The sequence below is a fragment of the Notamacropus eugenii genome, chromosome 3, assembly GCF_028372415.1.
Source record: "Notamacropus eugenii isolate mMacEug1 chromosome 3, mMacEug1.pri_v2, whole genome shotgun sequence".
Classification (NCBI taxonomy): domain Eukaryota; kingdom Metazoa; phylum Chordata; class Mammalia; order Diprotodontia; family Macropodidae; genus Notamacropus; species Notamacropus eugenii.
The window spans coordinates 295031345-295170920 of record NC_092874.1 but is presented as its reverse complement, the minus strand read 5'-3'; the positions used below and the strand labels follow the sequence as shown (position 1 = coordinate 295170920).

Sequence of the window (139576 nt, the reverse complement as noted above, 5' to 3'; positions counted from 1 at the left end):
TGTCTGCTGCCGCCTCCGCTGCTGACTCCCGAGGGGGCCTGAGTTATGGAGACACCCTGCTCCCCTCTCAGCAAGCCAAAAAGACTCTCTCACTCACCTGCGGCGCTCATGGGTGGAGGGACCCACGCGGCCTCTGGAGATTCTGTCCCTGAAGCCTGCTCGGATCTGCTCCTCTTGGTGCTGGGCAGCCTAGGCAGGGCTGGGCTCCACTCTGGGTCCGGTGCACTATGGACCTTTCGAGTCAGGTTTTCAGGGCTCTCTGGAACAGAAATCTCCCCCACTCCATTGTTCTGTGGCTTCTGCTGCTCCAGAATTTGTTGGGAGTCCTTCTTTACAGATATTTTATGGGCTATGGGTTCGGAGCTAGCATATGTGTGTCTTTCTACTCCTCCATCTTGGCTCGTTACAAATCAATTATTGATATGTATGTATACACATCTATACTGATATCTATTGAGATATATGCTCTCATATATCTGTCAATAAACATTTTTTAAGCACCTGCTTCATGCTGTACCCAACAACAACAAAAAAAAAGAGAGGCAAAAGACAGTCCCTGCCCTCAAGGAGCTCTCAATCTAATGAAGGAGACAACAAACAAATATATAGAGGTTAACAGAAGAAAACAGTGGCATTAAGAGAGGTTGGGAAAGGCTTTCTGTAGAAGATGGACTTTTAGTCAGACTTAAAGAAGTGAACTTTGTTCGTAAAATGAGAGCTCAAACAAGGAAAATATGATTTAAAAGTTTTTTTATGGCTAATTCAACCAATACCATTCATGAAAAGCTTCAATGCAACCTGAGACCTTATAGACAGTTATTAAAATATATCCAAAGTCCCTGTATTTTAGGCACTTGCATAGAAAGCTGTCTGTGGACGACATTTCAGTCATGTTATCTATTGCCTCCAGAATCAAGTTCATAATGTATTGAACCACCAACTTTACTTATCCTGTTGTTTTCACTGGAACAATGACTGTTTTTGTCCTGCCTTCTTGAAGAGGACCATGACATCAGGGAGGTGACACCATGACGTGCAAGCAAATTGGATTTAAGTGAGGGAGGGCTGTGCAAGGTCACCAGCCTCACTTTCTCCTCTGGAGCCATCTGGGTCCAGTGGCCTGATATGGATCAGGAAAACTGAAGATGGCCCTGGATGCAGTGGGGGACTTTGACCTTTTCAAGCTCAGGTCTTTAGCAGGTCTCACCTTTATCATCTTCCCTCCTTTGAGGGTATGCATTATCCTGATATCACAAAGATATGTTATACTGAGAGTCTTCCCTTTCCAAATCGATTTTTTTGTTTAAAAAAAGACCATTCTTTGCCTCATTTTAAAATTTAAGCGTTAATCACTCAATGGGTGTTTTCTCAGACAAACTGAGTCCTGTTAAATACAGGGCTGTATTTGGCTTGAAAAGGCCAAAGTTCCCCAATGCCTCCTGGACCATATCCAGTTGTCTTGATCCACATCTGGCCACTTCACCCAGATGACTCCTGAGGAGAAAGTGAGGCTAATGATTTTGTATAGCCCCCCTCACTTAACTCCAATTCACTTGCATGTCATGGTGTCACCTCCCTGATGTCATGGTCCTCTTCTAGAAGAAAGACAACCGGCAACAACCATATAAATCTAACCTTATATTTAAATATATAACTATTAAACTAATATTGAACTATTAGGTCTGAGAAAAGTAGATGTTTTCCTACAACTCCCTTGCTCTTCTTCGTAATTCAGTGAATGTTGGCAATTTGATCACTAGTTCCTCTGCCTCTGAAAACTATCCTGCACTTCTGCACATTCATGGCTCACATATTGCTGAAGCCTAGCTTAAAGAATCTTAAGCATAACCTTCCTGACTTGTGGAATGAGCACAATTTTTCAATACATTAAACATTCCTTGACATTGCCTTTCTTTAGGATTTGGATATCAACTGATCTTTTCCAATCCAGTGGCCACTGTTGAGTTTTCCAAATTTGCTGGCATACCAAGTGCAGCACTTTAACAGCATCATCTTTTAGGGTTTTAAATAATTCAGCTGGAATACCATCACCTCCACTAGCTTTATTGTTTACAATGCTTCTTAGTGCTCACTTGACTTCATTTCTAGGATGTCTGGCTCAGGGTTCTCAGTGATGTCAAGATCTTTCTTTTATCATCCCTTTGTGTATTCTTACTTCCTCTTCTCAATCTCTTCTACTTCTATTGAGTCTTTATCATTTTTGTCTTTTATCTTGCATGAAATGTTCCTTCAATATCTCTAATTTTTTTAAAAAAGATATGTGTTGTCTTTCCCATTCTATTATTTTCTTCTGTTTCTTTGCATCTTCCTGATCTATATCTTGCCACTGGACCCAGATGGCTCCAGAGTGGGGAGTGAGGCTGATGACCTTGCACAGCCCTCTCTCACTTAAATACAATTCATTTACAAGTCATGACATCACCTTCTTTGATTTGATACAACACTCTTGGTTCTTGATACAATAATTCTTAGCATTGTTTATTTAAGAATACTTTCTTATTTTTCCTTGCTATTCCCTGGAATTCTGCATTCATTTGGGTATATCTTTCCCTTTTCCCTTCACTTTCCTTCAAAAAATTCACAATCTAATAGATGGAGACAATACACAAATAAATTATCTGTAGAATAAACAGGAAATAAAAACCGAAAGAATGAAAACGGATCAAGAAAGACTTCCTGTAAAACATGACGTTTTCTATGGAACTTGAAAGAAACCAGGGAAGTCAGGAGACAGAGAAAAAGCTACTTCATCTCTGAGAATACTTACTTTTAGTTTTCTCTTCATCCTGGTCACCTCTGAGTCAGGATTCCAACTAAGGGCCTGAGTGAAGAACCTTGTACTTTAATGGGAAGGTCTTCTTTATCTGGGGCAGAATACCTGAACTAATTCCAAGATCCTTCCAAACTCTTTGTCCTTCATCTTATTTCCCCCAGGGCAAATAAGCAAGAAACTTATATGTCTGATTGTCATTTATAATTACTGTATTGTCTTCCAGGAGTGGGGAACCCTCTAGGTTCTCAAGTGCGGCCCTTTGACTGGAACTGATTGACACCTTCATCATTCATGGTGTGCAAGCAATGGTTTGTCATTGGGATTATAGAGAGCATTTCTGCATTGGGTGGAATCTCTACTGGCAGTAAATGACAAAGCTAGGATTTGAATGTAGCTCTTCTGACTCCCAATAGTAAGAGCTCCTATTTGTCTAGTGTTTCTATACCACTTTCCTCATAACAACCTTAATTTGGTAGGTGGCTAGGAAATACCACTTCCCTCATTTGATGGATGAGGAAATTGAAATTCAGAAAGGCGGAGTGAATGGTTTGTGGTTACACAACTACAATGTTTGGGAGCTAGGATTCAGAACCAGCTTTTCTGATTCAGGTGGATAGAGTGTTGGGCTCGTAGTCAGAAAAGTCTGGGTTCAATCCCACTTCAGGCACTTACTAGATGGGTGACTCACCTCCCTCCTAGGGGTTCAGTTTCCTCAGTAGTAAAATGAAGGGTATAGACTGATGTGTAAGGCCTTTTCCAGTCCTAACTCTAGGATCTAGTGCTTTTAAAGGGTTCAAGTGTGTAAAGAGTATGGTGCTGAGAGTTGGGGGTGGAAGACACATGAATGTATGAGACACTCAAGGAATTTATTATACTTAGAGGAGGAGAAGAGAGACTAAGGGCTCACAGAAGGGACCTCAGAAGATGTCTGGTCTAACTGCCTCATGTTGCAGAGGAGGAACCTGAGAATGGGGGAATGATTTGGACCTATAGGAACATAATTACAGAGAGCTGGAAGCACCTTGGAGGCCAAGCTCTTCATTTTACCCCTGAGGAAACTGAGGCCCAGGGACTTCTCCAAGGTCGTCTCGGCAGTGGGGATCAGAGGTCAAACTCAAACTCAATATCTCTGACTTTAGAGCCAGTGAATGACTTTCCACTCTTCTCTCATCTGGCTTCCAGGTATCTCTGAGCTTCCTTGGGTTGGTTCTCAAAAGAACACAGTGCTTCTCTGGTTTGTATTCAGCCTCTTTCCAGCAGGTGGGCTCTGGCCCCCTCCCTTCAATAATACACACTTACTACTGTGGGAAATCCCTTCACCATTGCTAATCAAGGATTGTCTAGCACTTCGAAGAACTCTTCACCTTTTGTTGTGTTATGGCCTGGGCTCCTGACAATCTGGGAAAGCCCTTCTCAGAATAATGTGGTGTTATTTTTTTTTTCATTTTGTAAAGGTTTTTTTAAAATTTGTTTTTAACATCATTTTAAAAAATTCTGAGTTCCAAATTCTCTTCCTTCCTCTCACCCCTCCCTTCCCAATGGAAATGATAAGCCATGTGATATCAATTAGAATAATGTTTTGAAACACATACACACACACACGAAGAAATGCTAGGAAAACCAGAAACTAGTGACAATACAGATGTTGGTTTTTCTCAAGGCATGCTGGGCTTCTTGCCACTGACCTTTGGAAACCCACTGTCTCCTTTCTCCATCGTTTCCCCATCAGTTTTCTTCCAGGACTCTGCTGTCAAGTAGAAGGGCTGGATGAGATCATCTCTTGGGTCCTTCCCATGTGGAAACTCCCCAGTTCTGACTCTGGGGTCTTACCTCTGTCCTGCTTCTTGGCACAAAGGGGAAGTGGGTCTCTCTCTGTTCTGCGCTCCAATAGCCATCCTCACAGCACTTGTAGACTATGACTTTTTATCACCATAGGCAAGGAAGTGTAGGTTGAAATGCAAGGCAAGGGTAAGATCATTTTGGCCCAGGCTCACATTAAAGTTGGGAATTGAGGACACATGGGGAGTTCAAAGTCTTGACTGGCTCCTGCCCCCCCCCTTCCCAGCCCTGCCCTTAGAGGATCCCTGAACTAGACCTCAAAGGGGCTGTCACTCAACCCTGACCTGAAGCACTATGGCATCCCTTCTGCAGTCTTCTCCTACCCTGACCTTGTTACAAAAGTGACATTTCTATATACTTTACCACCTCTAGAGACAGGGAGCTCACTTCCTATCCAAACTGTCCCTTCCAGCTCCTGGAAAGCTTCTGTTGGGAAGATTTTCCTGATGCTGAGCCCAGGCCCTGCCATCTGGGGCTGAGGCAAAACTGGCTGTGTGCTTCTAATCAAGAGTCAATGCAAGCAGTCGTGTAAAGGATTCAGATCTCACCCAGGGTTATATTGTGATTCATCCATCCCATGTCCTACTTACTGTTTGACATCAGGGGCAATATCTCCCACTACTCTTGTGCACACAGCCACTTAGAGGTTCAAATCTTTGAAAATCACTCTCTAGAGAGACCAAGTACAGCAGGTTTAGGATTGGCTAGGAGATAAGGGGACCCAGAACTTCCATTTGGGGAGGGGCCACCCTCCAGGAAGGTTTTAGGGAAGCAGACTCTCCTCCAGACTAGTTAGTGCTGTAGAGGGAGTCAGTCCCAGATCTGTGACCTTGGGGAAGTCCCTTTATGTCTCTGGACCTCATCTATTAAATGAAGAATTGTCCTAGATGATTAATCCAGTCCTCTCCTCATTTTACATATCAGGAAACTGAGGCTCAAAAAAGCAAGAAGTGACCTGTCCCAGGTCACACAAGCGAGAAACAGAATCCCAAGTTTTTCCTGAGTCCCAGGCCCATGTTCTCTGTCCCACTGACCACTACAGGACCATCTTGGACTGGCATCACATGTATCCTGGCACTTAGGCAAGGATGAAGGGAGAAGGGAGGATTGTGGTGCTACCCCAAGGGTAGGAAATAGATTATAGCTCAATGGGGAAACTCTCTGGTAGCTAGGTAAGCCTTACCTTGCCTTCCCCATACTCCCCAGCCATTGACTTGCCCTTCTCCTATTTTGTCAGAGTTGCCCCCATCTCACTTAGCAGAGAAGGAATTCCTCCCCAGAAATGTTTTCAGGAAGAGTTTCTGCCATTCTCCAGAGTCTTGGTCCAAGTCTAGGGCAGGAGCCAGCCTTGGCCAGGAGAAGGGAGTTGGCAAGGGAGGAGGATGTTCAGGAAGAATGGGGAATCAAGGGTGACTGGCAGAAACATTAAGGTCAAAGAACTAAGCCTCTCCTGTCTCCCAACTCCACTTCTTCCCTAGAAGGGTAAGATAATCAGGGCAGTTCTAAATCAATGGACAGGAATCTGGAGTTGTGGGAGGGGAGGGGAATTTTATGAGCTGGTTTTCTAGGGAAGAGGCAAGATGTGTATTTGTAAGGTTAATTTGGTCTTATTTTTAAAGGGGACAGGACTAAAATTTGGAAGGACCTGGGGAACAACTTGCCCCCTGCTACACCACTCCTGCCATTCTGTTCTATCAGGCTGGCTTGGAGTTGACTTCATAAGACAGTCATTCATTCTGGAAAATCTGAGCCTCTGGCCCAAGATTCAGCTCTGCCCACCTTGTCCATTTCCCTTCCTTCTCACCTCAAGGAAAGAGATTCCCCACATCTTGCCTAACTCCCCCTCCCCCCCCCCCCCCAGCCAAGCAGATGTAGCCCCTTCCAGCCTAGGGACACCCTAACTCTAACCTATGCCAAGTTCCACTTCCCCAGGATCTGTCTGGACTAAGCAGCTTGTCAAAAACAAGGTGCAATGGGCCTGGGGATTGAAGGGCAGCCCTTCCAAGGGCTGGGGAGATCAGGGTGAGGGGTAAGAGAAGAGAAAGGAGTCCCCACCCCACATGGAGAGCAAGGGTAGAGCATTCCCGCGCGCTCGAGAATGCAGTCTTCTCGAGTCTCCGGGATCCTCTCCAAGCACCAACCCCATAGGATCCCCCGCCCTTGGACCCTCACCCTACACCCTGTCCGAGGACACTCGCAACCTACACCCTGGCACACTCACATGGGATGTAATGGAGGGGCAGAAATGCGCCAACAATTCTCTTGGTTGCGCTGGGTCCCCGAAGGTTAACATCTAGCACCAACCCAGTGATGGTCACTCAGGGAGGGGTCAAAACCTTCAAATAGATGCTCAGTGTCCTGGTTTACGCTGGGTCCTCACCTCCAACCCCACTCCAGCCCGCCTCTCGGGTGCGTTTCCCCAGTCGAGAACTACTCGACTGGGAAACACGAGAGAGGGGAGGGGACGTATCTCAGGGTCGGGGCCCCGGGAACTTTTGAAGTCTTTCTTGCAGATGCAACCAGTCAAGGAGGAAACAACCCTTTGGTCACATCCCCATCCTTCTCTAGCCTTTCCCCCAACATCCACCCATGAACTCTACTTTGCGGGATTCGGACATCCAATGAAGAATTACTTTTAGAATGAGTAAGAAACTGATATTCTCAGGAAGGGGCCGGGGCAAGGAGGAGGGAAGACTGTACTCTTGTCTGGATGACAGTCTGCCCCCTGGCCTCCAAAAAGGCCATTTGAAGGGAGAAATCCTAATCGGAGAATATCGTAGCATGGAGGGACCCAAGAAACCATTTGGTTTCTTAATTAATGAGGAAACTGAGACCCTGGCATCACTTGGGCAGTGAGAAGCTAAACCTGTCCCTAGCCACTAACGGATCAGCAAATCTCAACTTGGCAGGGACCTCATATATCTACTGAAATAAAATCTTCCTCTGAAACATTCCTGCCCCCAAATGGTCGTTAGTTTCTCTTTGAATTCCCTATGGTATCAACTGGTTCCACTTCTGGACAGCGCCCGTGATTGGATTGAATGGATACGTCCCTCTGCACCTTTCCCCAATTCCTCCAGGTTCTGCCTCTGGGGCTGAGCAGGACCAGGCTTAATCCTCTGCTGTAGGACAGCTTCTCTGTATCTTGTAGGCAAGGTTCAGGTACCATTCCTTGCCCCCAAAGTCATAACTCCTGGGTCTAGAAGAGAGAAAGTGGGGAGAAAGAAGAGGAGTTAAAGCAGCATTGACCAAATCAGAGCTGAGATAAAAGGAGGGGAGACATCGTAGGGGATGCTGTCATTAGGAAAATGGCACCAGTCGAGGGAAGCAAGAGGTAATGGTGGGAGAGGACACCTAGCCCAAGCTAAAGGGAGAAGAGATTACTAGGTCCTTTGAGGAGCTGGGAGGCAGGTGCTGACCTACTGATCCCAGAAGATGGAGAATCAGTGTGTGTGTATGTGTGTGTGTGTGGAGAAGGAAATATCCAAACTGCACCAGAGTATGGGGGCTGGCGAAAGGGTCATCTCCTGAGAGCAGAGTAAAAGAGGCCAGGGGAGAAGAAATGGAAATCAGATGACAGCTCAGCCTCTTGCGTGCCCTGTAGCTGGTCAGGTAGCCTCAGTCTCCAGCTCTGCTATCGTCTGCCATGCTGTTCACTTAGTAGGGAGGCCCCTCCAGGCCCTCTCTGTCTCTGTCCCAGGGCGGGACTCTGCTCAGGGAGGGTGAGTCAATGTGCACTGAGTGAATTTAATGACTTACAGCTATTATCTGACTCAAGAAACCAGGCTTAGAGAGGTACTAAGGCCTGCCCTCAGCCACACAGCTAATTCCCAGCACAGACTGCCAGGGAAATCAAAATGACCTTGGTATATACATTAGAGGAACTTAGCTTTCCCTGCCTTTCTCTTTGGAGAAGGTTAAGGGAACCAGGGTGGCACAGATATGTGGTCCCTTCTTCTTCTAAATCAATGGAGAAGTAATTGGGGGGCAGGGTGAGGGCAATCTTTAGAGCTGGTTACCTAGAGAAGAACCTGTGAATGTCTTTCCACGCTCCTCCCATCTGGTCTCAGATGTCTCTGAACTTCTTGGGCTGGTTGTCAAAGGGACACTGTACTTCCCTGGTTTGTATTCAGCATCTTTCCAGCAGGTGAGCTTGCCCATAGTCTGTGCTCTAATATACAGAGGTTCTAATAATCAGAGGTTCTCCTGCAGTTACTATTGTGGAAAATCCTTTCCCCATGGCTAATCAGGGATTTTCCTGCCTTCTAAGTGCTTTCTCCTCCTTTTTCTGGCTGGTAAACTACTCATTTGTTTCATCTACATAATACTTTTCAAAAATGCTTTCACAAGTACTACACAATATTTCATGGAATCACAGAATTAGAATGGGAAGGGATGACCTTGGGCATCTAATTCAAACCATACACAAAAGGAATTTACACTGTAACATATCAACAAGGGTCATTAGGTTTTCCTTGAAAGTTTTTAAGGAGAAGGAACAGTTCAAATTGTTAAATAGTTTTTTTCTGATACCACCATGAATTTACTTTTTGGCAGTTTCTCCCCATTGCTCCAGGTCTGTCCTCTGAGGTCTTTGACATACATGGTCTCATTTGATCCTCAAAATAATACTGAGATATGGAGGGTAGATCTTCTCTCTATTTATATAGAGGAAGAAAGTGAGGCAGAGGGATATGTGACTTGTGGAATGTAACAACTCATTACTGGCAGAATCCATACTAGAATGAAGGTCTTCCTATATCTAGTTCAGTGCTCTTTCCAAGACCAACAGAGAATAGTGCAGAACAGATGGGAGAAGGCATATGAGATTTGTGTTCCATCATTATTCCATGCCTAGGACACAGAAAGTTGAGGACCCTGCCCTTAGCCTGTTTTCTTTTGTGGGGGCTATATTCTAGTCAGATGGGAGAAGGGATTGTGCAGAGGTCACATTTGAATTAGTAGAAAGTGAAGAAGGTTATGCTTTAAGCAGTCATATCCATACAGTTAACGCAATCAAGTAAAACTCTGTGGCCAAACCTACCGCATAGAAAGCTGAACAGTGCCCTTTCACGATATTTCCTTTCTTTTTCCTCTTCACTCTAACTTCCCTTATTCAGGGTTTGTCTACTTTTTTGGATTATGTGTGTATGACAGCCCGGTGGGCACCAGGGTCCCCTTCTCAGAACAATGCGCTCTTAGTGCTGTTTTTAATTTCATCAAGGTCTTATTTTTTCAAAATTGGTTTTACTATTCATTTTTAGAAATTTTGAGTTTTAAATGCTGTCTTTCGCTCTCACCTTCCCTTACCCATTGAGAAGGCAAATAATATGGTATAAATTGCAATAATGTTTTGAAATATTAAAATAACCAGGGAGGTATAATAAGAAAAGCTGAAGTTAGTGATGATAAAGATGTCATTTTTGGCTATTGTAAATCTATCCTAGTTGGAGAATCCCTGTCCTTGAAAGTCTTAATGACTTTCATCCTTTGATAGGATGATGGAAGTGAAGGGACTTGCCCAGTGTCACTCAGCCATCCTTCCCAACTCCAGACACAGCCCTCTGTCTTCCAGAGCAGAGTAACAATGTCAGCTGTTATCATCATCAGCACTTTTATTAGTCTTAAGAGAAACCCAAGGATCAAGAAGAGGTCTGAGGTCATCTTGATTGAAGGGGTCAGTTGAAGGGTAACATTCTAAACTTGAAGTCTTGAGTAATTTCCTAGAAATTGATTGTTTGCCAGTTAAGATGATTAGGGAAAGTGAACTCAGAGCCTCCAGGCAGCTTCACTTTTAAGTGTTTCCTTTTAAAAGTTATCTAAATCTGAGTGGGGAGAGGGCAGAAAGAGATGAAAACAGAACCCTGGGTTTGGAGACCAGAAAAACTGGGTTCGAAATGCATATCAAGACACTGTGTGACCTTGGGCAAATCATTTCTTGATTCTGAGCCTCAGTTTCCTTCTCTGTAAAATGAGAGGGTCAGACCAAATGGCCCCTATGGTTCTTTCCAGCTCTACATCTAGGGTTCTAGTATATGTCCTGGGATAGCCCAGAATCTTCTCTTATCCTGTTGGGACCCCAGCCCTTCACAGCTCCCTCCTTTTCTCCCCAAACTCTCCCCAGCTCAAGGAGTGCTGCCTTTCTTTCCATTGACCTTTGGAAACCCACTAATCCCTTTCTCTTCAAGCTTTTGATCTTCCCATCAGAGTTTGCTTCTAGGACTCTTCTGTGAAGTAGAAGGGCTGGATGAGATCATCTCTTGGGTTCTTGTCAGGTGGAACATTCCATGCTCTGATTCTGGGCTCTTACCTCTCCCCTGCTCCCTGGCACAAAGGGAAACTTTTTCACTCTCATTTCATTGCCCCAGATGTAATCAATCCTGGAGTTGCAGGCGATGATTTTGCTATCCTTCACATGTTTGAAGCATGGGTTGAAGTTCAGGGCAACATTAGCTAAGTCCTTGCCCAGTTCAATTCTAAAGCTGGAAATGGAGAACAGATCCCCATCATTGCCATGAGTCTCAGAGTCTTGGATACCCACCACTCAGAGAATGCCTGAACTAGAAGACCCCAAAGGGGCTCTCACCCAGTCCTACCCTGAAGCACCATGGCTTCTCTTCTGTTGTACCCCTCTTATCTCCACCCAGTCTCACAAGTGACCATGGTACATATTTTACTACCCCAGAGACAGGGAACTCACTACTTATCCAAACTGCCCATTCTAGCTACTGGGAAACGTGTACTGGAAGATTTTCCTGATGTTGGGTCTGAGCTCTGCCATCTAAGGATAAGGCCAAACCAGCTTGGTGCTTTTGATCAGGGGTCATGTGCAAACAAGTTGTAAAGGATTCAGTTCTCAACCATGGCTAAAGTTTGTTCCATCCTTCTCATCTCCATTTACTGTTTGGCATCAGATGTAATATCTCCCACTATTTTTATGGAGCCACTAGGTTGGAGATCCAAGCCAGTGATAAGCATTTCCTTAAAACACCAAGCACAGCAAGGTAAGGGCTGCCTAAGACCTGAGGAGACTGAGTTTCCAACTGGGAAGGGGCCATACTTCAGGAAGGTTTTAGGAAAGCAGACTCCCCAGGCTAGTTAGTGCTGAAGTGGGAGTCAGTCCCAGCTCTGTGACCTTGGGGAAGCCCCTTCATGTCTCTGGGCCTCAGTTTCCCAATCTGTAAAATGAGGAACTAGCCTAGATGATTGATCTAGTCTACTCATTTTACAGATCAGGAAACTGAGGCTCAAAGAAGCAAGAAGTGACCTTTCTCAAGTCACACAAGTGAGCAACAGAATCTAAGTTTTTCCTGTGTCCCAGGCCCATGCTCTCTACAACCCAATGTTTGCCCCAGTGCCAACTTAGGTTTGAATTCTATGTGTCCTGGCACTTCAGCAAAGATAAAGGGGGAAGGGAGAACAGTGGTGCTACCCCATATGTAGGAGATAGACTGAAGCTCTCTGGTAGCTGGGCAAGGCTCCCCAGCCATTGTTCTTCTCTTGCCCTCATCCTCCCAGAGCTATTATCTGCTCACTAAGTAGGGAAGGAATTCCTCCCCAGAAATATTTTCAGAAAGAGCTTTCCCCGTAGCCTAGGGCCAAGTCTTGATCCTAATCTAGGGAAGAGGCCAGCCATGCCCAGGATAAAGGGAGTTGGCAAGGGAGAGGGAGGTTTGGAATGAATAGAGAATCAAGGGTTACCTTGACAAACTCTAAGGTCAAGAAAGTTAACTTCTTTTGGGTCCCACCCCTTTAGGAGAAGGGTAAGGGAACCAGGGAAGCAGAGATGTGGGGTCCCTTCCCATTCTAAATCAATGGAGAAGTAATTGGGGGGCAGGGTGAAGGGAGTCTTCACTGGTTTCCCAGAGTAGAGGGAAATAGTGTATCTTTGAGATCATTTGGACATTATTTTTAAAACCCAGGGGACCAGAATTAGGAAAGACCTGAGGAATCATGTGCTCCTATGGCCCCCCTGATCTGCCATCTCCTTCCTCCCGCCTTTCCAATGGAGCCTCCTCAGCCTGAACTCTTTCTGTACCAACCGGCTGGGCTGGAGTTAACTCTCTAAAACAGTCATTCATTTGGGAAAGTCTGATCTTCTGGCAGAAGATTCAGTTCTACCCACCCCACACCTCCACCTCTGCCTCTTCTTCTTCACTCTCCACTGGAGGAAGAGTATTCTCTCACATCATTTCCCCACTCTCACAGCAATGTTGCCCCTCAGAACCAGGGGACACCGTCCCCGTCAAATCCCATTTCCCCCTTACTCTTCCATTCCCAGGTTCTCTCTGGATTTAGCAGCCTTTCCAAGACAAGGTGCAAGGGGTGGACATAGTAGGGGAAGCCAGTCAGTCCAAGGGCTGAGAAGGGAGGTCAGGGTTGGGGGTTAGAGAAGAAGAGAAAGAAGCCCCAGCCCTTAGAAATAACGAGGTTGCAGCGTCCCCGCCTCCTCCCAACACCCCCTTCCCGAGTCTCCTCGATTTTTTCCAAGCCTCAACCCCAGGGAATCCCCAACTCTTAGACCCTCAGTCCATTCCCTGGACAAGATTCCCCTGCCAATACCTTGGCCATGACGGAAGGTTAGAAATGCTCCTGTGATTCTGCCGGCTGCTCTGGGTACCAGAAGGATAGCGTCCAGCTCCAACCCGGCGATAGTAACTCCGGGAGGTGGCGGGCAGTTCAAATAGACTGTGGGTGTCTCGTCTTCTCTTGAGTCCCCACCCTCAACCTCATCCCAGCCCTCCCCGCTTACACTTCTTGTCCTTACAGAGCAGATAAGGAAAGGGGGAGGTATCCCAGGGGCTGGACAGGCCGAATTTTTGATGTCTTTCTTCGAGGGACAGCCAATCCTGGAAAGCAAAACCCTTGAGTCACACCTCCTCCACGTCAAGCTCCGTCCTTGTCTAGCCTTTTCCCCAACATCCAAACCCCCAAAACTCTCCTTTGAGGGTGGGGTTGGGGAGAGTAGTAGATTGATTGGGGGATTCAATTGAAAACTACTTTTAGAATGAACATGAATATGACATTCTCAGAAGGTTAGGTGGAGAGATTGGTCTGGATGAAAGTCAGCCCCCTGGTCTCCAAAGGGTCCATCTGAAGGAGGAAATCCGAATCAAAGGATGTCGTAGCGTGGAGAGACCTAAGAACTCCTCTGATTTCTTAACCAGTAGGGAAATTGAGCTCCTGAGGTAACTTGGGCAGCGAGGAGCTGAGCCAGGCGTTGTTCCCAGGTCGTCTTATCCCGCCTCTCCCCCACAACCCCCAGTCCAATACTCTTTCCACCATATAACACGGTTAAATATCCATGTTTTATTAACAGGGAAAATGAGACTCAGGGTAACTTACCTAGGTTACTAGAGAGCAGCTTATGTAAGAGGGTGGTTTACTGAGTTTCAGGTGGTTCATTGAAGAAAGACGTGGGCAGGAGGAGGGAACTGAATCAGTTTGGTATCCCTTTGCTATGAGGAATCAATGGATCCCTTCAATGTCTTTGGACATCTCCGCGGGGTCTGTGGTTGCTTCCAGCCCCATTGAGCCCCTTTGATGTCCCCAATCCTCAAATTAAAAGGAGAGAAAGGCTAGCAATGTGCCAGAAGCTGAGCTTTTGGTTTTCTGCCATGCAATCAAAAAGTATGTTGGTTGGTTGTTGTCCTTCGTTCTCGAAGAGGAGCAAATTGACATCACTACGATAAGTCAAGTTTCAGTGTATCCAACTCTGGCTGATCAGACCAATACGAGCTTGGAATGCTCTACCGCAGACTGGGCACAGATAGTCCATGTGAACATTTTGTTTCCTTTGAGCTGTTTCAATTCTGCTTTGCTCATAGAGCACAGCACCTTTTCTGATGCGGGCACGCTATGCTAAGCAGTCCTGGGCCAGTGTCTCCCATGTCACACAATCAATTCCAAAGTTCTTTTATGAGGCCAGAGGAAGGTAGACTGAGATTTCTCAGAAAGCCCTGCTAAGCCAGCTCAGGGAAGGGAGTGACAGGGACCCCAGTGAACCCCCTGATGATGCCAGAGAATGGAACCCAGGCCCAGAGAAGACTTTGACAAAGCCTCCCCTTTGACATTCATACACCCATTCCCTGATTATGAGACTCAATGAAACAGAGGTACGAGATCAGGATTTAGGGGGTCTTGTGAATCTATTGAACCAAAGTGGGATTGTTGAGGGAGGAGAGGAGGGAGCATGAGCACCCCCCCCTTCCATGGAAAAGAAGAAATCGTATTTTCTCCATCTTCCGGTATTTTCTCCATCTTCCATACCCTTACACTCATGCCTCTTGTTCCTCTGATGAGAGGAAGCTGAAGGCCTGGACCTACAACTCTCTGTCACTTCAATTTTCTGCTCCTGAGTTTCCTCATCTGTAAATTGGAATCTTAATAGAATTAAAAGTAGGGCATCATAGTCCATAGAGATCCACTCTCTCAAAGTCAAAAAGAGATGGATTCAAATTCCACCTCCCAAGTCACCTAACTCCTCAATGCTTGAGGTCACCCTCTAAGATAGAAGTCCTTAACCTGAAGTTCACAGAACTCCCCGGGGTCCATGGAGAGATGGTGAGGGGTTTATGAACTTGGAGAGGAAAAAATAAATTGCATCTTTATTTTCACTGAACTCGAACTGAAATGTCCTATTTCTTCTTATTATTAAAAACACCACATTTTTCTCAGAAGGGCTCCACTAGACTGCCCAAGGGGGTCAATGACACAAACTAGTCAAAGGACCTTTGCTCTAAGACTCTAAATTTCAGAGAAGGTGCTGACTTTATTTGGCGGGGAGTTTGCTCACCTGGAAGTTCCCTGTGCATACGGTGTGATGCGAAATCTGGTCACTGTCCCTACCCCCTTACAGAATCATCAAATTTGCTCTTGTAACTGACCTCATAAATCTATTTAAACGAAATCTTCTGAAGCACTCCCTCAAACAGTCATTAAGCTCCCTTTGGAGACTCCAACAATGGGAAAATCACTCCCTATGGAGTCAACTAGTTCCACTTCTGGACAGTTCCCATGGTTGGATTAAATGGACCTCTGCACCTTTCCCCAATACTTCCTAGTTCTGCCTCTAGGGCTGAGCAGGGACCTGGCTCAATCCTCTCCTGTATGACAGTCGCTCTGTACTTGTAGGAAAGGTTCAGGGACTCAAACTAAATACCTCTTCTTCCACCATCTATCTCAAGAGTAAGAGAAGCACTCCATAAGCTTTGGAGAAGTTGGAGAAACAGAAACCGTGATTCCCAGGTAGAGGGAGCTCCCAGCAGTGAGCAGGGCAAAACAGACACAGCTCCCCTCCTGCCAAGGCCCCCAACAGCCCTAAAAGCCTCACATCCTGAGCCTGATTCCAGTCCCTTCATCTCCCCCACAGTCCTGACACCACTCCACTCTCCCACCCCCTGCCCTGTTAGCTGTGTGACCCATGGGAAAGTCATATCTCCACTCTGAATCTCAGTTTCCTCCTTTATAAAAAGCAGATAATCATCCTTGCACCAAATCCCTTCCTCATTGTTACAGGTGAAAGATGAAATGACTGAGGAGACAAAGGTTTGGTCTTCCAAGCTTACTGACATATTAAACAATGCCTGGAAATTGCCCAACAAATCCTAACCTTTCCTCACCTTAGGATTGCACTTCAAATACAGGGAGAGAGAAATTTTATAGATGAAAAACAATTAATGAAATGAGGCCAATTGATTAAATGGAAACAATACCATGTTAGGTAATCTGATTTCTCATTCCCCTTCAGTTTCCTGAATTCACAAAAAGAGGTATTCCATTCCCCCCAAATGTCTTTACACAACCAAAGGAATGTGGAAAAATCATGCATTGATCAGTACAGGGTCACTTTTCAGATGAGACACATGGTTGCTTAAGATATAGAATTTAGGAAAACTCCTTGCATCAGTCTTTGGATCTGACCAGATTTCTGGTCAGCATAACTTAGGTCCTGAATTCAGGTTCTCAGCAGGGACAAGTAGTCCCTCTTCCCAACCAAACAGGGCTAGGTTCAAATAATACAATAAAGTTATCTCCCAATTCCCTCAATTGAAAAAAAAGTTTTTTCCCAAGAAAGAATTTGGACTAGACCCATAACTGAAGAGAAATGGAACTGGGCTAGCTTCAGCATTAAATCTCAAGATGGAGTCAGTGTAATTCACTCAATTCCCACAATTAATCCCCTGCTGTCTTAATTCTCTCAGTCCCCTCAAAGTCCTCTTTTGATTTATGATAGAGTGAAAAACTCACTCCTCCTCTGGATCACTTATATCTAAATTAAATCCATAAGGGTTTTCATAAATATATAATCAGAATTTCCTAAGTCAGCTTTCAGATTGAATTACTTAGAAGGCATACAATGGACTCATTCTGAAAAGGGAGATTTATATATCACCAAAGTAATCAAGAAAAGTTCAACATAAAGACAAACTCCATGAAACAGAAGGTCAAAGAAAAACAATAATGATCATCAGTATTAACTAAGACCAAGTTTCCTTGTACCCTAGTGACCTACTCCATCATCCATTTAATCAGCATATTCTGAATCCCAGATGCCTCCTGTAGCTCTCTAGTGCCAGCAAATATCTTCCCTTGGACATTCTGGGAGATGTCTCATTCTCAGGGCAGTTCTGAAGGGGGCTCTGTTTCTCTGGTTCCAAATCACTTCTAGAAGGTTCTTAGATAATTCTGCTAATATCTGCCAGTAGCAAAACTTCACACAATTTAGTACAGTCTCTTAAATTTGGTTCTTCTGACCTGCAACTTCGAAGAATTTCAGCTTTTATATACCACTTGCTGTTTCTTTCTTTACCTAAATCCTGTACCAGATATAAGAATATTTTAAAATATTTCATGAGTGTTTGACTTGTAAAATGAACTAGTTTGTCTTTTCAAATTATCAAACAGATGCATTCAAAATGGGGAAATAGTGCTGTTTGGAGGGAAGTATTTTGCAGACTTTAACTCCCTCTAGAAATAGGAGATGGCCAGATGGACTATTTGTGCCTGAACAGTGGTAGAACCTTTCCAGCTTGTATTGGTCAGAACAGGCACAGGTGGACACAATGTTCTTTGACCTCAGGATAGTTATGTCACTTTGCTTTTCTTCAAGAAGGAAACACCACAACCAACCAGGGGAGGAGGTACCTTTGGGAGTCCAGAGCCATGAATCTGAGACTTCTGTTCCCCTTCCAGAGTCATGATCTCCATTTTACAGAAAAGGAAACTGAGATTTGGTGTGGGCAAGTGACACTCCTGGGTCACACAGTTGAAGGGCATGCCTGGATTGTGAACCAGGTCTCTCCTGCCTTCTCCTTCCTTATAGGTGAGACAGGGCAACCACAGGGAGTATGGGAGGTCACCCACCCTCCTCTGTTTGATTCCCTTCCCTAGTTGGGGTTCTTTGACTGGTCCTAATCAACCTTTTCCTCCAATAAATATGCCCTCTCTGAAGGAGGCATTGGGTGACCTGTCCTGGGTCTGCCCAGCCTACCTAGGATGGCCACTAGAACCTCACTAAGGCTGGATCTCCTGTCAGGAGTCAGGTTATTCAGACCTGAGCTCCAGTGTCCCTGCCCACAGCCCCACCTTCCCTTAGGGTTCTAGTTAATTCCCTCTGCCTCTCTCAAATCTCTCCCTCTTCAGGGTTTTCCAGCATTTTGGGGCAATGGGGTGACAGTTTTAAGCCAGACACAGGCCATCTGAGTATGGGCAGGACAGCTCTCAGGAAAACTTCCTTTCCCAAGGGATGGACATGGACAGATACACAGGTTTATTCAGTTCCATGTTCCTGGGGTGTGGGGGAGAGGGGAGTTGGGTATATTTAGAGGGGCCATAGTGACTCCTCCTGGAGCATCCTAAGGTCTTAAAAATAAAAACAAACCAGTCCTGGGGCAGGGGGATAAGCACATCAACAGTCCCAGGGAAAGAGATGGAGGATCCCACCATGTCCATCACAGCCTCTGAAGAGCAAGGTCCTCTTTCCACTTAAAATCTGGGCAGGAGCCACATGACACCTCTAGTTGGCTCTCAGGGCTCAATGGATTTCAGTCTTCTGACTGGTCCTTTAGGAGACAGCACTCTATGATACACAGTGGGTGATGTTCCAGTACTTTGGACCAGGATGATTGGCTCAGTTGAATCCAAGGCCCCAAGATCAACACACTGGAGGGATGTGTGTGTATGGGAGAGGGGAAGTTTCTGAACCAGGTGGAACAAGGGGGTTGGGAATTATGGTAAAGTGATCCAAGAAAGGGTCCCTAGGTTCATAGAGTCAGAGCTGGAAGGGGACTTAGAGGTCATTTAGCTTGATAGGCTCATTATTACAGAGAAGAAAACTGAGGCACCCTGTTCCCCCAGAGTTGTAGCTCCTGGGTCTGGAAGAGAAAGAGTAGGGAGAGAGAAGTTAAAACAGCACCAACCGAGTTAGAGGTGAGAGAAGGGGGAAGCGGTGGCTGATTGGAGGGGTAAGGGGAGGAGATGCTGCCATTAGGGGAATGGCACCTAGTAGAGGGAAGCCCTGGAGGTAATAGGGGGCTAAAGGGAGAAGGAGTAACTAGGTCCCTAGGGGAACTGGGAGGCAGGTCATGACCTACTGATTCCAGAAGATGGAGACTCTCTCTTTGTGTGTGTGTGTGGGGGGGAGGGAAACTTCCAAATTGGACCAGAATATGGGGATTGGGGAAGGGGTTATATCCTGAGAACAGTGTAAAAGAGACCAGGAAAGAAGAAATGGAAATCAGATGACAGTCCATCCTCCTGGCTGTCCTGCAGAAACTGGCCTGCCATCAGTCACACTGCCAATTCCCAGCACAGATTGCCCTGAAACCTGACTTTCACCTTTGTACCTCCAGGAACCTAGAGGTTTTTTCTACCCAGGCCTGGATGCTCCCCCTCCTTCCTCTCTCTGATAAGGGCCGACCTAGAGTGATTGATCATCCCCTTCTGCTGTGGGGAGCATGGATGTGGTGAGTGGGCCTCTTCCAGTCAACCAGGCATAGAGCCAGGACTAGACCAAGAAGTGGTAAGTCCATCTCTGAGCATGCACTGTGGAGACCCTGGCCTCTGTTTCAGAGGACATACAATATCCTTTGTCTGTTTCCTGTGAACTCATTCTGTGCCGATAAAAAGCCTTTGAATTGGAAGCTGAACTAGGACAAGTTATGCTTACAAATGTTTGAAAGCTGATTTCTTTCTTCTCGGCCTAGTAGGAAGAAATTCTGAGTTTTATTATACTTCAGAGAAGGAGAGGAGAGATCATGGGCTCACAGAAGGGTCCTCAGAGGCTATCTGATTCAATTTCCTCATGTTACAGAGGAGAAACTGAGGCCTGGGGAATGACTTGGGCCTATAGGAGCATAGATGTAGAGAGCTGGAAGGAAGTTGGAGGCCAAGCTTTACATTTTACTCCTGAGGAAAATGAGGCTGAAGAATTTCTCTAAGGTCATCTAGGCAGTGAGGATCAGAGGTCAAGCTCAAACTCAATACCTCTGACTCGAGTCAGTGAATATCCTTCTACTCTCCTCCATCTGGTCTCCAGATGACTCTGAGCTTCCTTAGGCTGGTCAACCAAGGGACATGGTTTGTATTCAGCATCTTTCCAGCAGGTGGACTTGCCCAGGATTGGTGCTCTGGCCCCCTCCCTTCACAAACATGCAGAGAGGTTCCCTTGCCCTTACTGCTGTGCAAAATCCCTTCACTATTGAGAATCAGGGATTGTCTAAGTGAGTTCTTTTTTTGTGTGTGTCATTACTTGGCCTCCTGACAGTCTGGGCAAGCCTTTCACAGAATAATGTGGTGTTTTGGTTTTTTTTTAATGTTTTACTTACTAAATTCATGATCGCCTGCCCCATGTGAGGGCATATTTCCATATGGAAAACTCGCGTGGGGCAAGTGATCACATATGGCCAGAAGAAATGATACAAGGACCCACTTAAGGTCTCTTCAAGAACTCTGGATTTGACTGTGCAACATGGGAGACACTGGCACAGGACCACTCAGCATGGCATGCCCACATCAGAAAGGGTGCTGTGCTCTTTACAAAGCAGAATTGAGACAGCACAAAGTAAACTCAAGGTGCACAAATTTGTGATATTCACCCCAAATATTCACACAGACTATCTGTGCCCAACCTGTGGTAGAGCATTTCAACCTTGTATTGGTCTGATAGCCATAGTCTGACACACTGAAATTTCAGTTTATCATGGTGATGTCATTTTGGTCCTCTTTGAAGACGGACAACAACCAACCAACCAACCAATCAATCATTTTCTAAATTTATTTTATGATTCTTTTTTTTTCAGTTTTGAATTTCAAATTCACTCCCTCCCTCTGACTCTTCTCCTATACCATTAAAAGCCAAATAATATATTATCAAATAGAATAATGTTGTAACTAAATTAAAATGCAGGGTAGTGCTAGTGTTGGGTTTCATTATGTGTCGTGAGGGTTATCTTGAAGAATTCAGTCAAACTAGTTCTAATCCAACTATAGGTATTTATAGGCATATCCTTATGAATATCTGGTCACTGGATCCAGATGGCTCTGGAGGAGAAAGTGCGGCTGGTGACCTTGCACAGCCCTCCTTCACTCAAATCAAGGTCAATTGCAAGTCATATCATCATTTCGCTGATGTCATCATTTTCAAAAAGGAAGGACAAACACAAAGCATTTATTGAGTATTGATGCCCCTCAGAAGCAGGCTACGTTTAGAGAGAAACCAGTAACTTAGACAACACAGGAAAATTTATAGTGTAATGATGCTGAACAACCAGAAATTGTGAATATTAAAAAGGCAGAGAAAGTTAAGGGATTAGGTCGTGGTTGTGGGGTCTCTTCTATGGTTTGGTGGTCAAACATCTGGGTAGTGCTGCTTTCAGATTGGCTAGCTATTGTGGTCCTGTCTGGTCTAGAATAGTTAGGTATTGTGGTCCTGTCTTGGGCTAAATGGATGATGGGATTGTGATTGAGTACAAAGACACCTGTTCAAACATGTGGATTGGAACTGGGGGCAGTGGCTGTATTGAGTCTGGGGGCCTATGATGTGATTAAAGTCAGACTGAGTGGTTCAATCAGGGCATGCCTGTTGTTCAATGGGGCCCATATGGATTTTAGAATATTTGGGGGTAGCTTTATTAGGATTCCATCACTAGAAAACCATGTCAGTCAGAATAAAGATGGCATTTTTTTCTCATCTGAAAATTACCCATGGAACACAGGTGGAGAACCCCTGTCCTAGAGATTCACTAAAGGTGCACTGAGGTGAAGGGACTTTTCTAGGGTCACTCAGTTACCCTTTCAAACTCCAAACCCAGCCCTTTATCCCCCAGACCAGAATAACACAGAAAAATTGTTGTCTTCAATCAGCTGCAATTTTATTAGCAAAAAGAGACCTAAGAGGCAAGAATGGTCTGAAGTTGGCTTGACTGGGGGCTCACATGAAGTCCACCCTTCTGACATAGAAGTCGCCATAAACTGACATGAAGTCAATTTTTTGTAATTCAAGGCGATTGGGAAACATGAATTCATAGCTATTCTGCATCCTTACTGTGAACTGTTTCTCTTCAAAGCCAAAGTCCACCTGGATGGGGAGAGGGCAGAAGGAACTGAGCTCAGAACCCCAGGCTCAGAGACTGGAAGACCTGGGTTCAAATTCTACCTCAAGACACTTAGTACAAAACACTGTGGGAACTTGGGCAAAGCATTTCTTTCTTCTGAGCATCAGTTTTCTTCTCTGTAAAATGAGGGGGTCAGACTTGGCCCCTGAAGTTCTCTCTAGGTCTAATTCTTGGATCCTATTATGTGCCCACTCTACTTCTATTGGAACCACAGCCCTTTACAACTCCTCCCCTCCTCCCCCCATCACAGATCAAGGGATGCTTAGTTTCTTGCCATTGACTGTTGGAAACCTACTGACCCCTTTCTCTTCTAGCTTTTCATCTTTTCGCCATCTGAGTTTGCTTCCAGGGCTCTTCTTTAAATACTGTGGATGGATGAGATGACCCCTTGGATCCTTCCCAGCTCCAATATTTTATGCTCTTATTCTGGAATCTTACCTCTATGGTGTGCAGATCCTCAAAGGGAAAGTTGGTCTCCTTTTCTTCTTTACTCAACAAGCCTTCTATCTTTGAGTTGTAGACAACAGTGTTCTGAGCATTAAAATAGTTGAAATGTGGGCTGAATTGCATGCCAATATTAAATTCATCCTTGCCCAGGTTAACTTTAAACCTGGAAATCAAGAACACATCTCCATCTTTCCATGGGTCCCAGAGCCTTGGAAACCCCCCACTCCAAGAGTACTAGAGGAAAAGACCCCTAAAGGGACTCTCAGCCAACCCCACCCTGAAGCGCCATGGCCTCTATTCTGCAGTCCCCTCCCAGCACTACCCTGTTTAACAAGTGATCAAAGTACATATTTTACCATCTCCAGAGACAGGGAGCTCACTACCTATCCAAACTGTCCGTTGCAGCTATTGGGAAACTCCTGTTAGGAAGTTTTTCCTGATGCTGAACCATGGCCCTGCCATCTGGGGCTGAGGCAAAACTGGCTTGGTTCTTCTAATCAAGGGTCAAGTGCAAGCATGTACTTAAAGAATTCAGCTCTCAGCCAGGGTTACATTTTGTCTCATCCTTCCCATATCTCACTTACATCTTGGCATCCGCCCGTATAAATCCCTTTATTTTTATATGAGCTCCAGATTGAAGGCTCAACCCTTTAAGATGAATTTCCTGAGGAGACCAAGTAGAGTAAGGTTAGAGCTGACTGGGAGCTGAGGTGACCCAGAGTTTCCAGTTGGGGAGCAGCCACTCTCTAGGAAGGTTCTAGGACATTACACTCTCTCCTAGACTAGTTAGAGCTGAAGTGGGGGTAAGTTCAAGCTCTGTGAGTCCCAGCACTGTGTGGGTCATGTCTCTGGGCCTCAGTTTCCCCTTCTATTAAATGAGCTATCCTAGATGATTGATCCAGTTCTCTCCTCTTCAAACAGATAAGAAAATTGAGGCTCAAAGTAGCAAGAAGGGACCTGTCCCAGGTCACACAAGTGAGCACTAGAATCAGAATTCGAATCCAAGTTTTTCTTGGGTTCCAGGCCCATGCTATTTCTGTCACACTGTCTATCCAATAGCTGTCTTTGGCTGGCATCATATCTATCTTGGCACTTCGGCAGGAATGGAGGGGGAGGGAAGAAACCTGGTGCTACCTCAAGGGTAGGAGATAGATTATAGCTCAATGGGGAAAATCCCTGGTCGCTAGGTAAGCCTTACCTTGCCTTCCCTGTTTTCCCCAGCCATTGTCCTGCCCTCCTCATTCTTTCAGAACTGCCCTCATCTCACTTAGCAGGGAAGAAATTCCTCCCCAGGAAAATTATCACAGAGTTTTCCCCATACCCCAGAGCCAAGTCTTGCTTCCAATCTAGGGCAGGAGCCAGTTATGCCCAGAAGAGAATTGGGCAAGGGAGGGAGAAGTTCTGAAAGAATGGGGAATTAAGGGTGATCTTGGCAGAAACTCCAAGGTCAAGAATTTAAGTTCTCCTGTGTCCCAACCTTTCAGGAGAAGAGTAAGGGAACCAGGGCAGCAGGGGTGTGGGGCGCCGTCCCCTTCTACATCTTTGGAGAAGTAATTGGGGAGAGAAATCTATGAAGTGGTTTCCTAGAGAAAGAGCAAGAGGTGTATTTGTGAGGTTAATTGGGTCTAGCTTTTAAAGGGGGAAGGACTAGAATTTGAAAGGACCTGAGGACCCACCTACCCTCTGCCACACCCCACTGACTGTCTTAGGTTTCCTTTTCCATTGGAGCCTTCTCAGCCTGAACTCTTTCGGTACCATCAGGCTCGGTTAGAATTAACTCCATAAGACAGTCCATGGAAGTCTGGAACTCTGGCTGAAGATTCATCTCTGCTCACCTGGAGCCTTTCCCTTCTTTCTCAACTCGAGGAAGGGGATTCCCGCCACATTCAATCCCCGCCCCATACCCAGGCCGATGTAGTCCCTCACAACCATGGGACACCCTAACTCTAATCCATGCCAAGTTCCACTTCCCCCTGCTCTCCCTTTCCCTTCCCCCCGGATTTGTCTGTAATTACCAGCTTGTCAAAGACCTTGCATCAGTAGCCCTTTGGAGCTCACAGCTTCAAGGTCGGGTTTGGGGAGGGGGGTGTAATGGGAGGGGCAACCCTCGTAAGGACTGGAAAGATCAGGAAAGAGGAAAAGAGAAAGGTATCCTCCATCGCCTCCCATCTGGAGAGGAACGGTAGAGCAATCTCACCCATTCGGAAACTCACCGCTCTGGAGTCTCCGGAATCCGCTCCAAGCACCAGCCCCACAGGATCCCCCATCCTTGGACCCACAGCCTACACCCTGGCCAAGGACACCCGCAGCCGGGTCCCCGGAGCACTCACTTGGGACATAACTGACGTTGAGAAATGCTCCCGCGGTTCTCCTGACTGGACCCGGAAAGATGATGTCCAACTCCAACCCAGAGATGGTAACTCAGGGAGGTGCCCCTTCAAATAGACTGTCAGGCTCCGGACTTTCCTGAGTCCAGGACAGCACCCCACCCCAGCCCCGCCCCCTCGAACTTCTCTCCAAGCTGGAGGTGCCAAAGGGGAGGGGCCGCATGTCAGGGACTTGGCCCGCGGAATTCTTGAAGTCTTTCTGGGAAGGTCAGTCAATCAAGGTGGGGACAACTCTGTGGCCACATCCCCTTCTCCTCAAGCTCCATTCTTTTCTATCCTTTTTTCCTGATCTTCCGCAACGACGAATGAAAACACAGCATTCTTTTCCCCACATCAACCCACAAACTGTCCTTTAGGGGATGAGTTTGGGACGAGTGGTAGAGAGATTGGGGGAACCAATGGAAAGCTAGTTGAGAATGAACAAGAATCTGATATTGGCGGGAAGGGGGCTGGGGGCCATACTCTGGAGGGAAGGCCATACTCTGGTCTGGGTGAGAGTCAGCCCCTTGGCCTCCAAAGAGTCCATCTGAAGGGGGTAATCCTAATCAGAGGATGGCAAAGCATGGAGAAACTTATGAAAGCAAGTGGTTTCTTAACAAGTGTGGAAACGGAGGCCCAGGGGTAACTCGGGCCTGAGGAACTGAGCCAAGACTGATCCCAAGAACAGTGGTTTTCCACTAGGTCCCAGGATAGGGGTCCTAGGAAGCCTGTGACATACCCTCTTCTTGGACACCCACAGACCCCTCCCCTGGCACATTGAGACCAATGAAACAAATGAGCAAGGTCCTAAGGTTCAGGCCCCTGTGGTACCATTAAACTAAAGGGGGTGAATGGTTGATAGAGAGGGCATGAGGAGACATGAACTTCCTGAAGGAAAAGAAGTGATCTTTTCTTGCAAGCTTGCCTCCTCTTTCACCTCTGCCTCTTGTTCCTCTCAGGACCCACAAATGCAAGACACTTAAATTCTTTGATCCTCAGTTTCCTCAACTGTGAATTGTCATCCTAGGACATCATAATCCATAGAGATCCACTCCCTCAATTTCAAGGAGATCTGGATTCAAATCCCACCTACCAAGTCAGATGACTGTTCAGTGCTTGAGGTCACTCTCTAAGATAGGGGTTCTTAACCCAGGGTTTACATCTCCCTGGGGACCATGGATAGATTACAAGGGGGTTGTGAACTTGAGGAGGAACAAAAGAAACTGCGTCTTTATTTTAACTCAACCCTAATGAATTGTACTATTTCCTTCTACTATGAAAAAAACCACATTTTTTTCAGAAGGGTTTCATCAGACTGCCCAAGGGGGTCAATGACACAAGCTAGTCAAAGGACCTGTGCTCTAACACTCTGAGTTTCAGAGAAGGTGCTGACTTGTATTTGATGGGGGGGGGGGGGGGGGGGGGGGAGGGGGGGAAGGGGCGGAGTTTGCTCACCTGAGACTTCCCTATACATATAGTGTCATCAGAAATCATGTCCCTGTCCCAATCCCCTAGCACAGTGATCAAATCTGCTCTTGGAACTGACCTCAAATCTGCTCTTGGAACTGATCTATTTAAATATAATCTTCTTCTGAAACAATCCCCTAAATGGTCATTAAGCTCCCTTTGAAGACCTCCAACAATAGGAAAGTCACTCCCTATTGCACCAACTGGTTCCACTTCTGGACAGCTCCCATTGTTGGATTAAATGAACGGATCCCTCTGCACCTTTCCCCAATTCCTCCTGGTTCTGCTTCTGGGACTGAGCAGCACCAGGCTCACTTCTCTCCTGTAGGAGAGCCCCTATGTATTTGCAGGCAAGACTCAGGTACCCAAGCCCCAAACCCCTAACTATTCCTTTTTCCACCATCCATCTCAAGGGTAAGAAAATCACTTCATAAACTTTGGAGAGGTTGGAGAAACAAAATCCATTATCCCCAGGCAGAGGGGGCTCCCAGCAGTGATCAGGATAGAACAGATACAGCTCCCCTCCTCTCAATCCAGCCCCCACCCCCACCCCAAGTACCTCATGTCCTGAGCCTGATTCCAGTCCCTTTATCTCCTCTACAGTTTTGGCACCACTCCACTCCACTCCCTGCACTATTAGCTATATGACCCATGGGCAAGTCATATCTCCACTCTGAATCTCAGTTTCCTCCTCTATTGAAAGGAGATAACAATCTTTTCACCAAATCTTTTCCTAGTTGTTAGGGGTGAAAGATTAAATGATTGAGGAGACAAAGGCTTGGTCTTCTAATCTTATCCATCTATTAAGCAATGCCTGGCAATTGCCAACACATTAGAACTGGACCTTTTCCTCTTATTAGGACTGCACCCCAAATACACAGGGACACAGATTTTTGTACATGGAAAATAATAAATCAAATTAAACCAATTAATTTAAAAGAATCAGTACAATGTTAGGTAACCTGATTTCTAATTGGAGGAAAGATTAGGAACTCTCTAAGTTGGGAAGGGAAGAGTCAACAGGTGCTGTTCCATGAATTCAGAAAAAGAGGTGTCCCACTTCCCCAAAGTGTCTTTATACAATCAATGGAGTGTGGAAATATTAACTAACTGATCAGTACAGGGACAGTTTTTGGAACATAGGTTGCTTGAAATATAGAACTGTGGAATCTTTGGATCTGACCAGGTTTCTGGTCAGAATAACTTGTGTCTTTTGTGCAGGGTCTCTAAATAGAGGGGAAAGATAGCCCCCTTCACCAGTCATGAAGGGCTGTGTTCAAATAATACAATAAGGCTTTCTCCCAATTCTCACAGTTGAAAAAAGTTTTCTCCCAAGAAAGAATTTGCTCTAGACCCTTAATTGAACAGAAAGGGAACTGGGCTAGCTCTAGAATTGAATCCCAAGATGGAGTCAGTGTAGTTCACTTAATTCCCAGAATAAATCAGTTGCTGTCCTAATTCTCTCAATACCCCTTTTTGTTTGAGTAGAAAACCCACTTCTTCCCTGAGTCATTTATCTACAAGTTAAATCCATAAGAATTTTAATAAATCAGTAATCAGAATTACCTGTTAGGTTACACATTGAACTAACTTAGAAGGCATGAAATGTACTCATTTTGAGAAGGGATATTTACCTGTCATCAAGGTAACCAAGAAAATGTCAAGATAAATTCTAACTCCATGAAACAGAAGACCAAAGCAAAAAAAAAAAATATGATCATCAATATTAAGTAAGCTCTAATCTCCTTGTATTGTAGTAGCTCACTATCAATATCTATTTAATCAACACACATATTTTTAAATTTCCAGAGTAGTTGTATTGTGAAAGAAGAATCAGAACAAAAGGGAAAAACCACAAGAAAGAAAAAAAGAGAAAATAATCTGCTTTGATTTGCATTTAGACTCCATAGCTATCTCTGGATGTGCCTATCATTTTCTATCATGAGTCTTTTGGAATTATCTTACAGCATTATCTTGTGGTCAGTATGTTTTGAATCCCAGATGTCTCACGTAACTTGGAATAGATCTCATTCTCAGGGTAGCTCTGAAGGGGGCTCTGTTTCTCTGGTTCCAAATCACTTGTAGATGGTTCCTAGTTAATTCTGCTAAAATCTGCCAGTAACAATACTTCATAAAATTTAGCACAGTTCTTAAGTTTGGTTCTTTAATCCTGAAACTTCAGAGAATTTCAGTTTTTAGATATCACTTGCTGTTTCTTCTTTACCTAAATCCTTTACCTGATATAACAATCTTAAAAATATTCACAAGTGTCTGACTTGTAAAATGAACTCTTTTGTCTTTTAAAATTGTCAGATGCTTTAAAAATGGGAAAATAGAGTATTGTTCCTAGGGAAGTATTTTGAAAACATTAATTCCCACTAAAAACAGTAGTTTTTCATATGGACTATTTGTGCGTGACTTGTGGTAGACCTTCTGAGGTCAGATTGGTCTAATCAGTCACAGCTGGACACACTATACCTTGCTCCCAACATAGTGATGTCATTTTGGTCCCTTTGGAGAAAAAAAAGATAACTACCAGCTAATTCAGGACCTCAGCTTGCTTCTGCCAGGGGGAGGATAATTTGCCCTGTCAAATGAAGGCTAGCTTATCAAAGTCAGAGCCAGATATACATTTTTCTGGCATGGCCTCAGTGAAGGGGAGCAATATGAAGCTGATGTGGGTTTTGCAATCTAAGCTAATGTAGCCAACAAGCTTGTATGCCTTCCAAAAGGAGTGAATGACAGGCATATGACAATTCAATGAGCACTTTCAGGAAAGGCAACATCATCAGTGCCATGATGAACCCTAATGAGGTCAAAGAAAAATTTATGAAAGACTGGAGACCCTCATTCTCAATATGCTGAAACAGGACAAGTTTATAATTCTAGGTGATTTTATGCTACAGCTGGCACAAACTATCAGGCAAGGAGTCCTTGGGATTCCCAACTATGAAGATGAAAACAGTAACAGAAAATCAATGGTCACTTGCTGCTGAATATTTGTAAGTCTCATAACCTTCTCATCACCAACACTGCCTTTCATTTACCAGATGCAATAAAATTTTGTGGATGCACACTCACAGCAAACATTAGCATTTAACAGTCTATGTCATTGTAGAGAGAAGAGACAGATAGAATGTAAGAGTGACAAAGATGATGTGAGGGCAAGAGTGCTGGACTGATCATAGACTTATCCTCTGAAGCTAAATATTCACATTCAATAAAAGTAGGAGCCCCAAGGCAAGAATAATACCAGAAGACAATGTCAACAGATTAGAGCACTTCTCTCAGAATTAAAAAATTTTTTTTGCTAACTTGGAGGGAAAGTTGAGCCAGTACATGGTTGGCACAGGTGAATAGAAAAGGAGTGGGAAACTTTCAGAAATTTGGTGTACAATACCGCATTTACTCATCTGGTCCAGAACACTCAGAAACATCAAACTTGTTTTGATGAAAACGATAGGGAAATTCAGAACCTGCTAAATGAAAAGAATGAACTCCACAGGATTTACCAGCAGGATGATTTATCTGACTCTAAGGTAGCATTTAACTCCATCAAAAGGAAAGTACAAGTGAAGCTTAGAGATCTGCAGGATTCTTGACTCAGTAAGAAGGCAGATGAAATTCAGTTTTACTTTGATAGTAGCAATCCAAAATATTTTAATCATTCCCTGAAGGCTATTTATAGGTCAAAGACATATGGTGCATGTCTACTATTCAGTGCTGAGGGAGCCACATTGATTAATAATAACGACATGATCCTGGAGAGTTGAATTGAACACTTCCATAGTTTTCTCAACAGACCTTCATCATTCAATGCTGAAGCCATTGTCTGTATACCTCAGGTTGATGTCAGTCCCTCTCTAGTCAATTTCCAACTGAAGAAGAAGTTTTGAATGCCATTAGGAGAGACTTACCAGGTGTGTGTGCGTGGGGGGTGGGTGGGGGGTGGGTGTAGGTGTCCATTGCTCATAAAAAAGCTAGCTTCCAGGTTATATGGCAAGAGGAGGTTATCTCCCAGGACTTCAAGGATGGTTCCATTGTCCATCTCTGTAAAGGTAAAGAAAGTAGGTTATCCTATGACAATCACAGAGAGGTGTCTCTCAGTCACTGCTGGCAAGATTCTTGCCAAAGTTCTCCTAAATAGGCTGATCTTTCCACCTGGAAGATGGTCATCTATTTCATAATCAGTGACGTTTCAGAAAAGTCCAAAAACAATTGAGATGATGTTTGCTACCCATCAACTCTAGGAGAAATAGCATATTTCATAAGCTAGCTTTCTAAGAAACATGAGAAACAATTACAATGCAAAACATATGCTTGCTTAAAAGACTATTTTATGGAGAACGCACACAGGGCAAACACTCATATGGTGGCCAGAAAAAAGCAACACAAGGACAATCTCAAGGTCTCTCTTAAGAACTTTGAAAATGATTATGTGACATGAGAGACATTGGCACAGGACCAGTCAATATGACATGACCTCTTAGAGAAGGTGCTGTGTTCTATGAGAAAAGTAGAACTGAAGTACCTCAAAAGAAACATGAAATGTACAAATTTAGAGAATCCACCCCAAATGTTCACATGGATTATTTGGGCCTGACTGTGGTAAAGCCTTCCCAGCTTGTATTGGGCCATTCATTCACAGGTGGACACACTGCCCCTTGACCTCAACATAATGATATCATTTTGATCCTCTTCAAAAAGGAAGGACAACAATCAACCAGGGGAGGAGACACCCTTGAGAGTCCAGAGCTTGGAATGTGAGGCTTCTTTCCCCCTTCCAGGGACATGATCCCCATTCTACAGAAAAGGAAACTGAGGTTTGGTGTGGGCAGGTGACAACCCTGGGTCACACAAGTGAAGGGCATGCCTGGATTGTGAACCAAGTTTCTCGTACCTTCTCCTTCCTCACAGGTGAGATGGGGCAGCCACAGGGTGTCTAGGAGGTTACCCACCCTCCTCTGCTTGATGTCCCTCACCAGTCGGGGCTCTCTGACTCATCCTATTCATGTTTTCCGCCCAATGAATGACCATCCAACATATGCTGTCTCTGGAGGCATTGAGTGACCTATCCTGGGTCTGCCCAGCCTTCATAGGATGGCCACTAGAACCTCACTAAGGCTGGATTTCCTGTCAGGTGTCAGATTATTCAGACCTGAGCTCCAGTGTCCCTGCCCACAGCCCCACCTTCCCTTAGGGTTCTAGTTAATTCCCTCTGCCTCTCTCAAATCTCTCCCTCTTCAGGGTTTTCCAGCATTTTGGGGCAATGGGGTGACAGTTTTAAGCCAGACACAGGCCATCTGAGTATGGGCAGGACAGCTCTCAGGAAAACTTCCTTTCCCAAGGGATGGACATGGACAGATACACAGGTTTATTCAGTTCCATGTTCCTGGGGTGTGGGGGAGAGGGGAGTTGGGTATATTTAGAGGGGCCATAGTGACTCCTCCTGGAGCATCCTAAGGTCTTAAAAATAAAAACAAACCAGTCCTGGGGCAGGGGGATAAGCACATCAACAGTCCCAGGGAAAGAGATGGAGGATCCCACCATGTCCATCACAGCCTCTGAAGAGCAAGGTCCTCTTTCCACTTAAAATCTGGGCAGGAGCCACATGACACCTCTAGTTGGCTCTCAGGGCTCAATGGATTTCAGTCTTCTGACTGGTCCTTTAGGAGACAGCACTCTATGATACACAGTGGGTGATGTTCCAGTACTTTGGACCAGGATGATTGGCTCAGTTGAATCCAAGGCCCCAAGATCAACACACTGGAGGGATGTGTGTGTATGGGAGAGGGGAAGTTTCTGAACCAGGTGGAACAAGGGGGTTGGGAATTATGGTAAAGTGATCCAAGAAAGGGTCCCTAGGTTCATAGAGTCAGAGCTGGAAGGGGACTTAGAGGTCATTTAGCTTGATAGGCTCATTATTACAGAGAAGAAAACTGAGGCACCCTGTTCCCCCAGAGTTGTAGCTCCTGGGTCTGGAAGAGAAAGAGTAGGGAGAGAGAAGTTAAAACAGCACCAACCGAGTTAGAGGTGAGAGAAGGGGGAAGCGGTGGCTGATTGGAGGGGTAAGGGGAGGAGATGCTGCCATTAGGGGAATGGCACCTAGTAGAGGGAAGCCCTGGAGGTAATAGGGGGCTAAAGGGAGAAGGAGTAACTAGGTCCCTAGGGGAACTGGGAGGCAGGTCATGACCTACTGATTCCAGAAGATGGAGACTCTCTCTTTGTGTGTGTGTGTGTGTGTGTGTGTGTGTGTGTGTGTGTGTGTGTGTGTTGTGGTTGGAGGCAGGAAAACTTCAGAATTGGTCCAGAATATGGGGAAGGGGTCATATCCTGAGAACAGTGTAAAAGAGACCAAGGAAGAAGAAATGGGAATCAGATGACAGCTTGATCTCTTGGCTGCCCTGTAGCTGGTCAGGTGGCCTCACTGGGGCCAACCCTGCTATCAAGTCTGCCATACTGTTCACTTAGTAGGGAGGCCCATCCAGGCCCTCTCTGTCTCTATCCCAGGGCTGGACTCTGCTGGAGGGTAAGTCAATGTGCACTGAGTGAATCTCATGACATAAGGCTATTATCTGACCCAAGAAACCAGGCTCAGACAGGGACTAAGGCCTGCCAACAGCAACACAGCCAATTCCCAGAACAGGCTGCCGGGAGATTCAAAATGACTTTGGTAGATACATTAGAGGAACTTAACTTCTCCTGCCTTTCCCTTTGGAGAAGGTTAAGGGAATCAGGGCATCACAGACCTGTGGTTCCTTCTTCTAAATCAATGGCGAAGCAATTCTGGGGCAGGGGAGGGAAATCCTTAGAATGGGTTATTTAGAGAAGAGCCAGTGAATATCTTTCCGTTCTCCTCCCATATGGCCTCCAGATGTCTCTGACCTTCCTTGGGTTGGTCCTCAAAGGGACACACTGCTTCCCTGGTTTGTATTCAGCATCTTTCCAGCAGGTGGACTTGCCCATGGTCTGTGCTCTAATACATAGAGATTCTAGTAATCAGAGGTTCCCCTGGAGTTACTACTGTGGGAAATCCCTTTGCCATTGCTAATCAGGGATTTTCCTGTCTTCTAAGTGCCTGTCATTTTTTTGTGTTATGGCTCGGGCTCCCTGATCTTGGCAAGCATCAAGGTCCACTTCTCAGAATAATGTGGTGTTACTGTCATTGTTTTCCTTTTGTGAAGGCTTTATTTTTTGTTTTTAACATTTATTTAAAAAAATTGAAATTCTAAATTTTTAAAATTCTGAATTCTCTCTTTCACTCTTACCCTTCCCCTACCCACTGAGAAGGTATGATGGTATCAATTGAAATAGTGTTTTCAAGTATATAAAAAATCACAGAGGAGTAGTAGGAGAACTAGAAGTTAGTGATGACAATGATCTCATTTTTCCCCCTTTTGCAAAGCATCCCAGGTGGAGAACCCCTGTTCCAGAAAATCACCAAAGGACCACCCAGTTAAAAGAACAAGGGTCACTCAGCCATCCTTCTGAGCTCTAAACCCTACCCTCTATGCCTCAGACTTGAAGAACAGAGAAGATGTCAGGTGCTATCATCCACACATTTATTAGTAAGAAGAGAACCCTAAGAGTCAAGAAAGGGGTCTGAAGCCAGCTTGACTGGAGGACTCATTCAAGGACAATAATTTGAGCTTGAAGTCATGAGAAATTTCCATGTAGTTGATTGATTGTAAATTAAGACGATCAGGGAAACTCAACTCAGAGTCATCATGGAGCTTGATCTTAAACTGCTTGCCTTCAAAGGATATGCTAACCTGAATGGAGAGAGGGCAGGAGATGAACACAGAACCTTGGGTTTGGAGACAGAAAGAACTGGGTTCAAATTCCACCTCAAGACACTCCCTACAGGATACTGTGTAACCTTGGGCAACTCATTTCTTCCTTCTGAGCCTCAGTTTCCTCCTCTGTAAAACGAGGGGGTCAGACTAGATGGCCCCTGAGGTTCTCTCTAGCTTTAAAACTAGGATCCTAGAATGCATGGTGGAATAACCTACAGTTTTGTTTTACCCTGTTGGGATGCCAGCCCTTCACAGCTCCCTCCCTTTCTCCTGAAACTCTCCCCAGCTCAATGGCTGCTTCCTTCCTTGCCACTGATCTTTGGAAATCCACTAATCCTTTTCTCCTCTAGCTCTTCATCATTTCCCCATCTTGCTTCCAAGATGATTCTGTTGAATAGCAGGAGCGAATGAGATCATCTCTCACATCCTTCCCAGTTGGAACGCTCCATGCTCTGATTCAGGGGCCTTACCTCCACCATCGTCCCTTGCTCAAAGAGGAAGTGTTTCTCTCTAATTTCTCTGCCCAAGTAGAAATCCTCTCTGGAGTTGCAAACAATGACTTTGGTGTCATTACCAAATCTGAAGCGTGGGTCAAAGTGTAAGGTAACATTACCATTGTCCTTACCTAGTTCAGTTCTACAGCTGGGAACAGAAAACACCTCTTCATCATTAGCATGGGTCCCAGAGCCTTGGAGACCTACTAGTCAGAGAATGCCTGAGCTAGAAGACCCCAAAGGGGCTCTCACCCAATCCTGACCTGAAGCACCATAGCTTCTCTTGTGCAGTACCCCTCCCATGCTGACCCTGGCCAACAAGTGACCATGGTACATATTTTGCCAACTCCAGAGACAGGAAGCTCACTCCCTATCCAAACTGTCCATTCCAGCCACTGGGAAATATCTATTGGGAAGATTTTCCTGATGCTGAGTCTGAGTTCTGCCATCTAAGGATAAGGCCAAACCAATTTGGTGCTTCTAATCAGGGGTCATGTGCAAACAGGTTGTAAAGGATTCAGTTCTCAACCATGGCTAAAGTTTGTCCCATCCTTCCCATCTCCACTTACTGCTTGGCATCAGGTGGAATATCTCCCAGTATTTTTATGCAGATTCCAGGTTGGAGATCCAAGCCAGTGGCAAGCAATTCCTGAAAAGATCAAAAACAGCAAGGTTATGTCTGCCTGAGATCAGAGGAGACTCAGAGCTTCCAGCTGGGCAGGGACCATCCTCTAGGAAGGTTTTAGAAAAGTGGATACTCTTCCAGGCTAGTTAGGGCTGAAGTGGGAGTCAGTCCCAGCTCTGTGACCTTGGGGAAGCCTTAGTTTCCCCATCGAGAAAATGAGGAACTAGCCTAGGTGATTGATCCAGTCCACTCTTAATTTTATGGTTCCGGAAACTGAGGCTCAAAGAAGCAAGAAGGGACCTGTTCCAGGTCACCCAAGTGAGCAACAGAATCAGATGTAGAATCCAAATTTTTGCTGGGTCCCAGGTCTGTGCTCTCTCTATCCTACTGGATGTCCCAAAGTCATCTTAGGTTTGAATTGCATGTGTCCTGGAAATTGGGCAAGGATGGAGGGGGAAGGGAGGACTATGGTTCTACCCCATGGGTAAGAGACAGACTATAACTCTACAAAACTCCCTGGTAGCTAGATAAGCCTTACCTTGCCTCGCCCACACTCACCAGCTATAGTCCTTCCTTGTATCTCATGCTCTCAGAGGTGTTCCCAGCTCATTAATCAGGAAAGGAAGTCCTCTCCAGAAATGTTTTCAGGAGGAGCTTCTCCCATACCCCAGAACCAAGACTTGGTTCGAATCTAGGGCAGGAGCAAGCCATGCCCAAGAGAAGGGAATTGTTGAGGGAGAGGGAGGTTCACAAGGAATGGAGAATCAAGGATGACCTTGGCTGAAACACTAAGGTACGGGAATTTAGAGTTTTCTGCCCCACCACACCTTTGTGAGAAGGGTAAGGACACCAACGCAGCACAGATGTGCATTCCCTTCCCTTTCTAAATCGATGGAAAATGAATTGGGGGCAGGATGAGAGGAATCTCATGAGTTGGTTTCTCAGAAGATAGGAGTGTATTTGTGAGGTCATTTGGGTATTCCTTTTAAGGGAGTGGGGCTAGAATTAGAAAGGACTAAAGCAATCATTTACCCACTGCCTCCCATCCCTCTCCCCCTTCCATCTGCCATCTCCAGCATTCTTTTTCAATGCAGCCTTCTCATTCTGGATTCCTTCTGTCCCAGTGGTGGGGAGACTGCAGCCTCGAGTCCACATATGGCCTTTTAGGTTTGCCCATGCAGACCTTTGGGAGAATCCAAACTTCACAGAACAAATCCCTGTAATAAAAGGATTTGTTTTGTAAAACACTGACTCAGTCAAAAGGCCGCACCCAAGGACCACCACATGTGGCCTCCACGCCACAGGTTCCCCTCCCCTGTATCTGTACCATCAGGCTAGGTTGCAGTTAACTCTCTAAGATAGTCATTCATTCCAGGAAGTCTGATCCTCTGGCAAAATACACATCGACCCTACACTCCCGACTTAGCCTCTTTTTCACTCTCTACCCAAGGAAGGGAATTTCCCCACATCCTTCCCCCACCCCTACAGCGACATTGCCCCTCAGAGCCAGGGGACATCCTAACCTTAATCCATGCCAAGTTCCACTTTCCTTTGCTCTCCTCTCTCCAGGATCTCTGTGGACCGAACTACTTGACAAAGACAAAGTTGCAAGGAGGAGGGCATGGAATGGGCGCCCGTCGGAGGGTAGAGGAGGTCAGGGTGGAAGCTTTGAGGAGAGAAAGCAGCTCCAGTCCATACTGGGTGACGGGAGTTTAGTGATCCCCAAACATCCTCGAGCTCATCCTCAAATTTCCCCGATTCTTTTCAAGTCTCAACCCTAGGGGAACCCCAACTCTAGGACCCTCATCCTATACCCTGGACAAGGACACCCGCACCCAATACCTTGGCCATGGCAGAGGATGAGAAATGCTCCTGTTGGACTCCTGGCTGCGCTGGATTCCGGAAGGTTAAAGTCCAACTCCAGCCCAGAGATGATAACTCGGGGAAGGTCCGACCCTTCAAACAGACTGTCGGTCTCTGGGCTTCCGCCGACTCCCCACCCCAAACTTCACCCCAACCCTCCCTTCTCCCACTTTTCGGCAGTGTGGAGCACTAAAGGAGAGGAGGTGCATCTCAGGGGCGGGGCAGCAGAATTTTGGAAATCTTTCTTACAGGGGCAGGCAATCAAGTTGTAGACAACCCTATGGGCACACACCCTCCGCATCAAGCTCCGTCCTTTTCAAACCTTTCCCCCCATCCCCAGCCCCCAAAATGTCTTTGGGTGACGGGGTTGAGGCAAGGGGCAGAGAATAGTGGAGCCAATGGAAAACTTTTTAGAATGAACATGAATCTGATATTGTCGGGAAGGGGACGGTGGCCAGTTGGAGGGAAGACTCTTGTGTGGGTGAGAGTCACCCCTCTGGTGTCCAAAGAGTCCTTCTGAAAGGGGAAATCCTAATCAGAGGATGTCAAAGAGTGGAGGGACCTAATAACCCATCTGATTTCTTAATCAGTAGGAAAACTGAGATGCTGGGGTTAGTTGGGCAGTGAGGAGTTAAACCAGACCTTGCACCCCAGGTCGTCTGACCCCAAGCCCAGTGCTCTTAAACATCCATTTTTTACAAATAGGGAAACTGAGATGCAGAGAGGAGAGGAATTTACCCCAGGTCACTTGTTACTCAGCATGAGGTGGGTCATTGAAGACGGAGGTGGGTTGGAGAGGGAAAGGAATCAGTTTGGTCTCTATTTGGGAAGAGGGAATCAATGAGTTTAACATCTTTGGTCATGTCCCCAGGAGTCTGTGGGTATTTTCAGCCTTACTGAACCCCTGTGGAGATCTCCCATGTCTTTACTTATAAAGAGAGAAAGGTTGACAAGGTGATCAAGGATGAGCCTGATTTTCTGACTTGCTGTCAGAAATCATTCTCTTCCCTGTCTGTATCATGAGATTGGAGGTAAAAAGACTGAAGTTTCTCAGAAAGCCCTGCCATGCCATTTCAAGGAAGGGAGTGGCAGGGAGCCCAAAGGGGGTGCTACCAGAGAATGAGAGCCAGGCTAGGGGCCTCAGAGAAGCTTGTGTCACAGCCTTCTTTAGACACTCACAGTCCCTTCTCCTGACAATGAGACCAATGGAACAGAGGCACAAGGTCAAAAGTTAGAGGGCCCTGTGGTTCCACTGAACCAAAGGGGGATTGGTGAGGGAGAAGATGAGATGGCATGAGGTCCCTAAGGGAAAAAGAAGGGATCTCATTTTTCCTTTCTTGCCTCCTCTTTCACCCTTGTCTCTTGTTTCCCTCAGAAGGCCAGGACCAAAAACTGCAAGTCATTTTAATTCCCTGACCCTCAGTTTCCTCATCTGTAAATTGGAGTCCTAATAGAATTAGAAGAAGGACATCATAGTAGATAGAGATTCACTCCCTCAAAATAAACAAGAATTGGGTTCAAATTCTACCTCCCAAGTCACTTAACTGTTCAGTACTTGACATCACGCTCTAAGATAGGGGTTCTTAACCTGGGGTTCACAGAGGTCCATGAATAGATTCCAAGGGGCTTGTGAACTTGGAGAGGAAAAAAGAAATTGTATCTTTATTTTCACTGAACTCTAACTCAAATCTACTATTTCCTTCTGTTATTTAAAAAGAAACAAACCAACACAGTTTTTCTCAGAATGGCTTCATCAGACTGCCCAGTGGGTCAATGACACAAACCAGTTCAAGGACCTCTACTTTAAGATTTTAAGTTTCAGAGAAGGTGGTGACTTGTACTGGGGATGGATTTTTCCTCGCCTGAGAATTCCCACTACAATCATTGGAGTTCAGGTCCCTGTCCCTATCCTCTGACAAGATCAGCAAATCTCCACATGGAAGGGATTTCATTGAAATAAAATCTTCCTCTGAAATATTCCCCTCTGAGGTCATCTGGGTTCGCTTTGAAGATCTTCTACAATGGGAAACTCACTCGCTATGGCATCAACTGGTTACACTTCTGGACAGCCCTCATGGTTGGATTGAATGGACAGGTCCCTCTGTACCTTTCCCCAATTCCTCTTGGTTTTGCCTCTGGGGCTGAGCAGGACCAGGCTCACTCCTCTCCTGCAGGACAGACCCTCTGTATTTGCAGGGAAGGCTCAGGCACCCAAGCCCCATACCCCCATCAATTCCTTCTCCCACCATCCATCTCAAAAACTAGAGAAGCATTCCATAAGCCTTAGAGAGGTTGGAGAAACAGAAACCATGAGGGAGCTCCCAGAAATGAGTGGGGCAGAATAGAAACAGCTCCTGTCCTACCAAGCCCTCCACCAACCCCAAGTGCCTCACATCCTTAGCCTGATTCCAGTCACTTCCTGTTCCCCATAGTCCTGGCGCCACCCCACTCCCTCATCCTCTGGTCTCCTAGAAGCATGACCTGTAGACAAGTCCTATCTCCACTCTGAATCTGTTTCCTCCTCTATAAAAAGATAACAATCGTTGCATTAAATCCCTCCCTAGATGTTATGGGTGAAAGATGAAATGACCGAGGAGACAAAGGCTGGGTCTTCCCAGCTTATCAATGTCTTTAGCAATGCTGGGCAACTGTCCAACAAACCAGGATCAGGTCCCTTCCTCACCTTAGGGCTACACCCCAAATACATGGAGAGAGAAATTTTATACATGAAAAACACTCATCAAGTTAGGTCAATTAGTGAAAAGGAAACAGTATAATATTATGTAACCAGACTTCTAATTGGAGGAAAGATTTGGAACTTTCCAAATTGGGAGACAAAGAGTCAATAGGTGTAATGTCTGGAATTCAGAAAAAGAGAGGTGTCTCTCTCCCCCCAAGTATTTTTAAATAACCAATGGAACGTGGAAACACTCACTGATTGATCAGTACAGGGACAGTTTTCAGATAAGACATTTAGGTTGCTTGAAATGTAGAATTGTGTGAAATTGTGGGTCCATACATCAACCTTTGGACCTGGACACAGTTCTGGACAGCATAATGTGGGTCATGGTGACCCCTCCTGGAACATACTAACATCTTTCTTTTGGGGGGGGTCACACTTCAAGAACTTTGTTGCTCTTAAGAGAAAAACGGATCCCTCACATTTGAAGCTTTTCTTTTTTAAAAAAAATATTTAAGTTTTCAATATTCATTTCCACAAAATTTTGAGTTCCAAATTTTCTCCTCATCTCTCCCCTCCCCCCATCTGAAGACATCAAGCATTTTCATTACCCCTACCACAAATCTACACCCCCTTCTAACATCTCTCCCTTCCCTTATCCCCATCTTCTCTTTTGTCTGTAGGGCAAGATAAATTTATACACCCCATTACTTGTATTTCTTATTTCCCAGTTGTATGCCAGAACAATATTCAACAGTTGTTCCTAAAACTTTGAGTTCCAACTTCTCTTCCTTCCTTCCTCCCCACCCATCCCCACTGAGAAGGCAAGCAATTCAGTATAGGCTATATATGGGTACTTTTGCAAATGACTTCCATAATAGTCTTGTTATGTAAGACTGACTACATTTTGCTCTGTCTTATCCTACCCCCCATTTCTTCTATTCTCTCCTTTGACTTTGTCCCTCCCCAAGAGTGTTGACTTCTAATTGCTCCCTCCTCCCATTGCCCTCCCTTCCATCATCCCCCCCCACTTTGCTGATCCCCTCCTCCCCCCCTTCCTGTATTGTAAGATAGGTTTTCATACCAAAATGAGTGTACATTTTATTCCTTCGTTGAGCCAAATGTGATGAGAGTAAGCTTCACATTTTCCCTTTTACCTCCCCGCTTTTACCTCCATTAAAAAATCTTTTTCTTGCTTCTTTTATGAGAGATAATTTGCTCCATTCCATTTCTCCCTTTCTCCTCCCAATACATTCCTCTCTCACCCCTTAATTTTATTTTTTTTAGATTTGATCCCTTCCTATTTAACCCACCCTGTGTTCTGTGTGTGTGTGTGTGTGTGTGTGTGTATAATTCCACCAACCTCACAAATACTGAAAAACGTTTCAAGAATTATAAATATTGTCTTTCCATGTAGGAATGTAAACAGTTCAACCTTAGTAAGTCCCTTATGATTTCTCTTTCCTGTTACCGTTTCATACTTCCCGTGTTTCTTGTGTTTGAAAGTCACATTTTCTTTTCAGCTCTGGTTTTTTCATCAAGAATGCTTGAAAGTCCTCTATTTCATTGAAAGACCGTTTTCCCCCTGAAGTATTATAGTCCATTTTACTGGGTAGGTGATTCTTGGTTTTAATCCTAGTTCCTTTGACTTCTGGAATATCATATTCCATGCCCTTCGATCCCTTAATGTTGAAGCTGCTAGATCTTGTGTTATCCTGATTGTATTTCCACAATACTTGAATTGTTTCTTTCTAGCTGCTTGCAATATTTTCTCCTTGATCTGGTAACTCTGGAATTTGGCTACAGTGTTCAAAAGTTCTCCTTTTGGATCTCTTTCAGGAGGATCAGTGGATTCTTTCAATATTTACTGTGTCCTCTGGTTCTAGAATATCAGGGCAGTTTTCCTTGATAATTTCATGAAAGCTGATGTGTAGGCTCTTTCTTTCATCATGGCTTTCAGGCAGTCCCATAATTTTTAAATTGTCTCTCCTGGATCTATTTTTCAGGTCAGTTGTTTTTCCAATGAGATATTTCACCTTATCTTCCATTGTTTCATTCTTTTGGTTTTGTTTTGTGATTTCTTGGTTTCTCATAAAGTCATTAACCTCCATCTGTTCCATTCTAATTTTTAAAGAACTATTTTCTTCAATGATCTTTTGAACCTCCTTTTCCATTTGTTTGATTTTGCATTTTAAAGCATTCTTCTCCTCATTGGCTTTTTGAATCTCTTTGGCCCATGGAGTTAGCCTATTTTTAAAGGTGTTATTTTCTTCAGCATTTTTTGGGGTCTCCTTTAGCAAGTTGTTGACTCACCTTTCATGACTTTCTTGCATCTCTCTCATTTCTCTTCCGAATTTTTTCTCTACCTCTTTTACTTTCAAAATCCTTTTTGAGCTCTTCCATGGCCTGAAACCATTGAATGTTTATTTTGGATGTTTAGGATACAGAATCCTTGACTTTTATGTCTTTCCCTGATGGTAAGCATCATTCTTCCTCATCTGAAAGGATGGGAGAAGATATCTGTTCACCAAGAAAGTAACCTTCTATACTCCTATTTTTTTTCTCCCTTTTTTGGGCATGTTCCCAACCAGTTACCTGACTTTGGGGTTCTTTTTCAAGAGTAGGGTATACTCTGGAGATCTGTAAGACCTCAGTTCCTCCAAGGTGGTACAATCAAGCCTGTACACTGGTCTGGGAGCAACAAGAAACTTTTGTGCTCAGAATCTGTGAGTGCTAGAGTTTCCTCTCCATAATCACCTGGTATCCAGTTCCACCAAGCCAGCACTAGGTGCTGAGATTCAGACCAGCTGGCCAATTCCCCCAGGAGCTTTATTTGGAGGCAGGACCACCACACAGGCCTGAGGTATGGATCAGATGCTCAATACCCCCAGGGGCTTTACAATGAGACCTTCTACAATGGATGTGGTCTGCTGCCTGCCTTGGCAGTACCTGCATGCTGCTGCCTCTGCTGCCAGCCTGAGGACAGATCTATGGGGACAACCTGCTCCCTTTTAGGCTAGCTGAAATAAAGCCTCTCACTGACCTTTGGTACCTGTAGGTTGAGGGATCTGCAGTGCCACTGGGCATTCTGTCCCTGAAGCCTGTTTGGTCCCAGGTGCCATGCTGGCCAAGGCTGGGCTGGACTCTGCTCTTCATCCTGTGTGACAGACCTTTCCTGTTGGCCTCTCAGGGAACCCTGGGCTGAAAAATCTCCTCCACTCTGTGTTCCATGGCTTCCACTGCTCTAGAATTTGTTGAGAGTTTTTCTTTACAGGTATTTTATGGGCTGTGGGGGAAGAGCTAGTGTATGTGTGTCTTTTTACTCAGCCATTTTGGCTCCACCCCCATACTAACATCTTAATACATAACATAGTGAATTCACCAGTCCTGGGGCAGGGGGACAAGCACATCAAGAGTCCCAGGGAAAGAGATTAAGGTCCCCCATGTCCATCACAGCCCTTGGAGAGCAGGTCCTCTTTCCACTTAAAATCTGGGCAGAGCCCAATGGCACCTCCAGTTGGTGTTCAGGGTACCTTCTCTCATTCACCCACTAGAACCTGAAATCCAGGCTTCTGATTCATCCCTGAGGATGTCTCCTCAGGAGACAGAGCTTAATGACTGAAACTTGATGCTCCAGAACTTTGAACCAGGCTGATTGGCTCAGTTGGACACTGGGCACCAGGATCAACCCAGGGAAGGGTGTTTGTGTGTGTGAGTGTGTGTGTGTGTGTGTGTGTGTGTGTGTGCAGTGTGTATGTATTAAGAAGAGAATCCCTTCTACCAGGCAGAAGAAGAGGGTTGGGAATTAATATCCCAAATGTTCTAAGAAAGATTCCCTGAACATCATTTATTTAGTGATGGTAGGAGTTTCACGAGTCATTTAATCACACATCCTCATTTTTACAGAGAAGGAAACTGAGGCATCCCTTGCCCCCAGAGTCATTCCTGATGGATCTAGAGGAAAGAGAATGGGGAGAAAGAAACGAAGTTAAGGCAGCATTGGCCAAGTCAGAGCTGAGAGAAAGGGGAAGTAGAGGCTGATCAGAGGGGTGATGGGGAGGGGATGCTGCCAGAAGGGAAATGGCACCAGAAGACAGAAGCAGGAGGTAATGGGGGGCTAAAGGGAGAAGGGATAATTAGGTCCCTTGGGGACCTGGGAGGCAGGTTCTGACCTATTGATCCCAGAAGACGGAGAATCTGTGTGTATGTGTTTGTGTGTGTGTGTGTGTGTGTATGTGTGTGTGTGTGTGTCTTTTGTGTTGGGACTGGTGTTTGGGGAGTGAAACATCTAAGCTGGACAAGGATATGGGGTCTGGGGAAGGGGTCGTCTCCTGAGAACAGTGTTAAAGAGACCAGGGAAGAAGAAATGGGAACCAGATGACAGATCATCCTCTTGGCTGCCCTGCAGCTGGTCAGGTGGCCTCAGTCTCCAGACTATAAGTTCTGCCTCACTTTGTAGTGAGGGCCCTCCAGGACTTCTCTGTCTCAGGGCTGGGCTCTGCTCAGGGAGGGTGAGTCCATGTGCTCTAAGTGAATCTCATGACCTTTGGCCATTATCTGAACCAAGAAACCAGGCTCAGAGAGGGACTAAGGCCTGCCCTCATCCACACAGCCAATTCCCAGGAACCTGGTTTTCACCTTTGCATCTCCAGGTACCCAGAGGCTCTTTCTATCCAGGCCTGGGGGCTCCCCCTCATTCCTCTCATGGACACTGGGCCTGGTCTAGAGTGGCTGATCACCCCGATTCTGCTGTGGGCAGAGTGGATGTGGTGAGTGAGCCTCTTCCAGCCAACCAGCTGTAGGAACAGGGCCAGACCCAGAAATGGTAAGCCCATCTCTTGGCATGCACTGTGGAGACCTGGGCCTCTGTGTCAGTGGACATACACTATCCTTTGTGCATTGCCTGTGAGCTCATTCTGGGGTAATGAAAAGCCTTTGAATTGGGAGCTGAGCCAGAAAGAGTTATGCTTACAAATGTTTGAGAGCTGATTTTTGGTTTCTTCCCTGCATGGTGAGAAGAAATACTGGGTTTTATTATATTTCAGAAGAGGAGAGGAGAGACCAAGGGCTCACAGGAGGGACCAACTTCCAAATGTTACATGGAAGGAAACTGAGGCCTGGGGATTGACTTGGACCTCTAGGAGCATAGATGTAGAGAGCTGAAAGGATGCTGGACATCAAGTTCTTTGTTTTTCCCCTGAGGAAACTGAGGCCCAGGGACTTCTCCAAGGTCATCTAGGCAGTGAGGATCAGAGGTCAAGCTCAAACCCAATAACTCTGACTCCAGAGATCGTGAATATCTTTCCATTGTTCTCCCATCTGGCCTCCAGATGTCTCTGTGCCTCCCTGGGTTGTATCCAGCATCTTTCCAGCAGGTGGGTTTGTCCACAGTCTGTGCACTGGTCTCCCCCCTTCACTAATGTGCAGAGATTCCCCTGCAGTTACAACTCTGAGATATTCCTTCAGTATTGAGAATCAGGGATTGTCTGGGACAGGACTGGGGAAACTGTGGCCCTCTATGTCCTTGAGTGTGGCCTTTTCACTGAGTCCAAGTTTTGCAGGACAAATGCCTGTATTAAGGTGATTTGTTCTGTCAAGTTTGGATTCTGTCAAAGGCCAGGTCTTAAGTTCCCACCCTGGTGTAGGACTTCTAAGGGCCTGTCACCTTTTTTTTTTTGTGTTATGTCCTGGGCTCCTGACAATCTGGGGAAGCCCATGAACCCCTTGTCAGAATGATGTGGACTTTTTGTTATTGTTTTTTATTTAGTGAAAGTTTTGTTTCAATATTTTTTGACATTCTTTTTTTTTTAAATTCAGAGTTCCAAATTCTCCCCTACCAATCACTGCTCCCCTCTCGATTTAAAAATCAAGTCATATGTTGTAAAGTGGAATAATGGTCTAAAATGAATAGAACACACAGTCTTATCAGGAACACTGGAAGTTAATGAGAATAAAAATGACATTTTTTCCATCTGAAAATTACCCACGGAGCCCAGATGGAGAACACCTGTCCTATTGAGTCACCAAAGGATCATTGATAATAAGGGAATTGTTCAGGGTCACTCAGCCACTCTTCCCAATTCCAAACCTGGCTATCTCTGGCCCAGACTAGAGTAACCCAGAAAAAAGTCAGCTGTTACCATCATCAACACTTTTATTTACTAACAGGAAAGACCAAAGGGTCGAGAGTCCTAGGAAGCTGACTTGATTTGGGGGGATCATTGGAAGGCCAATGTTTTGAGTACCATGTCACCATGAACTCCCACGTAGTTGATAACCTTTGCCCCACTGTAATTCCTGTAAGTGAACTGGTAACCATCAGGTAATGTTATCCGAAATAAAGACTCTTCAAATTCTATGAAAATCTGGATGGGAAAAGACAGAAGGAGCCTGATCTAGAAGCCTGGCTGTGGAGAAAAGAAAACATGAGTGCAAGTACTTCCTCAAGATATTTACTGTAAGACCCTGTGTGACTACTCCATTCTGATCCTCAGTGCCATACTCTGTAAAAGAAGGCATCAGACTAATTGCTTTTTTCCAACTCGAAATCTAGGGTCCTATTACCTCTCATAAAACAATCCAAAGTCTTCTGTTATCCTATTGGGATGACAGCCCAGCCCAACTCCGTCCCTTTCTTCAGTTCAAGGCATGCTGGACTTCTTGCCTCTAACCTTTGGAAACCCATTGACTTCTTTCTCCTCTAGTTTTTCATCTTTTCCCCATCAGTGTTTGCTTCCAGGACTCTTCTTTCAAATATGAAGAGATCAGATCTTGGGTTCCCCATCCCCAGTTCTGATATTCCATGCTCTGATTCTGGGGTCTTACCTGTGTCCTTTTCCCCCTCTGAAATGGGAAGTGTCTCTCCTTAAATCCATTCCCGAAACTGCCATCAACGTAGGTGGCACAGACTATGGTGTTGTAATCATAGTAGCTGAAGCGTGGGTTGAAGTGCAGGGCAATGTCAGGGCCACCAACTCCCAAATCAATTGTAAATCTGGGAATTGAGAACACATCTCCATCACTGCCATGGATCCCAGAACCTTGGAAAACCCCACTCAGAGAATGCCTGAACTAGAAGACCTCAAAGAGGCTGTCACCCAATGCATCCCTGAAGCACCATGGGTTCTCTTCTGCAGTACCCCTCCTATTCTCATCCTGTCCAACTGGTGGCCATTGTACACATTTTGTTACCTCCAGGACAAGGAGCTCACTACCTGTCCAAACTGTGCATTCCAGGCACTAGGTAACTCTTATTTGATAGCTCTCTGTCATGCTGAGCCCTGTCATCTGGGATTGAGAGAAAACCAGCTGGGTGCTTCTAACCAATGGTCAAGTGCAAGCAGATGTGTACAGGATTCACCCATGGTAAAATTGTGTCTCATCCATCCATCCCATGTTCCACTTACCTGTTGGCTTGAGGTAATGGGTCTAACACTACTCTTATGACTGAATTGGGTTTCAGGTTCAGGCTAGTCGCAAACAATGGCTGAAGAGACCAAGGAGAGGAAAGTTAGGAGTAGTTTAGAGCTGGGAGCACCTAGAGCTTCCAGGTGGTCATGTTCCAGGAAGGATCCAGGAAAGTAGACTCTACTCTAGGCTAGTTAGTGCTGAAGTGGGAGTCAGTTCCAGTTCTGTGATCTTGGGGAAACCTCTTCATATCAGATTGCCTATCTTTTAAATGAGTAGCTAGCCTAGATGACTGATCCAGACTAGAAACTGGAGCTCCAAGAAGCAAGAAAGGATTTGTTCCGGGTCACCCAAGTGAGCAGCAGAATCTGAAGTGGAATCCAAGTATTTCCTGGGTCCCAGGGCTATGTTCTATCTTTCTCACTGGCTACCACAGCACCATCTTTTTCTGGCATCACTTACATTCTGACAATTAGGCAAAAATGAAGGGGGAATGGAGGACAGTGGTGCTACCCCAAGGGCAGGAAATAGACTGTACTCAATAGGAAATTCTCTGGCAACTAGCTAAGCCCTACCTTGCCTTCAGAATACCTACAGTCATTGTCCCACCTTCTTCATTCCCCCAGATCCGCCTTCATCTCATTTAATGAGGCAAAAAAGCCTCCCCAGGAAAGTTTTCAGGATGAGCTTCTTCCTTCTCCAGAGCCAGGTCTTGGTCCCAATCTGAGGCAGAAGTCAGTCATGCCCAAGAGAAGGGGAGTTGGCAAGGGAGGGAGTGGTTCAGAAAGAATGGGGAATCAAGGGTGACCTTGGCTGAAACACTTAGGTAAAGGAACTTTGCTTCTCCTTCCCTGGGGTAAAAGGGTAAGGGAACCAGGCCACCACATATATGTGGTCTCTTCCTGTTCTTAATCAAAGGAGAAGTAATTGGAGGGCAGGGAGAAGGGAATCTTAGGAGCTGGTTTCCTAGAGAAAAGGAAAGTAGTGTATTTGTGAGATCAATTAGGTATTATTTTTAAAGGTGGGAGAGGTGGCTAGAATAAGGAAGAACTTAAGGAATCACTTGCCCCCTGCCCCTCCCTTTCTGCCATCTCTTCCTTTTTCCTTTCTAGCTTCCTCCCTTTTCAATGGAGCCTCCTTAGCCTGGACTCTTTCTGTACCATGAGGCTGGATTGGAGTTAACTTTGCCTGCAAATCAGTTATTCATTTCAGAAAGTTTGATGCTCTGGAAGAAGATTCATTTCTTGGTCTCCACGCCACCTTGCCCCTTTCCCTTCCTTGCCTATTCAAGGAAGGGGATTCCTCCACATCCTACCCGCCTCCCACCCTCATGCAGTTGAAGTCCCTCTAAGCCACGGGACACCCTAACCTTAATCTATGTCAATTCCCATTTCCTCCTTGCTCACCTGTCCCTGGGATTTCTCTGGACTTACTAGCTAATCAAAGATAATTTGCAAGGGGGAGATATGGAGGGTTCACCCTTACAAAGCCTGGGGAGGTAGGGGGGAATGGTTAGAGGAGATAAAGGAGCCCCAACCCACAAAGGGGGAGCTGTTAGAACATTCCCTCCCTATCTCCAACACACTGTCTCGAGTCTCCCTGATTGTTTCTGAGGACTGATCCTAGAGGATCCCCTAGTTCTGGACCAGCAGCCTGTCTACTCTGAACAAGGAGACCCTGGCACACTTACTTTGGCCATGACTGATGGTGAGAAATACTCCTACGATTCTCCTGGTTGTGCTGGATTTCTGAAGGATTGAAAGTCCAACTCCAGCTCTGAGATGGTAACTCAAGGAAGTGGCAGACTCTTTGAATAGATGGTCATCCTCTGGGCTTCCTCAGTCTCCACCTCCTCCAGCCCTCCCTTTGTCACTTTCCCCCAATCCTGAGCACAAAAGAGGAGGGGGCGTGTTTCAGGGGTGGGGCAGGTAGAGTTTTGGAAGTCTTTCTAGGAGGGGCAGTCAGTGTAGGGGGAGACAATCCCTTGGCCACACAGCTTCACCTGAAGCTCCATTCTCTTCTAGTCTTTTAGTGCACACCCAAACCCCCAAATATGTCCTTTGGGGGATGGGGTTGCAGCAAGTATTAGAGAGATTGGTGGGGTCAATGTAAAACCAGTTTTAGAATGAAGTGGAACTAGAATCTGATATTGGAGGAAGGGACTGGGGACAGCTGAGGGAAAAGCTAAGGTGTGGGTGAGAGTCAGTCCCTTAGTCTCCAAAGAGTCCATGTGAAGGGGGAAATGGTATTCAGAGACATTATAGCTTGGAGGGACCTAAGAAAGAATCTAATTTCTTAACCAATGGGGAAACTGAGGCCCCAGGGTCACTTGGACAGTAAGGAGGAACAAATACTTATACCCAGGTCATCTGACCCCTAGTCCAGTGCTCCTTCCATGAGGCCAGAAGATAGAGAAACTGTTGTTTTTCTTTCCAGCCTGTTGTCAGAAATCACTCTCTGTCCCATGTGCTTCATGAGACTGGAGGGAGGCAGGCGCAAGTTCCTCCAAAAGTCATGTTATTACCTCTGACCTTGTAACTCTGTTTGTCAGGGGAAAGATCTGTAGGTGTCTAAGGGAAGCCCCTAGCCTGGGTCCCATTCTCTGACTGCACCAGGGAACCCTTTTGGGTTCCTGCCACTCCCTTCCTTCACAGCACCCCAGATCCTTCCCTTGACGATGACACCCAGTGAACAGCAGAGGTACAGAAGATTGTACAAAGGTTCTACTTATCCATAGCCGCTAGGTGGCGACATAGTGCACATTGCACTGGATTTGGAGTTAGGAAAAGAGTGCTTCAAATACTTAACTAGCTTTCTGACCCTGGACAAGTTTTTTAACTTCTGCTTGCCTCAGCTTTGTCTTTCCACAAAATGGCTGTAATAATAGCCCCTATCTCCCTGATTTCAAATGAGATAATATTTGTGAAGGGCTTTGCAAACCTTAAAAACCTATATATCAGAGTAATAATTGGTCCTCAGGACAACCATATTAAGGGAGTTTGATTAGGATGCCCATTTTCCCCTTTTTAATTTTATTTTTTCCACTTGATAGTATTTTACTTTTTCCAATTACATGTAAAGATCGTTTTCACCATTCACTTTTATATGATTTTGAGTTCCAAATTTTTTCTCCCTCTCACCCCTCCCTCTCCTCTAGAACCTCTAAATGTTCGTAAGCTTTTTTTCTTATGACTTGGACTCCAGAAAAATTGGGCAAGCTGACAGACACCTTCTCAGAATAAGGTGGTGTTAATGTTGAGTGTTTTCATTTTGTGAAGGTTTCATTTTTATTTATTTTTGCATTCTTTTTTTTTAGTTGTGGGTTCCAAATTCTCTCCCTCCCCCTAACCCTTCCCTTATCCAAATACAACACAAGCAATATGGTATCAAGCAGAATAATGTTATAAATATATAACATACATAAATATATATAAAATAATTCAGAGTAATACTAGGAATCCAGTTAGTGAGAATAAAATGGCATTTTTCCCCATCTGAAAGTTACCTAAGGACTCAAGGTGGAGAGTCTCTGTCCTACAGAGTCAGATCATTGAGGTGAAGGGACGTTTTCAGGGTCACTCCAAGTCATCCTTCCCAACTCCAAACCCAGCCCTCTATCTCCCAGACCAGATTAACACAGAAAATGTCAGCTGTTATCACTATCCACACTTTTATTAGTAAAAAGAGACATCTATGAGTCAGAAATTATCTAAAGATGGATTGATTGGAAGGCCAGATTTTCAGCGCTGAAGTTACCACAAATTGATATGAAGTCTATTTTTTTTAAGTCAAGGCAATTGACCATTGCCATTGAACTTTGGAAATCCACTGACCCCTTTCTCCACTAGCTTTTCTTTTTTTCCCCTTCAGAGTTTTCTTCCAGCACATTCCTCTCAGATATGAGGGGTGGATCATCTCTTGGGTCTTTCCCAGCTCTAATATTTTATGCTCCCATTCTCTGGTCTTACCACTACCTTGGTCCCTGAGACAAAGTAGAAGTTGGTCTCCCTTTGTTCTATGCCCCAATGGCCTTTTGCCCTGCCATTGCAGATGATCATATTATAATCTCATAGAGAGCTGCAGTGAGGATTGACATGTAGGTCAATGCCAAGTTCATCCTTGCTCAGGTTAATTCTAAATCTGGGAATCAAGAACATATCTCCATCATAGCCAGGGGTCCCAGAGCCTTGGAAACCCCCAATCAGGGAGTGCCAGGGGAGAAGATCCCCAAAGGGACTCTCATCTGATCCTGACCTGAAGCACCATGGCCTCTCTTCTGCCTTATCTCTCCAATGCCCATCCTGTTTAAGAAGTGACCAAGATATATATGTGACTACCTCCAGAGACAGGGAGCTCACTGCCTATCCAAACTGTCCATTCCAAATGCTGGGGAGCTCCTGTTAGGACATTTTTCCTGATGCTGCGTCCTGCCCTTGTCATCTGAGGCTGAGGCAAAAGCAGCTAGGTGCTTCTAATGAAGGGTCAAGGGCAAGTAGGGATGTAAAGGAATCAGCTCTCCCCCAGGGTTACATTTTGTCCCATCCTCCCCATCTCTCACTTGCATGGTAGCATTAATCCATCTATATATGCCTTTACTTTTATACTCACTCCAGGTTGGAGGTTCAACTCTTCCAGACAAATTTCCTGAAGAGACCATGAGCTGAAGGGAGGTTTGAGGAAAGCAGACTTTCCCCAGGCTAGTTAGTGCTCAAGAGGGATTTAGTCTTAGCTTTGTGACCTGGGAGAAGTCCTTTTATGTCTTTGGGATTCAGTTTCTCCATCTGTGAAATGAAGAACTAGTCTAGATGATGGATTCAATTCAATCCTCTCTTTCCAGATTCAGAAACTGAGGCACCAAGAAGCAAGAAGGAATCTGTCCCACGTCACACAATTGAGCAACAAAATCTGAAGTGGAATCCAGGTTTTTCTTTGGTCCCAGTCCCATGTTCTCTGTGTCACACTGGCTACTGATGCACCATCTTTGGCTGGTATCATAAATATCTTGGTCCTTGGTCAGTGATGAAGGGGGAAAGGAGGAACCTGGTTCTACCCTAGAGTGAGAGATGGACTATACTCGGTGGGAAAACTCCCTGGTAGCTAGGTAAGCCTTACCTTGCCTTCCCCACACTCCCCAACCATTGTTCTGCCCTCCTCCTCATTCACTAAGAACTGCCCTCATCTCACTAAGCATGGAAGGAATTCCTCTCCAGAAAAGTTATCAGAAACAGCTTTCCCCATTGCCCAGAGCCAAGTTGGTTCCAGCGTAGGGCAGGAGGCACCCATGCCCAGGAGAAAGGGAGTTGGTAAGGGAGGGGGAGGTTCATAAAGAATGGGGAATCAAGGGTGTCCTTGGCTGCAACCACAAGGTCAAGGAACTTAGCCTATCCCTCATCCCATTGGAAGAAGGATGAGGGAACTAGGGCAGCACACATGTGAACTCCTTCCTATTCTAAATCAGTGGAGAAATGATGGGGGTGTCTGGGAGGGGAATGGAAATCTTATGAGCTGGTTTCCTAGAGAAGAGGAAAGAAGTGTATTTGTGAGGTTAATTAGGTCTTGTTTTAAAAGGGGACAAGACTAGAATTTGGAAGGACCTGAGGACTCTTGCCTCCTGCCCTACCCAGCTGGCCATCTTCAGCCTCCACCTTTTCCAGTGGAGTCTCCTCAAGCCTGTACTTTTCTTGGACAATCAGACTGGCTTGGAGTTAACTTCGTAAGACAGTCAGGCATCCTAGAGTCTGATTCTCTGGCAGAAGATTCGTCTCTGCCCACGTTGTCCCTTTCCCTTCCTTCTCAATTCAAGGAAGGGGATTCCCCCACATTCAATCCCTGCCTGCCCCCACTAGGTAAATGTAGCCTCTCACAACCATGCTTAACTAATTCTAACTAACTAACAAACTAACACATGCTAAATACCGTTTCCCCCTTCCTCCCCTCTCCCCGGGATCTCTCTGGATTTATCACGGATAGCCGATAGCTTCAAGGTCGTGGCGGGGAGAAAGTTAAAATGGGGGGATGGAGAGGGAGAAGATAAAGGCACCTCAGCCCATACACAAGGGAAGGGTAGAGCATCCCCACCCGCTCGGGAGTCCTGCCTTCTCGAGTGTCCGAGATCCTGTCCAAGCACCGACCCCACCGGATCCCCCACCCTTGGACCCGCAGCCTGCAACTTGGATGAGTACACCCGCAGCCCATACCTTGGCGCATTCATTTAGGGCATAACGGGCTGTGAGAAATGCTCCTGCGGCTCTCCTGGTTGCGCTAGGACCCCGAAGGATGACTTCGAAAGACCACACAGAGATGGTAAATCAGGGACGCGGCAGATCCTTCAGGTGGTCGGGCTCCAGGGTTTCCTGAGTCCTGAGCAACCCCCCAGTCCCGCCCTTCGAACTTTCTCCCAGCTGGAGTACGGAAGGCTAGGGGCCGCATGTCAGGGGAGGGGCCGGCAGAATTCTTGAAGTCTTTCTGGGAAGGTCAGCTAATTAATCCGTCGTTTGACCTCCTTCCCACCACCTCAAGCTCCATCCTTTTCTAGCCTTTTCCCCACATCCAAACAACAAAAAGTGTGCCTTAAGGGATGACGTTGGGGTAAGTGATAGAGATATTTTTGGGAAGCTAATGGAAACATTGTTTCAGAATGAACAAGAGTATGGTGATGGCGGGAAGGGGTTGGGGGCCATATTTTAGCGGGAAAACCATAGCCTGGTCTAGGTGAGAGTCAGCCCTTTGGCCTGAAAAGAGTCCATCTGAAGGGGGAAATCCTAATCAGAGAATAGCAAAGCATGGAGAAATTTAAGAAAGCAAGTGGTTTCTTAACAAGTGAGGAAACTGAGGCCCTGGGATCCCTTGGGCCTGAAGAACTGAGACAGGATTGAACCCAAGGACAGAGGTTTTCCACTAGGTCCCAGAATAGGGACCCCAGGAATCCTGTGGCATACCCTCCCTTGGACACCCACAGACCCCTCCCCTGACACACTGAGACCAATGAAAGAAATGTGCAAGGTCCTAGGGTTCAGGACCCTGTGATTCCATTAAACGAAATTGGAGGATGGTTGATGGAGGGGATGAGGGGGCATGAGCTCCCAGAATAAAAAGAATGGATCTTCTTTTGCCACCTTGCCTTCTCTTTCATCCCTGCCTCTTGTTCCTTTCAGGAGGGGGACCTGAAGACTAGGACCCAAAAGCGGTGTCACTTTAATTCTCTGACCCTCAGTTTCCTCATCTGTAAATTGGAGTCTCAATAGAACTGAAAATAAGGCATCATAGTGGATAGAGATCCACTCCCTCAAAGTCAAGGAGACCTGGGTTCAAATCTCACCTCCCAAGTCACCTAAGTGTTCAATGCCTGAGGTCACCCTTTAAGATAGGGCTTCTTAACCTGGGCTTCACATGTCTCCCCAAGGTCCATGGATAGATTACAAGGAGTCTGGAGAGAAAAAGAGAAATTACAGCTGTATTGTCACTGAACTTTAACTGAAATATTCTATTTCCTTGTAGTATTTTTCTAAAAACATCACATTTTCTCAGAAGGGCTTCATCAGACTGGCCAAGGGGTTCAATGACACAAACTAGTCAAGGCTCAGATACCCTAGCCACCATCCCTAACTATTCCTTCTTCCACAATCTTTCTCAAGTGTAAGATAAGAACTCCATAAATCTTGGAAAAGCTGGAGAAAAATCCCATGATCTCCAGGCAGAGGCAGCTCCCAGCAGGGAGCAGGGCAGAACAGACACAACTCCCCTCCTCCCAAGCCCTCCAACAACCCCAAGAGCCTCACATTCTGAGTCTGATTGCAGCCGTTTCGTCTCCCCCACAGTTCTGACACCACCCCATTCCCCAGCCCCTGAACTGTCAGCTGTGTGACCCAAGAGCAAGTCATATCTCCAGTCTGAATCTCAGTTTCCTCCTCTATAAAAATGAGACAACTATCCTTGTACCACCTGCTCCCCACTTGTTAGGGGTGAATGATTAAATGACTGAGGAGACAAAGGCTGGGTCTTCCCAGCTTATCGATGTCTTTAGCAATGCTGGGCAACTGTCCAACAAACCAGGATCAGGTCTCTTCCTCACCTTAGGGCTGCACTCCAAATACAGGGAGAGAGAAATTTTATACATGAAAAACACTCATCAAATGAGGTCAATTAATGAAAAGGAAACAATACAATATTATGTAACCTGACTTCTAATTGGAGGAAAGATTTGGACCTTTCCAAATTGGGAGACAAAGAGTCAATAGGTGTAATTTTCTGAATTCATAAAAAGAGAGGTGTCTCTCCCCGCAAGTGTTTTTATATAACCAGTGGAATGTGGAAACACTCACTGATTGATCAGTACAGGGACAGTTTTCAGATAAGACATTTAGGTTGCTTGAAATGTAGGATTGTGGGAAAGTTCCTTACATCAGTCTTTGGACCTGGACACGGTTCTGGTCAGCATAATGTGGGTCCTTAGTCTAAGCAGCAGGGAAAGGTGGTCTCACTTCCCAAACCTACAGGTCAAGATTCGGACAATACAAAAAGACTTTCAATTTGCACAATTGAAAAAAAAAGTTCTATCCCAAAACAAATTTGGACGAGACACATAGTTGAATAGAAAAGGAACTGAGCTAGCTGCAGAATTGAATTCCAAGACAGAGTCAGTGTAGCTCCCAGAGTTCATTATTACCCCTTTTGATTGATGTTGGAATGGAAAACTTACTCCTCCCCTGAATCATTTATCTATAAGTTTAATCCATAAGGATTTTCATAAATTAATAATCAGAATTAACTAAGTCAGCTTACAGATTTAGAGGACATAGTAATTTTGAGAAGGTTGATTTACTTGTCACCACGGCAATCGAGAGAATTTCGACATAAAGACAAACTTCATGAAACAAAAAGCCAAGGGAAAATCATATTGATCTTCAGTATTAACTAAGACCGAGTGCCCTTATATCCTAGGAGCCCACTCCCAATTTCCATTTAATCAGCATGTGCTGAATCCCAGATGCCTCCTGCAGCCCTCTGGTGCCAACAACGATCTGTTGGGCATTCTGGAAGATGTCTCATAGTTAGGGCAGCTCTGAAAAGGGCTTTGTTTCCCTGGTTCCACATCACTTGTAGAAAGTTCCTAGAGAATTCTGGTAAAATCTTCCAGTAACACAACTTCACACAATTCAGTACAGCCTCTTATTATTTGGTTGTCCAACCCTGAAACTTCTTATCAGACAAATGCTTTAAAAATGGGAAAGTAGAATGTTGTTTCTAGGGAAGGACTTTGCAAACTTTAACTCCCTCTAGAAGCTGGAGTTGGTCGTATGAACTGTTTGGCCCTGACCTGTGGCAGAACCTTCCTAGCTTGTTCTGGTCAGTTGAGCCACAGGTGGACATACTGTACCTTGACCTCAACAGAGTGATGTCATTTTTGTTCTCCTTCAAGTAGGAAAGACCACAAGCAGCCAGGAGAGGAGATGCCTCTGTCCCCAAGGATTCTTCACCCCATAGACAGATACACGGGAATTAAAATTTATTCACGTTCAAGTTCATTGTGGGGGAGAAGGGGGCAATTGGATGCATTTAGAGGAGTCATGGTGACCCCTCCTGGAACACACTAACCTCTTTTATTTTGGGGGGGGTCACACTTCAAGAACTTTTTTGCTTTTAAGGGAAAAATAGATCCCTCACATTTGAAGGTTTTTTGTAAAAAAAAAAATTTATTTTAAGTTTTCAACATTCATTTCCACAAAATATTGAGTTCCAAATTTTCTCCCCATCCCCCCACCTGAAAACATGAAGCATTTTCATTACCCCTACCACAAATCTACATCCCCTTCTAACATCTCTCCCTTCCCTTATCCCCATCTTCTCTTTTGTCTGTAGGGCAAGATAAATTTCTACACCCCATTACCTGTATGTCTTATTTCCCAGTTGTATGCCGGAACAATACTCAACAGTTGTTCCTAAAACTTTGAGTTCCAACTTCTCTTCCTTTCTCCCTCCCCACCCATCCCCACTGAGAAGGCAAGCAATCCAGTATAGGCTATATATGTGTAGTTTTGCAAATGACTTCCATAATAGTCATGTTATGTAAGACTGACTATATTTTACTCTATCCTATCCTGCCCTCCATTTCTTCTGTTCTCTCTTTGACTTTGTCCCTCCTGAAGAGTGTTGACTTCTAATTGCTCCCTCCTCCCATTGCCCTCCCTTCCATCATCTCCCCCCACCCTGCTGATCCCCTTCTCCCCCACTTTCCTGTATTGTAAGATAGGTTTTCACACCAAAATGAGCGTGCATTTTATTCCTTCCTTAAGTCAAATATGATGAGAATAAGTTTCACGTTTTCCCTTTCACCTCCCCTTTTTTCCCCTCCATTGAAAAGTCTTCTTCTTGCCTCTTTTATGAGAGGTAATTTGCCTCATTCCATCTCTCCCTTTCTCCTCTCAATATATTCCTCTCTCACCCCTTAATTTTATTATTTTAGATATAATCTCTTTCTATTCCTATTCAACTCACCCTGTGCTCTCTCTCTGTGTATATATATGAATGGGATTTATCGGGGCCGTTCACCCCGAGCTGACAGGTTTATCTGACCATCAGGGCCTGTCGACCGTGAAGGAGCTTGCCATGAGTAGCGATGAGGCGGGAGGCAAAGAGGTAAGGGAACTCCGTTTATTCAAACTAGCTCAGGCACTTATATAGTATCATGTATGCCTTAGTTATGTAAGCAGCACAAGCAAGATTAAACTAGTTTAAGCAAGTTTTGCTACTGCTTTCCAGCCACGTTTCAGGAAGTATCTGGTGGTGAACAGGGGTGGAACCCTTCCTCCCAGTGCCATCTTGTTCGTGCCTTACCAATCTCCCCTCAGATTACCTGAGCCGTGATTGGTGTACGCCGTCCAAGAGAGCTGAAGGTTGGCAATTCCCTTACAATTCCCCCTTTTTGTTTTAATACATCCGATCTTTAAGGATAAGAACACTTTGCTTACTGGAAAGTAAAACATTATACAAACTATGCAATGCAAACTTAATACATATGGGTATAACAATGCATCCTAAAAACAATACTACAAAGCCTATAATACTTGGCGCAAACCAATTTTTGACAGATCCCTAAGAAACAATATGCTTAAAGAAATCATTTATCTTTGCTGCTGTTTTTTCCAGGTACAAAATCAGTATTTGCTTCTTCATCAATCTCTTCTGCTAGTTTTATCAATTGTTGAATTTCCAATGTAATATTGTCGGCAACTAACCCATGTAACTGTGTCCTAATTTCTTCCCATCGCAGTTGAGACTCATATTTTTTCTTTGTTAGACAAAATGTATTATATCTGTAATCACACTGTAATTTTTGTTGCAGTTGTGTCATTGCAACTTCTTCTCCAATTACCTCAGTTGCCTTTTGTAAAGAATAAAGAGCCTTGTAAAACTCATCATCTGTTTTTGCTTGTTGTCTAAATACAGCCAATACGTTTTTCATAAGAGCATGTAATTCAGAAGCTTGAACCATTTCATTTTGGGTATTATAAATTGACATAGCCAATGAAGTAGATGCCAAGATGACTTCAACTAATAAAGTAATTCCTAAAACTACACATGAAACACATCTTTTAACTCTAATCATCAATTCATCCAATTGTTTGTCCAGTGTACATATTACTTCATCACTGGGTGTCTTATACCATCCTTTTGCCTTAACTGCTGTTAAGTGGCCTTGTTAAAATGAATACTCTCCCATCAATCTTTGGCCCTATGCATTCTTGAACAGAACAATTCTGACAAGTGAAATTGTAAATTCCTGTCTGATTTCTATATGTCTCCAATGTTGATCTATTGTCTCTATCCCAAAGAAATGCATATTTATTCCCTAAACATACTCTCCCTGTCAGTACAATAACATTATTTTTGTCCTTTTTTGAAACTGCAGGCATAGCCTGTATAGTCTGTCCTCCCATAGCCATTATAATTTTGTCTATCCCTAGAACTGGTCTTCCTATCAGAGGATACCCCTTGTGGATGATCTACATTTGTCTAGGAAACTCGGGGGCAAATTTTGCATCTGGTGCATATGAAAGATTGTGACATGAATACAACATTTCTGTGTAATTCCCAAATGTTAACTCTGTTTCTTGACATGTATGGGTATGACAATTCTCAAATGATAAAAAACCTGTATATAGATGCCATAAGGTTACATTTCTCTTCTTAAACAAATCACAAAATGGTCTATATCACATACTCTGAGAAAGTCCTGCAAAGTCTGTATTTGACCAGGTTACCATTGTCCCTTTTATTCTCCAGGTGAACAAATAATAAGCATGTTGCTGATCTTTCTCATCTAAAGCATCTCTTCCATCCACTATGGTGGCACACCAAGGATACCTTTCTGTCCCCTTCACCTGTGTATAATTGAAACTGGACACATTCCAGATCCCTGAAATACCTTTCTGTAGACAGAATGGAAAACCTGAAACTAAGTCTGAAAAATTAAAATGTCTCTGAAGTATAGTCTCATTAATAGTCTTTGTCTCTGTGTCAACTCCATCATTTCCATACATGTGGGAAATGTTACCATGAAGAATGAATTTTGGCATTGTCTCACTCCATGACATCACTCTCAGCCATGGTGGTTCCATGACGAACACTCATCTCAGTTGTTCCGTCTGTCCAGAGTCCTTCTCCTGTGTCAAGAAGGGGCGCAGCATGGTTGCATAGTAGGAGTGTTGCGAGAAAGCTCAGGCGCACCATTATGTTGTAGATGGCTAAAAACCTGACAAAGTTTCTGTAACTTTCTTTGTTGTCTCTGTTGTGCCCCCTGTGACTTCTTCGTCATGATTGCTGTCTTCCAACACTCGGATACGTTTCACTGGAACCCACACATCTTTGTTGTCATCTGTTAAAACACAAACATATCCTTTTCCCCAAGTTAATACTATATGAGGACCAAACCATTGTTTATTTTCATCATGCCACATCACCTTATGGGCTTTGGCATTCAATGCATTTGCTGTAACTGACTCGGTCTTAATAGACTCAGTCTTTGTAGGAGATGTTAAAAATTTCATAGCGGCTGATAAGCCATCATCATCGAATTTCAAATAATTTAATGTGTAAACAGCCAATTGTAATTTGTCATCAACTCCTGGTCCAGCTCCCCCTTTTTGTTTTTGCAAATAAGTTTTCAACAAGCGATTTGCCCACTCTACTATAGCTTGACCAGTAGGATTATGGGGGATTCCAGTAACATGTGATATAGAGAATTCCACCGTGAACTGTTGAATGGCTTTGCTAGTATAAGCTGGACCATTGTCTGTTTTAATACTTCTTGGCACACCATGATGGTCAAAGCAATGTAAGAGGTGTGCTCTGACATCGTTGACAGCCTCTCCACACCTCACTGACATCCTTCCACAACACCTATTGTTGCTGGGGTGCAATCTACTTTTTACTAATAATTCTGATATCATTATGGCCCAAAAATGAAAAGAATGTTTGTGGAGGAGTAAGGCTGTCAAATCTAAGGTTAAGTTGTTCATTGTATATACGGCCTGTGCCAATTGTTCCTGAGGGGACCTACCAAACATTCCCCTATTTGTTTTTGAAGGAACAGGTTGAGAGTTTTATTCTTCTTATATACTATTGCCTGAGTCATAGAGTTATGTGGTATTCCTGAAATATGAATGATTTATAAAAAGAAATGCAATATTAGAACTGGGGCCCAAGTACAGGCACTCAAGCACCCCACTCTGTCCCCCTATAAACAGATGAGACCCAACATATTCTGGGATAAGGGATGAAGGTCTCGACTTCTGAAATTGCTTCCTGCTGAGATTAGACGTAGAGCTGACCCTGCCTCCCAGGGTCCCAACATTGTAGGGGTTGTGTCTTTAACCAATATGAGGAACTTGATGATTCAGAGGGTGATGGGTGATGGCCTTGGAAAAAGAAACCTAGGAGACACAAATCTGGCACAGAGATTAAACAAACAAGAACCAAAAAGGAGTAAGAATAAAATAACTAGAAGTGAGGTGGGTGTGAGAATACTGTCAGACATCCTCACACTCTCTTGACATACTTAGTAACTATCTAGGATAGGAGGGGCTTGGATGATTCACATTTGTCTCCAACCTCCTTATCTGCTTTCTATATATTTTGATCAAGCTTGTATTTAGCTTTCCAGATCTCTAGAACTGATCATTTAGACTGCTTCATATTCCTTTATATTTCTACCATAGACAAGATAGTGCATAAGTCATTACTGTTCACTAGCATAGCTGTATTATCTTAAACAAAAGAGATTTCCAAGTTGAATCTCACAACTGAATAGATGATCATCGTTGTTTCATCAGCTTGTTTATCTTTTTCTGATTATATTCAGTCTCGAAGAAAAAACTTTAGAAATTAAGTTGTTAATAAGTTCACACATTAATATTAACTTTTGCTTATTAAAACAACAAGATCTGTTCTGCTTTATAGATCATTACATATTAAGTAGCAATACATTATCTTGAAAATGAAAATTTTAATAGGCTTTAGCCTTATTTTGAAAAATATTTCTTCTAAAAATATTCCTTGTTCTTTTTTAAAACAGTTGAAATTTTATCATAATGTTGAGAGTTACTAAACTTTTTTAAAAAGAAGATTAGGTGAAACCTTTTAAAATGATAGTTGTCTTTTCACTTTGAAGCAAAAATAAACCTTTTAAAATTAAAATTTATTAAAACTTAGTTGGTGTAAAAATGTTCTAAGGAATATAAATTCCCAAAGTATTATAACAAACCAAATTCTTAGGTATTTCAGAATTCCTAGATATCACAAAATGCTTTAATAAAAGTGCATAATAGAATCTCACATTGGTAACAGTAAGAGACTGATTACAAAAAAAATTACTGCTTTAAACAATAGGGACATCTTAAGGTGAGTCTTAAGTCATTTACATAAATTTCTGAACATGTTCCAGTTTCAGATAAAAATAATATTGTTTTCCAGTAAGATTACACAAAAGGGCTCACATGTTATACTGACTACTTGTAATTGATCATAGAAGTTTGCTATAAAAGGAAAAAATACGGACATGTGATATAGCAAATATGATAGGATAAAACATCTTTGACTCTGTTTGAATTCAGATAGGAGTGAAATTTTCCAATCATGCAGTATCTGTATTATAGCCAGGCTCAGGAATAGTGAAGTGGAAAACATTCCTTTATAAAAGGACAGAATGAGAAAACTGACGAGGAGGATCCCGTCCTAGATTGAGTCTAGAATTGTCCCCTCAGTGTTTCCTCTCCAGATACAAATTTCACCTGATAACAGTACAGGATGTAGGATCACAGTCCCTCTGAGTAACTTGTGGCATATTCTTTCAGATACTGATTTAATGCAGACAACTATACCCAAATTCACACTTAAACAAAAATATTTATGGTCCCAAATGCTTTTACCTTAAACAGCAAATTTCACTAATCCCAACTTAAAGCCAAATACAGTTATTTGTATTCCCATGGAGTTGTAATAAGCAATGAAGATTAACAAGACTCACACACATATGAGATTTCATGTAAGATCCTTCCTTCTCAAATTTAAAACTCATCCTGATACAAAAGTCAATTATTAAAAATCTTTTCTATCTATTACAACTATTGAGCAAGCCACATTCATTGTTTATGAATTATATAAGCCAAACAAATTTCTTTCTTGGGACTGATGACCTTGTCCACATGAAAGAGGCCTTAGCAGTTTTAAAAAATAAAAGGAATTGGCATGAATCCCATGCTTGCCAAACCCCAAACATACTGTCTGGACTGTTCTGAATGGGCAGAATCAGTCTAAATAAAATTTTTACTCCATTCTTTTCTTTCTATACACAGTAATCAATTAACAATATTAGGTTTAGCATTAAAACAGCAACTTCAAAAACTTAGTTAACAATCTTACAACTTTTAAAAATGATAAACAAATTATTTTAGCTGTAATTTCTTTAACAGGAAAAGGTGAAAATACCTGGTTTTCTAAATGGCAATTAGAAAACATTATAAGATAAGTTTAGTAGGACTGATAAAATTTTTGAGTAACATAAATGGCTACACACAATTTTTCCAACATCTTTTAGTTTTAACAAGATTCAGATTACAAATTGCTTTCTCTAACACCATTTCTGGATTACAGAGTAAAATAAAAATCATAATGGTTCTAATTTTTACTCAAGAAAATTTCACATCTATGTCTACTCCTTAAAAATGTGTTCGAAAGAGAAAGTTGTAAAACTGCAAGTGGAAGTGAGGGAGACTCTGGAACAAAGTCCAGTGGCGCCTAGCCTTCTCCTTTCCACTTGGGAGTTAACAGCTTCATCTCTGAGGTGTCTTTTTCATTTTTAGTTTTATGCATATTCTCAATTTGCCTTAATGCCAAATAATACAATAAATTCTGACCTGTCTTAAACATCCAATTAGGAGTGACAAGTTTCACTTAAAATATGACCAGAATAACTACCTTTTAGTTGTATCCCATACACAAAAACTTTTCTCTTTTATGGGAGGCATGAGATAATTAAAATGTTATTCAATCTGCCTTTGTGATAGGAGGGGAAAAATTTCCCCAATTTCTTCTTGTCTTTCTCTTCACCTTCACAACCTGGCCGGGGTTAGAAAATAAAGAGAGAGAGAGAGAATTTTACCAACTACTTAACAATAAATTCCAAAACTTTTATGCTTTCCTTAAACTTCATATCCATGTTGTACTCCTAGTGGGCTTTGATTAAAGCCCCTTTAGAACTTCACACGTTATTGCCTTGTATTTCTTATGTAAAAATGCATTTAGCAGTCATATAAACTAAATAATATAAGATTAGTTTCTCTCTTTCTCTCTCCCATTCTCCTCCCTGATGCTGCAGCCATCAGAGAGAAGGGATGAGGGGGAGGGAAAGAGATAACATTCTGAATTCCAGCTACAACGGAGCTGGCCGTAATAACTCACAAACACATGCACACAGAACATGTAAAGACTGAACACATACACAGACAATAAAAAATTCAAAAACTGAGAAAAGATTGTCAGAAATCCTCTGCACAAATTAGACCTGTGGCTTGATTTCTTTTACTTAGTTCCAAACATAATTTTAAACTTGTCGGCTCCATATATTCAGCGTGAGAGTCTATAATGTCCTCCTTAAACGACACATTCTTTCTAAACTCTAATTGCTTCAATTTTTTGCTTATCATTAGAAGCTCAGTCTCCAAATTATTAATTTTTTCTTTTTCTTTCCGCTCTGATAGCTCCTTCTGCAAATCAGGATACATTCTTTCTGGGCTATGCTCTCTTGAGCTCTCTGAAGAGCTTGAAGGAGTGGTCTGTGTCGAGGTGGCAAATTGTCTGACTTGTTTATCACAACCTCCCTCTTCTGCTTGAAAAGAACATTTTACAATATTATATAGATAAAAAGTATGTGGTGATATAACTCCAGGACTTTCCTGGTCATAAGCAGTTAACTGTTCTTCCACCATCTGCCAAGTATATGTAGATAAGGAGGGTCACTCCTCCACCCAGGGACTGTTCTGAGTCTTGGACTTGTTCTAAAAATTTTCTAATTAATTTTAACTGCACTGTAACTCCCTGGTTCTTAGCTTTCTTATCTAGCTTTTCTGCTGATGTTGTTAGCCTTATTAATGCTAAAAAACCTAGCTCCCTACCTATATATATTTATATATATATAAGCAGGTTACTCACAGTCTCAAATTCTTTTTTCTTTGTCTCCCTGACGGCTGAAGCGCGCGTCGTCCCACTCCCACCCTTGTCGTGAGGCACCGTCCGAGGAAGGCGGGCTACGTCTTTTCTCGAGCTACGAGGTCACGCTTTTGCCCCCACACTGTCCGCTCCTGTTGCTATCTTGAGACCCTCAGGTCTTCTGTCTTTCGAGTCTCTGATAACCTATGACCGTCACCAACTACTTTCCACCTCCTATGGTCGCTGAGAATTCTTATCTACCGCCCCGAGTCTGGGTACCACTTGAACGGGATTTATCGGGGCTGTTCACCCTGAGCCGACAGGTTTATCTGACCATCAGGGCCTGTCAACCCTGAAGGAGCTTGCTGTGAGTAATGATGAGTGGGAGGCAAAGATGTAAGGCAACTCCGTTTATTCAAACTAGCTCAGGCACTTATATAGTATCATGTACGCCTTAGTTACGTAAGCAGCACAAGCAAGATTAAACTAGTTTAAGTAAGTTTTGCTACTGCTTTCCAGCCACGTTTCAGGAAGTATCTGGTGGTGAACAGGGGCGGAACCCTTCCTCCCAGCGCCATCTTGTTCATGCCTTACCAATCTCCCCTCAGATTACCTGAGCCATGATTGGTGTACACCGTCCAAGAGAGCTGAGGGTTGGCAATTCCCTTACATATATACATATATATATATGTGTGTGTGTGTGTGTATGTGTGTATACATATGTGTGTGTGTATAATCCCTCCAACTACGCAGATACTGAAAAAAGTTTCAAGAATTCCAAATATTGTCTTTCCATGTAGGAATGTAAGTAGTTCAACCTTAGCAAGCCCCTTATGATTTCTCTTTCCTGTTACCTTTTCATGCTTTCCTTGATTCTTGTGTTTGAAAGTCACATTTTCTTTTCAGCTCTGGTTTTTTCATCAAGAATGCTTGAAAGTCCTCTATTTCATTGAAAGACCATTTTTCCCCTGAAGTATTATAGTCCATTTGACTGGGTAGGTGATTCTTGGTTTTAATCCTAGTTCCTTCAACTTCTGGAATATCATATTCCATGCCCTTCGATCCCTTAATGTTGAAGCTGCTAGATCTTGTGTTATCCTGATTGTATTTTCACAACACTCAAATTGTTTCTTTCTAGCTGCTTGCAATATTTTCTGCTTGACCTGGTAACTCTGGAATTTGGTTACAGTGTTCCTAGGAGTTTCTTCTTTTGGATCTCTTTCAGGAGGTGATCAGTGGATTCTTTCGATATTTACTGTGTCCTCTGGTTCTAGAATATCAGGGCAGTTTTCCTTGATAATTTCATGAAAGCTGATGTCTAGGCTCTTTCTTTCATCATGGCTTTCAGGCAGTCCCATAATTTTTAAATTGTCTCTCATGGATCTATTTTTCAGGTCAGTTGTTTTTCCAATGAGATATTTCACCTTATCTTCCATTGTTTCATTCTTTTGGTTTTGTTTTGTGATTTCTTGGTTTCTCATAAAGTCATTAACCTCCATCTGTTCCATTCTAATTTTTAAAGAACTATTTTCTTCAGTGAGCTTTTGAACCTCCTTTTCCATTTGGCTAATTCTGCTTTTTAAAGCATTCTTCTCCTCATTGGCTTTTTGAACCTCTTTTGCCCATGGAGTTAGCCTATTTTTAAAGGTGTTATTTTCTTCAGCATTTTTTTGGGTCTCCTTTAGCAAGTTGTTGACTCACCTTTCATGATTTTCTTGCATCTCTCTCATTTCTCTTCCCAATTTTTTTCTCCACCTCTCTTACTTTCAAAATCCTTTTTGAGCTCTTCCATGGTCTGAAACCATTGAATGTTTATTTTGGATGTTTAGGATACAGAATCCTTGACTTTTATGTCTTTCCCTGATGGTAAGCATCGTTCTTCCTCATCTGAAAGGATGGGTGAAGATATCTGTTCACCAAGAAAGTAACCTTCTATACTCTTATTTTTTTTTCCCTTTTTTGGGCATGTTCCCAACCAGTTACTTGACTTTGGGGTCCTTTTTCAAGAGTAGGGTATACTCTGGAGATCTGTAAGATCTCAGTTCCTCCAAGGTGGCACAATCAAGCCTGTACACTGGTCTGGGAGCAACAAGAAACTTTTGTGCTCAGAATCTGCGAGTACTAGAGTTTCCTCTCCATAATCACCTGGCTTCCAGTTCCACCAAGCCAGCACTAGGTGCTGAGATTCAGACCAGCTGGCCAATTCCCCCAGGAGCTTCATTTGGAGGTAGGGACACCACACAGGCCTGAGGTATGGATCAGATATTCAATTCCCCCAGGGGCTTTACAATGAGACCTTCTACAATGGATGTGGTCTGCTGCCTGCCTTGGCAGTACCTGCATGCTGCTGCCTCTGCTGCCAGCCTGAGGACAGATCTATGGGGACAACCTGCTCCCTTTTAGGCTAGCTGAAATAAAGCCTCTCACTGACCTTTGGTACCTGTAGGTTGAGGGATCTGCAGTGCCACTGGGCATTCTGTCCCTGAAGCCTGTTTGGTCCCAGGTGCCATGCTGGCCAAGGCTGGGCTGGACTCTGCTCCTTATCCTGTGTGACAGACCTTTCCTGTTGGCCTTTCAGGGAACCCTGGCCTGAAAATCTCTTCCATTCTGTGTTCCGTGGCCTCCACTGCTCTAGAATTTGTTGAGAGTTTTTCTTTACAGGTATTTTATGGGCTGTGGGGGAAGAGCTAGTGTATGTGTGTCTATTTACTCAGCCATTTTGGCTCCACCCCCTTACTAACATCTTAATACATAACATAGTGAATTCACCAGTCCTGGGGCAGGGGGACAAGCACATCAAGAGTCCCAGGGAAAGAGATTAAGGTCCCCCATGTCCATCACAGCCCTTGGAGAGCAGGTCCTCTTTCCACTTAAAATCTGGGCAGAGCCCAATGGCACCTCCAGTTGGTGTTCAGGGTACCTTCTCCCATTCACCTACTAGAACCTGAATTCCAGGCTTCTGATTCATCCCTGAGGATGTCTCCTCAGGAGACAGAGCTTAATGACTGAAACTTGATGCTCCAGAACTTTGAACCAGGCTGATTGGCTCAGTTGGATACTGGGCACCAAGATCAACCCAGGGAAGGGTGTGTGTGTGTGTGTGTGTGTGTGTGTGTGTGTGTGTGTGTGTGTGTGTGTGTGTGTATGTATTAAGAAGAGAAGCCCTCGTACCAGGCAGGAGAAGAGGGTTGGGAATTAATATCCCACATGTTCTAAGAAAGATTCCCTCAACGTCATTTATTTAGAGATGGTAGGGGTTTCAGGAGTCATTTAATCAGACATCTTCATTTTTACAGAGAAGGAAACTGAGGCATCCCTTGCCCCCAGAGTCATTGCTCCTTGGTCTAGAAGAGAGGGAATGGGGAGAAAGAAGAGAAATTAAGGCAGCATTGGCCAAGTCAGAGCTGAGAGAAGGGGGAAGTAGAGGCTGATCAGAGGGGTGATGCGGAGGGGATGCTGCCAGAAGGGAAATGGCACCAGAAGACAGAAGCAGGAGGTAATGGGGGGCTAAAGGGAGAAGGGATAACTAGGTCCCTTGGGGAGCTGGGAGGCAGGTCCTGACCTATTGATCCCAGAAGATGGAGAATCTGTGTGTATGTGTGTGTGTGTGTGTGTGTGTGTGTGTGTGTGTGTGTCTTTTGTGTTGGGACTGGTGTTTGGGGAGTGAAACATCTAAGCTGGACAAGGATATGGGGTCTGGGGAAAGGGTCGTCTCCTGAGAATAGTGTTAAAGAGACCAGGGGAGAAGAAATGGGAATCAGATGACAGATCATCCTCTTGGCTGCCCTGCAGCTGGTCAGGTGGCCTCAGTCTCCAGACTATCAATTCTGCCATACTATCCACTTTGTATTGAGGGCCCTCCAGGACCTCTCTGTCTCAGGGCTGGGCTCTGCTCAGGGAGGGTGAGTCCATGTGCTCTAAGTGAATCTCATGACCTTTGGCCATTATCTGAACCAAGAAACCAGGCTCAGAGAGGGACTAAGGCCTGCCCTCATCCACACAGCCAATTCCCAGGAACCTGGCTTTCACCTTTGCATCTCCAGGTACCCAGAGGCTCTTTCCAGTCAGGTCTGGGGACTCCCCCTCATTCCTCTCTTGGACACTGGGCCTGGTCTAGAGTGGCTGATCACCCCGATTCTGCTGTGGGCAGAGTGGATGTGGTGAGTGGGCCTCTTCCAGCCAACCAGCTGTAGGACCAGGGCCAGCCCCAGAAATGGTAAACCCACCTCTTGGCATGCACTGTGGAGACCTGGGCCTCTATTTCAGAGGACATACAGTATCCTTTGTGCATTGCCTGTGATCTCATTCTGGGGTCATAAAAAGCCTTTGAATTGGGAGCTGAGCCAGAAAGAGTTATGCTTACAAATGTTTGAGAGCTGATTTTTGGTTTCTTCCCTGCATGGTGAGAAGAAATACTGGGTTTTATTATATTTCAGAAGAGGAGAGGAGAGACCAAGGGCTCACAGGAGGGACCTTGGAAGTCATCTGGTCCAACTTCCAAATGTTACATGGAAGGAAACTGAGGCCTGGGGATTGACTTGGACCTCTAGGAGCATAGATGTAGAGAGCTGGAAGGATGCTGGAGACCAAGTTCTTTGTTTTACCCCTGAGGAAACTGAGGCCCAGGGACTTCTCCAAGGTCATCTAGGCAGTGAGGATCAGAGGTCAAGCTCAAACCCAATAACTCTGACTCCAGAGATCGTGAATATCTTTCCATTGTTCTCCCATCTGGCCTCCAGATGTCTCTGTGCCTCCCTGGGTTGTATCCAGCATCTTTCCAGCAGGTGGGTTTGTCCACAGTCTGTGCACTGGTCTCCCCCCTTCACTAATGTGCAGAGGTTCCCCTGCAGTTACAACTCTGAGATATTCCTTCAGTATTGAGAATCAGGGATTGTCTGGGACAGGGCTGGGGAACCTGTGGCCCTCTGTGTCCTTGAGTGTGGCCTTTTCACTGAGTCCAAGTTTTGCAGGACAAATCCCTGTATTAAGGTGATTTGTTCTGTCAAGTTTGGATTCTGTCAAAGGCCGGGTCTTAGGTTCCCACCCTTGTTTAGGACTTCTAAGGGCTTGTCACCTTTCTTTCGTGTTATGTCCTGGGCTCCTGACAATCTGGGGAAGCCCATGAACCCCTTGTCAGAGTGATGTGGACTTTTTGTTATTGTTTTTTCATTTGGTGAAAGTTTTGTTTCAATATTTTTTGACATTCTTTTTTTTTTAAATTCAGAGTTCCAAATTCTCCCCTACCAATCACTGCTCCCCTCTCCATTTAAAAATCAAGTTATATGTTATAAAGTGGAATAATGGTCTTAAATGAATAGAACACATAGTCATACCAGGAACACTGGAAGTTAATGAGAATAAAAACGACATTTTTTCCATCTGAAAATTACCCACGGAGCCCAGATGGAGAACACCTGTCATACCAAAGGATCATTGATAATAAGCAAATTGTTCAGAGTCACTCAGCCACTCTTCTCAATTTCAAACCTGGCCATCTCTGGCCCAGACTAGAGTAACCCAGAAAAAAGTCAGCTGTTACCCTCATCAACACTTTTATTTACTAACAGGAAAGACCCAGAGGTCGAGAATCCTAGGTAGCTGGCTTGATTTGTGGGGATCATTCGAAGGCCAATGTTTTGAGTACCATGTCACCATGAACTCCCACGTAGTTGATAACCTTTGCCCCACTGTAATTCCCATAAGTAAACTGGTAACCATCAGGTAATGTTATCCGAAATAAAGTCTCTTCAAATGCTATGGAAACCTGAATGGGAAAAGGACAGAAGGAGCTTGATCTAGAAGCCTGGGCTTGGAGAAAAGAAGACCTGAGTGCAAATACTTCCTCAAGATATTTCCTACAAGACCCTCTGTGACTACTCCATTCTGATCCTCAGTGCCATACTCTGTAAAACAAGGCATCAGACTAATTGCTTTTCTCCAGCTTGAAATCTAGGGTCCTATTACCTGTCATAAAACAGTCGAAAATCTTCTGTTATCCTATTGGGATGACAGCCTAGCCCAACTCCCTCCCTTTCTTCAGTTCAAGGCATGCTGGGCTTCTTACCAATAACCTTTGGAAACCCATTGACTTCTTTCTCCTCTAGTTTTTCATCTTTTCCCCATCAGTGTTTGCTTCCAGGAATCTTCCTTTAAATATGAAGAGATCAGATCTTGGGTTCCCCATTCCCAGTTCTGATATTCCATGCTCTGATTCTGGGGTCTTACCTCTGCCCTTTTCCCTCTCTGAAATGGGAAGTGTCTCTCCTTAAATCCATTCCCGAAACTGCCATCAACGTAGGTGGCACAGACTATGGTGTTGTAATCATAGTAGCTGAAGCGTGGGTTGAAGTGCAAGGCAATGTCAGGGCCACCAACTCCCAAATCAATTGTAAATCTGGGAATTGAGAACACATCTCCATCACTGCCATGGATCCCAGAACCTTGGAAACCCTCACTCAGAGAATGCCTGAACTAGAAGGCCTCAAAGAGGCTGTCACCCAATGCATCCCTGAAGCACCATGGCTTCTCTTCTGCAGTACCCCTCCTATTCTCATCCTGTCCAACTGGTGGCCATTGTACACATTTTGTTACCTCCAGGACAAGGAGCTCACTACCTGTCCAAACTGTGCATTCCAGGCACTAGGTAACTCTTATTTGGTAGCTCTCTGTCATGCTGAGCCCTGTCATCTGGGATTGAGAGAAAACCAGCTGGGTGCTTCTAACCAATGGTCAAGTGCAAGCAGATGTGTACAGGATTCACCCACGGTAAAATTGTGTCTCATCCATCCATCCCATGTTGCACTTACCTGTTGGCTTGAGGTAATGGGTCTAACACTACTCTTATGACTGAATTGGGTTTCAGGTTCAGGTTACTCGCAAACAATGGCTGAAGAGACCAAGGAGAGGAAAGTTAGGAGTAGTTTACAGCTGGGAGGACCTAGACCTTCCAGTGGTCATGTTCCAGGAAGAATCTAGGAAAGTAGACTCTACTCTAGGCTAGTTAGTGCTGAAGTGGGAGTCAGTTCCAGTTCTTTGATCTTGGGGAAGCCTCTTCCTATCAGATTTCCTATCTGTTAAATGAGTAACTAGCCTAGATGACTGATCCAGACTTAGAAACTGCAGCTCTAAGAAGCAAGAAGGGATCTGTTCCTGGTCACCCAAGTGAGCAACAGAATCTGAAGTAGAATCCAAGTATTTCTTTGGTCCCAGGGCTGTGTTCTGTCTTTCTCACTGGCTACCACAGCATCTTTGGCTGTCATCACATACGTTCTGGCAATTGGGCAAGGATGAAGGGTGAACGGAGGACAGTGGTGTTACCCCAAGGGTAGGAAATGGACTATATTCAATAGGAAACTCTCTGGCAACTAGGTAAGCCCTACCTTGCCTCCAGAATACCTACAATTGTTGTCCCACCTTCTTCGTCTCCCCAGAAATGCCTTCATCTTATTTAATAAGGCAAAAAAGCCTCCCCAGGAAAGTTTTCAGGATGAACTTCTTCCTTCTCCAGAGCCAGGTCTTGGTCTCAATCTGATTCAGAAGTCAGTCATGCCCAAGAGAAGGGGAGTTGGGAAGGGAGGGAGAGTTTCAGAAAGAATGGGGAATCAAGGGTGACCTTGCTGAAACACTTCAGCAAAGTAACTTAGCTTTTCTTTCCCTGTGGTAAAAGGGTAAGGGAACCAGGCCAGCACATAGGAGTGGTCCTTTCCTGTTTTTAATCAATGGAAAATAATTGGAGGGCAGGGGGAGGGGAATCTTAGGATCTAGTTTCCCAGAGTAAAGGAAAGTAGTGTATTTGTGAGGTCAGTTGGGTATTATTTTTAAAGGTGGAAGAGGAAGCTAGAATGAGGAAGAACCTAAGGAATCACTTGCCCCCTGCCCTTCCCCTTCCGCCATCTCTAGCTTCCTCCCTTTTCAATGGAGCCTCCTTAGCCTGGACTTTTTCTGTATCATGAGGCTGGATTGGAGTTAACTTTGCCTGCAAATCAGTTATTCATTCCAGAAAGTTTGATGCTCTGGAAGAAGATTCATATCTTGGTCTCCATGCCACCTCGCCCCTTTCCCTTCCTTGCCTATTCAAGGAAGGGGATTCCTCCACATCCTACCCCTCCCCACCCTCATGCAGTTGAAGTCCCTCTGAGCCACGGGACACCCTAATCTTAATCCATTACAATTCCCATTTTCTCCTTGCTTACATCTTCCCAGGATTTCTCTGGACTTACTAGCTGTTCAAAGGCAATTTGCAAAGGTGAAGTATGGAGGGTCCACACTTACAAGGTCTGGGGAGGTAGACGGGGAATCGTTAGAAGAGATAAAGGAGCCCCAACCCACAAAGGGGGAGCTGTTGGAACATTCCCTCCCCATCTCCAACACACTGTCTCGAGTCTCTCTGATTGTTTCTGGGGACTGATCCTAGAGGATCCCCTAGTTCTGGACCAGCAGCCTGTCTACCCTGAACAAGGAGACCCTGGCACACTTACTTTGGCCATGACTTATGGTGAGAAATACTCCTACGATTCTCCTGGTTGTGCTGGATTTCTGAAGGATTGAAAGTCCAACTCCAGCTCTGAGATGGTAACTCAAGGAAGTGGCAGACACTTTAAATAGATGTATATCCTCTGGGCTTCCTCAGTCTCCACCTCCTCCAGCCCTCTCTTTGTCACTTTCCCCCAATCCTAAGCACAAAAGGGGAGGGGGCGTGTTTCAGGGGTGGGGTAGGTAGAGTTCTGGAAGTCTTTCTAGGAGGTGCAGTCAATGCAGGAGGAGAAAACCCTTTGGCCACACAGCCTCACCTGAAGCTCCATTCTCTTCTAGTCTTTTAGTGCACACCCAAACCCCCAAATATGTCCTTTGGGGGATGGGGTTGGAGCGAGTGGCAGAGAGATTGGTGGGGTCAATGAAAAACTAGTTTTAGAATGAAGTGTAACTGGAATCTGATATTGGAGGTAGGGACTGGGGACAGCTGGGGGAAAAGCTAAGGTGTAGGTGAGAGTCAGTCCCTTAGTCTCCAAAGAGTCCATGTGAAGGGGGAAATTGTAATCAGAGACATTTTAGCATGGAAGGACCTAAGAAAGAATCTAATTTCTTAACCAATGGGGAAACTGAGGCCCCAGGGTCACTTGGACTGTAAGGAGGAAAAAGTACTTATACCCAGGTCATCTGACCCCAAGTCCAATGCTCCTTCCATGAGGCCAGAGGATAGAGAAACCGTTGTTTTTCTTTCCAGCCTGTTGTCAGAAATCACTCTCTGTCCCCTCTGTTTCATGAGACTGGAGGGAGGCAGGCTGAAGTTTCTCAAAAAGTCATATTATTACCTCTGACCTTGTAACTCTGTTTGTCAGGGAAAGGGTTTGTAGGTGTCTAAGGGAAGCCCCTAGCCTGGGTCCCATTGTCTGACTGCACCAGGGAACCCTTTTGGGTTCCTGCCACTCCTTCCCTTCACAGCACCCCAGATCCTTCCCTTGACGATGAGACCCAGTGAACTGCAGAGGTACAGAAGGTTGTACTAAGGTTCTACTTAGCCATAGCCGCTAGGGGGCGACATAGTGCACATTCCACTGGTTTTGGAGTTAGGAAAAGAGTGCTTCAGATACTTAACTAGCTTTCTGACCCTGGACAAGTTTTTTAACTTCTGTTTGCCTCAGCTTCGTCTTTCCACAAAATGGCTGTAATAATAGCCCCTATCTCCCTGAGTTCAAATGAGATAATATTTGTGAAGGGCTTTGCAAACCTTAAAAACCTATATATCAGTGTTATAATTGGTCCTCAGGACAACCATATTAAGGGAGTTTGATTAGGATGCCCATTTTCCCCTTTTTAATTTTATTTTTTCCACTTGATAGTATTTTACTTTTTCCAATTACATGTAAAGATCGTTTTCACCATTCACTTTTATATGATTTTGAGTTCCAAATTTTTTCTCCCTCTCACCCCTCCCTCTCCTCTAGAACCTCTAAATGTTCGTAAGCTTTTTTTCTTATGACTTGGACTCCAGAAAAATTGGGCAAGCTGACAGACACCTTCTCAGAATAAGGTGGTGTTAATGTTGAGTGTTTTCATTTTGTGAAGGTTTCATTTTTATTTATTTTTGCATTCTTTTTTTTTAGTTGTGGGTTCCAAATTCTCTCCCTCCCCCTAACCCTTCCCTTATCCAAATACAACACAAGCAATATGGTATCAAGCAGAATAATGTTATAAATATATAACATACATAAATATATATAAAATAATTCAGAGTAATACTAGGAATCCAGTTAGTGAGAATAAAATGGCATTTTTCCCCATCTGAAAGTTACCTAAGGACTCAAGGTGGAGAGTCTCTGTCCTACAGAGTCAGATCATTGAGGTGAAGGGACGTTTTCAGGGTCACTCCAAGTCATCCTTCCCAACTCCAAACCCAGCCCTCTATCTCCCAGACCAGATTAACACAGAAAATGTCAGCTGTTATCACTATCCACACTTTTATTAGTAAAAAGAGACATCTATGAGTCAGAAATTATCTAAAGATGGATTGATTGGAAGGCCAGATTTTCAGCGCTGAAGTTACCACAAATTGATATGAAGTCTATTTTTTTTAAGTCAAGGCAATTGACCATTGCCATTGAACTTTGGAAATCCACTGACCCCTTTCTCCACTAGCTTTTCTTTTTTTCCCCTTCAGAGTTTTCTTCCAGCACATTCCTCTCAGATATGAGGGGTGGATCATCTCTTGGGTCTTTCCCAGCTCTAATATTTTATGCTCCCATTCTCTGGTCTTACCACTACCTTGGTCCCTGAGACAAAGTAGAAGTTGGTCTCCCTTTGTTCTATGCCCCAATGGCCTTTTGCCCTGCCATTGCAGATGATCATATTATAATCTCATAGAGAGCTGCAGTGAGGATTGACATGTAGGTCAATGCCAAGTTCATCCTTGCTCAGGTTAATTCTAAATCTGGGAATCAAGAACATATCTCCATCATAGCCAGGGGTCCCAGAGCCTTGGAAACCCCCAATCAGGGAGTGCCAGGGGAGAAGATCCCCAAAGGGACTCTCATCTGATCCTGACCTGAAGCACCATGGCCTCTCTTCTGCCTTATCTCTCCAATGCCCATCCTGTTTAAGAAGTGACCAAGATATATATGTGACTACCTCCAGAGACAGGGAGCTCACTGCCTATCCAAACTGTCCATTCCAAATGCTGGGGAGCTCCTGTTAGGACATTTTTCCTGATGCTGCGTCCTGCCCTTGTCATCTGAGGCTGAGGCAAAAGCAGCTAGGTGCTTCTAATGAAGGGTCAAGGGCAAGTAGGGATGTAAAGGAATCAGCTCTCCCCCAGGGTTACATTTTGTCCCATCCTCCCCATCTCTCACTTGCATGGTAGCATTAATCCATCTATATATGCCTTTACTTTTATACTCACTCCAGGTTGGAGGTTCAACTCTTCCAGACAAATTTCCTGAAGAGACCATGAGCTGAAGGGAGGTTTGAGGAAAGCAGACTTTCCCCAGGCTAGTTAGTGCTCAAGAGGGATTTAGTCTTAGCTTTGTGACCTGGGAGAAGTCCTTTTATGTCTTTGGGATTCAGTTTCTCCATCTGTGAAATGAAGAACTAGTCTAGATGATGGATTCAATTCAATCCTCTCTTTCCAGATTCAGAAACTGAGGCACCAAGAAGCAAGAAGGAATCTGTCCCACGTCACACAATTGAGCAACAAAATCTGAAGTGGAATCCAGGTTTTTCTTTGGTCCCAGTCCCATGTTCTCTGTGTCACACTGGCTACTGATGCACCATCTTTGGCTGGTATCATAAATATCTTGGTCCTTGGTCAGTGATGAAGGGGGAAAGGAGGAACCTGGTTCTACCCTAGAGTGAGAGATGGACTATACTCGGTGGGAAAACTCCCTGGTAGCTAGGTAAGCCTTACCTTGCCTTCCCCACACTCCCCAACCATTGTTCTGCCCTCCTCCTCATTCACTAAGAACTGCCCTCATCTCACTAAGCATGGAAGGAATTCCTCTCCAGAAAAGTTATCAGAAACAGCTTTCCCCATTGCCCAGAGCCAAGTTGGTTCCAGCGTAGGGCAGGAGGCACCCATGCCCAGGAGAAAGGGAGTTGGTAAGGGAGGGGGAGGTTCATAAAGAATGGGGAATCAAGGGTGTCCTTGGCTGCAACCACAAGGTCAAGGAACTTAGCCTATCCCTCATCCCATTGGAAGAAGGATGAGGGAACTAGGGCAGCACACATGTGAACTCCTTCCTATTCTAAATCAGTGGAGAAATGATGGGGGTGTCTGGGAGGGGAATGGAAATCTTATGAGCTGGTTTCCTAGAGAAGAGGAAAGAAGTGTATTTGTGAGGTTAATTAGGTCTTGTTTTAAAAGGGGACAAGACTAGAATTTGGAAGGACCTGAGGACTCTTGCCTCCTGCCCTACCCAGCTGGCCATCTTCAGCCTCCACCTTTTCCAGTGGAGTCTCCTCAAGCCTGTACTTTTCTTGGACAATCAGACTGGCTTGGAGTTAACTTCGTAAGACAGTCAGGCATCCTAGAGTCTGATTCTCTGGCAGAAGATTCGTCTCTGCCCACGTTGTCCCTTTCCCTTCCTTCTCAATTCAAGGAAGGGGATTCCCCCACATTCAATCCCTGCCTGCCCCCACTAGGTAAATGTAGCCTCTCACAACCATGCTTAACTAATTCTAACTAACTAACAAACTAACACATGCTAAATACCGTTTCCCCCTTCCTCCCCTCTCCCCGGGATCTCTCTGGATTTATCACGGATAGCCGATAGCTTCAAGGTCGTGGCGGGGAGAAAGTTAAAATGGGGGGATGGAGAGGGAGAAGATAAAGGCACCTCAGCCCATACACAAGGGAAGGGTAGAGCATCCCCACCCGCTCGGGAGTCCTGCCTTCTCGAGTGTCCGAGATCCTGTCCAAGCACCGACCCCACCGGATCCCCCACCCTTGGACCCGCAGCCTGCAACTTGGATGAGTACACCCGCAGCCCATACCTTGGCGCATTCATTTAGGGCATAACGGACTGTGAGAAATGCTCCTGCGGCTCTCCTGGTTGCGCTAGGACCCCGAAGGATGACTTCGAAAGACCACACAGAGATGGTAAATCAGGGACGCGGCAGATCCTTCAGGTGGTCGGGCTCCAGGGTTTCCTGAGTCCTGAGCAACCCCCCAGTCCCGCCCTTCGAACTTTCTCCCAGCTGGAGTACGGAAGGCTAGGGGCCGCATGTCAGGGGAGGGGCCGGCAGAATTCTTGAAGTCTTTCTGGGAAGGTCAGCTAATTAATCCGTCGTTTGACCTCCTTCCCACCACCTCAAGCTCCATCCTTTTCTAGCCTTTTCCCCACATCCAAACAACAAAAAGTGTGCCTTAAGGGATGACGTTGGGGTAAGTGATAGAGATATTTTTGGGAAGCTAATGGAAACATTGTTTCAGAATGAACAAGAGTATGGTGATGGCGGGAAGGGGTTGGGGGCCATATTTTAGCGGGAAAACCATAGCCTGGTCTAGGTGAGAGTCAGCTCTTTGGCCTGAAAAGAGTCCATCTGAAGGGGGAAATCCTAATCAGAGAATAGCAAAGCATGGAGAAATTTAAGAAAGCAAGTGGTTTCTTAACAAGTGAGGAAACTGAGGCCCTGGGATCCCTTGGGCCTGAAGAACTGAGACAGGATTGAACCCAAGGACAGAGGTTTTCCACTAGGTCCCAGAATAGGGACCCCAGGAATCCTGTGGCATACCCTCCCTTGGACACCCACAGACCCCTCCCCTGACACACTGAGACCAATGAAAGAAATGTGCAAGGTCCTAGGGTTCAGGACCCTGTGATTCCATTAAACGAAATTGGAGGATGGTTGATGGAGGGGATGAGGGGGCATGAGCTCCCAGAATAAAAAGAATGGATCTTCTTTTGCCACCTTGCCTTCTCTTTCATCCCTGCCTCTTGTTCCTTTCAGGAGGGGGACCTGAAGACTAGGACCCAAAAGCGGTGTCACTTTAATTCTCTGACCCTCAGTTTCCTCATCTGTAAATTGGAGTCTCAATAGAACTGAAAATAAGGCATCATAGTGGATAGAGATCCACTCCCTCAAAGTCAAGGAGACCTGGGTTCAAATCTCACCTCCCAAGTCACCTAAGTGTTCAATGCCTGAGGTCACCCTTTAAGATAGGGCTTCTTAACCTGGGCTTCACATGTCTCCCCAAGGTCCATGGATAGATTACAAGGAGTCTGGAGAGAAAAAGAGAAATTACAGCTGTATTGTCACTGAACTTTAACTGAAATATTCTATTTCCTTGTAGTATTTTTCTAAAAACATCACATTTTCTCAGAAGGGCTTCATCAGACTGGCCAAGGGGTTCAATGACACAAACTAGTCAAGGCTCAGATACCCTAGCCACCATCCCTAACTATTCCTTCTTCCACAATCTTTCTCAAGTGTAAGATAAGAACTCCATAAATCTTGGAGAAGCTGGAGAAAAAATCCCATGATCTCCAGGCAGAGGCAGCTCCCAGCAGGGAGCAGGGCAGAACAGACACAACTCCCCTCCTCCCAAGCCCTCCAACAACCCCAAGAGCCTCACATTCTGAGTCTGATTGCAGCCGTTTCGTCTCCCCCACAGTTCTGACACCACCCCATTCCCCAGCCCCTGAACTGTCAGCTGTGTGACCCAAGAGCAAGTCATATCTCCAGTCTGAATCTCAGTTTCCTCCTCTATAAAAATGAGACAACTATCCTTGTACCACCTGCTCCCCACTTGTTAGGGGTGAATGATTAAATGACTGAGGAGACAAAGACTCTGTCTCCAAATCTTATCTATGTATTAAGGAATGTCTGGCAATTGCCCAACCAAAAAAGACCAGGCTTGTTTTATCACCTTAGGTTTGCACCCCAAATACAGGGAGAGAGGAATTTTTATACATGAAAGCAGTCAATCAAATGAGACCAATTAAATAAAAGGAAATATTAAAATATTAGCTAATCTAGTTTATAATTGGAGGACAATTAGGAACTTTCCCAATGGGAAGAGAAAGTCAACAGCTCGAATTTACTGAATTCAGAAAAAGAGGTGTCCCCCTCCCCCCGATGTGTTTATACAATCTTTCTCTTCATCCTTCATTTTTGAAGAAGACTATGACATCAGAGAAATGATGACATGACTTACACCTGACTTTGTTTTGAGTGAGGGAATGGAAGGTGGAAACACTAACTGATTGACCAGTTCAGGGCCACTTTTCAGATAAGACGTATAGGTTGCTGAGATGTAGAATTGTGGAAAACTCTTTGTAACAGTCTTTGGACCTGACCATGTTTCTGGTTAGCAAGGCTTCCTCCCAATTCTCACAACTGAAGGAAGTTTTCCACCAAGAAAAAATTTGGACTAGATACATAATTGAATACAAATTGACGGGGATAGCTTCAGAATTGAATCCCAAGAGGTAGTCAGTGTGGTTCACTCAAGTCTGAGAATTAATGGCTTGCTGTTCTGCTCCTGTGAATCCCCTCATTTCTCCCTTTTGAGTAATGGTGGAGTGGAAAACTCAGTCCTCCCCTGAATAATTTATGTATAAATTAAATCAATAGGGCTTTTCATAAATTCGTTATCAGAATTACCTAAATCAGATTAGGAACCAAATTACTTAGAGGCCATACAATGAATTAATTTTGAGAAGACAGATGTACATGTCAACAAGGTAACCAAGAGAATATAAACATAAAGGCACACTCTATGAAACAGGTCAAAGCAAAACAATAGTGATTATCAATATCAACGAAGCCCAAGTCTCCTTGTATCCTAGTAATCTACTTCCAATGTCCATTTAATCAGCATATTCTGAAACCCAGAAGCCTCCCCTAGCCCTCTGGCGCCAGCAATGATCTTCTTTTGGGCGTTCTGGAAGAAGTCTCATTTTCAGGGCAGTTCTGAAGAGGGCTGTGTTTCTCTGGTTCCAAATCCTTTGTAGAAGGTTCCTAAATAATTCTGCTACAATCTGTCCGTAACAAAACTTCACACAATTCAGTAGTCTATTATATTTGGTTCTCCAATCCTAAAACTTCAGAGAATTTCAGTTATTTTATAAAACTTGCTGTTTCTTTCTTTACCCAAATCCTGTCCCTGATATAAAGTCATTCAAAAATTCATGAGCATCTGACTTGTAAAATGAATTCTATATTTTAAAATGATCAAACTGATGCTTTAAAAATGGGAAAACAGGGTGCTGTTTCTAGGGAAGCACTTTGCAAACTTTAACTCTGTCTAGAAATAGGAGTTGTCCATATGGACTGTTTTGGCCTGACCCACTGTGGTAGGTAGAGCCTTCTCAGCTTGTATTGGTCAGTTCAGGCACAGGTGGACACACTGAACCTTGACCTCAACATTGTGATGTCATTTTGGTCCTCTTCAGGAAAGAAGGATCACAACTAACCAAGGGAGGCAGTACCTTTGGGTGTCCAGAGCTTTGAAAGTGTGATTTCTGTCCGCTTTCCTGGTTCATGATCCTCGTTTTACTGAAGAGAAAGCTGAGGTTCAGTGTGGGCAGGTAACACTCCTTGGTCACACAGCTGAAGGGCAGAGCCAGAATTCTAACCCAGGTCTCGCCTACCTTCTCTTTCCCCACAGGTGACACAGGGAAGCCAAAGGGGGTCAGGGAGGTCACTCACTCACTTGGTGCCCCTCCCCCATAGGGGCTCAATGACTGGTCCTATTCACCCTTACTCTCCAACAAATGACCATATGCGCTCTCTGAAGAAGGTATTGAATGACCTGTCCTGGGTCTGCCCAGCCTACCTAGGGCTGGAGCCCTTCTAAGGCCTTTAAGGACTTAGTTCTTTCATGTTTGTGATGTGGCGTCCATGACCATAGCCCCACCTTCTCTTATGGTTCTGATTATTTCTCTCTGCCTTTTCTCAAATCTCTCCCTCTTCTCATTTCTCTCTCTCTGCATGGTTTCCCAGCACTTGGGGCAGGGGGGATGGAGTGACTGCTGTAGGCCAGACCTTGTCCAACCCAGTATAGGCAGGACATCTCTGAGGAAAGCTTCCATCCCCAAGGGTACTTCACCCCAAGGTCAGATACAGAGGAATTAAACCTTATTTGTTTATTCAGTTCCAAGTACTTGGGAGTGAGAATATTTGAGAGAGGGGTCATAGTGACCCCTCTTGGAGCATCCTAACACCTTAATAAACATACTAGTGAAGAAATCAGTCCTGGGGCAGTGGCACAAGCACCTCAATAGTCCTAGGGAAAGATTAAGGACCCCATCATGTCCATCACAGCCCTTGGGGAGCAGGGTCCTCTTTCCACTTAAAACCTGGGCAGGAGACACATGGTCCCTCCAGTGGGCACTCAGGACACCCCATCCCTTTGGCACACTAGAACTTGGAAGCTGAATGGATTCCAGGCTTCTGACTGGTTCCTTAGAAGCCACAACTCAATGACTCATAGTTGATGCTCCAGAACTTTGAACCAGGATGATTGGTGGATGCAGGTTCCCAAGATCAACCCACTGGAGGGTGTGTGTGTGTGTATGTGTGTGTGTGTGTGTGTGTGTGTGTGTGTGTGTGTGTGTGTGTGTGTGTATGGAGAGGGGAAGCCCCTGTACCAGGCAGAAGAAGGGGGTTGGGAATTAATATCCTAAAATATTCTAAGAAAGATCCCTTAGGATCATTGATTTAGAGGTGTCAGGGTGTCAGGAATCATTTAATCCAACATCCTCATTTTTACAGAGAAGGAAGCTGAGGTACACTATGCCACTAGAGTCATTGCTCCTGGGTCTAGAAGAGAGAAAGTGGGGAGAAAGGAGAGAAGTTAAGGCAGCATTGGTCAAGTCAGAGCTGAGAGAAGGGCGAAGTAGAGGCTGATCAGAGGGGTGATGGGGAGGGGATGCTGCCATAAGGGAAATGGCACCAGAAAACAGAAGCAGGAGGTAATGGGGGGCTAAAGGGAGAAGGGATAACTAGGTCCCTTGGGGAACGGGGAGGCAGGTCTTGACCTACTAATCCCAGAAGATGGAGAATCTCTCTCTGTCTTTCTATCTCTCCCTCTTTCTCTGACGTGTTGAGGTTGAGTGTGGTACACACCAAACTGGACCAGGATATGGGGTTTGGGGAAGGCATCATCTCCTGAGAACGGTATTAATAGAGACCAGGGAAGAAGAATTGGAAATCAGATGACAGTCCATCCTCTTGGCTTTCCTGCAGAAACAAGGCTCAGAGAGAGACTAAGGCCTGCCCTCAGTCACACAGCCGATTCGAAGCACTGGCTGCCGTGGAACCTGGTTTTCACCTTTGAATCTCCAAGCACCAGGAGGCTCTTTTCCCCTAGGCCTGGGTGATTCCTTTCATTCCTCTCTCTGAGCCTGGCCTAGAGTGAGTGATTATCCCACTTCTGGTGTGGGGAGCCTGAATGATGGTGAATGGGTCTCTTCCAGTCAACCAGCCCTAGGGCCAGAATCAGACACAGGAGTGGCAATCCCATCTCTTGGCATGTACTGTGGAAGCCCTGGCCTCTGTTTCAGAGGACATATAGTATCCTTTGTCCATTCCCTGTGGGCTTATTCTATGGTGAAAAAAAGCCTTTGAACTGGGAGCTGAGCCAGAACCAGTTATGCTTACAAATGTTTGAGAGCTGATCTCTTGCTTTCTTCCCTGCCTGGTAGGAAGAAATTCTGGAATTTATTATACTTAAGAGGAGGAGAGACCAAGGGCTCACAGCAGGGACCTCAGAGGCCATCTGGTTCAACTGCCTTATGTTACTGAGGAGGAAAATGAGGGTGTTGAGTGACTTGGGCCTCTAGGACCATAGGTGTAGAGAGTTGGAAGGAACGTGGAAGCCAAGCTCTTCATTTTACCCCTGAGGAAAGTGAGGCCCAAGGACATCATTTTAATAAATAAATTTATTTGGCTTTAGTTTTCAACACTTCCATAAGTTTTAAATTTTCTTCCCCTCCCCCTCCCCAAGACAGCATGCAATCTGATAAAAGTTCTACATATACATTCTTATTCAACATATTTTCACATTAGTCATATTGTATAGAAGAATAGAATAAATGGGATGAACTATGGGAAGAAAAAAACAAGACAAAAGAAATCAAGAGAGCAAATAGTATGCTTCGATCTGCATTCAGGCTCCAAAGGTCTTTCTCTGGATGTGGATAGCATTTTCTATCATGAGTATTTTGGAGTTGTCTTAGGTCCTTTACATTGCTGAGAAAAGTCTATCAAAGTCAGTCAGGGCATGATGTGGCTGTGACAGTATACAATGTTCTCCTGGTTCTGCTCATTTCACTCATTATCAGTTCATGTCAGTCTTTCCAGGATTTTTTTTTTGAAATTCACCTGCTCATCATTTCTTATAGCGCAATAGTATTGCATTACATTCATATATCACAAGGTATTCAGACATTCCCCAGCTGATAGGCATCCCCTCAATGTCCAATTCTTGGCCACCACAAAAAGAGCTGCTATAAATATTCTTATACGTGTGGGTCCTTTTCCCATTTTTCTTAATCTCTTTGCGATACAGCCCTAGAAGTGGTATTGCTGGGTCAAAAGGTATGGACATTTTTAAAGCCCTTTGGGCATATTTCCAAATTGCTCTCCAGAATGGTTGGATCAGTTCACAACCCCACCAACAATGAGTTAGTGTCCCAATTTTCCCACATCCAACATTTATCGTTTTCCTGTTTTGTCATGTTAACCAAACTGATAGGTGTGATGTGGTACCTCAGGGTTGTTTTGATTTGCATTTCTTTAATCAATAGTGATTTAGAATATTTTTTCATATAACTATAGCTAGCTTTAATTTCTTCCTTTGAAAAGTGCCTGTTCATATCCTTTATCTATTTATTAATTCTTGTAAATTTGACTCAGTTCTCTATATTTTAGAAATGAGACCTTTATCATAGATACTAGTTGTAAAAATTCTTTCCCAGTTTTCTGCTTCCTTCCTTATCTTGGTTTCATTGGCTTAGTTTGTGCAAAACTTTTCAATTTAATGTAATCAAAGTTATTCATTTTGCATTTCATGATGTTCTCTATCTCTTATTTGGTCATAAATTCCTTCATTCTCCAGAAATCTGATAGACAAACTATTCCTCGTTTTCCTAGTTTTTTTATATTACCAGTCTTTATCATGTATCTATTTGGACTTTATTTTGGTATACGGTGTAATTTGGTCTATGTCCCATTTCTGCCATACTATTTTTCAGTTTTCACAGCAGTGTTTGTCAAATAGTGAGTTCTTATCCTAGAAGCTGGGGTCTTTGGGTTTATCAAACAGTAGATTACTATACTCATTGACTAGTTTGTCTTGTGTACCTAATCTATTCTACTGATCTACCACTCTGTTTCTTAGCCAGTATCAAGTAGTTTTAATGATTGCTGCTTTATGATACCATTTAAGATCTGGTATGGCTTGACCATCTCCCTCAGTATTTTTTTGTGTTAATCCCCTTGATATTTTGGAACTTTTGTTCTTCCGGATGAATTTGTTATTATTTTTTCAGCTCTATAAAATTATTTTCTGGTAGTTTGATTGGTATGGCACTGAATAAGTAAATTAATTTAGGTAAAATTTTCATTTTTCTTATTGGCCTACTCTCAAGCAACTGACTTATTTTCAATTATTTAGATATGACTTTATTTATCTGAAAAGTGTTTTATAATTGTGCTTATATAGTTCCTGGGTTTGTTTTGGCAGGTAGACTCCCAAATATTTTATAATGTCTAAAGTTACTTTAAATGAAAGATCTCTTTCTATCTCTTGCTGTTGGGCTTTGTTAGTAATATGTAGAAATACCCACGATTTGTGTGGCTTTATTTTATATCCTGCAACTTTGCTAAAGTTATTTATTAATAGGTGTGGGCATGCCAAGCTGGGTGGTCCAGTGTCTCCCATATCTCACAATTGATTCCAATGTTTTTCAGAGAAATTGTGAGAGTGTCCTTTCCTGCTTCTTCTGAGCTCGGTGTGAGTTCTCTGTAAAATCATCTTTCACACAAACCTACATTTGGCATTCAAACAACGTGGCCAGAATGCTTGGCATTCAGTTTCTGAAAGGACCTCAGTGTCCTCTACATAGTCTTGGCAAGTGATCTTCAGATTCTTCCATTTGCTGTAACAGATAGTTCCACATATGGATAGTGTTGTGCTGACTGATGGAAAACCTGTGTTTCTTTGATGTTAACTGTCAGGTCAAAATGAGCACAAGCTTGAGAGAATCAATCTATATGCTGTTGCATTTCAGCCTCAGAGACTGGATTGAGTGAACAATCATCTTTGAACAAAAAGTCACACACCTGTTATCCTTACACTTTAGTCTTGGCTTTTAACCTTTTCAAGTTAAATAATTTACCATCAGTGCAATAGCTGATCTGGATTGTCTTCATTGAAGGTGTCTGACAACATAACTGAAAACATCATGCTAAAAGGCTGTCTGTCGGATCCAAATCTACAATAAAAGAAACAGAGACAAAGAGTCTTTTTCTGTATTTAAGTTCCATCTCACCTCCATGAAGGGACTCAGATTCAATCCAGCTCAGACTCTGTCTAATTGAGATTCTATCTGGCCCGCTTGTGAATACAAGCGTTACAAATGTCTAGGCTCCTTAAGAGTCAACCCAGTATGGTGAATCTTTAATAAGCTTTGTTTATCTTTGGCTTAAAAAAGACAAAAAAAATAAACTGAGGCTGAGCTCTGAGCCAATGGCACTTTATTAAATGGCCCATGGACCCTTCTAATGAAGAGGACTTCAGATCTGCCTCCTGATCTGCAATGCCCTCTTCCTCCAATGTCTTAGTTTTATCACGGTTGATAGATACCCAGGCGATACAGATGAAGCAGACTAAAAATACAGAATCTCATTGAATGATAGACCTTGTCCTTGACCCTACAGGAGGGTCTATACACAATATAGGATCCCATTGTTGAGAAATGGGCTAATGAACAGAACTTGACAAATCTTTCTTGACCTTTCAGGAGGTCTTACCAAGCCTATGATCAGACCCCAAGGCTAGGCTGATAAACAGATGTGAAAACATCTACAAGTTCTGATGGGTCAATAGCCAGGCAGGTCCCTAACCAGTCAATGAAGCTGTTTCTAGGTGTAGTGCTCATGGTCTTCTCCCTATGCTTAGCAATAAAGGGATGACAATGGACAGAAGGGCAACAAAAGTTGTTGAGAGGCCTTTCCATGTAATTGAGTCACCTCCACCATACTGGACTTGGTCACCCAAACCAGGAAAAACAAGGATGGAGTCTCTCTAATTAGCTTTGTATGATTAAGCAAATTAGTTTACAATCTGTAGTTCACAGCTCTGGGGACTATTATCATAACTTATAATCACCACCACTATGGAATCATACCAAATGGATTATTACTGATTGCAATTAAATGAAGATCCAGTAAAATAGGTGTCCCTGTATCCAAACTGAGACCTAGGGAATGACTGGGGTCTCTAGGAGCATAGGTGTAGAGAACTGGAAGGACCTTTGAGGCCAAGATCTTCATTTTAACCCCAGAGGAAACGGAAGCCCAGGGACTTCTTCAAGGTCATCTAGGCAATGAAGATTTGAGGTTAAACTCAAACCCAATACCTTTGAGTCCAGAACCAGTGAATGTCCTTCCAGTCTCCTCCCATCTGGCCTCCAAATGTCTCTGAGCTTCCTTAGGCTGGTCCACCAAGGGACACTGTGCTTCCCTGGTTTGTATTCAGCATCTTTCCAGCAGGTGGGCTTGCCCACAGTCTGTGCTCTGGCCCACTCCCTTCACTAATATAGAGAGGTTTCCCTTCAGTTACTACTGTGAGAAATCCCTTCACCATTGCTAATCAGGGATTGTCTAGGACTTCTTTTTTTCTCTCCAAATGCATTTATTTACTTTCAATTTTCATCAGTCACTTCCATAAGTTTTAAATTTTCTCCTCCTCTCTTCCTCTCTAAGACAGCTTGCAATCTTATATGGTTTCTACACATACATGCTTATTAAAAACATTTTCACATTAGTCATGTTGTCTATAAGAATTAAAATGAATGGGAGAAAACATGAGTAAAATTAAACAAAATCAGATATAACACAAGAGAAAATAGTTTGCTTCATTCTGTGTTCTGACTCCATAGTTCTTTCTCTGGATGTGGATTGCATTTTGCATCATAAATCCTTTGGAAATGTTTTAGGTCTTTGCATTGCTGTGCAGGGCTAAGTCTATCAAAAATAGTCCTCATACTGTCTAGGACTTCTAAATGCTAATAATCTTTTTTGTTGTGTTATGGTCTGGGCAAACCCGTGGAGCCCTTCTCAGAATGAATGGGGGGGGGGGGTATTTTTTTTCATTTCTGAATGTTTTATTTTTTAACTTACTTTAAACATTCTATTTTTAAAAATGTTGAATTCCAAATTCTCTCTCTTCCTCTAGCCCTTCCCAAATCCAATTAACAGGCAAATAATATGGTATCAATTAGAACAATGTTATAAATATATTTAAAATGCAAAGTAATACTAGGAAAAGCAGAGGTTAGTGAGAATACAGATGACAATTTTTTCCCATCTGAAAAATACCCAGGGACTCCAGGTGGAGAACCCCTGTTCTAGAGAGCCACTAAAGGACAGCTGAGGTACAGAGACTTGTCCAGGGTCACTTAGCCATCCTTCCCAACCCCAAAACCAGCCTTCTGTTCCCCAGGACCAGAATAACACAGAAAATGTCAGCTCTTATCATCATCAGCCCATTTATAATGAAAAAGAGAGACCCAAGAGTCAAAAATGGTCTGAAGCAGGCTTGATTGGAGCACTCATTTGAAGTCCACCTTTCTAACATTGAGGTGCCCATAGACAGCTTTTTATTTTTCTTTATTTAAAACAATTTTTATTAATTAATATTTAACTTTCAACATTCAATTCCACAAGACATTGAATTCCAGCCATGACAGCGTGCATTTTGATTACTCCTCCCAATCTGCTTTTCCTTCTATCACACCCCTCCCTTCTTTTATCTCCTTCCCCTCTACTTTCTTGTAGGGCAAGACAGATTTCTATACCCCATTGGTTATATGTCTACTTCCAAGTTATATGTAAAAACAATTGTCAACATTCATTTTTAAGACTCTGAGTTCCAACTTCTCTCCCCTCCTGCCTCCCTACACATCCCAACTAAGGCAAGCAATTAGATGTAGGTTATATATGTGTAGTCATGCAAAACACTTCATAACAGTCATGCTGTGAAAGACTATATTTTCTTCCATCCTCTCCTACCCCCCATTTATTCTATTCTCTCTTTTGACCCTGTCCCTAATTTTCTAAAATTAAGGCAATGGGGGGAAAGTAAACTCATGAGAATCATGCATCTTGACTCTAAAGTGTTGTTCTGAAAGAGGCATGGAAGTGTGAATGGGGAGAAGAAAGGAGTCGAACCCAGAACCCTGGGCTTGGACACAGGAGGACATAGGATCAAATTTCACCTCTACATGCTTACTACAAATATATTGTATGATCTTGGGCAAAGCATTTCTTCATTCTAAACCTGAGTTTCCTATTCTGGCTTCTGAGGTTCTCTCCAGCTCTACCTCTAGAATCCTATCATGTGTCCTGGGATACACCAGGGTCTTCTATTATTCTATTGGGACCACAGCTCTTCATAACTTCCTGCATTCTCTACACCCCCCACTCCAGCTCAAAGCATGCTGGACTTCTTGCTCTTGATGTTTGAAAACCTACTGACCCCTTTCACCTCTAGCTTTTCATCTTTTCTCCAACAAAGTTTGTTTCCAGGTATCTTCTGTTAAATGCAAGGGGTGGTTGAGATCATCTTGTGGATCCTTCACAGTTCTTATACTTTATGCTGTGATTCTGGAGTCTTACCTCATTTGTGACTCCTGGCACACAGGGAAAGTGGTTAATCATTTGTTCTGTGCTCCAAGTGCCCTCTGTTCTGGTATTGTAGACAACAATGTTGTAATCACCAAGATAGTTGAACCAAGATAGATTGAAGTGCAGGCCAATGTTAAGTTCATCCTTGCTCACGTTAATTCTGAATCTGGGAATTAAGAACACATCCCCATCATTGCCATGGGTCCCAAAGCCTTGGAAACCCCCACTCAGGAAGTTCCAGAGAAGAAGACCCCCAAAGAGACTCTTATCCAACCCTGACCTGAAACACCATGACTTCCCTTCTGTGGTTCCCTCCCAGAACCACCCTGTTTAACAAATGGCCATGGTACACATTTTACTACCTCCAGACACAGGGAGCTCACTACCTATGCAAACTGGGGCAAATTATCTCTCATAAAAGAGGCAAGAAAAAGAATTATCAATGGAGGGAAAAAAGGGCGAGGACAGAGGGAAAACATGAAGCTTACTCTCATCACATTTGACTCAAGGAAGGAATAAAATGCACACTCATTTTGGTATGAAAACCTATCTTACAATACAGGAAACGGGGGGAGAAGGGGATCAGCAGGGTGGGGGAGATGATGGAAGAGAGGGCAATGGGAGGAGGGAGCAATTAGAAGTCAACACTCTTGGAGAGAGACAAGGTCAAAAGAGAGAATAGAAGAAATGAAAGACAGGATAGGATGGAGGGAAATATAGTTAATCTTATACAACATGACTATTATGAAAGTCATTTGCAAAACTACACATATATAGCCTATATTGAATTGCTTGACTTCCCAGTGGGGATGGGTGGGGAGGGAAGAAGGAAGAGAAGTTGTAATTCAAAGTTTTAGAAACAACTGTTCAGTATTGTTCTTGCATACAACTGGGAAATAAAAAATACATGCAATGGGGTGTAGAAATTGATCTTGCCCTACGAGACAAAAGAGAAGATGGGGATAAGAGAAGAGAGGATGGGTAGAAGGGAGGGCAGATTGGTGGTAGTGGTAATTAGAATTGGGGTATTGGGATGGGGGAGGGGAGAGATGGGGAGAAAATTTGGAACACAAAATTTTGTGGAAATGAATGTTGAAAACTTAAAATAAATAAATTAATTAAAAAATTGAAAATCCAAATTTTTAAAATTCTAAATTCTCTCTTTCACTCTTACCCTTCCTCTACCCACTGAGAAGGTATGATGGTATCAATTGGAATAATGTTTTCAAGTATATAAAAAATCACAGAGGAGTAGTAGGAGAACTAGAAGTTAGTGATGACAATGATCTCATTTTCCCCCCTTTTGCAAAGCATCCCAGGTGGAGAACCCCTGTTCCAGAAAATCATCAAAGGACCACCCAGTTAAAAGAACAAGGGTCACTCAGCCATCCTTATGAGCTCTAAACCCTACCCTCTATGCCTCAGACTTGAAGAACAGAGAAGATGTCAGGTGCTATCATCCACACATTTATTAGTAAGAAGAGAACCCTAAGAGTCAAGAAAGGGGTCTGAAGCCAGCTTGACTGGAGGACTCATTCGAAGGACAATAATTTGAGCTTGAAGTCATGAGAAATTTCCATGTAGTTGATTGATTGTAAATTAAGATGATCAGGGAAACTCAACTCAGAGTCATCATGGAGCTTGATCTTAAACTGCTTGCCTTCAAAGGATATGCTAACCTGAATGGAGAGAGGGCAGGAGATGAACCCAGAACCTTGGGTTTGGAGACAGAAAGAACTGGGTTCAAATTCCACCTCAAGACACTCCCTACAGGATACTGTGTAACCTTGGGCAACTCATTTCTTCCTTCTGAGCCTCAGTTTCCTCCTCTGTAAAACGAGGGGGTCAGACTAGATGGCCCCTGAGGTTCTCTCTAGCTTTAAAACTAGGATCCTAGAATGCATGGTGGAATAACCTACAGTTTTGTTTTACCCTGTTGGGATGCCAGCCCTTCACAGCTCCCTCCCTTTCTCCTGAAACTCTCCCCAGCTCAATGGCTGCTTCCTTCCTTGCCACTGATCTTTGGAAATCCACTAATCCTTTTCTCCTCTAGCTCTTCATCATTTCCCCATCTTGCTTCCAAGATGATTCTGTTGAATAGCAGGAGCGAATGAGATCATCTCTCACATCCTTCCCAGTTGGAACGCTCCATGCTCTGATTCAGGGGCCTTACCTCCACCATCGTCCCTTGCTCAAAGAGGAAGTGTTTCTCTCTAATTTCTCTGCCCAAGTAGAAATCCTCTCTGGAGTTGCAAACAATGACTTTGGTGTCATTACCAAATCTGAAGCGTGGGTCAAAGTGTAAGGTAACATTACCATTGTCCTTACCTAGTTCAGTTCTACAGCTGGGAACAGAAAACACCTCTTCATCATTAGCATGGGTCCCAGAGCCTTGGAGACCTACTAGTCAGAGAATGCCTGAGCTAGAAGACCCCAAAGGGGCTCTCACCCAATCCTGACCTGAAGCACCATAGCTTCTCTTGTGCAGTACCCCTCCCATGCTGACCCTGGCCAACAAGTGACCATGGTACATATTTTGCCAACTCCAGAGACAGGAAGCTCACTCCCTATCCAAACTGTCCATTCCAGCCACTGGGAAATATCTATTGGGAAGATTTTCCTGATGCTGAGTCTGAGTTCTGCCATCTAAGGATAAGGCCAAACCAATTTGGTGCTTCTAATCAGGGGTCATGTGCAAACAGGTTGTAAAGGATTCAGTTCTCAACCATGGCTAAAGTTTGTCCCATCCTTCCCATCTCCACTTACTGCTTGGCATCAGGTGGAATATCTCCCAGTATTTTTATGCAGATTCCAGGTTGGAGATCCAAGCCAGTGGCAAGCAATTCCTGAAAAGATCAAAAACAGCAAGGTTATGTCTGCCTGAGATCAGAGGAGACTCAGAGCTTCCAGCTGGGCAGGGACCATCCTCTAGGAAGGTTTTAGAAAAGTGGATACTCTTCCAGGCTAGTTAGGGCTGAAGTGGGAGTCAGTCCCAGCTCTGTGACCTTGGGGAAGCCTTAGTTTCCCCATCGAGAAAATGAGGAACTAGCCTAGGTGATTGATCCAGTCCACTCTTAATTTTATGGTTCCGGAAACTGAGGCTCAAAGAAGCAAGAAGGGACCTGTTCCAGGTCACCCAAGTGAGCAACAGAATCAGATGTAGAATCCAAATTTTTGCTGGGTCCCAGGTCTGTGCTCTCTCTATCCTACTGGATGTCCCAAAGCCATCTTAGGTTTGAATTGCATGTGTCCTGGAAATTGGGCAAGGATGGAGGGGGAAGGGAGGACTATGGTTCTACCCCATGGGTAAGAGACAGACTATAACTCTACAAAACTCCCTGGTAGCTAGATAAGCCTTACCTTGCCTCGCCCACACTCACCAGCTATAGTCCTTCCTTGTATCTCATGCTCTCAGAGGTGTTCCCAGCTCATTAATCAGGAAAGGAAGTCCTCTCCAGAAATGTTTTCAGGAGGAGCTTCTCCCATACCCCAGAACCAAGACTTGGTTCGAATCTAGGGCAGGAGCAAGCCATGCCCAAGAGAAGGGAAATTGTTGAGGGAGAGGGAGGTTCACAAGGAATGGAGAATCAAGGATGACCTTGGCTGAAACACTAAGGTACGGGAATTTAGAGTTTTCTGCCCCACCACACCTTTGTGAGAAGGGTAAGGACACCAACGCAGCACAGATGTGCATTCCCTTCCCTTTCTAAATCGATGGAAAATGAATTGGGGGCAGGATGAGAGGAATCTCATGAGTTGGTTTCTCAGAAGATAGGAGTGTATTTGTGAGGTCATTTGGGTATTCCTTTTAAGGGAGTGGGGCTAGAATTAGAAAGGACTAAAGCAATCATTTACCCACTGCCTCCCATCCCTCTCCCCCTTCCATCTGCCATCTCCAGCATTCTTTTTCAATGCAGCCTTCTCATTCTGGATTCCTTCTGTCCCAGTGGTGGGGAGACTGCAGCCTCGAGTCCACATATGGCCTTTTAGGTTTGCCCATGCAGACCTTTGGGAGAATCCAAACTTCACAGAACAAATCCCTGTAATAAAAGGATTTGTTTTGTAAAACACTGACTCAGTCAAAAGGCCGCACCCAAGGACCACCACATGTGGCCTCCACGCCACAGGTTCCCCTCCCCTGTATCTGTACCATCAGGCTAGGTTAACTCTCTAAGATAGTCATTCATTCCAGGAAGTCTGATCCTCTGGCAAAATACACATCGACCCCACACTCCCGACTTAGCCTCTTTTTCACTCTCTACCCAAGGAAGGGAATTTCCCCATATCCTTCCACTACAGCTGGAAGGCTGGAAATACCCACTGACCCCTGGGGAGATGACCAAAGATGTTAAACTCATTGATTCCCTCTTCCCAAACAGAGACCAGACTGATTCCTTTCTCTCCTCCAACCCACCTCAGTCTTCAATGACCCACCTCATGCTGAGTAACAAGTGACCTTGGGTAAATTCCTTTCCTCTCTGCATCTCAGTTTCCCTATTTGTAAAAAATGTATATTTAGGAGCACTGAGCTTGGGGTCAGAGGACCTGGGGTGCAGGGTCTGGTTTAACTCCTCACTGCCCAAGGAACCCCAGCATCTCAGTTTCAGAGAAGGTGGTGACTTGTATTGGGGAGGGGTTTTTCCTCACCTGGGAATTCCCAGTACAATCATTGGAGTTCAGGTCCCTGTCCCTATCCTCTGACAAGGTCAGCGAATCTCCACATGGAAGGGATTTCATTGAAATAAAATCTTCCTCTGAAATATTCCCCTCTGAGGTCATCTGGGTTCCCTTTGAAGATCTTCTACAATGGGAAACTCGCTTCCTATGGCATCAACTGGTTACACTTCTGGACAACCCTCATGGTTGGATTGAATGGACAGGTCCCTCTGTACCTTTCCCCAATTCCTCTTGGTTTTTCCTCTGGGGCTGAGCAGGACCAGGCTCACTCCTCTCCTGCAGGATAGACCCTCTGTATTTGCAGGGAAGGCTCAGGCACCCAAGCCCCACACCCCCATCAATTCCTTCTCCCACCATCCATCTCAAAAACTAGAGAAGCGGGGGGTGGGGGTGGGGGTGGGGGCGGAGCCAAGATGGTGGAGTAGAAAGACGCAAATACACATAGCTCCGAACCCACAACCCATACAACATCAGTATAAAGTAACTCAGGGTGAATTCTGGAGCAGTGAGGCCACAGCACAGTGAAGCAAAGGAGATTTCTGTTCCAGAGGGACCTGCAAACCTCTCCCAAAAGGTCCGTCGCGCTGCAGACGCAGAGCCCAGCCCAGCTCAGACCTGCTGCGGCTGCGGCACCAAGAGGAACAGACCTGAGCAGGCTTCAGGGATGGGATCTCCAGCGGCCGCACAAGTCCCTCCACCCACAGGTGACGGGGGTCGGTGAGAGAGTCTCTTTGGCGGGTCAAGAGGGGAGTGGGGTGCCCTCATGGCTCGGGCCCCCTCGGGAGGCAGAAGCTGAGGGGCGGCGGCAGACCAGGGCTCCCTGGGCAGGCAGGAGCCTGGATCCATTGTTGAAGGTCTGTGCATAAACCCCCTGAGGGAACTGAGCCTGAGAGGCGGCCCTGCCCCGACCTGACCACCTGAACTTAATCTCACACTGAATAGCAGCCCTGCCCCCGCCAAAAGCCCTGAGGCTGGAAGCAGCATTTGAATCTCAGACCCCAAACGCTGGCTGGGAGGATCAGGAGGTGAAGTGGGTGTGAAGAGAATATTCAGAGGTCAAGTCACTGGCTGGGAAAATGCCCAGAAAAGGGAAAAGAAATAAGACTATAGAAGGTTACTTTCTAGGTGAACAGGCAGTTCCTCCCTGCCTTTCTGATGAGGAAGAACAATGCTTACCATCAGGCAAAGACACAGTAGGCAAGGCTTCTGTGTCCCAGCCCACCCAATGGGCTCAGGCCATGGAAGAGCTCAAAAAGAATTTTGAAAATCAAGTTAGAGAGGTGGAGGAAAAGCTGGGAAGAGAAATGAGAGACATGAAGTCAAAGCATGAACAGCAGATCAGCTCCTTGCTAAAGGAGATGCAAAAAAATGTTGGATAAAATAACACCTTGAAAAATAGGCTAACTCAATTGGCAAAAGAGGTTCAAGAAGCCAATGAGGAGAAGAATGCTTTCAAAAGCAGAATTAGCCAGATGGAAAAGGAGATTCAAAAGCTCACTGAAGAAAATAGTTCTTTCAAAATTAGAATGGAACAGATGGAGGCTAATGACTTTATGAGAAAGCAAGAAATCACAAAACAAAACCAAAAGAATGGAAAAATGGAAAATAATGTGAAATATCTCATTGGAAAAACAACTGACCTGGAAAATAGATCCAGGAGAGACAATTTAAAAATTATGGGCCTACCTGAAAGCCATGATCAAAAAAAGAGCCTAGACATCATCTTTCATGAAATTATCAAGGAAAACTTCCCTGAGATTCTAGAACCAGAGGGCAAAATAAATATTCAAGGAATCCACAGAACACCGCCTGAAAGAGATCCAAAAAGAGAAACTCCTAGGAACATTGTGGCCAAATTCCAGAGTTCCCAGGTCAAGGAGAAAATATTGCAAGCAGCTAGAAAGAAATAATTCAAGTATTGTGGAAATACAATCAGGATAGCACAAGATCTGGCACCCTCTACATTAAGGGATCGAAGGGCATGGAATAGGGTATTCCAGAAGTCAAAGGAACTAGGACTAAAACCAAGAATCACCTACCCAGCAAAACTGAGTATAATACTTCAGGGGAAAAATTGGTCTTTCAATGAAATAGAGGATTTTCAAGCATTCTTAATTAAAAGACCAGAGCTGAAAAGAAAATTTGACTTTCAAACACAAGAATGAAGAGAACCAGGAAAAGGTGAACAGCAAAGAGAAGTCATAAGGGACTTACTAAAGTTGAACTGTTTACATTCCTACATGGAAAGACAATATTTGTAACTCTTGAAACTTTTCAGTATCTGGGTACTGGGTGGGATTACACACACACACATGCACACGCACACACACATAGAGACAGAGTGCACAGAGTGAATTGAAGAGAATGGGATCATATCTTTAAAAAAAATGAAATCAAGCAGTGAGAGAGAAATATATTGGGAGGAGAAAGGGAGAAATTGAATAGGGCAAATTATCTCATAAAAGAGGCAAGCAAAAGACTCATTAGTGGAGGGATAAAGAGGGGAGGTGAGAGAAAAACATGAAATCTACTCTCATCACATTCCACTAAAGGAAAGAATAAAATGCACACTCATTTTGCTATGAAAAACTATCTTACAATACAGGAAAGTGGGGGATAAGGGGATAAGCAGGGTGGGGGGGATGATAGAAGGGAGGGCATGGGAAGGAGGGTGCAATTTGAGGTTGACACTCATGGGGAGGGATAGGATCAAAAGAGAATAGAAGTAATGGGGGACAGGATAGGATGGAGGGAAATATAGTTAGTCTTATACAACACAACTATTATGGAAGTCATTTGCAAAACTACACAGATTTGACCTATATTGAATTGCTTGCCTTCCAAAGGGAAGGGGTGGAGAGGGAGGGAGGTAAAGAAGTTGGAACTCAAAGTGTTAGGATCAACTGTCGAGTAATGTTCTTGCCACTAGGAAACAAGAAATATAGGTAAAGGGGTATAGAAAGCTATCTGGCCCTACAGGACAAAAGAGAAGACGGAGACAAGGGCAGAGAGGGATGATAGAAGAGAGAGCAGATTGGTCATAGGGGCAATTAGAATGCTTGGTGTTTGGGGGGGGAGAGGAGAAAAGGGGAGAAAATTTGTAACCCAAAATTTTGTGAAAATGAATGTTAAAAGTTAAATAAATATATTTAATATAAAAAAAATCTAGAGAAGCATTCCATAAGCCTTAGAGAGGTTGGAGAAACAGAAACCATGAGGGAGCTCCCAGAAATGCGTGGGGCAGAATAGAAACAGCTCCTGTCCTACCAAGCCCTCCACCAACCCCAAGTGCCTCACATCCTTAGCCTGATTCCAGTCACTTCCTGTCCCCCATAGTCCTGGCATCACCCCCCTTCCCCACCCCCTGCACTTCTAGAAGCATGACCCGTAGAGAAGTCCAATCTCCACTCTGAATCTGTTTCCTCCTCTATAAAAAGATAACAATCCTTGCATCAAATCCCTCCCTACATGTTAAGCGTGAAAGATGAAATGACTAAGGAGACAAAGGCTGGGTCTTCCCAGCTTATCCATGTCTTTAGCAATGCTGGGCAACTGTCCAACAAACCAGGATCAGGTCCCTTCCTCACCTTAGGGCTACACCCCAAATACATGGAGAGAGAAATTTTATACATGAAAAACACTCATCAAATGAGGTCAATTAATGAAAAGGAAACAATACAATACTATGTAACGTGACTTCTAATTGGAGGAAAGATTTGCTCCTTTCCAAATTGGGATTCAAAGAGTCAATAGGTGTAATTTCCTGAATTCAGAAAAAGAGAGGTGTCTCTCCCCACAAGTGTTTTTATATAACCAGTGGAATGTCGAAACACTCACTGATTGATCAGTACAGGGACAGTTTTCAGATAAGACATTTAGGTTGCTTCAAATGTAGAACTGTGTGAAATTGTGGGTCCGTACGTCAGCCTTTGGACTTGGACACAGTTCTGGTCAGCATAATGTGGGTCCTTAGTCTAAGCAGCAGGAAAAGGTGGTCTCACTTCCCAAACCTACAGGTGAGGATTCAAACAACACAAAAAGACTTTCAATTTGCACAATTGAAAAAAAAAGTTTTATCCCAAGAAAGAATTTTGACTAGACCCATAGTTAAATAGAAAAGGAATTGAGCTAGCTCCAGAATTGAATTCCAAGATGGAGTCAGTGTAGCTTCCAGAGTTAATCCTTTGCTGTCCTAATTCTCCCAATTCCCTCAATTACTCCTTTTGATTGATGTTGGAATGGAAAACTTACTCCTCCCCTGAATCATTTATCTATAAGTTTAATCCATAAGGATTTTCATAAATCAATAATCAGAATTAACTAAGTCAGTTTACAGATTTAGAGGGCATACTAATTTTGAGAAGGTTGATTTACTTGTCACCAAGGTAATCAAGAGAATTTCGACATAAAGACAAACTTCATGAAACAAAAAGCCAAGGGAAAATCATACTGATCTTCAGTATTAACTAAGACCGAGTGCCTTATATCCTAGGAGCCCACTCCCAATTTCCATTTAATCAGCATGTGCTGAATCCCAGATGCCTCCTGCATCCCTCTGGTGCCAACAAAGATCTGTTGGGCATTCTGGAAGATGTCTCATAGTTAGGGCAGCTCTGAAGAGGGCTTTGTTTCCCTGGTTCCACATCACTTGTAGAAAGTTCCTAGAGAATTCTGGTAAAATCTGCCAGTAACAAAACTTCACACAATTCAGTACAGCCTCTTATATTTAGTTGTCCAATCCTGAAACTTCATAGAATTTCAGTATTTTACACAAATTAGTGTTTCTTTTTTTGGCTACATCCTATCCCTGATCTGAGCATGATAAAAAAGTTCATGACCTGTAAGATGAATTATTATGTATTTTAAAATTATCAAACAAGTGTTTTAAAAATGGGAAAATAGAATATTGTTTGCCGGGAAGTACTTTTCAAACTTTAGCTCCCTCTAGGAGTTGGAGTTGGTCGTATGAACTGTTTGGTCCTGACTTGTGGTAGAACCTTCCTAGCTTGTTCTGGTCAGTCGAGACACAGGTGGGCATACTCTGCCTTGACCTCAACATAGTGATGTCATTTTTGTTCTCCTTCAAGTAGGAAAGATCACAACCAACCAGGGGAGGAGATATCCTTAGGAGTCCAGAGCCTTGAATGTGAGACTTCTCTCTCCCTTCCTGGTTCATGATCCTCATTTTACAGAAAAGGAAACTGAGGTCTGGTATGCGCAGCTGACACCCCTTAGACACACAGCTGAAGGGCAGAGCCAAGATTCTAACCCAGGTGTCTCCTACCTTCTCTTTCCTCACAGGTAAAATAGGCACAGGGAGTCTGGGAGGTTGCCCACCCTCCTCTTCTTGATGGCCCTCTCCAGTTGGGGCTCTCCAACTGATCTTAGTCACTCTTTCCCTCCAACAGATGACCATATGCTCTTAATGAAGGAGGCATTGACTGTCTAGTTGTGTGTCTGCCCAACATTTCTAGGATGGCCACTGTAGTGCCTCTAAGGATAAATTTACCTTTAGGACTCCGTCAGACTTCAACTCCTGTGTGCTTGCTGACAGCCTTACCTTCCTTCAGGCATCTGGTTAGTTCCCTCTTCCTCTCTCAAATCAATTCCTCTTCTGTGTTTTTCAGTACTTGGGGGCAATGGGGTAAAAATTTTAGGCCAGACACTGGCCAGTTGAGTATGGGCCAGACAGTTCTGAGGAAAGCCTCTATCTTCAAGGGTACTTCACCTTGTGGACAGATACACAGGAATTAAAATTTATTCACGTTCAGGTTCCTGAACCTGAACCTGAAGTGGGGGAGAAAGGGTCAATTGGATACATTTAGAGGAGTCATGGTGACCCCTCCTGGAACATACTAACATCTTTTTTTTGAGGGGGGTCACACTTCAAGACCTTTGTTGTTCTTAAGAGAAAAATAGATCCCTCATATTGGAAGTTTTTATTTTTTAAAAAAATTAATTTATTTTAAGTTTTCAACATTCATTTCCACAAAATTTTGAGTTCCAAATTTTCTCCCCATCTCTCCCCTCCCCCACCCCAAAACATCAAAATTCAATTACCTCTACCACCAATCTGCTATCCCTTCCCTTATCCCCATCTTCTCTTTTGTCCTGTAGGGCAAGATAAATTTCTACACTCCATTACCTGTATTTCTTATTTCCCAGTTGTATGCAAGAACAATACTCCACAGTTATTCTGAAAACTTTGAGTTCCAACTTCTCTTCCTTTCTCCCTCCCCACCCATTCCCATTGAGAAGGCAAGCAATTCAGTATATATGGGTAGTTTTGCAAATGATTTCCATAATAGTCATGTTATGTAAGACTGACTATATTTTGCTCAATTCTATCCTGCCCCACATTTCTTCTATTCTCTCCTTTGACTTTGTCCCTCCCCAAGAGAGTTGACTTCTAATTGCTCCCTCCTCCCATTGCCCTCCCTTCCATCATCCCCCCCACTTTGCTGATCCCCTCCTCCCCCCGTTTCCTGTATTGTAAGATAGGTTTTCATACCAAAATGAGTGTGCATTTTATTCCTTCCTTGAGCCAAATGTGATGAGAGTAAGCTTCACATTTTCCCTTTCACCTCCCTCCTTTTCCCTCCATTGAAAAATCTTGTTCTTTCTTCTTTTATGAGAGATAATTTGCCCCATTATATTTCTCCCTTTCTCCTCCCAATACATTCCTCTCTCACCCCTTAATTTTTTTTTTTTAGATTTGATCCCTTCCTATTTAACCCACCCTGTGCTCTGTGTGTGTGTGTGTGTGTGTGTGTGTGTATAATTCCACCAACTTCACAGATACTGAAAAAAGTTTCAAGAGTTACATATATTGTCTTTCTATGTAGTAAGTCCCTTATGATTTCTCTTTCCTGTTTACCTTTTCATGCTTCTCTTGTTTCTCATGTTTGAAAGTCAAATTTTCTTTTCAGCTCTGGTCTTTTCATCAAGAATGCTTGAAAGTCCTCTATTTCATTGAAAGACCATTTTCCCCCTGAAGTATTATAGTCTGTTTTGCTGGACTCTTGGTTTTAATCCTAGTTCCTTTGACTTCTGGAATATCATATTCCATGCCTTTTGATCCCTTAATGTTGAAGCTGCTAGATCTTGTGTTATCCTGATTGTATTTCCACAATACTTGAATTGTTTCTTTCTAGCTGCTTGCAATATTTTCTCCTTGATCTGGTAACTCTGGAATTTGGCTACAATGTTCCTAGCAGTTTCTCTTTTTGGATCTCTTTCAGGAGGTGATCAGTGGATTCTTTCAATATTTACTATGTCCTCTGGTTCTAGAATCTCAGGGCAGTTTTCCTTGATAATTTCATGAAAGCTGATGTCTAGGCTCTTTCTTTCATTATGGCTTTCAGGCAGTCCCATAATTTTTAAATTGTCTCTCCTGGATCTATTTTCCAGGTCAGTTGTTTTTCCAATGAGATATTTCACCTTATCTTCCATTGTTTCATTCTTTTGGTTTTGTTTTGTGATTTCTTGGTTTCTCATAAAGTCATTAACCTCCATCTGTTCCATTCTAATTTTTAAAGAACTATTTTCTTCAGTGAGCTTCTGAACCTCCTTTTCCATTTGGCTAATTCTGCATTTTAAAGCATTCTTCTCCTCATTGGCTTTTTGAACCTCTTTTGCCCATGGAGTTAGCCTATTTTTAAAGGTGTTATTTTCTTCAGCATTTTTTGGGTCTCTTTTAGCAAGTTGTTGACTCACTTTTCATGATTTTCTTGCATCTCTCTCATTTCTCTTCCCAATTATTTCTCCACCTCTCTTACTTGATTTTGAAAATCCTTTTTGAGCTCTTCCATGGTCTGAGACAATTGCATATTTATTTTGGATGTTTAGGATACAGAATCCTTGACTTTTATGTCTTTCCCTGGTGGCAAGCATTGTTCTTCCTCATCTGAAAGGATGGGAGAAGATATCTGCTAACCAAGAAAGTAACCTTCTTTAGTCTTATTTTTTCTCCCTTTTTTGGTCACGTTCCCAACCAGTTACCTGACTTTGGGGTCCTTTTTCAAGAGTAGGATATACTCTGGAGATCTGTAAGATCTCAGTTCCTCCAAGGTGGCACAATCAAGCCTGTACACTGGTCTGGGAGCAACAAGAAACTTTTGTGCTCAGAATCTGTGAGTACTAGAGTTTCCTCTCCATAATCACCTGGCTTCCAGTTCCACCAAGCCAGCACTAGGGGCTGACATTCAGATCAGATGCTCAATTCCCCCAAGGGCTTTACAATGAGGACTTCTACAATGCATGTGGGCTGCTGCCTGCCTTGGCAGCACCTGCATGCTGCTGCCTCTGCTGCCAGCATGAGGCCAGAACTATGGGGATACCCTGCTCCCTTCTAGGCCAGCTGAAAAAAAGCCTCTTACTGACCTTTGGCACCTGTGGGTTGAAGGATCTGCCCTGCCACTGGGGATTCTGTCCCTGAAGCTTGCTTTGTCCTGCTCCTCCAGATACCATCCTGGGCAAGGCTGGGCTAGGTTCTGCTCCTCATCCTGTGCAACTGACCTTTCCCATCAGCCTTTCAGCTCACCCTGGGCTGGAAATCTCCTCCACTCCATGTTCTGTGGCTTCTGCTGCTTTAAAATTCATTGAGAGTCTTCCTTTACAGGTATTTTATGGGCTGTGGGGGAAGAGCTAGTGTATGTGTGTCTTTTTACTCAACCATCTTGGCTCCACCCCCACACTAACACCTTAATACATAGCATAGTGAATAAACCAGTTCCTTCCATGGGGCAGGGGGACAAGCACATCAAGAGTCCCAGGGAAAGAGATTAAGACCCCCCATGTCCATTACAGCCCTTGGAGAGCAGGGTCCTCTTTCCACTTAAAGTCTGGGCAGAGTCAAATGGCACCTCCAGTTGGTGTTCAGGGTACCTTCCTCCATTCACCCACTAGAACCTGAATTCCAGGCTTCTGATTCATCCCTTAGGAGGCAGAGCTTAATGACTGAAACTTGATGCTCCAGAACTTTGAACCAGGCTAATTGGCTCAGTTGGATACTGGGCACCAAGATCAACTCAGTGAAGGGTGTGTGTGTGTGTGTCTGTGTGTGTGTGTGTGTGTGCGTTTGTGTGTGTGTGTGTATGTATTAAAAAGTGAAGCCCTTGTACCAGGCAGAAGAAGAGGGTTGGGAATTAATATCCCTCTGTGTTCTAAGAAAGATCCCCTTAAGATCATTGATTTAGAGATGGTAGGGGTTTCAGGAGTCATTTAATCCAACATCTTCACTATTGCAGAGAAGGAAACTGAGGCATCCCTTGCCCCCAGAGTCATTGCTCCTTGGTCTAGAAGAGAGGGAATGGGGAGAAAGAAGAGAAGTTAAGGCAGCATTGGCCAAGTCAGAGCTGAGAGAAGGGGGAAGTAGAGACTGATCAGAGGGATGTTGGGGAGAGGATGCTGCCATAAAGGAAATGGCACCAGAAGACAGAAGCAGGAGGTAATGGGAGGCTAAAGGATGATGGGATAACTAGGTCCCTTGGGGAGCTGGGAGGCAGGTCCTGACCTACTGATCCCAGAAGATGGAGAATTTGTGTGTATGTGTTTATGTGTGTGTGTGTGTGTGTCTTTTGTGTAGGGATTGCAGTTTTGGAAGGGAAACATCTAAACTGGACAAGGATATGGGGTCTGGGGAAGGGGTCGTCTCCTGAGAACAGTGTTAAAGAGACCAGGGGAGAAGAAATGGGAATCAGATGACAGATCATCCTCTTGGCTGCCCTGCAGCTGGTCAGGTGGCCTCAGTCTCCAGACTATCAATTCTGCCATACTATCCACTTTGTATTGAGGGCCCTCCAGGACCTCTCTGTCCCAGGGCTGGGCTCTGCTCAGGGAAGGTGAGTCCATGTGCTCTAAGTGAATCTCATGACCTAAGGCCCAAGAAACCAGGCTCACAGAAGCCTGCCCTCATCCACACAGCCAATTCCCAGGAACCTAGCTTTCACCTTTGGATCTTCAGGTACCCAGAGTCTCTTTCCACCCAGGCCTGGGGGCTCCCTCTCATTCCTCTCTTGGACACTGCACCTGGTCTAGAGTGGCTGATCTCCCCGCTTCTGCTGTGGGCAGAGTGGATGTGGTGAGTGGACCTCTTCCAGCCAACCAGCTGTAGGACCAGGGCCAGACCCAGAAATGGTAAGCCCATCTCTTGGCATGCACTGTGGAGACTTGGGCTTTGAGGATGAGCCACCTTTATTAGAAGAATTAGGAATCAATTTTGATCACATTTGGCAAAAAACACTGTAAATGTTGCACCCATTAAAAGTAGCAGATGGGAGCATCATGAATGAAACCGATTTGGCAGGACCAATAGTTTTCTGTCTAGCCGTTGGAGCCACATTGTTTCTGGCTGGTAAAATTCAATCTGGATTTGTATATGGGATCAGTGCAATTGGTTGTCTAGGAATGTTTTGTCTATTAAACTTAATGAGTATAACAGGTGTCTTGTTTGGTTGTGTTGCTAGTGTACTTGGATATCGCCTTCTTTCAGTGATCCTACTTTCAAGCTTTGCAGTTATATTTTCTTTGCAAGGAATGGTTGGAGTTATTCTAACTGCTGGGATTATTGGATGGTGCAGTTTCTCTGCTTCCAAAATTTTCATTTCTGCCTTAGCCATGGAAGGACAGCAACTTCTGGTAGCATATCCTTGTGCTTTGTTATATGGAGTCTGCCCTTATTTCCATTTTTTGAACTAAATATCTTGGATATTGGACATCTGTAGGCCAAATACTGAAAATATAAAGGACATTGAACTCTTACATTGGCCTAGTAGACCACACTACACAATCACTATCATGTGTTTGACTCTTGACCTTTGGAAAAATGGGAATGAACTCGTATCTCTTGTTCATTTTTATGGAACTTTTGAATACTTGGATTTACCTGCAGTGTGTATAGCATTAAGTTTAAGTGTTTGTGCTTATACAAATAAGATATAATGTTTCTTTCCTGTTCCTACAGCTTTTAGAAAAACAACATTGTTTCTTGCAAATTATTATGATGGTTTTCATAGATTTTTTATCAAGGAGTGAAAGAAACCACATTTAATGGTCTTTCTAGAAGCCATACCATGTAACACATTAGCAAAGATACTCCAGTGCTAGATCTGTTGCAAAAATTGTTTCCCAAGGTGTAGAAGAAAATTTTATTACACTTGAACCAAATGCACTTGAAACAAACATAATTCCTGATGTAATGTGTTGGAACTTTGCATTTCAAAAGTTGTTTCTTTAACATAATAAATAATAAAAAAAATTTTCTTTAAATTATCTTATGTAAAAGAACTTGCTAAAATGCAAAGGGGTACAAATGACTAGGTCTACTTCTGATACTCAAAATGTGAATAAATGTTTAGATATTAGCGTTAGCAGAAATAAAGTGACTAGGACTGGCTAGTCAAAATTTATGCTCATATTAACAATTGATACTAGGTTCACAGTACTTCCCAGAAAAAACACTAATGTTTTTGAGAAGGATACTTACAATGTAGCAGTTGTCAGTATTGCAGTTATCAATGAAAAGTACATTTGATGCTTATTGATTAAATTTTCCTGAAGTAAAAAAAAAAAAAAGGTTTACAGGACAAATCCAGTACTTGAGGACCACAGGTCTTAGGTTCCCACCCTGGTGTAGGACTTCTATAGGTTTGTCACCTTTTTTTTGCATTATATCCTGGGCCCCTGACAACCTGGTGAAGCCCATGAACCCCTTGTCAGAATGAAGTGGAATTTTTGTTATTGTTTTTTTCATTAGGTGAAAGTTTTGTTTTAATATTTTTTGACATTCTTTTTTTTAAATTCAGAGTTCCAAATTCTCCCCTACCAATCACTGCTCTCCTCTTCATTTAAAAATCAAGCCATATACTGTAAAGTGGAATAATGGTCTTAAATGAATAGAACACACAGTCATACCAGGAACACTGGAAGTTAATGAGAATAAAAATGACATTTTTTCCATCTGAAAATTACCCACGGAGCCCAGATGGAGAACACCTGTCCTAGGGAGTCACCAAAGGACCATTGGTAAGAAGGGATTTATTCAGGGTCACTCAGCCAATCTTCCCAATTCCAGACTCGGCTGTCTCTGGCTCAGACTAGAGTAATCCAGAAAAAGTCAGCTGTTACCATCATCAGCACTTTTATTGACTAATAGGAGAGACCCAAGGGTCGAGAATGCTAGGAAGCTGGCTTGATTTGAGAGATCATTCAAAGGCCAATGTTCTGAATATCATGTCACCATGAGCTTTCAGGTAGTTGATAATCTTTGCCCGAGTGTAATTTGGGTAAGTGAACTGGTAACCATCAGGCAACGTTATCCGAAAGAAAGACTCTTCAAATATTATGGAAACCTGAATGGGAAAGGGACAGAAGGAGTTGGACCCAGAAGCCTGGGCTTGGAGGAAAGAAGACCTGAGTGCACATACTTCCTCAGGACATTTACTGCAAAACCCTGTGTGACTATTCCATTCTGATCCTCAGTGTCATACTCTGTAAAACAAGGGATCAGACTAAATGGTTTTTTCCAGCTCTAAATCTAGGGTCCTATTATATGTCCTAAGACACTCCAAAGTCTTCTGTTATCCTATTGGGATCACAGCCCAGCGCAACTCCCTCCCTTTCTTCAGTTCAAGGCATGCTGGGTTTCTTGCTGCTAACCTTTGGAAACCCACTGACTCCTTTCTCCTCTAGTTTTTCATCTTTTCCCCATCAGTGTTTGCTTCCAGGACTCTTCCTTCAAATATGAAGAGATCAGATCTTGGGTTCCCCATTTCCACCTCTGATATTTCATGCTCTGATTCTGGGGTCTTACCTCTGCCCTGGTCCCCTTCTGAAATGGGAAGTGTCTCTCCTTTAATGCATGCCCAAAATAGCCATTAACACGGGTGTCACAGACTATGGTGTTGTAATCATAGTAGTTGAAGCGTGGGTTGAAGTGCAGGGCAATGTCAGGGTCTTCAAAGCCCAAGTCAAATGTAAATCTGGGAATTGAGAACACATCCCCATCACTGCCATGGGTCCCAGAGCCTTGGAAACCCCTACTCAGAGAATGCATGAGCTAGAAGACCCCAAAGAGGCTGTCACCCAATGCAGCCCTGCAGCACCATGGCTTCCCTTCTGCACTACCCCTCCTATTCTCATTCTCTCCAACAGGTGGCCATTGTACACATTTTGTTACCTCCAGGACAAGGAGCTCACTACCTGTCCAAACTGTGCATTCCAAGCACTAGGTAACTCCTGTTGGGAAGCTTTCTCTCATGCTAAACTGTTGCCCTGCCATCTGGGGTTGAGGCAAAACCAACTGGTTGCTTCTAATCAATGGTGAAGTGCAAGCAGATGTGTACAGGATTCACTCATGGTTAAATTGTGTCTCATCCATCCATCCCATGTTCCACTTACCTGGTGGCATCATGTAATATGTCTACCGCTATTCTTATGTGTGCTTTGGGTTTCAGCTCCAGGTTAGTTGCAAACAATGGCTGAAGAGACCAAAGAGAGCAAAGTTAGGACTGGTTTAGGGCTGGGAGATCCTATAGCTTTCAGGTGGGCAGAGCTCACTTTCCAGAAAGAATCCAGGAAAGCAAACTCTTCCCCAAGCTAGTTAGTGCTGAAGTGTGAGTCACTTCCAGTTCTGTGACCTTGGGGAAGCCCTTCATATCAATTTTCCTATCTGTTAAAGGAGTAACTAGATTGACCCAGACCAGAAACTGAGGCTCCAAGAAGCAAGAAAGGATTTGTTCCAGGTCACCCAAGTGAGCAACAGAATCTGAAGTCGAATCCAAGTATTTCCTGGGTCCCAGGGCTATGTTCTATCTTTCTCACTGGCTACCACAGCACCATCTTTGGCTGTCATCACATACATTCTGGCAATTGGGCAAGGATGAAGGGGGAAGAGAGGATAGTGGTGCTACACCAAGGGAAGGAAATAGACTGTACTCAATAGGAAACTCTCTGGCAACTAGGTAAGCCCTACCTTGCCTCCAGAATATGTTCAGTCATTGTCCTGCCTTCTTCATTCCCCCAGAACTGCCTTCATCTCATTTGATGAGGCAAAAAAAGCCTCCCCAGGAAAGTTTTCAGGATGAGTTTCTCCCTTTTCCAGAGCTAGGTCTTGGTCCCAATCTCAGGCAGAGGTCAGTCATGCCCAAGAGAAGGGGAGTTGGCAAGGGAGGGAGTGGTTCAGAAACAATGGCAAATCAAGGGTGAACTTGGCTGAAGCACTTAGGTAAAGGAACTTTGCTTCTCCTTCCCTGTGGTAAAAGGGTAAGGGAACCAGGCCAGCACATATGTGTAGTCTCTTCCTGTTCTTAATCAATGGAGAAATAATTGGAGGGCAGGGGGAGGGGAATCTTAGGAGCTGGTTTCCCAGAGGAAAGGAAAGTAATGTATTTGTGAGATCAGTTGGGTATTATTTTTAAAGATGGGAGAGGCAGCTAGAATAAGGAAGAACCTAAGGAATCACTTGCCCCCTGCCCCTCCCCTTCTACCATCTCTAGCTTCCTCCTTTTCCAATGGAGCCTCCTCAGCCTGGACTCTTTGTGTACTCTGAGGCTGGATTGGAGTTAGCTCTGCCTGGAAATCAGTTATTCTTTCCAGAAAGTTTGATGCTCTGGCAGAAGCTTCATTTCTTGACCTCCACGCCACCTTCCCCCTTTCCCTTCCTTGTCTATTCAAGGAAGGGAATTCTTCCACATCCTACCCCCCTCCCACCCTCATGCAGATGAAGACCCTCTGAGCCAGGGGACATCCTAACCTTAATCCACGTCAATTCCCATTTCCTCCTTGCTCACCTCTCCCGAGGATTTCTCTGGACTTACTACCTGGTCAAAGACAATTTACAAAGGGGAGGTATGGAGGGTCCACCCTTACAAGGTCTGGGGAGGTAGGGGGGGAATGGTTAGAAGAGATAAAGGAGCTCTAGCCCACAAAGGGAGAGTGGTTGGAACATTCCCTCCCCATCTCCAACACACTGTCTCAAGTCTCTTTCTGAGCTCTTTCTGAGTACTGACCCTAGAGGATCCCCTAGTTTTGGACCAGCAGCCTGTCTACCCTGAACAAGGAGACCCTGGCACACTTACTTTGGCCATGACTGATAGTGAGAAATACTCCTGTGATTCTCCTGGTTGTGCTGGGTTTCTGAAGGATTGAAAGTCCAACTCCAGCTCTGAGATGGTAACTCAAGGAAGTGGCAGACTTTAAATAGATGGTCATCCTCTGGGCTTCCTCAGTCTCCACCTCCTCCAGCCCTCCCTTTGTCACTTTCCCCCAATCCTGAGCACAAAAGGGGAGGGGGCATGTTTCAGGGGTGGGGCAGGTAGAGTTTTGGAAGTCTTTCTAGGAGGGGCAGTCAGCGTAGGGGGAGACAATCCCTTGGCCACACAGCCTCACCTGAAGCTCCATTCTCTTCTAGTCTTTTAGTCCACACCCAAACCCCCAAATATGTCCTTTGGGGGATGGGGTTGGAGCGAGTGGTAGAGAGATTAGTGGGGTCAATGAAAAACTAGTTTTAGAATGAAGTGGAACTGGAATCTGATATTTGAGGAAGGGACTGGGGACAGCTGGGGAAAAAGCTAAGGTGTGGGTGAGAGTCAGTCCCTTAGCCTCCAAAGAGTCCATGTGAAGGGGGAAATGGTAATCAGAGACATTATAGCATGGAAGGACCTAAGAAAGAATCTAATTTCTTAACCAATGGGGAAACTGAGGCCCCAGGGTCACTTGGACTGTAAGGAGGAAAAAGTACTTATACCCAGGTCATCTGACCCCAAGTCCAGTGCTCCTTCCATGAGGCCAGAAGATAGAGAAACTGTTGTTTTTCTTTCCAGCCTGTTGTCAGAAATCACTCTCTGTCCCCTCTGCTTCATGAGACTGGAGGGAGGCAGGCTGAAGTTTCTCAAAAATTCATGTTATTACCTCTGACCTTGTAACTCTGTTTGTCAGGGAAAGGATTTGTAGGTGTCTAAGGGAAGCCCCTAGCCTGGGTCCCATTCTCTGGTTGCACCAAGGCACCCCTTTGGGTCCCTGCCATTCCCTTCCTTCACAGCACCCCAGATCCTTCCCTTGACGATGAGACCCAGTGAACAGCAGAGGTACAGAAGATTGTACAAAGGTTCTACTTAGCTACAGCCGCTAGGGGGAGACATAGTGCACATTGCACTGGTTTTGGAGTTAGGAAAAGTGTGCTTCAGATACTTAACTAGTTTTCTGACCCTGGACAAGTTTTTTTAACTTCTGCTTGCCTCAGCTTTGTCTTTCCACAAAATGGCTGTAATAATAGCCCCTATCTCCCTGATTTCAAATGAGATAATATTTGTGAAGGGCTTTGCAAACCTTAAAAAACCTATATATCAGTGTTATAATTGGTCCTCAGGACAACCATATTAAGGGAGTTTGATTAGGATGCCCATTTTCCCCTTTTTAATTTTATTTTTTCCATTTGATAGTATTTTACTTTTTCCAATTACATGTAAAGATCGTTTTCACCATTCAGTTTTATATGATTTTGAGTTCCAAATTTTTTCTCCCTCTCTCCCCTCCCTCTCCTCTAGAACCTCTAAATGTTTGTAAGCTTTTTTTCTTATGACTTGGACTCCAGAAAAATTGGGCAAGCTGACAGACACCTTCTCAGAATAAGGTGGTGTTAATGTTGAGTGTTTTCATTTTGTGAAGGTTTCATTTTTATTTATTTTTGCATTCTTTTTTTTTAGTTGTGGGTTCCAAATTCTCTCCCTCCCTCTAACCCTTCCCTTATCCAAATATAACACAAGTAATATGGTATCAAGCAGAATAATGTTATAAATATATAACATACATAAATATATATAAAATAATTCAGAGTAACACTAGGAATCCAGTTAGTGAGAATAAAATGGCATTTTTCCCCATCTGAAAATTACCTAAGGACTCAAGGTGGAGAGTCTCTGTCCTACAGAGTCAGATCATTGAGGTGAAGGGACGTTTTCAGGGTCACTCCAAGTCATCCTTCCCAACTCCAAACCCAGCCCTCTATCTCCCAGACCAGAATAACACAGAAAATGTCAGCTGTTATCACTATCCACACTTTTATTAGTAAAAAGAGACATCTATGAGTCAGAAATTATCTAAAGATGGATTGATTGGAAGGCCAGATTTTCAGCACTGAAGTTACCACAAATTGATATGAAGTCTATTTTTTTTAAGTCAAGGCAATTGACCATTGCCATTGAACTTTGGAAATCCACTGACCCCTTTCTCCATTAGCTTTTCTTTTTTTCCCCTTCAGAGTTTTCTTCCAGCACATTCCTCTCAGATATGAGGGGTGGATCATCTCTTGGGTCTTTCCCAGCTCTAATATTTTATGCTCCCATTCTCTGGTCTTACCACTATGTTGGTCCCTGACACAAAGCAGACGTTGGTCTCCCTTTGTTCTATGCCCCAATGGCCTTTTGCCCTGCCATTGCCGATGATCATATTATAATCTCATAGAGAGCTGCAGTGAGGATTGACGTGCAGGTCAATGCCAAGTTCATCCTTGCTCAGGTTAATTCTAAATCTGGGAATCAAGAACATATCTCCATCATAGCCAGGGGTCCCAGAGCCTTGGAAACCCCCAATCAGGGAGTGCCAGGGGAGAAGATCCCCAAAGGGACTCTCATCTGATCCTGACCTGAAGCACCATGGCCTCTCTTCTGCCTTATCTCTCCAATGCCCATCCTGTTTAAGAAGTCACCAAAATACATATTTGACTACCTCCAGAGACAGGGAGCTCACTACCTATCCAAACTGTCCATTCCAGATACTGGGGAGCTCCTGTTAGGACATTTTTCCTGATGCTGAGTCCTGCCCTTGTCATCTGAGGCTGAGGTAAAACCAGCTAGGTGCTTCTAATGAGGGATCAAGTGCAAGCAGGTGTGTAAAGGAATCAGCTCTCCCCCAGGGTTACATTTTGTCCCATCCTCCCCATCTCTCACTTGCATGGTAGCATTAATCCATCTATATATGCCTTTACTTTTATACTCACTCTAGGTTGGAGGTTCAACTCTTCCAGACAAATTTCCTGAAGAGATCATGAGCTGAAGTGACCCAGAGCTTCCAGCTGAGGGGGAAGCACTCTCCAGGAAGGTTTGAGGAAAGCAGACTTTCCCCAGGCTAGTTAGTGCTGAAGAGGGATTTAGTCTCAGCTTTGTGACCTGGGAGAAATCATTTTATGTTTTTAGGACTCAGTTTCTCCATCTTTTAAATGAAGAACCAATCTAGATGATGGATTCAATTCAATCCTCCCTTTCCAGATTGAAAAACTGAGGCACTAAGAAGCAAGAAGGAATCTGTCCCACGTCACACAACTGAGCAACAAAATCTGAAGTGGAATCCAGGTTTTTCTTTGGTCCCAGTCCCATGTTCTCTCTGTCACACTGGCTACTGATGCACCATCTTGGCTGGTATCATAAATATCTTGGTCCTTGGTCAGTGATGAAGGGGGAAAGGAGGAACCTGGTTCTACCCCAGAGTAGGAGATGGACTATACTCGGTGGGAAAACTCCCTGGTAGCTAGGTAAGCCTTACCTTGCCTTCCCCACACTCCCCAACCATTGTTCTGCCCTCCTCCTCATTCACTAAGAACTGCCCTCATCTCACTAAGCATGGAAGGAATTCCTCTCCAGAAAAGTTATCAGAAACAACTTTCCCCATTGCCCAGAGCCAAGTTTGGTTCCAGCGTAGGGCAGGAGGCACCCATGCCCAGGAGAAAAGGAGTTGGCAAGGGAGGGGGAGGTTCATAAAGAATGGGGAATCAAGGGTGACCTTGGCTGCAACCATAAGGTCAAGGAACTTAGCCTATCCCTCATCCCATTGGAAGAAGGATGAGGGAACTAGGGCAGCACACATGTGAACTCCTTCCTATTCTAAATCAGTGGAGAAATGATGGGGGTGTCTGGGAAGGGAATGGGAATCTTATGAGCTGGTTTCCTAGAGAAGAGGAAAGAAGTGTATTTGTGAGGTTAATTAGGTCTTGTTTTAAAAGGGGATAGGACTAGAATTTGGAAGGACCTGAGGACTCTTGCCTCCTGCCCTACCCAGCTGGCCATCTCCAGCCTCCTCCTTTTCCAGTGGAGTCTTCTCAAGCCTGTACTTTTCTTGGACAATCAGACTGGCTTGGAGTTAACTTCATAAGACAGTCAAGCATCCTAGAGTCTGATTCATCTGGCAGAAGATTCATCTCTGCCCACGTTGTCCCTTTCCCTTCCTTCTCAATTCAAGGAAGGGGATTCCCCCACATCCAATCCCTGCCTGCCACCACCAGGTAGATGGTAGCCCCTCACAACCATGGTTAACTAACTCTAACTAACTAACTAACTAACTAACAAACTAACACATGCTAAATACCGTTTCCCCCTTCCTCCCCTCTCCCCGGGATCTCTCTGGATTTATCACGGATAGCCGATAGCTTCAAGGTCGTGGCGGGGAGAAAGTTAAAATGGGGGGATGGAGAGGGAGAAGATAAAGGCACCTCAGCCCATACACAAGAGAAGGGTAGAGCATCCCCACCCGCTCGGGAGCACTGCCTTCTCGAGTCTCCGGGATCCTCTCTAAGCACCAGTCCCACAGCATCCCCCACCCTTAGACCCCCAGCCTACACCCTGGAGGACGACATCCGAAGCCTACACCCTGGACGAGGACACCTGCAGCCCATACCCCGGTGCACTCACTTACAGCATAACGGACGGTGAGAAATGCTCCTGCCGCTCTCCTGGCTGGGCTAGGACCCCGAAGGATGACTTGGAAAGGCCACACAGAGATGGTAAATCAGGGACGCGGCAGATCCTTCAAGTGGTCGGGCTCCAGGGTTTCCTGAGTCCTGGGCAGCCCCCAGCCCCGCCCCGCCCCTTGAGCTTTCGCCCAGCTGGAGTACCAAAGGCTAGGGGCCGCAAGTCAGGGGAGGTATCAGCAGAATTCTTGAAGTCTTTCTGGGAAGGTCAGCTAATTAATCCGTCGTTTGACCTCCTTCCCACCACCTCAAGCTCCATCCTTTTCTAGCCTTTTGCCCACATCCAAACACCAAAAAGTGTGCCTTAATGGATGACGTTGGGGTAAGTGATAGAGATATTTTTGGGAAGCTAATGGAAACATTGTTTCAGAATGAACAAGAGTATGGTGATGGCGGGAAGGGGTTGGGGGCCATATTTTAGCGGGAAAACCATAGCCTTGTCTAGGTGAGAGTCAGCTCTTTGGCCTGAAAAGAGTCCATCTGAAGGGGGAAATCCTAATCAGAGAATAGCAAAGCATGGAGAAACTTAAGAAAGCAACTGGTTTCTTAACAAGTGTGGAAACTGAAACCCTGGGGTCCCTTGAGTCTGAAGACCTGGGACAGGACTGATGCCAAGGACAGAGGTTTTCTACCAGATCCCAGAAAGGGGACCCCAGGAATCCTGTGGCACACCCTCCCCTTGGACACCCACAGACCCCTCCCCTGACACACTGAGACCAATGAAAGAAATGTGCAAGGTCCTAGGGTTCAGGCCCCTGTGATTCCATTAAATTAAATTGGAGGATGGTTGATGGAGAGGATGAGAGGGCATGAGCTCCCAGAGTAAAAGGAGTGGATCTTCTTTTGCCACCTTGCCTTCTCTTTCATCCCTGCCTCTTGTTCCTTTCAGAAGGGGGACCTGAAGACTAGGACCCAAAAGCTGTGTCACTTTAATTCTCTGACCCTCAGTTTCCTCATCTGTAAATTGGAGTCTTAGTAGAACTGAAAATAAGGCATCAGTGGATAGAGATCCACTCCCTCAAAGTCAAGGAGACCTGGGTTCAAATCTCACCTCCCAAGTCACCTAACTATTCAGTGCTTGAGTTCACTCTCTAAGATAGGGCTTCTTAACCTGGGCTTCACATGTCTCCCCAAGGTCCATGGATAGATTACAAGGAGTTTGGAGAGAAAAAGAGAAATTACAGCTGTATTTTCACTGAACTTTAACTGAAATGTACTATTTCCTTGTAGTATTTTTTAAAAACACCACATTTTTCTCAGAAGAGCTTCATCAGACTGCCCAAGGGGGTCAATGACACAAACTAGTCAAGGCTCAGATACCCTAGCCACTATCCCTAACTATTCCTTCTTCCACAATCTTTCTCAAGTGTAAGAGCAGCACTTCATAAATCCTGGAGAAGCTGGAGAAAACAAACCCATGATTCCCAGGCAGAAGTAGCTCCCAGCAGGGAGCAGAACAGACACAACTCCCCTCCTCCCAAGCCCCGCACCAACCCCAAGAGCCTCACATTCTGAGCCTGATTGTAGCCCTTTCATCTCCCCTACAGTCCTGACACCACCCCATTCCCCAGCTCCTGAACTGCCCGCTGTGTGACCCAAGGGCAAGTCATATCTCCGCTCTGAATCTTAGTTTCCTCCTCTAGAAAAATGAGACAACCATCCTTGTGCCACCTGCTCCCCAATTGTTAGGAGTGAATGATTAAATGACTGAGGAGACAAAGGCTCTGTCTTCAAAGCTTATCTCTGTATTAAGGAATGCCTGGCCATTGGCCAACCAAAAAAGACCCGGCTTGTCTTCCTCACCTTAGGTTTGCAACCCGAATACAGGGAGAGAAATTTTTATAAAAAGAAAATAATTAATCAAATGTGGCCAATTAATTGAAAGGAAACATTAAAATATGAACTAATCTGTTTATAATTAGAGGAAAATTAGGAACATTCCAAATTGGTACTGAATTCAGAAAAAGAGATGTCCCAGGTTCTCCAAAGTGTCTTTGTACATGCAAAGGAATGTGGAAACACTAACTGTTTGATCAGCTCAGGGCCACTTTTCAGATAAAACATAAGTTGCCTAAGGTGTGTAATTTTGGGATAACTCCCTGCATCAGTCTTTCCTTATAACCAGGTTTCTGGTCAGCATAATTTAAGTCCTTACTTTATGGTCTCTAAGCAGCAGAGAGAAGTGGTCCCCCTTCCCAGTAATTCTGAGCTAGATTCAAACTATATAATAAGACTTCCTCCCAGTTCCCACAGTTGACAAATGTTTTCTCCCAAGAAAGAATTTTGACTAGATCTATAACTGAAATCTATAGAAATTGAACTAGGATAGCTCTAAAATTGAATCTCAAGATGAAGTCAGTGTAGTTCACTCAATTTCCAGAATTAATCACTTGTTTTTCTACTTCCCTATCTCCCCTCATTTCTCCTTTTTTATTGACGGTGGAGTGGGAAATTTATCTATAAATTAAATCCATGAGGCTTTTCATAAATTCATAAGAAGAATTACCTAAGTCACATTAGGAACTAAAATACTTAGAGGCCATTCAATGGATTCATTTTGGGAAAAGAGATTTATATGTCAACAAGGTAAAGAGGAAAAGTTCAACCTAAAGACAAACTCCATGAAAGAGAAGGTCAAAGCAAAACAATAATGATCGTCAATACTAGCTAAGGTCAAATCTCCTTGTAACTTAGGAACCCACTCCCAGTGTCCAGTTAATCAGCATATGTTGAATGCCAGACGCCTCCTGTAGCTCTCTGGTGCCATCGAAGATCTCCTCTTGGACATTCTTGAAGAGGTATCATTCGCAGGGCAGTTCTGAAGGAGGCTCTGTTTCTCTGGTTCCAAATCACTTCTAGAAGATTCCTAGATAATTCTGCTAAAATGTGCCACTAACAAAACCACACAGTTTAGTACAGTCTCATGAATTTGGTTCTCCAATCCTGAAATTTCAGAGAATGACAGTCACTTTATACGACTTGCTGTTTCTTTCTTTACCTAAATCATGTACTTGATATAACAAAGTTTAAAAAATCATGAGTGTCTGACTTGTAAAATGAATTCTTCTGTATTTTAAAATGATCAAACTGATGCTTTGAAAATTGAAAAGTAGAGTGTTGTTTGTAGGGAAGTACTTTGCAAACTTTAACTCTCTCTAGATATAGGAATTGGACTGTTTTGGCCTGACATGTGGTAGAGCCTTCTCAGTTTGTTTTGATCAGTCAAGCCATAGGTAGACACGCTGAACCTTGACCTCAATATAGTAATGTAATTTTACCTTCTGCATGTCCTCTTGAGGAAAGAAGGATCACAACCAACCTGGGGAGGAGGTACCTTTGGATGTCCAGAGCTTTGAATGTGAAAATTTCTGTCCCCCTTCCTGGTTCATTATCCCCATTTTACAGAAAGGGAAGCTGAGATATTGAATTACTTGCCTTCTCAGAGGAGATGGGTGGAGAGGGAAGAAGGGAGAGAAGTTGTAGGAATGAATGTTGAGAATTGTTTTTTCATGTAACTGGGAAATAAGAAATATGGGTAATGGGATATAGAAATCTATCTTGTCCTACAAGAAAAAAGAGGAGATAGGGATAAGGGAAGGAAGGGGTATGACAGAAGGGATGGCAGATTGGGGGAAAGGGTAATCAGAATGCACGGTGTTTTGGGGTGGGGAGAGGGGGAGATGGGGAGAAAATTTGAAACTCAAAATCTTGTGGAAATGAATGTTGAAAACTAAACAAAAATAAATAAATTGGGGGGGAAAGAAAAAAAGAAAAGGAAGCTGAGGTTCAGTGTGGACAGGTGACACCTGTTGGTCATTCAGCTGAAGAGCAGAGCCAGGATTCAAACCTAGGTCTCTGCTACCTTTTCCTTCCTCACAGGGTGAGACAGGGCAGCCACAGGGGGTTAGGAAGGACACCCAAGCTCCTCTGCTTGATGTCCCTCCCCAGTCTTGGCTCAATGACTGATCCTATTCACCCTTACCCTTCAACAAATGACCATATGCTCTCACTGAAGAAGGCATTGAGTGACCTGTCCTGGGTCTGCCCACCCTATCTAGGTCTAGATCCCCTGTAAGGCCTAATAGCATTTAAGGACTCAGTTCTTTCATGTTTGAGGTCTGGTGCCCTTGCCCTCAGCCCCACCTTCCCTTAAGGTTCTAGTTAGCTCCCTCTGCCTTTCCTCAAATATCTCCCTCTCTAGGTTTTTCCAGCATTTGAGGGGCATGGGGAGACAGTTTTAGGCCAGACACATTCCAGTTCAGTATAGGCAAGATATCTCTGAGGAAAGCCTCCAACCCCAAGGGTATTTCACCCCATGGGCATTTGCAGAAGAATTAAACTTTATTTATTTATTTGCTTGTTTCCAGGTACCTGGGAGTGGGGAAGAGGGTATTTGAGTGCATTGAAGAGGGGTCATAGTGACCCCTCCTGGAGCATGCTAACACCTTAATAAATCTACTAGTAAAGAAATCAGTCCTGGGGCAGGGGGACAAGTACCTCAATAGTTCTTGGGAGAGTTTAAGACTCCACCATGTCCATCACAGCCCTTGGGGACAGGGTCCTCTTTCCACTTAAAACCGGGGCAGGAGCCACATGGCCCCTCCAGTGGGCACTCCGGGCACCCCATCCCTTTGGTCCAGTAGAACTTGGAAGTTGAGTGGATTGCAGCCTTCTGACTTAGGAGACATAACTCAATGACCCATACTTGATGCTCCAGAACTTTGAACCAGGATGATTGGCTCAGTTGGATGAAGGGCCCCAAGATGAACCCACTGCAGGGTATATGTGTATGGATAGGGGAATTCCCTGTACCAAGCAGAGAAAGGGGGCTGGGAATTAATATCCCAGAGTGTTCTAAGAAAGATACCTTTAAAATCATTGATTAAGAGGTGGTAGGGGTTTCAGGAGTCATTTAATCCAACATCCTCATTTTTGCAAAGAAAAAAACTGAGGCATCCCTTAGCCTCCCCTCCAAGGCATAGTTCCTTGATCTAGAAGAGTGTGAGTGGGGAGACAGAAGAGTAGTTGAGGCATCATGAGTTGAGGCACTCAAGAGCTGAGAGAAGGGGCTGATCAGAGCAGGGGAGTGGAGGTGATCATGCCATTAGGAAAATGTCACCAGTAGAGGGAAGCAGGAGGTAATGGGGAGAGAGGACACCTGACCCAATCTAAAGGGAGAAGGGACAAATAGGTTCCTTAGGGAAGTGGGAGGCAGATCCTGGCCTATTGATCCCAGAAGATGGAGAATCTCAATCTCTCTCTGTCTCTCTGTCTCTGTTTCTCTCTGTCTCTCTCTCTTTTTCTGTGTTGGGGTTGTGGTGAGGAAAACATCCCCACTTGATCAGGATATGTGGGTTAAGTAAGGGATCATCTCCTGAAAACTGTGTAAAAGAGACCAGGGGAGAAGAAATGGGAATCAGATAACAGTTGGTCAGGTGACCTCAGTCTCCAGCCTTTCTATCAAGTCTGCCATGCTGTCCACTTAGTAGTGAGGCCCCTCCAGGCCTTCTCTGTCTCTCTCCCAGTGCTGGGTTCTGCTCAGAGAGAGTGAGTCAATATGCACTGAGGGAATCTCATGATCTAAGGCCATTATTTGATCCTAGAAACCAGTCTCAGAGAGCAACTATGGCCTGCCCTCAACCAATAGCCAATTTCTTGGCACAAATTGCCAGAGGAATTAAAATTACCTTGGCAGATACATTAAAGTCGAGGAATTTAGCTTCTCCTGCCTTTTCCTTTAGAGAAGGTTAAGCGAACCAAGGCAGTGCTGATGTGTGGTTCCTTCCTCTTCTAAATCAATTGAGAAGTAGAGCTAGAGGGGCAGGGGGAGTGGGAGGGGAATCTTTAGAGTTGGTTCCCCAGAGAAGAGCCTGTGAAGGTCTTTCCACTCTCCTCCCATCTGACCTCCAGATATCTCTAAGCTTCCTTGGGCTGGTCCTCAAACAGACGCTGCCTTTCTTGGTTTGTACTCAGCATTTTTCCAGCAGATAGGCTTGCCCACAGTCTGTGTTGTGACCCCCTCCCTTCATTGATATACAGAGTTTCCCTTACAGTCACTACCATGGAAAATCCTTTGACCATTGCTCATCAAGGATTGTCTAGGACTTCTAAATCTCACAGCCTTTTTTTGTGCGATGGTCTGGGCTCCTGAGTCTGAGCAAGGCCTTGGGACCCTTTGCAGAGTAGTGTGGTGGTGCTGTTGGTGGTGCTTTTTTTGTTTTTAAATGTTTTATTTTTTAAATTGATTTTAACATTCTTTTTTGAAAATTTTGAATTCCAAATTCTCTCCCTCTCTCCAAGGCTTTCCTTTATCCAATTACAAGGCAAATAGTATGGTATCAAGTAGAATAGTGTTATAAATATATTAAAATGCAAAGTATTATTAGGAAAACCAGAAGTTAGTGAGAATACAGATGACATTATTTTCCCATGTGAAAAATACCCAGGGACCCCAGGTGGAGAACCCCTGTCCTAGAGAATCACCAAAGGACAACTGAGGTGCAGGGACTTGTCCAGGGTCATTCAGTCATCCTTCCCAACTCCAAAACCAGCCTTCTGTTCCCCCAAACCAGAATAACACAGAAAATGTCGGTTCTTGTGCAGCACATTTAATTTTTTTGAATTTTTGAATTTTTAATTTTTAACACAGTTCATATCACATAAAACAATTTCAACTTTTGGTCAGTTCATACTTCTTTTAAAGCATTTACAATATAGAGTATAAACGATTTTTTTTTTAACATTAACCAACTGAGACACAAATGCTAATTTCACAAGCCCTTGACCTAATTGTCTCCACACTATTACCAAGAATTAAAGGACCCTAACTTGTTGTTCTTGGTCTAAAGTCCTAAGCCTAATAGCTTAATTTTAGACTTAACCTTGGATGTTCCCCTACCAACAATCTACAATTTAATGGATCTGGTATTAAGCTTACAAACCTTCAGCAGCACATTTATAAGGAAACAGAGAGACTCAAGAGTCAAAAACGGTCTGAAGCAGGCTTGATTGGAGCGCTCATTCAAAATCCACCTGTCTAACATTCATGTCTCCATAGATTCCGACATGATCTATTTTTGTTAAATTAAGGCGATTGGGGAAAGTGAACTCATGGGAATCATGCAACTTCACTCTAATGTAGTCTCCTTCTAGGATGATAGTAACCTGAATGGGGAGAGGACAACAGTTGAGCCCAGAAGCCTGCACTTGGACACAGGAAGACCTGGGATCAAATTTCACCTCTACTACAAAGATACTGTGTGATCCTTCATTCTGAGCCTGAGTTTCCTATTCTGTAAAATGAGCAGGTCAGACTAGATGGCCCCTGACATTCTCTCCAGCTCTACCTCTAGGATCCTGTCATGTATCCTGGGATACACCAGGGTCTTCTATTATCCTATTGGGATCACAGCCCTTCACAACTTCCTGCATTCTCTACACCCCCCACTCTAGCTCAAGGCATACTGGGCTTCTTGCCCTTGATATTTGGAAACCTGCTGACCGCTTTCTCCTCTAGCTTTTCATCTTTTCCAGGTATCTTCTGTTAAATGCAAGGGGTGGTTGAGATCATCTTGTGGATCCTTCACAGTTCTAATACTTTATGCTGTGATTCTGGGGTCTTACCTCAATCGTGGCCCCTGGCACATAGGGAAAGTGGTTAATCCTTTCTTCTGTGCCCCAAGTGCCCTCTGTTCTGGCATTGCAAACAATAATGTTGTAATCACCAAGATAGTTGAAGCGAGGGTTGAAATGCAGGCCAATGTTAAGTTCATTCTTGCCCACATTAATTCTGAATCTGGGAATTGAGAACACATCCCCATCACTGCCATGGGTCCCAAAGCCTTGGAAACCCCAACTCAGGGAGTGCCAGAGGAGAAGACCCCCAAAGGGACTCTCATCCAACCCTACCCTGAAACACTATGACTTCCCTTCTGTGGTTCCCTCCCAGAACCACCCTGTTTAACAAATGACCATGGTACACATTTTACTACCTCCAGACACAGGGGGCTCCCTACCTATGCAAACTATTTATTCCAGGTATTGGGTAGCTCCTGTTAGGAAGGTTTTCCTGATGCTGAGTCCCGGCCCTACTATCTGGGGCTGAGGCCAAACCAGCTTGGTGCAATCAGGGATCAAGTACAAGCAGGTGTGTAAAGGATTTAGTTCTCACCCAGGGTTTAATTTTGTTTCATCTTTCCCATCTCTCACTTACAGTTCGGCGTCGGGCAGTATATCTCCTTTAACTTTTATCTTAGTTCCAGGTTTGACATTTAGTTCCCAGAGATAAACTTCCTAAAGAAACCAAGGAGTAAAGTTAGGGCTGGCTGGGAGCCAAGGGGACCCAGAACTTCCATCTGGACCAAGGCCATTCTCCAGGAAGGTTTTAGGAAAGCAGACTCTCCCCAGGCTAATTGCTGATGAAGAGGAAGTCAATCCTGGCTCAATAATCTTGGAAAAACCCATTCATGTACCTGAGCCTCATTTTCTCCATCAGTTAAATGAGGAACCAGTCCAGATGACTGATGAAATCCACTCCTCACTTTACAGATGGGGAAATTGAGGCACCAAGAAGCAAGAAGGGACCTGTCCCAGGTCACCCAAGTGAACAACAGAACCAGAAGTGGATTTCAAGTTTTTCTTGGGTCCCAGGATCATGTTCTCTCTGTCACACTGGCTGCCACAGCACCATCTTTGAGCTGGCATCATATGTATACTGAAGCTTGGGCAATGATGAAGGGGGAAGGGAGGAACTTGGTGCTACCCCAAGAGTAGGAGATAGACTATACTCAATGGGGAAACTCTCTGGTAGCTAGGTTAGCCTTAGTTTGGCTTCCCTACGCTCTCCAGTCATTGTCCAGCCCTCCTCCTCATTATCTCCGAGCTGCTCCCATCTCATTTAGCGGGCAAGGAATTCCTCCCATGAAAGTTATCAGAAACAGCTTCCCCATTTCCCAGAGCCAAGTCTTGGTGCCAATCTAGGGCAGGAGCCAGCCATGCCCAGGAGAAGAGGACTTGGCAAGGGAGAGCGAAGTTCAGAAAGAATGAAGAATTAAGGGTGACCTTGGCAGAAACTCTATGGTCAAGGAATTTAGGATTTGCTGTCCCCCACCACTTCAGGAGAAGAGTGAGGGAACCAGGAGAGCACAGGTGTAGGGTCCTTCTTTGTTCGAAATCAATGAGGTGTGTGTGTGTGTGTGTGTGTGTGTGTGTGTGTGTGTGTGTGTGTGTGTGAAGGATATCTTGTGAATTCACTACCTAGAGAAGAGGAAAAAATTAAGTCTTGTTTTTAAAGGGGACAGGACTAGAATTTGAAAAGACCTGAGGACTCCTTTGACTCCTGTCCCTCACAGTTGACCATTTTCAGCCTCCTCTTTTTCCACTGAAGTCTCCTCAGCCTGACTTCTTTCTGTAGAATCAGCCTGGCTTGACAGTGACTTGAATGGCTTGACAAGACAGTCATTCATTTCAGAAAATCTGATCCTCTGGCAGAAGATTCAACTCCATTCACCTCTTCCCTTTCCCTTTCATCTCAACTCAAGGAAGGGGTTTCCCCACATACTACCCTCACTCCATGCAAATGTAGCCCCTAACAGCCAGGCCTTCTATGTCTTTGGGTGCAGCTTCTTGACTGAATCCAAATTTTACAGAAAAAATCATTTTATTAAGGGGATTTGTTCTGTGAAGTTTGGATTGAGTCAAAGGGTCACACCTGAAGACCTAGAGGGCCACATATCGCCTGGAGGAGGCAGGTTCCCCACCCCTGCCCTACCCTAACCCATGCCAAGATCCACTTTCCTTTGCTCCCCTCTCTTTCTGAACTCAGAAGCTCGTCAAAGGCCTTGGACCAGCAGCCAGGGATAGAGTCAGCTTCAAGGAGGTGTGGTAGGGGGAAGGGAGGGACAGCCCTTGCCAGGGCTTTGAAGATCAGGGTGCGGGATAGAGAAGAGAAATGTACCACAGAGGAAGAGCAGAGCATTCCCACCCTCTCGCGAGCACTGTCTTCTCGAGTCTCCGGGATCCTCTCCAAGCACCAACCCCACAGGATCCCCCACCCTTGGATTCGCAGTGTATGCCCTGGCCAAGGACACCCGCAGTCCATACCCCGGCGCACTCACGAGGGGCATAACGGACGGTGAGAAACGCTCCTGCGGTTCTCCTGGCTGCGCTGGGGCCCCGAAGGATGAGGTCCAAAGGCCACGCAGAGATGATAAATCAGAGACCCGTCGGACCCTTCAAATAGATTGTCAGGCTCCAGGATTCTGTCGAATCCAAAGCATTAACCCCACCCCAGCCCCACCCCTGGATCATTTCGCCAAGCAGGAGTACCAAAGGGGAGGGGCCGCATGTCAGGGGCGGGGCCGGCGGAATTCTTGAAGTCTTTCTGGGCAGACAGCCCATCAAGGTGGGGACACCCCTGTGGCCACACCCCCGCTTCATCAAGCTCCATTCTTCTCTCGACATTTCCCCAATCCAGTGCCCCCAAACTGTCCTCCAAGGGTTCAGGTCGGGGAGACCGCTAGAGAGATTGAGGCAGACGATGGAAAACCAGCCTTAGAATGAACATAAGAATCTGATGTTGGAGGAAAAAGGGTTGGGGGCCATACTCTGGAGGGAAGGCCATCCTTTGTCTAGGTGAGAGTCAGCCCCTTGTACAACAAGCAGTCCATCTGAAGGGGTTAATCCTGATTAGAGGAAGGCAAAACATAGAGAAACTTAGGAAAGCAACGGGTTTCTTAACAAGTGTGGAAACTGAGGCACTGAAAACTCTAGGGCCTGAGGAGCTGAGACAACACTCATCTCAAGACCAGAGGTTTTCCACTAGGTCCCAACACAGGGGCCCCAGAAATCCTGTGGCATACGCTCCCCTTGGACACCCACAGACCCCTTCCCTGATGCTGAGACCAATGAAACAAAGGTGCAGGGTCCTAGGGTACAGGCCCCCATGATTCCATTAAATTAAAGGGGGTATGGTTGATGGAGAGGGCAGGACGGGAATGAGCTCCTTGAAGGAAAAGAAAGGATCTGCTTTTGCCATCTTGTCTTCTCTTTCACCTCTGCCTCTTCTTTCTCTCAGAACCTTTAGCTGCAAGATATATACATTCTCTGATCCTTTGTTTCCACAATCCCCTTGGATTATAATAGAATTAAAAATAAGGTTTCCCAGTGAATAGAGATCCACTCCCTCAAAGTAATGAAGATCTGGGTTCAAATCCCACTTTCCAAGCCACCTAATTCTTCAGTGCTTGAGGTCACCCCCTAACACAGGGGTTCTTATTCTGGATTTCACAAATTTCACTGGGGTCCAAGGATAGAATACAAGGGATCTGTGAACTTGGAAAAGAAAAAGGAAATTGCATCTATTTTCTCTGAATTTTAAATGAAATGTAGTATTTCCTTTTACTATTAAAAAAAAAAACCAAACAAACTTTTTTTTTTTTTCAGGAGGGCGCAGGCTTCCTGGGGTTTAATAGCACAAACCAGTGAAAGGACCTCTGCCCTCTGATTCAAAGTTTCAGAGAAGGTGCCAACTTGTATTGGGGGGTGGGGAGTTATACTTTGGTCACCTAGGATTTCCAAATACATATAGTGTCATTAGAGATCAAGTTCCTGTCCCTCTCTCCTAACAGAATCATCAAATCTCCACTTGGGAGGGACTTCAGACACCTATTGAAATAAAATCTTCCTTAGAAACATTCTCCTAAAATGGTCACTAGATTCCTTTTGAAGATCTCCAGTAATGGGAAACTCACTCCCTATGGTATCAACTGGTTCCACTTCTGGACAGCTCCATGGTTGGATTGAATGGACAGGTGCCTCTGCCCCATTCCCCAAACCCTTCTGGTTCTGCCTCTGGGACTGAACAGGACCAGGCTCACTCCTCTCCTGTAGGACAGCCCCTCTCTATTTGTAGGTAAAGCTTAGGTACCCAAACCCAACACTTCTAACTATTCCTTCTTCCACCATCTATCTCAAGGGTAAAATAAGCACTCCATAAGCCTTGGAGAGGCTGGAAAACAAAAACCTTGAACCCTAGGCAGAGGAAGCTCCCAGCAGTGAGCAGGGAAGAGCAGATACAGCTCCCCTCTCCAACTTATAAGCCCCCCATCAACCCCAAGTGCCCCCCATCTTGAGCCTGATTCCAGCCCCTTCATCTCCCCCACAGTCCTGACATTACCTCAATACCCCACCTCCTGTGCTGCCAGCAATGTGACCCATGGACAAGTCATATCTCCACTCTGAATCTCAGTTTCCTCCTCTATAAAATGAAGATAACCATCCTTGAACCAACCCACTCCCTAATTGTTAGGGGTGAATGACTAAATGACTGAGAGGACAAAGACTCCATCTTCAAAGTTTATCTATGTATTAAGCAATACTGGGCAACTGCTCAGCCAACTAGGACCAGGCCCCTTCCTCACTTTAGGGCTACACTTCATATACAGGGAGAGACAGATTTTTATAAAAAGAAAATCATTTATCAAATGAGGCCAATTAATTAAAAGGAAGCAATACAATATAATCTATTCTGATTTCTAATTGGATGAAAGATTAGGAAAAAGAGTCAACATGAATTCAGAAAAAGAGGTATCCCAGGTTCTCCCAAGTGTCTTTGTACAACCAAAGGAATGTGGAAATACTAACTGGTTGATCAATTCAGGGCCACTCTTCATATAAAACATAAGTTGCCTAAGATGTGCAATTTTGGGAAAACTCCCTGCATCAGTCTTTCCATATAACCAGGTTTCCAGTCAGCATAACTTAGGTCCTTACTTTATGGTGTCTAAGTAGCAGGGAGAGGTGGTCCCCCTTCCCAGCTATGCGGGACTGTGCTCAAACAATGCAATAAGGTTTTCTCTCAATTTCTACAGCTGAAAAATATTTTCTCCTAAGGAAGAATTTTGACTGGACCTATAATTGAATAGAAATTGAACTGGGCTAGCTCCAGAATTGAATCCAACGAGGGAGTCAGTGTAGTTCACTCAGTTCCCAGAATTAGTGATTTGCTCTTCTACTCTCCTAAATCTCCTCATTTCTCTCTTTTGCTTGATGGTAGAGTGGGAAATTTATCTATAAATTAAATCCGTGAGACTTTTCATAAATTCATAAGCAGAATTACCTAAGTCAGACTAGGCAGCAAACTAGAGGCCCTACAATTGATTAATTTTGAGAAGACAGCTGTGCATATCAGCAAGGTAACCAAGCAAATTTCAGCATAAAGGCAAACTCCATGAAACAAAAAGCCAAAGGAAAACAATGCTCATCATCAGTATTCAGTAAGACCAAGTCTCCTTGTATCCTATGAACCCACTCCCAATGTCCATTTAATCAGCATATGTTGAGTGCCAGATGCCTCCTGTAGCCCTCTGGTGCCAACAAAGATCTCCTGGGCATGCTAGAAGATGTCTCATTCCCAGGGCAGCTCTGAAAGGGGGCTCTGTTTCTCTGGTTCCAAAACGCTTGTGGAAGGTTCCTAAATAATTCTGCTAAAATCTGCCAGTAACGAAACTCCACGCAGTTTAGTACAGCCTCTTAAATTTAGTTTTACAATTCTGAAACTTCAGAGAATTTCAGGTATTTTGTACAACTTACTGTTTCTTTCTTTACCTAAATCCTGTCCCTGATATTAGAATAACAAAAAAATTTGCAAGTTTCTGACTTGTAAAATGAATTCTTCTGTATCTCAAAATGATGCTTTAAAAATGGGAAAATAGAGTGTTTTTTTGTAGGGAAGTACTTTGCAAACCAACTCCCTCTAGAAACAAGGTTTGGCCATATAGACTGTTTGAGACTGATCTGTTGTAGAGAATTCCCAGGTTGTATTGGTTCAGCCATAGGTGGACACACTGGACTTTGTCCTCAACATTGTGATATCATTTTGGTCCTCTTCAAGAGAGAAGGATCACCACCAACCAGGGGAGGAGGTAGCTTTGGGTGTTCACAGCCTTGAAAGTAAAATTTTGTGATGTTATTAAGAGTTAAAGATCTTCCCTGCCCCTTAATAGGCCTTAGGTAGAGACCGTTAAGGTAAGCTTGATTAGGAGAGTCTTGTTTTGTAGAAAGGCCCACACTTTTTTGTCAGTTTCTAATGAGGCACTGGGTCTCGAGGGTCTTGACATTCTCTGACTCTGAAAAATGTATAAATACTGTGAGGTGAGGTTTTTCTTTCAGGCTTATTCTGTGAAAGAAAGTTTTGTGCCAGAAGAGACTCTGGGAAGCCACTAAGGAGACCCCAAGGCTTTGAAAACCCAGATGTGGGTGCTTCTCTCTCTGGTAACTATGTATATATGTAATGATCAAACAGTTGGATCTGGCTGTTGATCTATGATGTATGTGTTGCTTATGGTCAGACAGAAGCCTTGTTTGTTAATCTTTATTTCTTTGGTTGTGTTTCCTCTATTGGTGTATGTCATAAAGTAATAGTGTTCACCCCCTCAAAAGTTGCTTTCCTTTTAGAAAAGCAGATCAAAGAACCTATGCTAGAAGGCCATCTTGGATGAGTCAGGGTGCTACAGACTTCTGTCCCCTTTCCAGGGTCATATTCCCCACTTTGCAGAAAATGAAGCTGAGGTTCAGTGTGGACAGATGGCACCCCTTGGTCACACAGCTGAAGGGCAGAGACAGGATTCTAACTCAGGTCTCTACTACCTTCTCCTTCCTCACAGGGTGAGACAGGGCAGCCACAGGGGGTTAGGAAGGACACCCAAGCTCCACTGCTTGATGCCCCTCCCCACTCGGGGATCAATTACTGGTTATATTCACCCTTACCCTCCAACAAATGATCATATATTCTCTCTGAAGAAGGTATTCAGTGACCTATCCTGGGTCTTCCCAGCTTATATAGGGCTAGAGATCCTCTAAGGCCTATTCTCCTTCAGTTCTTTCATGTTTGAAATCTGGTGTCCCTACCCAAAGCCCTGCATTCTGAGGCCTGGGGATTGACTTGGGCATCTAGGAGCACAGGTGTAGAGAGCCAGACGGATGTTGGAGGCCAAGTTCTTTATTTTTGCCTGAGAAAAGTGAGGCCCAGGGACTCCTCCAAGGTTATCTAGGCAGTGAGGATCAGAGGTCAAGCTCAAACCCAATACCTCTGTCTCTTGTCTTTCCAGTGAATGTCTTTCCACTGTCCTCCCATCTGGCCTCCAGATGTCTGTGAGCTTCCTTAGGTTGGTTCACCAAGGGATACTGTACTTCCCTGATTTGTATTCAGCATCCTTTTAGCTGTCAAACTGGCCCACAGTGTGTGCTCTTGTTCCCTCCCTTCACTAATTTACAGGAGTTCTCCTGTACTTAACTACTCTGGGAAATCCCTTCAACATTGCTAAGCAGGGACGGGACATCTAATCTAATCAGGAATTCTAAATGCTGATAACATTTTTTGTGACACACTGAGCTCCAGACAAACAGGACGAGCTCAGAGATCTCTTCTCAGAATAATGTGGTCATGCTGATTGTGCTGTTTTTTTCATTATTGATTATTTTTTTAATTCAATTTTTACATTCTTTAAAAAAATTCTGCAATCCAAATTCTCTCTCTCCTTCTGATCCTTCCCCTTTCTAATTAACAAGCGAGTTATATAGTATCAAGAAGAATAAGGTTATAAACATAATAAAAATGCAGAGCAATAATAGGAAAATCAAGAATTAGTGACAATAAAGATGGTACTTTTTCCCGTTGGAAAATTACCCACAGACTCCATGTGGCGAACGCCTGTCCTAGAGAGTCACCAAAGGGCCATTGAGGTAAAGGGACTTGTCCAGGGTCACTCAGTCATCCTTTCCAACTCGAAACCCAGCCCTCTGTCTCCCAGACCAGAATAACAGACAAGGTCAGCTGTTATCATCATCAGCAATTTTATTAGTAAAACGAGACCCAAGAGTCAAAAATCATCTCAAGAGGATGTGATTGGAACACTCTAATCGAAGGCCAGGCTTGTGACATTGAAGTCCCCATTGACGGCCAACAAGTCTAGTTGTTTTAAGTCAAGGCAATTGGGGAAGCTGACCTCGTGGTCATCATTGATCCTCACTCTAAACTGCTCTCCTTCAAAGGTTATGGAAACCTGAATGGTGAGAGGACAGAAAGAACTGCACCCAGAACCTATTCTTGGAGAAGAAAACCTGGATCCAAACTCCACCTCAAGACACTTGGTACAAAACACTGTGTGACCTTGGGAAAGCATTTCTTCATTCTGACCCTGTTTCCCTCTCTCTAAAATGGGGCAGGGTCGGGGGCAGGGCCAGGGCAGGGGGAGAGAGGGTGAGACTAGCTGAGCCCTGAGATTCTCTCCAGCTCCAAAGAGTTTATCTGTATTTTATTGGGACCACAAACCTTCACAACAACCTTCATTCCCTACAACTCCACTAAACTGCAAAGCATGCTGGGCTTCTTGCCACTGATGTTTGGAGACCTGCTGACCCCTTTCCCTCTAATTTTCATCTTTTTCCCAATATAGTTTGCTTTCAGGGCTCTTCTCTCAAATGCAAAGGGTGGTGAGATCACCTCCTGGTCCTTCCCAGCTCTAATATTTGATGCACTTATTCTCTCCTCTTACCTCCGCAGTCATATTTTTCCTAAAGGGGAAGACGGTCTCCCTTTTTTCCATGTCCCAAACACCTTCCTTCTTAGAACTGAAGACGGTAATGCTTGGGCCATGAAGAAAGTTGAATCGAGGATTGAAGTGCAGGGCAATGTTTTCTTCATCCTTGCCCAGGTTAATTTTAAATCTGGGAATGGAGAGCACATCTCCATCATGGCCAAGGGTCCCAGGGACTTGGAAACCCTTACTCAGGAAGTGCCAGAGAGAAGACCACCAAAGGGACTTTCATCAAACCCTGCCCTGAAGCACCATGCCTTCCCTTCTGCAGTCCCCTCCTAACACCACCCTTTAAAACAAGTGACCAAGGTACATATTTTAATCCCTCCATATACAAGGAGCTCACAACTTATCACAAATTCCAGCTCCTGGGAAGGTCCTGCTAGGAAGTTTTGCCTGATGCTCAGTCCTGGCCCTGCCATCTGGGGCTGAGGCCAAAGCAGCTTGGTTCTTCTAATCAAGGGTCAAGTGCTAGCAGGTGTGTAAAGAATTCAGCTCCCACCCAGGGTTCAATTTTGTTTTATCCTTCCCATCTCTCGCTCACCCAGAGGCATTATGCAGTATGTTTCCTTTTATTTTCACACACATGCCAGGTTGGATGTTCAACTTGTCAAGAAGAAATTCCTGAAGACACCAAGTAGAATAAGATTAGGATAGCCTGGGAGCTCTCCAGGAAGGTTTTAGGAAAGCAGACTCTCCTCCAGGCTAGTTATTGCTGAAGAGCCACAAGTGCCCAAGTGAGCAACAGAATCAGATGTGGAATCGACATTTTTCTTGGGTCCCCATCCCATGTTCCCTCTGTCACATTGCCTACCACAGCACCATCTTTGGCTGGCATTATATGTATCCTGGTACTTGGACAATGATGAAGGGGGAAAGGAGGAACCTGATGCCACCCCAAGAGGAAGAGATAGACTATACTCAATGGGGAAACTTCCTGGTAGCTAGGTAAGCCTTACCTTGCCTTCCCCACACTTCCCAGACACTGTACTGCCCTCCTCTTCATTCTCTCCAAACTGCTCCCATCTCACTTAGCAGGGAAGGGATTCCTCCCCAGGAAAGTTTTCAGAGTGTTCCCCATTCCCCAGAGCCAAGTCTTGGTCCCATTCTAGGCTAGGAAGCTGCCATGCCCAGGAGAAGGGGAGTGGGTAAGTGAGGGGGAGGTTCACAAAGAATGGGGAATCAAGGGTGACCCTGGCAGAGACACTAAGATCAAGGAATTTAGCTTCTCCTGTCCCTCAGCCTTCCAAAAGAAGAGTGAGGGAAGCAGGAGGGTGCAGGTATAGGGTTCCTCATTGTTCCAAATCAAAGGAAAAGCAAGGGGGTGGTAGAAAGCAGAGGGTTATCTTGTGAATTGGTTTCCTAGAAAAGAAGCAAGATGTGCATTTGTGAGGCTAATCAGGTCTTGTTTTTAAAGGTGACAGGACTAGAATTTGGAAGGACCTGAGGACTCATGTGCCTCCTGCCCCACCTAGTTGGCCATCTACAGCCTCCTCCTTTTCCAGTGGAGCCTCCTCAGCCTGAACTCTTTTTGTGGAATCAGCCTGGCTTGGAGTTAACTCCACAAGATAGTCAGTGATTTCAGAAAGTCTGATACTCTGGCAGAAAATTCAGCTTCACACACCTCTTCCCTTTCCCTTCCATCTCAACTCAAGGAAGGGAATTCCCTATGTCTTACCCTCACCCCATGCAAAGGTAGCCCCTAAAGGCCAAGAGTCCCCTTCTCCAGGGTTGAAGAGCCTTCCTCCTAGAGGCACATTTGATCTTCTAGGTCCTTGGTTGCAACCAATCCTTTTATCAAGGGGATTTATTCTGTGAAGTTTGGATTCAGTCAAAGGGCCGCACTTGAAGACCTAGAGGGGCACACGAGACTTCAAGGAGAGACGTTCCCCATCCCTGCCCTACTCTAAACCATGCTAAGTTCCACTTTCCCTTGGTCACCTCTCCCCAGGATCTCTCTGAACTCAGAAGCTCCTCAAAGACCCTGGACCAGCAGCCAGGGATAGGGTCAGCTTCAAGATGCTGGGGGCAGAGGAAAAGGAGGGACAGTCCAAATAAGGGGTGGGAAGATGGGGGCGGAAATGGAGGAGAAGAAGAGAAAGGTATTGCAGCCCACACACAGAGGAAGGATAGAGCTTCCCCACCCTCTCGGGAACACAGCCTTCTCGAGTATCCGGGATCCTCTCCAAGCACCAACCCCAGAAAATCCCTCACTCTTGGACCCTCAGCCTATACCCTGCAGAAGGACACCCTTAGTATATACCCTGACCAAGGACACCCGCAGCCCATACCCCGGCACACTCATTTAGGGCATAACGGACAATGAGAAATTCTCCTTCTGTTCTCCTGGCTGCGCTCGGACCCCGAAGGATGACCTGCAACCGCAACGCAGAGATGGTAACTCAGGGACGCGGCAGACCCCTCAAACAGACAGTCAGGCTCCCGGCTTTCCTAAGTCCAGAGCAAAACCCCACCCCAGCCGCGCCCCTCGATCATTTCGCCAAGCAGGAGTACCAAAGGGGAGGGGCCGCATGTCAGGGGCGGGGCCGGCGGAATTCTTGAAATCTTTCTGGGCAGGTCAGCCAATCAAGGAGGGGCACCGCTGTGGCCATAGCCCCTCCTCCTCAAGCTCCATTCTTTTCTATCCTTTTCCCGATATCAAACCCTCCAAACTGTCCTTTAGGAGATGAGTTTGGGACAAGTGGTAGAGAGATTGGGGGAGCCAGTGGAAAACTAGTTTTAGAACGACCAAGAATCTGATAGTGGCAGAAAGGGGCTGGGGGCCGTAGTCTGAAGGGAAGGTCATCATTTTTCTGGGTGAGAGTCAGCTCCTTGGCCTACAAACAATCCATGTGAAGGGGGAAATCCCAACTGGAGAAACTTCAGAAAGCGACTTGTTTCTTAACAAATTTGCAAAATGAGGCTCTGGGGTCACTTGGGCCTGAGGAGCTGAGCCAGGACTTCTACCCAGGCCCTCTGACCCCAAGTATGGTGCTTTGCCCACTAGGTCCCAGGATAGGGGCTGCAGAAAGCCTATGACACACCTCTCTCCTTGGACACCCACACCCTCCCCTGACGATGAGACCAATGAAACAATGGTGCAAGGTGTAAGGGTACAGGCCCCTGTGATTCCATTACATTAAAGAGTCATAGTTAATGGAGTGGGGAGAGGGGATATGAGCTCCCTGAGTGAAAAGAAGGGATCTTCTATTACCATCTTTCCTCTTTCACTCTTGCTCCTTGTTCCTCTACTTAGGGTGACCTGCAGCTACAAGATATATAAATTGTCTGATTCTCAGGTTGCTCATTGGTAAATCGGGATCCTAATAGAACTAAAAGTAGGGCATCATGGTGGATAGAGATCCACTCCCTCAAGGTAATGAAGACCTGGGTTTAAATCCCACCTCCCAATTCACTTAACTTCTCAGGGCTTGAGGTCATCCTCTATGATAGGGGCTGTTAGCCCGGGTTCATAGATCTTCTCAGGATCCATGCATAGATTACATTACAAGGGATTTGTGAACTTGGAGAAGAAAAAAGAAATTCTATCTTTATATTCACAAAGTCTAACTAAAATGTACATATCCTTTTACATTAAAAAACCCACATTTTTGTCAGAAGAGCTTCACCAGACTTCCCAGGGTGGGTCAATGACACAAACTAATCAAAGGACATAGGCTCTAAAACTAATTTTCAGAGAAGGTACTGACTTGTTTTTGGAGGGAAGTTTACTCTCCTGGGAGTTCCTTATAGATACAATGTCATAACAGATTGATTCCCTGTTGTCATTGCCTTACAGAATCATCAGATCTTCACTTGGAAGGGCCCTCAGTCATCTGTAGAAATATAATGTTCCTCCAAAACACTCCCTCATGGAGTCATCTACGTTCCCTTTGCAGACTTCCAAGAACGGGAAACTCACTCCCAATAATGGGAACTTACTCCCATTGGCATCAACTGGTTCCACGTTTGGACAGCTCCCCTGTTTGGCTTGAATGGACAAGTCCCTCTGCAATTTTCCCCAGTCCCTCCTGGTTCTACCTCTGGGGCTAGGCAGAAGCAAGAAGGCAAAACTTAGGTACACACACCCAACACCACTAACTCTTCCTTCTCCCACCAACTTTCTGTAGGGAAAGAAAAGCACTCCATAAGTCTTGGAGAGGTTGGAGAAACAAAATCCTTGATCCTCAGGCAGAGGTAGCTCCCAACAGTGAGCAGGGCAGAAGAGACACAGTTCCTCTCCTCCTAAACCCCTCACCAACCCCAGGGGCCTCCCATCCTGAATCTGATCACAACCCTTTGCTCTCCCCCACAGTCCTGGCACCACGCCACTCCCCCAACCCCCTGCACTTCCAACTGTGAGAAATCTCCACTCTGAATCTCAGTTCCCTCCTTTGGTGCATCCTTGCACCAAATCCCTTCCTGGTGATCATTGGCAAAAGATTAAAAACGACCCAGGAGACAAAAGCTCCATCTTCTAAGCTTATTGATGCCTTAAGCAATGCCTGGCAACTGTCCAACAAGCCAGGACACATGTCCTGGAACACCCCAGACTCTTCTCTTATCCTATTGGGATCTTAGCCCTTAACCATCCCATCTTTTGTCTCCATGCTCTCCCCAGCTCAAGGGATACTGTGGCACCTCTTGCCCTTACCATCCAGCTTTTCAGCTTTTCCCCATCAGAGTTGGGATCTAGGACTTTACTGTGAAATGCAAGGGTCAGATGAGATCACAGCTTGGGTCCTACCCTGGTAGAACATTCCAAGCTCTGACTCTGGAGTCTTAGCTCCACCCAGCTCTCTGGCCTAAAGGGGAAGTGGGTCTCTGCTCTTTGCCACATGAGCCTTCCTGACTTCAGTGGAAGATTATGATTTTTGGTATCCTTAAGATGGTGGAAATGCAGGACAATGTTAAGTAGTCCAGCACCTCCAACATACCCTGGAAATATAGAATACAATTCCATTGTTAGCATCAGTCCCAGGGCCTCCTAAACCCACCACTCCAAGAACGCCTGAGCTAGAAGAACCCCAAAGGGTCTCTCACCCAGTCCTGACCTGAGGCACCTCTCTTCTGCAGTCCCCTCTTGCCCAGTCCCTGCCTAATAAGTTACCATGATACATATTTTATTTCCTCCCCTTTTGTGCTGGAACAAATTCCAAGTCAAGTGCTCTTTCCACCATATCACATGGTTAAATATCCATTTAAAACTCTTTTAAATTAGGAAACTGAGATGCAGGGAGGATAGGAACTTACCTTAGATCAGATTTACTGAATTAAAGTGGTTCCTTAAAGAATGAGGTGGCAGGGAAGAGGGCATGGTATCAGCTTGGTTTCCATTTGGGATGGGGAAGCAATGAGTCTATGCAGTCTTTGGACCTCTCCCCTTGAGTCAATGGATGTCTCCAGTCTAAGTGAACCCCGTGGAGGTCTGCTATGACTTTACTTTTAAGGAAAGACTGGACAGGTCTGTGGGGCTGACCTTTGGTTTTCTGACCTGCTGTCAGAAATCATTCTCTGCCCTGTCTGTATCAGGAGACTGAAGGGAAACAGACTGAAGTGCCTCAGAAAGCCCTGCCATGACAAGTGAAGGAAGAGAGTGGCAGGAACCCCAATGGGGCCATTGGATGCTGCCAGAGAATGGGACTCAGGCTAGGGGCCCCAGAGAAGTCTGTGTCACAGCCTCCTTTAGACACCTACAATGAGACCTTCTGATAATGAGACTAATGGCACAGAGGTGGAAAATCAGCTTTGTGACTGCATTGAGCCAAAGTGATTTGGTTGAGGGAGGGAATGAGGGGGCATGAGCTCCCTAAGAGAAAAAGAAGGGATCTTATTTTCCCCATCTTCCCTCCTCTTTCAGCGTTGTCTCATGTTTTCCACATGCAGCAAACCTGAAGCCTTAACCCACAGCTGCAAGTCACTTCAATTCTCTGATCTTTAGTTTCCTCATATGAAAATTGGGATCATAATAGAATTAAAAGTAGGTCACCAGAATTGATAGAGATCCACTCCTTCAACATGAAGAAGACCTGGGGTTCAAATCATACCTGCCAAGTCACCTAACTTCTCAGAGCTTGAGGTAACTCTCCAAGTTCTTAATCTGGGTTCACAGACCTGCTCATGGGGTCCATAGTTAGATTACAAGGGATTTCAAAGTTGGAGAGGAAAAAACAAATTAGATCTTTATTTTCAAAGAACTGCAACTGAAATGTATGATTTCCTGCTATTTTTAAAAAAAACATTTTTTTTTCCTCAGAAGTGCTTCTCCAAACTGCACAGGAAGTCACTGACACAAAGCAGTCAATAGACCTCCACTGTCAGATTCTATGTTTTAGAGAAGGTGCTGATTTGTATATGAAGGGTGGGGTGTTTAGAGTTCCCTATACATACAGTGTCATCATAGATTGCGTCCCTATCTCAGTCCCCAAACAGAATCATCAGATCTGATGGAAGGCCCATCAGACATCTATTGAAGTAAAATCTTCCCCAGAGTCATTCCCCTCAGAGGGCATCTGGGCTTCCTTTAAAGATCTACAACAACAGGAAAGTCAGTCTCTCTAGCATCAACTGGTTCCACTTCTGGACAGCTCCATGGTTGGATTGAATGGACAGTTCCTCTGCACCATTTACCTATTCCTCCATATTGTGCCTCTTGGACTGAACAGGACCAGGCTCAATGTTCTCCTGTAGAACAGCCCCTCTGAATTTGCAGGCAAGGCTCAAGTACTCAAGCACAACACCCTTAACTATTCCTTCTCCCACCCCTTTTCTCAAGGGTAACAGAAACACTCCATAAGGCCTGGAGAGGTTGGAGAAATAACCAGAGACAGGGAGCTCCCAGCAGTGAGTGGGGCAGAACAGACACAGTTCCCCTACTCCCTACCCCGCCTCCCCCCTCACCAAACCCAAGTGCATTCCATCCTGAGCCTAATTTCAGCCCTTTCCTCTCCCCCACAGTCCTGGCACTTCCCCAATCCCCCACACCCTACAATGCCAGCAGTGTGACCCATGGGCAAGTCATATCTCCATGCTGAATCTCAATTTCCTCCTCCATTAAAAGGAGATAACAATCTTTGCACTAAATCTCTCCCTAGATGTTATGGGTGAAAGATTCAATAATTGAGGAGACAAAGGCTGGATCTTCCCAGCTTATTGATGTCTTAAGCAATGCTGGCCAACTGCCCAGCAAACTAGGACCTGGTCCCTTCCTCACTTTAGGGCTGCACCCCAAATACAAGGAGAGAGAAATTTTCATAAATGAAGAAATTCATCAAATGAGGCCATTTGATTAAAAGGAGGTACTACAATATTAGATAATCTTATTTATAATTGGAGGAAAGACTGGGAACTTATTCAGTTGAAAGACAGATTCAACAGGTGTATTTTCCTGAATTCAGAAACAGCAGTTTCCCACTTGCCCCTCCCCCTCCTGCAAGTGTCTTTATATGACCAAGGAATGTGGAAGTACTGATTGATCAGTACAGGGCCACTTTTCAAATAAGACATCTAGGGTGCTTGAGAGATGGAATTGTGAGAAACCTCCTTACATCACTTTTGGACCTGGCCAGGTTTCTGGTCCCCAATACTTAGGTTCCTAGTTAAGGGTCTCCAAACAGTAGAGAGAGGTGGTCCCCATTCCCGGTCATGGAAAGCTAGGTTCAAATAGTACAACAAAACTTTCTCCCAATTCCCACTATTGAAAAATGTTTCCTCTCAAGAAGAAATTTGGGCTAGACCTAGGGTCAAATTGAAAGAGAACTGCACTATCTCCAATACTGAATTCCAGGATGCAGTGAGTATAGATCACTCAATTCCCAAAATTAATCATGTGCTTTTCTGCTCCCTTCAGTCCCCTCAATTCTCCTTTTTCATTCATTGTGGAGCTGAAAACCCACTCCTCTACTGAATCACTTATCACTTACCTACGAGTTAAATCCACCAGGGTTTTCATTAAGTAGTTGCCACAGTTAGCTAAGTCATGTTCCAGAATGAACTACTCAGAGGCCATTCAATGGAGTAATTTTGACAAGAGACAGATCAACAAGGTAACCAAACAAAGTTCAACATACAGACAAATTCCATGAAGCAGAAGGCCAAAGCAAAACAAACATGATGACCAGTATTACCTAAGATAAAATCTCCTTGTACCCTAGTAACCCACTGCCATAGTACATTTCATCAACATATTTTGACTCCCAGAAGCCTCCTGTAGCCCTCAGGTACCAGCAAAGATCTTCTCTTAGACATTTTGGATGAGGTTTAATTCTCAAGGCAGCTCTGAAGGGTTCTCTATTTCTCAGTTTCTGTGTCTTTGTTTCTTCCCAATCATGTTCCCCATGAAAAGGAAGCTGAAATGCAACCAAGATTTGTAGGGATGCAGAAAACTGGGAAAGAATTTTTGCAGCTAGTGTCTGTGATAAAGGTCTCATTGCCAGAATATATAAGGAACTGAGTCAAATGTACAAAAATACAAGTCATTCCCCAATTGATAAACTGTCAAAGGATATGAAGAGGCATTTTTCTGAGGAAAAAATACAAGATATCTATAGTCATATGAAAAAATGCTCTAAATCACTATTGATTAGAGAGATGCAAATCAAAACAACTCTGAGGTACCACAT

The 139576-nt window shown here is 44.4% G+C and overlaps 7 protein-coding genes and 1 long non-coding RNA gene across 37 annotated transcripts in view; all 8 read right to left on the bottom strand.

Moving 5' to 3' along the window:
• Nucleotides 1–2821: 2821 nt before the first annotated feature.
• LOC140534700 (uncharacterized) lies at nt 2822–13494 on the bottom strand. Of its 3 annotated transcripts, XR_011977438.1 has the most exons (5): nt 13196–13481; nt 10944–11115; nt 7683–7832; nt 6855–7139; nt 2822–5303 (listed from the first exon to the last, which is right to left on the bottom strand). It is a non-coding gene; the product is annotated as an uncharacterized lncRNA (long non-coding RNA). The 3 variants fall into 3 exon arrangements; XR_011977437.1 differs by having other exon boundaries at nt 6855–7832; nt 13196–13494; XR_011977436.1 differs by lacking the exons at nt 2822–5303; nt 6855–7139; nt 7683–7832 and adding an exon at nt 10224–10356 and having other exon boundaries at nt 13196–13409.
• Nucleotides 13495–21980: 8486 nt separating this feature from the next.
• LOC140534698 (galectin-1-like) lies at nt 21981–25144 on the bottom strand. Of its 3 annotated transcripts, none has more exons than XM_072656027.1 (4): nt 25026–25144; nt 23280–23359; nt 22687–22858; nt 21981–22211 (listed from the first exon to the last, which is right to left on the bottom strand). In XM_072656027.1, the coding sequence occupies exons 1-4, from the start codon at nt 25032–25034 to the stop codon at nt 22065–22067; spliced, it is 408 nt and encodes a 135-aa protein (XP_072512128.1). In that variant the 5' UTR covers nt 25035–25144; the 3' UTR covers nt 21981–22064. The 3 variants fall into 3 exon arrangements, with proteins under 3 accessions (XP_072512128.1, XP_072512126.1, XP_072512127.1); XM_072656025.1 differs by lacking the exon at nt 25026–25144 and adding an exon at nt 24909–25019; XM_072656026.1 differs by lacking the exon at nt 25026–25144 and adding an exon at nt 23894–24124.
• Nucleotides 25145–29989: 4845 nt separating this feature from the next.
• On the bottom strand, nt 29990–39996 carry LOC140534697 (galectin-1-like). 8 transcript variants are annotated; one of them, XR_011977434.1, is made up of 6 exons: nt 37286–39547; nt 36967–37109; nt 36476–36660; nt 35388–35467; nt 30446–30578; nt 29990–30007 (listed from the first exon to the last, which is right to left on the bottom strand). XR_011977434.1 is itself a non-coding variant. In XM_072656020.1 (6 exons), exons 3-6 carry the CDS (start codon nt 36596–36598, stop codon nt 34118–34120), a joined length of 495 nt encoding a protein of 164 aa, XP_072512121.1. In that variant the 5' UTR covers nt 36599–36660; nt 36967–37109; nt 37286–39584; the 3' UTR covers nt 34069–34117. The 8 variants fall into 8 exon arrangements, 4 of the variants coding, with proteins under 4 accessions (XP_072512121.1, XP_072512124.1, XP_072512122.1 ...); XR_011977435.1 differs by lacking the exons at nt 29990–30007; nt 30446–30578 and adding exons at nt 34069–34300; nt 34950–35024 and having other exon boundaries at nt 37286–39535; XR_011977433.1 differs by lacking the exons at nt 29990–30007; nt 30446–30578 and adding exons at nt 34069–34300; nt 34950–35021 and having other exon boundaries at nt 37286–39533.
• A 1074-nt stretch (nt 39997–41070) lies between these two features.
• Nucleotides 41071–53832, bottom strand: LOC140534696 (galectin-1-like). Of its 3 annotated transcripts, none has more exons than XR_011977431.1 (5): nt 49084–49201; nt 47393–47472; nt 46812–46980; nt 43030–43940; nt 41071–42484 (listed from the first exon to the last, which is right to left on the bottom strand). XR_011977431.1 is itself a non-coding variant. In XM_072656019.1 (5 exons), exons 2-5 carry the CDS (start codon nt 49090–49092, stop codon nt 46382–46384), a joined length of 270 nt encoding a protein of 89 aa, XP_072512120.1. In that variant the 5' UTR covers nt 49093–49278; nt 53591–53832; the 3' UTR covers nt 46123–46381. The 3 variants fall into 3 exon arrangements, 2 of the variants coding, with proteins under 2 accessions (XP_072512120.1, XP_072512119.1); XM_072656019.1 differs by lacking the exons at nt 41071–42484; nt 43030–43940 and adding exons at nt 46123–46393; nt 53591–53832 and having other exon boundaries at nt 49084–49278; XM_072656018.1 differs by lacking the exons at nt 41071–42484; nt 43030–43940 and adding exons at nt 46123–46351; nt 53591–53798 and having other exon boundaries at nt 49084–49278.
• Nucleotides 53833–58029: 4197 nt separating this feature from the next.
• On the bottom strand, nt 58030–78429 carry LOC140534695 (galectin-1-like). Of its 3 annotated transcripts, XR_011977430.1 has the most exons (7): nt 78081–78429; nt 73574–73768; nt 71903–71982; nt 71322–71490; nt 65100–70860; nt 63867–64007; nt 58030–60267 (listed from the first exon to the last, which is right to left on the bottom strand). XR_011977430.1 is itself a non-coding variant. In XM_072656015.1 (6 exons), exons 2-5 carry the CDS (start codon nt 73580–73582, stop codon nt 70714–70716), a joined length of 405 nt encoding a protein of 134 aa, XP_072512116.1. In that variant the 5' UTR covers nt 73583–73768; nt 78081–78429; the 3' UTR covers nt 58030–64007; nt 65100–70713. The 3 variants fall into 3 exon arrangements, 2 of the variants coding, with proteins under 2 accessions (XP_072512116.1, XP_072512118.1); XM_072656015.1 differs by having other exon boundaries at nt 58030–64007; XM_072656017.1 differs by lacking the exon at nt 63867–64007.
• Nucleotides 78430–83956: 5527 nt separating this feature from the next.
• On the bottom strand, nt 83957–109808 carry LOC140534693 (galectin-1-like). Of its 14 annotated transcripts, none has more exons than XM_072656011.1 (7): nt 107434–107522; nt 106108–106175; nt 100183–100350; nt 93801–93985; nt 92712–92791; nt 89937–90111; nt 83957–86530 (listed from the first exon to the last, which is right to left on the bottom strand). In XM_072656011.1, the coding sequence occupies exons 4-7, from the start codon at nt 93921–93923 to the stop codon at nt 86504–86506; spliced, it is 405 nt and encodes a 134-aa protein (XP_072512112.1). In that variant the 5' UTR covers nt 93924–93985; nt 100183–100350; nt 106108–106175; nt 107434–107522; the 3' UTR covers nt 83957–86503. The 14 variants fall into 14 exon arrangements, 11 of the variants coding, with proteins under 11 accessions (XP_072512112.1, XP_072512106.1, XP_072512109.1 ...); XM_072656005.1 differs by lacking the exons at nt 83957–86530; nt 89937–90111 and adding exons at nt 91397–91624; nt 92119–92290; XM_072656008.1 differs by lacking the exons at nt 83957–86530; nt 89937–90111 and adding exons at nt 91397–91624; nt 92119–92227.
• Nucleotides 109809–120948: 11140 nt separating this feature from the next.
• LOC140534692 (galectin-1-like) lies at nt 120949–124630 on the bottom strand. Of its 2 annotated transcripts, none has more exons than XM_072656002.1 (4): nt 124476–124630; nt 122573–122652; nt 121984–122155; nt 120949–121524 (listed from the first exon to the last, which is right to left on the bottom strand). In XM_072656002.1, the coding sequence occupies exons 1-4, from the start codon at nt 124482–124484 to the stop codon at nt 121378–121380; spliced, it is 408 nt and encodes a 135-aa protein (XP_072512103.1). In that variant the 5' UTR covers nt 124485–124630; the 3' UTR covers nt 120949–121377. The 2 variants fall into 2 exon arrangements, with proteins under 2 accessions (XP_072512103.1, XP_072512102.1); XM_072656001.1 differs by lacking the exon at nt 124476–124630 and adding an exon at nt 124316–124397.
• Nucleotides 124631–130195: 5565 nt separating this feature from the next.
• Nucleotides 130196–139576, bottom strand: part of LOC140532056 (galectin-1-like) — a 10391-nt gene continuing 1010 nt past the window's right edge. The window contains exons 2-5 of the mRNA XM_072650603.1: nt 133247–133356; nt 131500–131579; nt 130914–131085; nt 130196–130421 (exon numbers count right to left, since the gene is read on the bottom strand). Of these exons, the coding sequence (XP_072506704.1) occupies nt 130275–130421; nt 130914–131085; nt 131500–131579; nt 133247–133356 (509 nt within the window). The 3' untranslated portion in view covers nt 130196–130274. The remainder of the gene's footprint in view (nt 130422–130913; nt 131086–131499; nt 131580–133246; nt 133357–139576) is intronic.

Coding starts and splice junctions, on each gene's coding strand:
- LOC140534696 (XM_072656018.1), bottom strand. Junction 46,981..47,392: donor CCATTACCTCAAGCCAACAG/GTAAGTGGAACA, acceptor CTCAATTCCCAG/ATTTACAATTGATTTGGGAG. Junction 46,352..46,811: donor AGAGGGGGAAAAGGACACAG/GTAAGACCCCAG, acceptor TTTCCCATCCAG/ATTTTCATAGAATTTGAAGA.
- LOC140534693 (XM_072656004.1), bottom strand. Junction 107,603..108,020: donor ATATTACATGATGCCACCAG/GTAAGTGGAACA, acceptor CTCAATTCCCAG/ATTTACATTTGACTTGGGCT. Junction 106,176..107,433: donor AGAAGGGGACCAGGGCAGAG/GTAAGACCCCAG, acceptor TTTTTACTTCAG/GAAAATTTAATCAATAAGCA.
- LOC140534695 (XM_072656015.1), bottom strand. Junction 71,491..71,902: donor CCATTACCTCAAGCCAACAG/GTAAGTGCAACA, acceptor CTCAATTCCCAG/ATTTACAATTGATTTGGGAG. Junction 70,861..71,321: donor AGAGAGGGAAAAGGGCAGAG/GTAAGACCCCAG, acceptor TTTCCCATTCAG/GTTTCCATAGCATTTGAAGA.
- LOC140534698 (XM_072656025.1), bottom strand. CDS start 24,962: ATGGGGGATCCTGTGGGGCTGGTGCTTGGAGCGGATTCCGGAGACTCC. Junction 22,859..23,279: donor ATACGGGCGGATGCCAAGAT/GTAAGTGAGATA, acceptor CTTGATTTCCAG/GTTTAAAGTTAACCTGGGCA. Junction 22,212..22,686: donor AGGATCTGCACACCATAGAG/GTAAGATTCCAG, acceptor CTCCCCATCCAG/GTGGACTTTGGCTTTGAAGA.
- LOC140534697 (XM_072656021.1), bottom strand. CDS start 36,598: ATGTGGACTCGAGGCTGCAGTCTCCCCACCACTGGGACAGAAGGAATC. Junction 34,904..35,387: donor ATTCCACCTGATGCCAAGCA/GTAAGTGGAGAT, acceptor CCCACGCTTCAG/ATTTGGTAATGACACCAAAG. Junction 34,301..34,794: donor AGCAAGGGACGATGGTGGAG/GTAAGGCCCCTG, acceptor CTCTCCATTCAG/GTTAGCATATCCTTTGAAGG.
- LOC140534692 (XM_072656001.1), bottom strand. CDS start 124,336: ATGCTCTGCTCTTCCTCTGTG. Junction 122,156..122,572: donor ATACTGCCCGACGCCGAACT/GTAAGTGAGAGA, acceptor CTCAATTCCCAG/ATTCAGAATTAATGTGGGCA. Junction 121,525..121,983: donor TGCCAGGGGCCACGATTGAG/GTAAGACCCCAG, acceptor CTCCCCATTCAG/GTTACTATCATCCTAGAAGG.